This window comes from Schistocerca nitens, chromosome 4 (genome assembly GCF_023898315.1).
Source record: "Schistocerca nitens isolate TAMUIC-IGC-003100 chromosome 4, iqSchNite1.1, whole genome shotgun sequence".
Taxonomy (NCBI): Eukaryota; Metazoa; Arthropoda; class Insecta; order Orthoptera; family Acrididae; genus Schistocerca; species Schistocerca nitens.
In genome coordinates this window covers 124,159,546-124,303,724 of record NC_064617.1, presented here as the reverse complement: position 1 = coordinate 124,303,724, position 144,179 = coordinate 124,159,546, and the positions used below count along the sequence as shown (strand labels likewise).

At 42.1% G+C, this 144,179-nt stretch overlaps 1 protein-coding gene across 2 annotated transcripts; it reads right to left on the bottom strand.

Moving 5' to 3' along the window:
- Positions 1-30,696: 30,696 nt before the first annotated feature.
- Positions 30,697-103,711, bottom strand: LOC126253378 (uncharacterized). 2 transcript variants are annotated; one of them, XM_049954665.1, is made up of 4 exons: positions 103,645-103,710; positions 46,856-47,022; positions 38,991-41,719; positions 30,697-32,025 (listed from the first exon to the last, which is right to left on the bottom strand). In XM_049954665.1, exons 3-4 carry the CDS (start codon positions 39,351-39,353, stop codon positions 31,633-31,635), a joined length of 756 nt encoding a protein of 251 aa, XP_049810622.1. In that variant the 5' UTR covers positions 39,354-41,719; positions 46,856-47,022; positions 103,645-103,710; the 3' UTR covers positions 30,697-31,632. The 2 variants fall into 2 exon arrangements, with proteins under 2 accessions (XP_049810622.1, XP_049810623.1); XM_049954666.1 differs by lacking the exon at positions 46,856-47,022 and having other exon boundaries at positions 103,645-103,711.
- Between the last annotated feature and the right edge of the window lie 40,468 nt (positions 103,712-144,179).

Below are 144,179 nucleotides of genomic sequence, written 5' to 3'. Positions count from 1 at the left end.
TATTTTCCCATCAAAATTGCAAATTCCCTCCATTTTTTCTGGAGGTTTGGTTAGTGGACATAGAACAATTGGCCTATTTTCCTTCCAAAATCGGCCATCTTGGATGACATCATGCGCTGTTGCCAAGTCTACATGCCGCCATCTTGAATTAATTTGGCAACAATGCAGCATGTCGTAGAACATAGATTGCCCCACAACTCACACTGTTCTTCCTGGGTCATGCATTGCGTGATTGAAGACCAGTGGATTTCCATTCTACAACATAAGTTCCGTGAAGATATGGACCCATCACTTCGGACAGCAAAATACTGGCATTGATCCTCGATTTGTCCAGGTACGATTGACCGTCGTACTCCGAGAATATTACATTACCTGAAGTCCCATTCAAAATTCCTCCATCAGTGGAGTTGTCTTCAGTGCCTCTGTGCGTCACGACCGTAGGTCCAGTGTTGTACCAGTTCCTTATTTTGCACAGTTACATCGTGGTAAATGTCATTAGGTGATGCAATACAATTGTTATTGCACTTCACACGCTCAGTTCTATCGTTCACACAGTTTATCTGGCGATGTATGAAGAATGTTTGTTAACAAGTTTTTTTATATAAATATTTCGTCTCGATCATTCTCGTAGTGATATGTGAAGAATAGTTTTAACAATTTTGCACACATACTTCATCGCGCTTACAGGCATTGCTATGTATGTAGAATGTCTTTAAAGAGGTCTGTTTCACATAAATCTCGTAGTTTTACACATTTTGATACATATTACAAATTCTGACCACGTTAACATACCAACATACTACATTTTGCTTTACAACAATACAGATAATTTTGGCTTTATACAGAATCATTTGCATTATTTTACAGACATTACACATTTTTGAACCAAATTTTGCTTTCGCCCAATGATGTCACATGAAATTGGAAAGATTAGCCACAACATCTGCATAAATCTGCAAAAAAGCCCAAGCGCACATATACTAATGGACAAGTGTCTAAAGCAACACACTAGAATCAAACCTACAGAATTCTGGCATTACGAGTGTGTATATGGCGTTGGCTTCACATAAACATGTGTTACACAGTATGAAGTGCATCTAATCCGTTCCTAGGTGACAGCGTTTGGTTGTCGTGTGGTTTTGTGTATACGTCAAACAGTCATGAATAGTCCTTGACCTACGCTACAGTTAGTCAATTATTTTCTCTCAAAAATATTTTCATCACACTTGCGTAAATGTCGTCATAATATTTGCGTTAAAATTCAGGCTGATGTTTATATACGTTCGGCGAAGTCGAAATCTCTTCTTTCTAATTCTGCTCCTAGCTGGATCAGCTGAAATTAAATTTCTTATGCTACCTAATTTCCTTTCAGTAGTACTGAGAGACACGTGTGTTTTATAAATATACAGTTTACTTACTCATTACTAATAAATATAGGTTTACTGCTTAAAATTATTTACAGTTTACTTACTCATTACTGACAGGTATACGTTTATTGCTTAGAATGGAATACTCTTAAGTCTCGATGAACGTAAAGCCCAATGATTCTATTTGTTTTTGAGTTCTGCAACAGGTGCGATATGTTGACAATTACATATGGACCATCGTACAGCAGACGCCACTTTGCGTTGCGCCGTTTTAGTGCAGAAGATTTGTGGTGAGTACGCAATAGCACTTGTATGCCTACCATGAATTCCTGCTTTCGCTTAATAGTACTAGAGTAGTATCTGCTTCTTGCATTAGCATGCTGCGTCAGCGTGGTTAGTACTTCTCTTACCTTTCCACCGTGCGACAGCTGCTGAAATGAAATCTTTGGCAACGGATCGCTCCACTCATTTGATTCTTTGCGATCGAACATAAGCTCGTTAGGTGTATAGGTTGTGTCATTATATATTCAGGATGTAGTGAACTTCTTCGAATAGTGACAAATAACTTACCCAATGAGAATGCTGTGTAGGTATGTATCTCCTCGTGAATCTGTTCAGTTCTCTGAAAATTCGTTTAGCAAGATTAGATTGTGGGCTAACTTCGAGATAAAGATGCTCTTAATGCTATTGTCCTTTTAGAATTTACGGCATTTGTACCCTGTGTAGCATGTGGCGTTGTGAGATAAAATTGCCTTGGATTTTCCCACATGAGGAATGTAATCAGGTGAGTATCGTCTGATGATTGAGTTAGCAGTTGCAGATTTTATGGGGTACAGCTTAACATGTTCAGAAAATATGCCATAAAATGCTAAAATATACTTCACACCATCACTACTTGGTGGATGTGGACCACTTATCTTCGTACTCAGTGTCTCCAGAGGTTTACTGGGTAGTGTGAAATGTAGATCTGTCTTTGAAGATAGGTTCTGAGGTTTAGATTCCTGACAAGATATGCATGTTTTAAGTGCATTGTGAATTTTTCGTCTCATATTGGTGAAATAACAATACGTGCTAAGTTTTGCAAGGCACTTCTTCGTTCCATAATGTCCCCAAGCTAATTGTTTGTGCCAGATTAAGTTGTGTTACGAGTCCTTGCGAATACATACACACCAGTTAGAGCTTTCAAGATTACGACGATAGAATAACACGTTATTATACACTGCTGGCCACCGTAAATGCAACACCAAGAAAGACAAGAGGTAGCGCAACAAAAATTTTTTTGTAGATAACATGTTGACCAAGTATCAACTGATTACGTTTACAGACGTCTGTGACATGTGGTTCCTGCCACAATAAGTAGCCAGAGTAGCCGCCATTGTTGGAGATCACCGCTGCCACACGTCTCGGCATTGAGTCAAAGAGACGTCGGATGTGTTCCTGGGGTACAGCAGCCCAAGCAGCTTCCACACATTGCCAAAGATCATCTGGTGTGGCAGCTGGGGATGTAATCTGGGTCACTCGTTGAGCAACTATGGACCACATGTTTTCTATCGGCGAAAGATCCGGAGAGCGAGCCGGCCAGGGAAGCAATTCAATCTGGTTATTGACGAAGAACCTTTGGACAATGCGTGCCACGTGTGGTCGCGCATTATCCTGTTGAAATATGGCTGTGGCCGAGCCCTGAAGGTAAGGAAGGACAACTGGCTCCAGCACCTCGGATATGTAGCGCCGGCTATTTAAAGTACCGGCAATGCGTACTAGAGGCGTGCGAGAGTAATATCCAATACCGCCCCATACCATAATACCCGGTGCAAGACCAGTGTGGCGGTGCATAATGCAGCTGTCCAGCATCCTCTCTCCACGGTGTCTCCACACTCGAATCCGACCATCTTGGTGCTGCAGACAGAAGCGTGCCTCGTCAGTAAAGACAACGTCATTCCATTCTGCCGTCCACATCCGTCTGTCATCACACCATTGGCGACGGAGACGTCTGTGGTTCTGCGTCAATGGTAGACGAAGCAATGGACGTCTTGCGGACAGACCACTCTGCTGTAAACGGCGTCGAATGGTACGCGCAGACACTGGATGATGTGTTACAGACGCAATGTGCTGTGCTGTGGTTCGGGATGTCACTGAGCGATCCGTCACTGCCATGCGCACAATTTGCCTATCAGCACGTGTAGTGGTGCACCGAGGTGAATGCGATCGACCACGTCGGTCCGTCGTACCCTCCTGCATCCAACGGTCACATATCCGCATTACAGTTGTTTGGTTTCGTCCAACACGACTAGCGATTTCTCTGTATGATAATCCACAATCTCGGTAAGCCACTATCCTTCCTCTGTCGAACTCGGATACTTGATCAAACGATGTTCGCTGTTGTCTACGAGGCATAACTAATCGTCTTGTGAAACAACCACAAGGTAAACACACGTGCCGAACGTACACTCGTCGAAATCGCCAAGCCTTAAATGGCGCTATGAGGTGGCGCCACAGGCGCGCGTGATGTGCGTCTGCGCTGAAATTCTAATCAGTTGCATATCTCATCGCTGCAAACCCATGGTGTAAATTTCACTTCATTCGGATGCTTCCTTCAGGGTGTTGCATTTACGGTGGCCAGCAGTGTATATCAGATAACGGCTAGATAGTGGATAGTCAAGTTGATCTATGACTAAAGTTCTTACCTTGTTCCAATGCGAATCGAATTTTTGTAAATCTGCCAAATTTCTACACAAATGTATTTAATATTGATAATATTGCTTATCCTGCATTAGGGGTGTTCTGCAGTCGCTCACATTATCAGGATCAGTGTTACAATCATCCATACCTTGTGGAAGACGGAACAAAGCATTAGCAATGATGTTGTCTTTACCTTTAATGCATACAATCTCAAATGAGTACTTCTGCAGAGAATAATAAAGTTCAGCGTGATAATCTAGGATGAACTAACTTACATGTTAACAAAAATCTCAGAGCTTGGTGATCTGTATAAATTTTCGTGTGTTTACCAGACAAATAATGGTTAAACCTTTTGAAAGCCCAGAGAATAGAAAGAGTTTCAAGTTCAGTGGTTGATTAAGTACTTTCATATTCACTTAAAGTACAGCTCGCAAATCCAATGATTTTTACCCGTTCCTCTTCTCCGTTTTTAACGACTTGAAATAGGCAACAGCCCAAGCCACTGCATGACGCGTCACACGTCATACAAAAATCTAAAGTGTGGATGGTCTAAAATTTTTGCATTCACCAATGCGTGCTTAATGTTATCAAAATCTTGCTGGCACTGCTCAGACCAGATCCATACCTGATTCTTCTTAAGTAAATCTAGGAGATGCTTTCTGTTCAATAGTTGTTGTGACAGGAAATGTCGAAAGAAAGAACAGAGTTCTAGCAATGACTGCAGTTGTTTTTTAGTGCGAGGCCTAGGAAAAATACTAACAGCGTCCAACTTGCCTGAATCAGGGTGTATACCTTGCGCATTAATTATGTTTCCAAGATACCCAATCTCACTACAAGAAATTTTTGACTTCTTTAGATTAGCTGTTACACCAGCTTGTGCAAATTTATCCAGAATCTTTTCAAGGGTGTCAAGCTGTTCATTCCAAGTCTTAGTGGCTATCAAAAGAACATCGACGTAATGTGTAACAATCTCAACTAATTATTCACCAAGCACAGTATCCGAAGCAGTAATAAATACGCCTGAACTGACGCTCAATGCGAAAGGGAGAACACAGAACTAATATGTTCGCCCCCGAATATGAAAGCAGTATGTTTTCTGGAATCAGGAGTGATTGCGACTTGCCAAAACGAATTTGTCAAGTCGATCGTGGCAAAGTACTTAGCATCTAAAAATTTCTGTATTTTGTTTGAAAGATGATCCATCTATTCCGAGCGGTCTCCTCTGTCCTTGCGTTTTCTGTTAATCTCGAAAAGAAAAATACGTGGCAAGTGTTCGTTATCTATTCTTCTGCAGACCAACTGCACAAACATTATTAGGCCATACGTCCATCTTGATTTAGATTTTTTACGGTTCCTTCAAATCACTTCAGCCCTCGTAATGTTCGTTTAGTAAGAACGCGAACGAGTTCTTATCCGATTTGGTGATCTATATCTAGCGCCGTTGACCGCATGTTGTTCGAGCATAAAATTGGGAAGCCGCAAAACAGCCGAACAGAGACAAGTTCATGCGGCATCTACCGTCATCACGTGTCGTGTAATCAGTGCAGTAATACTAATGGATGATAGGTTACTTCAAGTACAGTATCTTGAGTCTTCAGCTGCACATGTACAACTTTACTTCTTCACCGGATTCACTCACTACATTCTTGACATTGTTGGTTGGTTGGTTTGGGGAAGGAGACCAGACAGCGAGGTCATCGGTCTCATCGGATTAGGGAAGGACGGGGAAGGAAGTCGGCCGTGCCCTTTGAAAGGAACCATACCGGCATTTGCCTGGAGCGATTTAGGGAAATCACGGAAAACCTAAATCAGGATGGCCGGACGCGGGATTGAACCGTCGTCCTCCCGAATGCGAGTCCAGTGTCTAACCACTGCGCCACCTCGCTCGGTCTTGACATTGTTCCTGGAGTCATTTCGCTTTAGTCTACTTGCACTTCACATTGATTTTATTAACGAATCATATTTGTGATCTTTTCTTTCCCAGGCCAATGTTATCTTTTTTCCTTTCGTAGATTAATTATGTTAGCCACGATTTTTTGCATTTACTTTCTGATACCTATATTTGCCTGTCCAACTATTGTGATTACACTGTTTAGAGATGTCCATTCCTCCTCAACAGAACTGCTTACTGTCGTCATCAGTGTAGCAGTATCCACCGTCTCAAAGAACTTCGAATCAATATCAATGTTCCTCAGTATTTCGGCATCCCATTTTCTTGTAGGTTGATTCTTTCTGACGATCCTCTTCAACTTCAGCCTAGTTCTCACCATTCTTAAACAGCGATTTCAGTTTATAATCTTCCTGCGTGTACTTAAAATACAATATCTAGTTTCGGAATCTCTGTCACACCACGATGTAATCCAGATGTTATCTTCATGTGACTCCTGGCCCTTTGACCTGAGTCTTGTCCTGTTCGAGTTTGTGGCGTGTCATTAATCCTCTCATTGACCACTGGGGGATGAACTCCATTTTCCTTTTCTGAAACTGATCGCTCTCTTTCATTCTAAAAAGAGCGAGAAAGCGAAATGTTTACAAATTAAAAGCTTTTGTGATTAGCGAGAGACTCTATGTGTTTCGTAAATGGTACATAAGGCAGAACCTCAAAACAGTTTGACACAATCTGCAGATCGGAGAGTAAGAATTATCATTATCGTATATTATAAATAGTTCTTCACTTCATAACATTGACTGAATTTTCCATCGGTACTTTCCATCCGATTGTGAATCGCCTCATATCTGTTCTATTATGTGAATTTGCCTTTCAAACAGAACTACAGACCATTAAACGTACCGCTCAGCGGCGGCTGTTGTGTAAGAGCTCATGAACACCTTAACTTTCGGCACCTTACGGATTTATTGCTTATTTTTCTGTGAATGCTGTTCAACGTAATGTAGATGCGGTAATCTGAAATTCAGGGCACTAAATGTACTGTACTATACTACATTGCTACTTCTCTAGACCCCGTGAAACTTGGCATCGGGATAGCGAGCACACCTTGAGTTGTGCACGTTTTAAGGGGCTTTTGCGCATGTGCATCTGGCGTCATCTAATAGTCTTATGGGCCAAATACATACTGAACTGATTGACAACGTGCACTGTTAAGGGCGTGAACAGCTAGCCCTTGCCATCACCTACATGTAACTTACGTCAGTACCTCCAGATGATAGTAGGTACACTGCAGCAGATTTTTTTCGCAAAGCATTAATCCCGCTAGACAGTAGTGCACTCCTCAGACTGCCAAATCACTCACTATATAGCAAAATCGATATACACTACTAGCCATTAAAGTTGCTACACCAAGAAGAAATGCAGATGATAAACAGGTATTCCTTGGACAAATATTATACTGGAACTGACATGTGATTACATATTCTCGCAATCTGGGTGTTTAGATCCTGAGAAATCAGTCCCCAGAACGACCACCTGTGGCCATAATAACGGCCTTGATACGCCTGGGCATTGAGTCAAATCGACCTTGGATGGCGTGTACAGGTACAGCTGCCCATGCAGCTTCAACACGATACCACAGTTCATCAAGAGTAGTGACTGGTGTATTGTGACGAGCCAGTTGCACGGCCACCATTGACCAGACGTTTTCAATTGGTGAGAGATCTGGAGAATGTGCTGGCCAGGGCAGCAGTCGAACATTTTCTGTATCCAGAAAGGCCCGTACAGGACCTGCAACATACGGTCGTGCATTATCCTGCTGAAATGTAGGGTTTCTCAGGGATCGAATGAAAGGTAGAGCCACGGTTCGTAACATATCTGAAATGTAACGTCACTGTTCAAAGTGCCATCAATGCGAACAAGAGGTGACCGAGGCGTGTAACCAGTGGCACCCCATACCAAAACGCCGGGTGATACGCCAGTATGGCAATGACGAATACACGCTTCCACTGTGCGTTCACCGCGATGTCGCCAAACACGTATGCGACCACCATGATGCTGTAGACAGAACTTGAATTCATCCCAAAAAATGACGTTTTGGCACTCGTGCACCCAGGTTCGTCGTTGAGTTCACCATCGCAGGCGCTCCTGTCTGTGATGCAGCGTCAAGGGTAACCACAGCCATGGTCTCCGAGCTGATAGTCCATGCTGCTGCCGACGTCGTCGAACTGTTCGTGCAGATGGTTGTTGTCTTGCAAACGTCCCCATCTGTCGACTCAGCGATCGAGACGTGGCTGTACGATCCGTTACAGCCATACGGATAAGATGCCTGTCATCTCGATTGCTAGTGATACGAGGCCGTTGGGATCCAGCACGGCGTTCCGTATTACCCTCCTGAACCCATCGATTCCATATTCTGCTAACAGTCATTGGAACTCGACCAACGCGAGCAGCAATGTCGAGATACGATAAACCACAATCGCGATAGACTACAATCCGACCTTTATCAAAGTCGGAAACGTGATGGTACGCATTTCTCCTCCTTACACGAGGCATCACAACAACGTTTCCCCAGGCAACGCCGGTCAACTGCTGTTTCTGTATGAGAAATCGGTTGGAAACTCTCCTCGTGTCAGCACGTTGTAGTTGTTGCCACCGCCGCCAACCTTGTGTGAATGCTTTGAAAAGCTAATCATTTGCATATCACAGCATCATCTTCCTGTCGGTTAAATTTCGCATCTGTAGCACGTCATCTTTCCGTGGTGTAGCAATTTTAATGGACAGTAGTGTATAAGATGCCGACTATTGAAAGTTTTTCCCAAGTAAAACATACGTCGCTACTTCTGAGTGCTGAATATGAGAAAATTGAGTCCAGATTTGTATTTTCATTGCGAATAAGGGAAGAATTTGCGGCATCATAGCAACTTCTACTTCGTTTCATATGACCTTATACTCAGTACATGTTATAATTATGTTGATAGAAAAAACCTTTTTTGTGCGTAATCTGAAAGATATATGGTATATTAACTTTTGGATTTTATCGTACTGTAATCCATCTTAGGCGCTGAGAACCATAAAGCACATCATCGTCGATTGTATTCACGCTTCTGACATCAGTTGATCTTGAGGTTGGTCAGGTTTATTGGCATTATATATATATATATATATATATATATATATATATATATATATATATATATATGAACATTCACGAAAATCTGTCTGACTGGTTTCTCTGGTAGTCACTAAAATGTTGGATCGACGATGGCGTGCTTTCGGCCCTTATGGTTCTGAGCGCCTCATTTGTATTCTGGTCAAATGACCATGTTGGTAGATATTACTACTTGAATTTAATCATTTCCACATACGGCAGTTATTGTTTGGAGCTGATTGTTTACTGTGAAGGAATCGGTATTTGTGTGAGTGTCAGCATGAACTCTGTTGTATCTGTTTTGAGTGCTAACAGAAAAGAAAATTACCAGGAAAAGTTAGTCGCGAAGGAGCTATAGCCTACCAGACCAGATCCGCTGACTGAGAAAGTGCCGAAATTAAATAACTGTGACTACAAGCGAACATTTAACAAACATGTATACAATAAGCGTCAAGTTGTTACTTAGTTACAAGGTAAGAATTCTTATTTTCAGCCTGTAAGTTAATTCTTTGCATAATGCATATGTTAGGGAACTTGAACAATTGTCCGAAAAAATAAAAAAGGACGAAAACTCCCACTTACACAAAAATGCAAAACGGAGAGTAGTGGAAGATTAAACATTATTTCGTTCTTGACCTACACTGTGCTTATTTGTGTACAAGACAGCAGTTCCACAAAAACAATTCTTTCTTTGTTCAAAGAAGTTATGCATATCATTATTGTTATTGTTATTATTATTATAACGAAAAGATAAAATGCGTTGAGTTACACCAACTCTGTATGGTGCCAACAGGAATTGATTAATGTTTACAAAAACTGGTACATCATCTCACATTTTGGCAAAATTTCAGACAGACAGTTAAAAAAGTTAATCTCGCAGCTATACACCTGCATTTTATAGTAGCAACAGCACACCAGACATTTATTCGATACTAAAGACAAATTGCAACCCTTTTCTCAAAGTAGTGTGTATAAAATCACTTATAAAAACTATCGAAAATTGTATACTGGTCAGTCAGGCAGATCTGTGGCAATTACTTTATCTGAACAGGAGATAAGCTGTAGACTAACAAAGATATATTCAGCCTTTTCAGATCATTTTTAACATGAAATCATTCGTATGATGTAGAACGTGAAATTTTATATTCTGATGACCCTACTGGAAACACAGGAAATCGCCAGAAATCAACAAATATGTAATACAGAATGCCTCTTAATATTACATGAACAAACTCCGTTACGTTCTTCCTCTCTGTTAAATTAAGTTTCGGTAAATACTAGATTAAAATTGTAAATTCAACTGTGTTTAATCAGTTGTTAAAAGTGTATCCACAGAAAGGACTTCGTATCATTTTTTATCGATTTATCTATTTCTGCATGACATAAAAAAGGAATATAATGCTTTCATATGTAAATATTCTATATGCCATGATTTTTGTATGTAACTTTATTTCCTTTTTTTCTCTAAGTGTCCTGTTTCTCTCCAAACGAATTCTAGATTGCCATGGGGCATTACATTAGTATAGAAAAAACATCGTTTTCCAGGCAAGCTTTTTACGAATTTTCTTAAAAACAGGGAGTGTTTTAAATGTTACAAAAGGTATTATTAGTTAGTTAACTGAACGTAGTGGCGCATTGCTTAACGCTGGACTCGCATGCGGGTGGAGAAGAACTAAATGTCCCTCGATATATAGATTTTGTGGTGCGACCTTTTTTTGTCTTAGAGTGTATTTCTAGAAGCTTGGATCCAGTAGAAGAAAATGAAACGTTGTAAAAGGTTTACGAACAAGGAGACAAGTGATGAGCACATTTGGTTCAAGTAAGGAACTCGGATGTGCAGTACGGGTCGCAGATTCGATCCAGTCCCACATCCAGTCTGACAACAGTTAAAGTTCATTTATTTTGTGTGTCCTGCAATGAATCGACGCGACGAGGCAACTGTAAAGTTTTATTTCAGGTTTCGTTAACATTTTACTAATTATCACCTTCATCTTGCAGCGGATCAGCAGTTTTCAAGGACAACATAGCGTCGGATCCAGAGACACACATCACGGCAGCGGCGAGACAGCTTAGACAAATGAATACATGAAACTTCCTGGCAGATTAAAACAGTGTGCCGGACCGAGACTCGAACTCGGGACTCATTCTGGAAATGAATACATCTTTGTTTATATCAAGTAACAACGGAATCTTTATTCTAATAACAGATAAAGTGAGACGAATTGCACAGACAGTGATGGTATTCTCTTCAGAACTAAGTAACAACGTTAATACGAATATGAGTTGCATTAGTACATATGATTTTCCGTCTCAGTGAGAACACAATCAGATGGCATAATCGGATTTGTATTTATCTCAGGGGGTGTACATGGAGTAATATCTTCTTCCTTCCTTTTTCCCGCACCTTTACGTTGCGAGAATTATTTATTTAAAACGTTTTGAGAAAGCTACAGATGTAATTAAAGACTATAATAATTTACTCAGGTAAAATAAAATTAAAGTTATATCTTGCAGTGAAATTTAACGGAAGACTTTCGTTTGGTTGACGCCTAGTTTAATTTGAGACTACATACAGAGATGACATTAACGTTCACTGTATTCAGGTACTAATCAGCGTTACAATTAATCTAATTCCAGTTAGAACTCAGATCGTCATATGCTACTATTGCACACAAAACCTGACGCTTCGTTATTACGACTGATCTGAACTTTTAGTCCACTGGTCTTCCGACACACATCAGCAAATCTATCTTGTTCATTTATTTTCTGTATAATTATTCCTGGAAACCGTATTTTGAGAAACCCTCCCACATATCTAGCTCCTTCCACACCTTACCATTAACAGGCAGCAATTAGCACAGCAGCAGCAGTTATACAGGGTGTTACAAAAAGGTACGGCCAAACTTTCAGGAAACATTCCTCACACACAAATAAAGAAAAGATGTTATGTGGACATGTGTCCGGAAACGCTTAATTTCCATGTTAGAGCTCATTTTAGTTTCGTCAGAATGTACTGTACTTCCTCGATTCACCGCCAGTTGGCCCAATTGAAGGAAGGTAATGTTGACTTCGGTGCTTGTGTTGACATGCGACTCATTGCTCTACAGTATTAGCATCAAGCACATCAGTACGTACCATCAACAGGTTAGTGTTCATCACGAACGTGGTTTTGCAGTCAGTGCAATGTTTACAAATGCGGAGTTGGCAGATGCCCATTTGATGTATGGAATAGCACGGGGCAATAGCCGTGGCGCCGTACGTTTGTATCGAGACAGATTTCCAGAACGAAGGTGTCCCGACAGGAAGACGTTCGAAGCAATTGATCGACGTCTTAGGGAGCACGGAACATTCCAGCCTATGACTCGCGACTGGGTAAGACCTAGAACGACGAGGACACCTGCAATGGACGAGGCAATTCTTCGTGCAGTTGACGATAACCCTAATGTCAGCGTCAGAGAAGTTGCTGCTGTACAAGGTAACGTTGACCACGTCACTGTATGGAGAGTGCTACGGGAGAAACAGTTGTTTCCGTACCATGTACAGCGTGTGCAGGCACTATCAGCAGTTGATTGGCCTCCACGGGTACACTTCTGCGAATGGTTCATGCAACAATGTCTCAATCCTCATTTCAGTGCAAATGTTCTCTTTACGGATGAGGCTTCATTCCAACGTGATCAAATTGTAAATTTTCACAATCAACATGTGTGGGCTGACGAGAATCCGCACGCAATTGTGCAATCACGTCATCAACACAGATATTCTGTGAATGTTTGGGCAGGCGTTGTTGGTGATGTCTCGATTGGGCCCCATGTTCTTCCACCTACGCTCAATGGAGCACGTTATCATGATTTCATACGGGATACTCTACCTGTGTTGCTAGAACATGTGCCTTTACAAGTACGACACAACATGTGGTTCATGCACGATGGAGCTCCTGCACATTTCAGTCGAAGTGTTCGTACGCTTCTCAACAACAGATTCGGTGACCGATGGATTGGTACAGGCGGACCAATTCCATGGCCTCCACGCTCTCCTGACCTCAACCCTCTTGACTTTCATTTATGGGGGCATTTGAAAGCTCTTGTCTACGCAACCCCGGCACCAAATGTAGAGACTCTTCGTGCTCGCATTGTGGACGGCTGTGATACAATAAGCCATTCTCCAGGGCTGCATCAGCGCATCAGGGATTCCATGCGACGGAGGGTGGATGCATGTATCCTCGCTAACGGAGGACATTTTGAACATTTCCTGTAACAAAGTGTTTGAAGTCACGCTGGTACGTTCTGTTGCTGTGTGTTTCCATTCCATGGTTAATGTGATTTGAAGAGAAGTAATAAAATGAGCTCTAACAGTGAAAGTAAGCGTTTCCGGACACATGTTCACATAACATATTTTCTTTCTTTGTGCGTGAGGAATGTTTCCTGAAAGTTTGGCCGTACCTTTTTGTAACACCCTGTAATATTTTGTGTATTTTATTTGTTATATATTTATTGTATTCTTTGCTCTGTAAGTGTAAGTGTGAGAGTATGTGTGTGCCGCGTTGGTCATATAAGTAAGACGTCAAGAGATCGCTGGCTACCACATATTTGAATAAATACATCGGCTCAGGTTGGAAGTTTTCCTTGCTAAGCAGAAATTAACAGAAGTAGTACATTGAAAGGTGGCTACACTGAGCAACAGCGCCAGAGATTGCGCCAAAGAGTATTATTCAGCCGCCTCCACTGGCAGTTCTTATCGAGAAGTCGTAGTAGGCAGTGCTTGTTGAGATGTAGCAGTTGTGAGTCGTTGTTGAGAGGTTCCCATGGAGAGTGCTTGTTCAGATGTTGTCATATTGTTTTGATGGGCTAGACACCAGATGTTGTTGGATTAGGGATGCTGTAATGTACTTTTCGTCAATATATATGAAGGTAAAAAAAATTCCTTTTTTTGTATTATTTCAAAGTCTTGAACAATAATGCCTATTGGTTACAGGTTCAGTCAACAAAGCATCTGGCTCGTGTTCTTGTATTAGACTGTATTTCTGGTTTCTATGTGCAATTATAGTATTTCTGTTTTTTTATTACTTCAGTATAAATGATGTTTAAAATATCTGGTCTTATTGAGGAAGAACCGTGCCAGATGTGTACGTTGAATCACACTTCCACACACAGAACAGCTACACTTGTTTTTTGTTGTTTCGTAGGTTTTATAGTTGCTGGGGACTTAATTAATTAATTGTGTTAACGGAAATTTCCTCTCATTCTTTGTTGTTGTTCTATGCAGTCAGATTGCGTACTAATACCAGTCAGGGCCAACCGGTTACGAGACTGCGTAGTCGGACATACAGCGACAAAAATTAAAATTATTTGCATTCTATATAATTAAGCACCCATGCACGTGGCGACTCTGCCAGGATCGTCCCTTGGAATTCTTCTGATTGTATAAATAGCAGACAGTAGTATTGTTGTAGTAATTCATAGTTTAGTAATTGTAGTCTATATTGCATGTGTAGATTTGGTAATTGTCATTCTTCTAATGGTATTTTTTTGCAGAATTTAATTTTTGTTGTCTTGTATACGGGTTTGACAATTTTGTGCAATTATGAAGATTTCAATTGTTCGTTAATCGTGTTTGAGGGAAGCATTTCGTGTGAATGATATTGTTGGCGATAAAGTGTCATTGTGTGTAATTTTCATATAGTGACGAGTTTTGTATGTTTTGTAAATGATTACGCGATCGATGAAAAAGGCAAAAATGATGGATAGTGAGAATGACGAAATTGTTAACATGGCGAACTCGCCAACACAGGAGAACAGGATGATGAATAATGGAGTTGAAAACAATTTAATAAGCAGGGAAAAAAGTCCGGAACCAATTCAAAATTTTTCACAATCAAAAAATTTTCAGAATACGAGATTAACGACAGAAGACTCTGGAATAGTATCGAACACAGATAGCTTTATGGCTATGCCGAAGGAAGTTAGTTTTGCGGGAAATGTTAGGGGCGAAAAGAATTTCGAACCAGTTAATATGGAGCAGTTGATAGGTGCTATATTAAATTTGGGATCACGAATGGAAACACGGTTAGACTCACAAATAGGAACAATTAGAACTGAGATGGGAACAATGGAAACACGGTTAGACTCACTGGGATCACAGTTAGGATCAGAATTAAAAACAGAGATGGGAACTTTGGCAACACGGTTAGAAACTGATATGGGAACAATGGAAACACGGTTAGACTCACGAATAGGGACATGTTTCAAAAACATGAAACATGAATTAAAGAAAGAAATTAGAGAAGAAGTACAACCGATTTTGAATTCTCACAATAATAGATTATTTGCAGTAGAGATTAGACAAAAGGAACAGGATAGAGAACAGGAAGAAAGAGATCGCGTGATAGTACAGAAATTTTCAGAGTTAAATTTACAACGTGCACACGATAAGGAAGAAATATTTGAGAGAATCGAGGAATCCGTACCAAATGACAGAATAAATAACCTAACACAACAATATGAACAGTTAACTACTAAATGTGTCAATACTGAAACCCGAGTCGCGACACTTACGGAAGACGTAAATAAACAGAAAGAAAAAATAGGTGACTTATCGGAAAGAGTTGAGGAGATTTCAGATAAATTGACGAGTCCTAGTTTAAATGGGGGCAGAGATTCAGATGATACAGCACCATTGCCATTTGCAGAAACCGGAGAGTACCAGAACATAAATAAGCATGTTGAAAATCAGGGAAAATTTAATGAACGCGTCAAAAGGGAATTTGAGGCATTACGAAAGCAAGTCAAACAAATTGAAGGCGAAATCGTAGGAAAAGACAGCAGAAGAAATTTAGAATCACAGATAGCAGAGGGGTTTGAAGAAAATAATTTGTTTCATTTACGAGATGCAACAAGAGAGCGCCAGGCGCGCGAACTTGACAATAGTCGACATTCGGACTGGGACAGACGCCGTAGGTCTTTGTCGCCACGAGGAGAAAACTTTGACTATAAACACTTCTTAACTGTTCGGAAATTTAAGATCTTTCGCAATTCTAAGAACGACATACATCCATGTTCATGGTTAGATCAATTTATGTACGCACTTCCACCAAATTGGCCACTAAGTCACAAACTGGAATTTATGTGTGGATATTTAGAAAACGAACCGGCGACGCGGATGCGCGCACTTATTAGAGATTGTAATAATTTAAATGATTTTTATCATGCATTTCTATCGGCATATTGGTCCGAAAACACGAAAGACAGAGTCAAACATAGTCTGTCTTATTATGCAGCGTAATTTTAAACAGTCTGAGATCCGCACGCCAGCAGAATACTTTGAAGACATGATTCGAAAGAATCAATTCCTTTCCAACCCTTATAGCCCGACTGAATTAATTCGCATTTGCTTAACTAAGCTGTCACAATCGATAAGACAAATTGCTTTAGCTGGAAGATGTAAAGACGACATTGGGACTTTTAAGACTTTGCTACAAGAACTTGAGTATGACAACGACGAACGGGACTTCTTGTAATTTTTTCAGTAACGGTAATCACAGTAGATTTTCAGAGAGAAGGGATAATGATCGGAACGGACGTTATATGGGTAATTTTGAGAATGACAGACGAAACAGACAGGACAATAGATACCAGCCTTATGACAATAACAGACGTTCTAACAGAAATTACACAGACAGTTATAATAACGGGAACTCCTACCGGAATGATCAATCATACGGAAACAGTAATCGGTATCATCAAGACAGAAATTATTCATACAGTAATAGAAATTCTTACTACAGAAATAACCAGGGTAGTAGATACAACAATAATTTCAGAAGTGACAGTCGAAATTACACAAGAAGTAGTCATGCAGACAGACAGGAAAATAGAAATTTTAATAACAGACACAACCAAGAATTTACATCTAACAGACAGGAGGGACCTAATTGGCATCCTCCGCGTGACAGAAATTCCGAGAGACAAGTGCAAATCGTAGAAATTGATCCGCGAAATGACGCGAATAATCAAAGACGTGACGCAAGCAATCGACAATGACTTGTAGCTTCGGCTTCTGGCAGCAATATAGACGGTTCAGAAAGTAATGACACTACGACTTTACACTACGTACGCCTGGAAGACATGAGAGACATTTTGTTAGACGAAAAATAAAATAATGTAGACGCATTTTTACATCCTGTTATTGAAGTACGTGTGGGTAAGAATAAGTTCACTGCAGTTTTAGATTCTGGGAGCCCATTGAATGTCATTAGTGAATCAGTTTTTCGCATATGTGTAAGAACTATTGCTTGTCCTGTGTTACCTGTTTCTAAAACTACAATTCGAGGCGCTATTTCTGGAAAAAGTGTGGAAGTCAAACAACAGACCAACTTAAATTTCATTTGTCAAGGATACGAATTTTCTCCTAATTTTATTATTGTTCCACTACTCAATACACAAATTATATTAGGTATGGAGTTTCTTAACACACATAAGGCAATTTTGAACTTTAAAGAAGGAAGTGTGAATTTGACTGTTGCCGGAATGCCGAAATGTTTGAAATTTTTCGAGTGTTTAACAAGATCTGAATCAGATACAAAATGTTTAAGGTTTCTTACTTCTGATGTTTTCGCTTAGTATTATGACGACAATGTGTTCATTCATGACAACGACAATAGATACAGAGACGCGATGGATGATGTAATTAATAGCGAAGAATTAATTAATGAAAAGGTTAAGAAAGCCGAAGTGCCAGATGGCGTTGCAAGAGAAGAACTGCACCAAATTTTGACTTCACATGCTACACTATTTAGTCATCACACAGGAACTATACAAGGCTTACAATATTTATTTAAAGTAAAAGAACATACACCATTTCGGGGGAAAACGTACGCTATTCCTTTGGCTTACAGAGACAAGGTTAAGAGTGAACTTCAATACATGTTAGATCAAGGCATTACTGAGCCAGCAGTCAGTCCTCATACCAGCCCATTACACGTCGTTCTTAAAAAGGATGGGTCAATTCGTTTGGTTCTGGATTCCAGACAGGTTAATAATATCATCATTCCTGAAACTGACCGTCCACAAAATTTAGATGAACTTCTTCAACATTTCCATGGAATTAAAGTCTTATCCACAATTGATATGCGCGCAAGTTTTTGGCAAATAGAACTCCACCCTGATTGTAGAAAATACACTGCCTTTTTAGCCTTTGGTAACTGTTACCAATTTCAGAAATTACCGTTTGGACTTACTGTGTCTTCAGCAGTATTCATTCGTAGTTTAAACGAAATTTTACCTGTTCATCTTCGTGACAATACTACTTCATATGTTGACGATATTCTTATTGCTAAACGTTGTTGGAGTGAGCATAACAAAATTTTGGATTCATTATTACGTATTTTTGCAAGAGTTGGCATCACAGTGAACTTGGAAAAATCTGAATTTGGTCGTTCTCAGGTGAAATTTCTTGGTCATATTATTTCTACAGAAGGTATTCTTCCTGATCCAGAGAAACTAGACGCTATTCGTAATTATGCTGTTCCTACTACAAAACGTGATGTTCGTAGTTTCCTTGGTGTCTGTAATTTTCTTAGACGCTTTGTTAGATTGGACAATTTGGCCACACCTCGTTTATGTGAACTCTCTGGAAAGAATTCTAATTGGTGTTGGGATGAGGAAGCTCAATCAGAATTTGAACAACTTCGTGATGCTTTAGTTGCTGCTCCACTTCTTTCACACCCGGATTTATCTAAAGATTTTTGTTTGGCGACGGACTCATCATACAAAGGCCTAGGTGCACACTTATTTCAAGAGATAGAAGAAAACGGCGTTGTAATACAGAAAACTATTGCATTTGGAAGTCGTGTTCTCTCTAAATCAGAAAAGAATTATTCGATTACGGAACTTGAGGCCTTGGCTGTTGTTTGGGCTTTCACAAAATTTCGCATATTTTTGTATGGCAGACATACTAAGGTTTACACCGATCATAGAGCTCTGGAATATCTTATGTCAACAAAATTAACTCATGGAAGATTGTCACGATGGGCGCTGTATCTACAGGAATTTGATTTTAGTATTGTTTACATACAGGGATCTTCAAATATTATTGATGATGCTTTATCACGTGCACCTGTGGGTTTGAAACAAAGTGCTGAAGAGGACTGCAAAGAAAACCATTATTGTTTGATGTACATTCAAGGTGTTGCGTTTGAGAACTTTATTTCGTCTTCGCTCCAGGACATAGCTAAGGAGCAAAATAAGGATCCAATCTGGAAGGACATTAAGGAGAAGTGGAGGAGAAAGGAAAGCGTAGCGATTAGACAGCATTATTTAGTTCGCAATGACATTCTTTTCAAACGAAAATCGGTCGACAACTCTGTTTGGTTAGTTTGTATTCCTGATGAGTGGGTCAATAAGTTGATTTGGTACACACATTTCAGTTATGCACACTGTGGTCCCAGAAAATGCTTTCATAAATTACGAGAAAATTGCTACTTCAGTAATACGGAAAAACGTATTCGATCTGTTCTTGCCAAATGCAAATTATGTCAAAAGGCTAAGCCGCCAACTATTTCCCACAGAGCACCGTTGTTTCCTATCATTCCAGCGAAATTAAAGGACATGGCTGCAGTCGATTTGTTCGGTCCAGTGGTTCGTTCTACTAATGGTTTTGCGTACATTTTGGTAGCAGTGGAACTGACATCAAAATATGTGTGTTTTACACCTTTACGCAAAGCAACAGCTCGTTCAGTATCTAATGCTTTCATCAAACATTTTCTTAAAGAAGTGGGACATGTTGATAAGGTTATATCAGATAATGGATCACAGTTTCGCTCTAAAATTTGGCTTCGTACTCTACGGCGTCGTAAGATTAAACCAATTTTCATTTCACTTTTTCACCCTCAATCTAACGCTTCAGAGAGATGGATGAAGGAAATCAATAAATTTTGTCGACTTTATTGTCATCAGAATCACAGAACATGGGATCAGTATCTTCATATTTTTCAAAACATTCTGAATGAACTCCCTAATGATTCAACTTCTTTACCGCCTATATTGATATTAAAAAATAAAGCACCGACAAATCGCATTTCTGAAATCGTTCCTTTTCCGCCTACACGGAAACTGCGGCATTCTGAAGTTGTCAACCTGGCTCTACAAAATATTGCATCTGCGGCTGCTAGAAGAGATAAATCAGCTAAACGTCCTGGTCGTTTAAAAACCTTGTCAGTTTGTCAAAAGGTGTTAATTAAGTCTCATCGTTTGTCTCACAAAGGAAAAGGCTTGTGTCGCAAATTTTTTCTGCTTTATAACGGTCCATATAGAGTTCGCAAAATCATTCATGATAACACTGTCGAAGTAGAAACTCTTAAATCTCGGCGCTCTAAGGGAGTACATCATATATCGAAAGTTAAAATTTTTGTGAAATGACATACTTTCGAGAAACCAACAGTTATACGTAAACATGCGGAGAGTACAAGGATACCGCGCCGTGTTCCGGCGGCGGCACAGACTCAAAGTAACAGTCAAGTCTGCGCGCCGCACAAGGCAGTCGTTGACCGCAAACAATTACTTCCTACGTCACGCGTACCTACAGCTGATCGAGCGCTCAGTGCGAATGCACTGACAGCCGTAAACAAATACACAGTCTAATTTCTCTGATTCAATTCAGTATAAACCTATAGTGACTTGATAAATTATGTTATTAACGTTCAGTATTTTTCAGGATACGGTTGTATAAAATATTTAAGAACTTCAGGTAAATTCTGTGTGTGTCCGACGTTAAGAGGACTTGCTAATGAGAAAATTTCAGGAAGAATGTAATTTCGAAGAAGAAACTAATAAACTAAAAAGGTAACTATTAATTGAGTTTATTTTTCAGGTAACATATTTCCCCTTAGGAACGTACTTTAGACGTAATTTGCTGCTCGCGATTACGTGATTTATACTTTGTGTTAACTGATTTTGACAATGATTGATTAATGAAAAGGGTTGCTACTTGTGTATATTATGCATCGCTTGGCTGCTATGCTTTTTCACTGACGTCACATTTTTTTATTATGTGCCTGCTGTGCTTATTTATTTAAATTATGTCACCTGCTTAATTGTGCTGATATAGTTATGTATGTAGGTTATACTTTGTGATTTATCTGCTTGTGCCTTCATGTTTACTTATTAAGATTACATATGAACATTTATTTGCTTATGCTGATATGATGCTAATGACCTGTTTATTATGTAAGATATATATTTGCTGCTTTGCGTATGGATTGCATATTTACACATTTCTGTTTTGTTGACATAACTACTCTTTAATTTAGTATATAGAAATGCTGATATGCGGTGTACGAACATGGAGTTTAGGTTACACTATGGTATTAATTATAGATTGTTTGCTTGGCAGAGCCTCGTTGTAGGGATTGTGCTGCATCCACTTGTTGACATTCTGTTCTCTACTGGTATATTTACTCGCTATTGCATGTTTTGCTTACGCTCAGTGCTTTATATTTTAAGATAAGAAAATGAACTGCTATAATTCGACGAACGACATTAGTACAAGGAACTTCGTTGAAGTCACATGAGCTGGAGGTTTTATGGAAGCTGTATAAATATATGCTAATAGGAAGGAAGCTAACGACATGACATACCAACACTAGGTTTAGACCATTGACAGTTATTACACTGCATTCTTCGTGAGCAATTGAAATAGCAAGTGACACTTGACACAAGAAATACTCCACATATTTGCTTCTGTTTTGCCATGATTCATAAAGTGGTGTACACACTGTGAAATATTATTATTCACACTCCGTACTCGTACTTACTTGCTGAAAGTTCTTCGAACTAAATGCTGTTAGAGGTCATGTATGCATTTCTTCTATTTAATGATGGACAAGGTAACCAAAATGTATTTTATAATTCATAATGAGTAGAAGATTTGGGTCAGATAGATTACACAGAGGTTGTGTGTGGACGTTGTGTCTTCGGATTGTATGGGATGATGAAATGAAGTCTGCACTAGGATTTTGTCTGTACTTGGTCGAGGAGACTGACTAGAGGAAAGAGTTGTTATGGAAGTGAAATGATATTGGCGATAAGGTTTATATGTGTCGACGTATTGAAGAGGTATTATTGAGGTATTGGGAGTGTGTGAAGTTGATGATTATTGGAGTTTTGGTGGACAAGAGGTAAGGTAAATGATATTGATGATAAGGTTTATATGTATCTACGTAAGAGGTATTATTGAAGTATTAAGATTATGTGATGATAATGATTATTGGAGTTTTGGTGGATAAGAGGTAAAGTAAGTGAGGAGCATATTTTTTTGTTGGTTTATATGGAACAAGGAGGATAAAGTTGGCAGACTAGAACACTCAAGTAGAAGGAAGATAGTCTACACACACACTTTAAAAAATCACTAAGCAGTATATACTTTTTTTTTTTTTTTTTTTTTTTTTTTTTTTTTGGAGAGAGGAAGTAATTGCATATCTTGGCACACTGACAGTTGTTCAGCAACCGTACATTTTGATTTGGCTTGGCAAACATTGGTCTTGACATGATGACTATGACGTTGACTAACTATTATTGACTGTTATACACTGCTGCCGTTACTACTTGATACACATGATGAACATCAAATTTTGGACAGAATTGCATTTACACAGTTAACACTATTCAATTACACAGTAGTACTTAAATGTGGATAAAAGATGAGTGAGTGTGTTTTGTGTGTTTTCCTTTCCTAATCCCAAATAATTGGTACCGACCTATCTCCTAAATATTATTTTACTTGTTTGTTGTGGCTTGCACTGACACCCATAAATATTATAGTTTTTACTGATATTTGTGTATTTGTAATATTTAATACGACAATTATCTGATATCATTTGTGTGTTTATTATTATTTTTATGTTTAGTGTAAGAGCATTGATAATAATTTTGTAAAAGCAATTGTGTGTGCCTTCAAACTGTTGTTCGTGCTTGCACCTATTCAACATTGCTGGGTGCCACTTGGAAATGTATAATTTCTGCTGATAAACTCTGATGAACTGTCTAATTAGTGATAGTGAATATTATGGACTGTTACATGCACTTGTTCGACATGATGGGTGCCACTAGGAGATGTTTAATTTGTGTTAATGAACTCTGATGAACTGTCTAATGAGTGATAGTGAATATTATGGACAGTTACGTGCACTTGTTCAACATGATGGGTGCTACTAGGAGATGTTTAATTTGTGCTAATGAACTCTGATGAACTGTCTAATTAGTGATAGTGAATATTATGGACAGTTACCTGCACCTGTTCAACATTACTGGGTGCCACTGATGGACTGTTTCTACTGACATAATGTCACTTGTTGGTGTCTGCACCTGTTCAACATTGCTAGGTGGCACTGATGGACTGCTTCTACTGAAATGATGTCACTTGTTGGTGTCTGCACCTGTTCAACATTGCTGGGTGCTACTGTTGGAACTGCTTCTACTGAAATAATGTCACTTGTTGGTGCCTGCACCTGCTCAACATTGCTGGGTGCCACTGGTGGAACTTCTTCTACTGAGATAATATCACTTGTTGGTGTCTGCACCTGCTTAACATTGCTGGGTGCCACTGGTGGAACTGCTTCTACTGAAATGATGTCACTTGTTGGTGTCTGCACCTGCTCAACATTACTGGGTACCACTGATGGACTGCTTCTACTGAAATGATGTCACTTGTTGGTGTCTGCACCTGTTCAACATTACTGGGTGCCACTGATGAACTGCATCTATTGAAATAATGTCTCTTGTTGGTGTCTGCACCTGCTCAACATTGCTGGGTGCCACTGATGGACTGCTTCTACTGAAATGATGTCACTTGTTGGTGTCTGCACCTGTTCAACATTGCTGGGTGCTACTGATGGACTGCTTCTACTGAAATGATGTCACTTGTTGGTGTCTGCACCTGTTCAACATTACTGGGTACCACTGATGGACTGCATCTATTGAAATAATGTCACTTGTTGGTGTCTGCACCTGCTCAACATTACTGGGTGCCACTGATGGACTGCTTCCACTGAAATGATGTCACTTGTTGGTGTCTGCACCTGCTCAACATTACTGGGTGCCACTGATGGAATTGCTTCTACTGAAATGATGTCACTTGTTGCTGTCTGCACCTGCTCAACATTGCTGGGTGCCACTGATGGAACTGTTTCTACTGACATAATGTCACTTGTTGGTGTTTGCACCTGTTCAACATTACTGGGTGCCACTGTTAGAACTGTTTCTACTGAAATGATGTTACTTCTTGCTGTCTGCACCTGTTTAACATTGCTGGGTGCCACTGATGGAACTGTTTCTACTGAAATAATGTCACTCGTTGGTGTCTGCACCTGTTGACCATTGCTGGGTGCCACTGATGGAACTGTTTCTACTGAAATAATGTCACTCGTTGCTGTCTGCACCTGTTGACCATTGCTGGGTGCTACTGCTGGAACTGTCAACTACTTGTTTATTGACCTATGGAAAGCATTTTATGTGAATATTTGTATAAACTGATTTTTTTGTATATTTACTGTTTGTGAAATGTTATGAGACTCTTACCTACACCTATTTGACATTGCTGGTGCCATTGATTGAATAATACTTATGTAAACTATTATGTAAAATCATATGTATGAAAGCATTTGTATTCCTTACTGTATTTTATATATTAGGTTATTGAAGGGTCAGTGCAAAGCCAAAATTTATTTAGTGAAGTGATATTTACTTCTTAATATTATCTTTTATTTTTGTCTATTTTTTTGGACGAATTTGGTGGTATTTTCACCACCAATGCTGGCAAAAATACCATCAAATTCTGGCCCGTGGAGGAGGGGCATATGAAAGGTGGCTACACTGAGCCACAGCGCCAGAGATTGCGCCAGAGAGTATTATTCAGCCGCCTCCACTGGCAGTTCTTATCGAGAAGTCGTAGTAGGCAGTGCTTGTTGAGATGTAGCAGTTGTGAGTCGTTGTTGAGAGGTTCCCATGGAGAGTGCTTGTTCAGATGTTGTCATATTGTTTTGATGGGCTAGACACCAGATGTTGTTGGATTAGGGATGCTGTAATGTGCTTTTCGTCAATATATATGAAGGTAAAAAAATTCCTTTTTTTGTATTATTTCAATGTCTTGAACAATAATGCCTATTGGTTACAGGTTCAGTCAACAAAGCATCTGGCTCATGTTCTTGTATTAGACTGTATTTCTAGTTTCTATGTGCAATTATAGTATTTCTGTTTTTTTTTATTACTTCAGTATAAATGATGTTTAAAATATCTGGTCTTATTGAGGAAGAACCGTGCCAGATGTGTACGTTGAATCACACTTCCACACACAGAACAGCTACACTTGTTTTTTGTTGTTTCGTAGGTTTTATAGTTGCTGGGGACTTAATTAATTAATTGTGTTAACGGAAATTTCCTCTCATTCTTTGTTGTTGTTCTATGCAGTCAGATTGCGTACAAATACCAGTCAGGGCCAACCGGTTACGAGACTGCGTAGCCGGACATACAGCGACAAAAATTAAAATTATTTGCATTCTATATAATTAAGCCCCCATGCAACATTCACTCAGCTAGACGTTGTGGTGGCCACATCGTATATCGAATCATTAAAGTATCTATGATAGCTCAGTACACTCCTGCATCAGAGTTTAAATACACAGCATGAGTAGAGAATATTGAGGTCACCCTTGTTAATTGCCGTCGGAGCAGCTGTAAGCGTTCAGTGGGAAGTGAACATATGCGCCGGAAAAACTGTTGATAACATGGCGGTTTTCTCGACGTTTTTTTTCTCGACGTTTTGAAGATTCTAATCATTTTCTAAAATTTTGCTATGATTTCTGTGTTAGCATGATTTAAAATTGAAGTAACCAATGAATAAAACAAATTTGTCTCATTTTTTAAAATTTCTTTATCTTTCAAACTAAACAACGTGTTCCATTAAAGTACCAGAATTCTCAAAGTGTTTGTCAGAGAAAAAGTTTGGGAACCTGCATTAGATTGACAAGTGGTGTTGACATGTCTGTATATCCAAAGATGTTTGCATATACCGGTATAGTGAATGAGTTAAATTTGCATTTGTAATGCTTGTTGAAATATTTATTTTTCTTTTAATTACTAGTCACTTGCGATTTAGATGACATTAAAACGCCAATCCGTCATGACTTTACACCATCCATAAGAATTTTATCTCGTTCTATTTAATTTCAATTCCAGATTTCTGGCTTTATAGCAGATTTAAAATGTGATTTCTTTGTGTGATCTTCAGTTTGACTGAAGTTACTTGGAAAATCTGTATGTCTAGAGTTTCTCATTGCATGTTCCAAATGTAACTTTGCTAGGAAGCCACTAAAACTTTCATTATTCTTGCAAAGCAGAATCATTCCTCACATGACTATATTTTATACGAGTTTAAGCCTTGAAGTTGGAAAATGTACCAGACTGTCATCGTGTAAGCTGCTGAAATTAACTGTACTTGTACTAAGGAGCCTAGTTAATAACCCCTTACTTTCGTCCGTCAAATACAACCATATTCCGAAAATTTGTTTGAAAGAATTTTTGTTATAGTTGTAAAGTGACATTTCGCTTTCAAATCACTTATTCGTGCAACATGATAGTGATATATCTTGGATTGCTGTCAAATTCCACTATTTGGGATGAAACAAACTTGTAATTTATTATACCAGCTGAGTGCTGGTTTAGCTTTAGGGTAAATAGCTAGTCCTTTGGGAACTGGAAACATGTTCGAGAAATGAAAAGTTTTATGTTCTTACATACTACGACGAGTCATGCTCATATTACCTTACCTTAAATATTAAAAGCGCTATTATCATTTCATGTGTCAGTGATGGAACTCTTCTCATGCTGTTGCATTTATAAATAAAAAAGAAAAAACAATCGCTGAGTCAGTCAAACTATTTTATTTCACCTATACAACATAAGTCATCTTACCTGCATACGTACCTGAAATTCATTAACTTCATAATATTTACAGATGCGTTCGTAGCGGACTGTATTTCTCCTATTACAATATTCGGTGAATTTCTGTTACTTTTTGCTATTTTAATTTTTCACTACAAAATTATCATGGGATGTGCTACCGCATAAACGAGACATTTACTGGAAGTGTTGGACTGTTGCTCTGGTCCTGTAGATGTTCTTTCTTTGCATCCCGTCTCCACTGCGCAGTATGTGACAATTCCGTACTTGTAATGTGTGGTAGACAAATGACAAGCTGAAACTACCTGCAGATTAAAACTATGTGCCGGACTGAGGCTCAAATTCGGGACCTTTGACTTTCGGGCTGAGCTACCCAAGCACGACTCACGACCACTCCTCGCAGTTTCGCACGAGAGCTTGTGTGAAGTATGCAAGGTGGTACTGGTGGAAGTACACCTATGAGGAGGAGTCGTGAGTCGTGCTTGGGTAGCGCTGTCGGTAGTGCCCGCGAAAGCCACAGTTCTCTAGTTTGAGTCTCAGTCCGTCACACAGTTTTAATCTGCCAAGAAGTTGCATATAAGCGCACACGCTACTGCAGGCTGAAAGTTTCATTTGAAATTACGAGTTCTTGTACCTCCCACTCATTGCTCGGTAATATCCCCGGAAGAGGTGCATGTCGTACTCGTTTCTTAACTTTGTTTCCGAATTTTTCGAGACCTTGCAGCTTAGTGGTTAAAAAATAATATACTCCGACAATAGTATAAACAAGTGCTTCAATAAAAAAAGTCTAGTAACTCTACGCATAAATGGAAGATCGTATGAAACTATGTACACTTTTGTGTAAGGCAATTTTGCACTTCGACTTTCGTTGACTAGTCCATACTGATTAACTTTGCCCTTTTTTCCTCCATTCATCTTACAAGTGAGTTTCAATAGCTTATACTGCAATTAGCAACACCAGCTGTAACATCTTATATCCATGCAAAATGTCACTCCTTAATTAAGCAGTAACCATTCTGCTGTTTAATCACATACACTCCTGGAAATGGAAAAAAGAACACATTGACACCGGTGTGTCAGACCCACCATACTTGCTCCGGACACTGCGAGAGGGCTGTACAAGCAATGATCACACGCACGGCACAGCGGACACACCAGGACCCGCGGTGTTGGCCGTCGAATGGCGCTAGCTGCGCAGCATTTGTGCACCGCTGCCGTCAGTGTCAGCCAGTTTGCCGTGGCATACGGAGCTCCATCGCAGTCTTTAACACTGGTAGCATGCCGCGACAGCGTGGACGTGAACCGTGTGTGCAGTTGACGGACTTTGAGCGAGGGCGTATAGTGGGTATGCGGGAGGCCGGGTGGACCTACCGCCGAATTGCTCAACACGTGGGGCGTGAGGTCTCCACAGTACATCGATGTTGTCGCCAGTGGTCGGCGGAAGGTGCACGTGCCCGTCGACCTGGGACCGGACCGCAGCGACGCACGGATGCACGCCAAGACCGTAGGATCCTACGCAGTGCCGTAGGGGACCGCACCGCCACTTCCCAGCAAATTAGGGACACTGTTGCTCCTGGGGTATCGGCGAGGACCATTCGCAACCGTCTCCATGAAGCTGGGCTACGGTCCCGCACACCGTTAGGCCGTCTTCCGCTCACGCCCCAACATCGTGCAGCCCGCCTCCAGTGGTGTCGCGACAGGCGTGAATGGAGGGACGAATGGAGACGTGTCGTCTTCAGCGATGAGAGTCGCTTCTGCCTTGGTGCCAATGATGGTCGTATGCGTGTTTGGCGCCGTGCATGTGAGCGCCACAATCAGGACTGCATACGACCGAGGCACACAGGGCCAACACCCGGCATCATGGTGTGGGGAGCGATCTCCTACACTGGCCGTACACCACTGGTGATCGTCGAGGGGACACTGAATAGTGCACGGTACATCCAAACCGTCATCGAACCCATCGTTCTACCATTCCTAGACCGGCAAGGGAACTTGCTGTTCCAACAGGACAATGCACGTCCGCATGTATCCCGTGCCACCCAACGTGCTCTAGAAGGTGTAAGTCAACTACCCTGGCCAGCAAGATCTCCGGATCTGTCCCCCATTGAGCATGTTTGGGACTGGATGAAGCGTCGTCTCACGCGGTCTGCACGTCCAGCACGAACGCTGGTCCAACTGAGGCGCCAGGTGGAAATGGCATGGCAAGCCGTTCCACAGGACTACATCCAGCATCTCTACGATCGTCTCCATGGGAGAATAGCAGCCTGCATTGCTGAGAAAGGTGGATATACACTGTACTAGTGCCGACATTGTGCATGCTCTGTTGCCTGTGTCTATGTGCCTGTGGTTCTGCCAGTGTGATCATGTGATGTATCTGACCCCAGGAATGTGTCAATAAAGTTTCCCCTTCCTGGGACAGTGAATTCACGGTGTTCTTATTTCAATTTCCAGGAGTGTATTTCCAGATCTAAACTTCTACGTTACAAAAATTAAGAGTATCCTGAAAAATTTAAGCAATTGCTGCTCTGAAAATGTGAGGAAGAAAAATGTGATCCAAAATCAGAGTAAAATGAATAGGTAAGTCTGTGACTGGAACAGGGAACATTGCAGATGAGCACATAATGCTGCCAGATATGAGGAGATAGAGAAGGATGTTCTGTAGCGAAGTAGGTTGAAAACTGACACACAGTTTTTTAGTATGGCGTTATAATATATTCAACACAGGAAACTGAGCTGAAATACATTGTTAGGTACCACACAAACCGCCTGACTAGACAACAGTTAAAGTATACAATATGTCAAAATCAGCACTGTCTGAGTTTTTGATGTTCTCTACAGCTTCATAGTACAAAATGTAATATCACAAGGTATCTCAGGAAAGAAGGAAACATTGTAAATACATATTAAGTTTAGCAAACAGTGCTGCTATTTTTACGAATACAGCATTCTGTACACTCCAAAAATTCAATCGTTCTCTTAGACAATCAAAACTTGACTCACAATACCCGCATGAGCTTGCCCTGCCATTTCCATTGCGTGAGTAGGACGTAACTGATGGCAGGCTTCACATTTAGGGGAACAAAACTTAAAAGTTATTCAGGATGGTTCTGGGAGAAACGGTCATAATTCAACACCTGAAACTGTCGACCATTCAGAATGAAAAGATCATAGAAACATATACCCCGTTCTCATTACGTTACGCGTAGAGTGCTTTGAAACTCATATTTTTCCTATGATTTTTCTGACACCAAATAGGCCAAATATATATAAAATGCGAAAAATAATAATTTCGCGTGGTTCAGTGGCCTTGTACAAATCTCTCGATTGTACGTGACTTTGACGAATACCGTGTTCCTAACCTGCCGCTGTAATCACACTCGAACTACAATTTAACGTTTCGGTCCTGGCAAATGCTCACCTCACTGAGAGACGAAGGCTAGGTTAAACTTAGACGGAAAATTCCGTGGTCCATGTGGGATTCGACACCGCGACTTTTCATTTTCCAGACAAACGTTTCACCAGTACTCCAAGAGACGCCAGAAGTCTTTATAATACTTGGACAAATGGAAGGCCAACACCTAAGAATGAATGCAAAAAGCAATAGGCTGAAACACGTTCGTCAGACAAAGGTTTTTTCAGCTCTGATGATGCAGATAAATATTGATGTAGAAGAGAAGTACAGTTTATTTGAACTTTTTTGGCACTTGGATAGAAAAGAATGAAATGGCGGTGCCTTGTAAATATTGTTGGACATTGTCGTATGTTTCATTTTCGTGTTAAAACAAATGTTGAAATGCTTGGAGAGAGGGCATTTTTCACGTTCCTTTATTTCTCAGCTGCATGGAACATACGTTCATAGGCTTTCACGACCATGAAACTTACTGACAGATTAAAACTGTGTGCCAGACCGAGACTCGAACTCGGGACCCTTGCCTTTCGCGGGCAACTGCTCTACCATCTGAGCTACCCAAGCATGACTCACGCCCTGCCAGTACCTCGTCTCCTACTTTCCAAACTTCAGGCAAGGATCCCGAGTTCGAGTTTCATATCAGCGCACACTCCGCTGTAGAGTGAAAATCTCATTCTGTTTCACGACCATGTCTGTCTGAAGAAAATGATTTTCGATATTATGCTGTGTCATTATAAAACACTAAAGTAACTAAACCAGTTCTTTTTAGAATGAGAACCCCTGCAGTGCTAGTGCCTAAATCCTGATACTATATTCAGACACTGTATAATACGGATGGATTATCATATACTCGCTCACACCTGTCAGGAATGGGCTAAGGTAAGTGACGGTGCGTCTGACGTGAACATAGCGCCACTCGAAAGTGACATTCCCCTCCGTTCCGTTCGACGTCTAGTGTCAATCGAACTGAATCATGTAAGATAAGTCAGTTTCGTGCGGGTAACGCCCTCTGGTATGCCGGGTGTTATATCGTAGACGATACTGCAAGAGTGTGGTGAACAGACGGCTCAGGTTGATATTGGACGATCAGCTCTGCTGACCTCTTCGCTGCTGTGGGCGATTGCAGTGAAGTGAGCGCCGGTAGCGGCGACCCGTTCGGTATCCCGCCCTGCGGGGCAGAGAGTGCCGGGCGGCTACGCGGCGCGCCGCTGCTCCAGGTGGCAGGCTTCCTCGGCGGGCGCGGCGCCGGTGACGTCATCGGGCGGCGGCCACTCGCCGCTGTGCGCCAGGAAGGCGCGCACCAGCGCCACGTCCCTGGGGCAGCGGCGCGGCGGCCGCACCGGCGACCCGGCGTCGCAGCCGCGGCAGGCGCCGTCCTCGCGGCTCGACGTGGCGCACCACGACGCCTCGCGGCTCAGCTGCAGCGCCCCCCAGTGCCCGCCGATCTCCAGCGTCGCCGGCAGCTGCAGCGGCGGGTCCCAGCCGGGGCCGGCGCCGTCGAGAGGCACCAGCCGCAGGGAGCGCACGCCCGTCGCGACGCGGTACTCGCATCCGGGCGCCGACACCTCGCGCCGCACGTGGCACACCTGCTCAGGGGGCAACCCACTGCCCTTAATAACAGACAGCTACACAGGGTGTTTAATAAAGTGACACATATTCGTACACGAATGGGTAGGAAATTCGAGAAAATATGATAGAGCGAAGATTCACAATGACGGACCAGTACGGCTTCAGAAGTGACAATTCAACAATCGATCTAATTTTCAGTACCCACATGCTGACGTCCGTCTAAATAGCCGAGATTGCCAGCACGGTACCTATTAGGGTCACGCCGAAAGAAATGCACACTATTTTGGTAAAAATACAGTTTTCATTCTGCATGTGTGAAAGTTTTACAGCGTGTAGATACATCCTTCCCGCTTGTTTTCAAACTTAGTTCAACTTGTTCCCGTGAGTGGCTCCGTGACAAAATGGTTCAAATGGCTGTGAGCACTATGGGACTCAACTGCTGCGGTCATTAGTCCCCTAGAACTTAGAACTAGTTAAACCTAACTAACCTAAGGACATCACAAACATCCATGCCCGAGGCAGGATTCGAACCCGCGACCGTAGCGGTCTTGCGGTTCCAGACTGCAGCGCCTTTAACCGCACGGCCACTTCGGCCGGCGGCTCCGTGACAGCATGTCTTCAAGACGTCTGCTACACTTGACGTTCGTCAGAAGCAACGTGCTTTTTTTAGCGCTTTCCACCTCCGCACAAAACAGGCAAACAGGAAGCTGAACGTCACCTGGAATGGCAACAAACTGGACCATACGGACAAACCAACATACCTTGGTGTCGTGCTGGATAGATCACTGAAGTACAGATTCACTGTGAAAAAACCTGCCAAAAAGTTGCTGCCACGAAAAATATTTTAAGAAAACTGACGAATAGTAAATGGGGAGCTAGTCCGACTGTATTACGAACAACTGCTCAAGCACTTTGCTTCTCCACGGCAGAATATGCATGCCCTGTATGATCTCGATCCACACATGCCAAAAAAGTCACTACAGTCCTTAATGAAACATGCAGGCTAACAACAGGATACATGAAACCCACTCCACTTGGGAAAATATACAAAGCAGCTGGATTCTCATCTCCTGAATCCCGAAGAATTGCGCACGAACATAGAGAAAAATTTAAACAGATTTTCGACGAGCGCCACCCGCTGCATGGTTCTTCATGTGGACGTAGCGGACTTAAACCCCGCAAGAGATTTCTCACTAGTGAATTGAACGAGCCTCCGAAGGACTACTCTGCCTCACGAGAAATACCCAGCGGCAGTACATCAAGCTGCAAGATTTGGAGAACACTGAACCGCATCAGAACAGGCGTAGCACCAGTTAAAGCAAACCTAGTCAAATGGGGCTTCAAGGACGAAGGAGACAACAAATGCGACTGTGGTGAAGTTCAGGATATGGAACACCTTCTACAGTGTTCCACCTGCCCCACAATGTGTACCCTTGACGAACTATGGCTTGAGAAGAGAGAAACATAGGACTTGACCCGACATTGGGCTGAAAGGTTTTGAAACAAATCTCCGGACACGAAAAAGTAAAGTAAAGTAAGTCTGATACATATGTGATGACACTGAAGAAACTTCGAGCTGGACTGAGTCGTGTTCAACCACATCGGCAAAAGCAGGATGTTTTGCTGTTGCAAGACAATGCACGGCCACATGTCAGTCAAAAAACCATGGAAGCGATCACAAAATTCGGATGGACAACACTGAAACACCCGCCTTACAGTCCTCGCCTGCCTCCATGTGACTATCATCTCTTTGGGAAACTGAAAGGTTTGAAGATGATGACTCCCTTGTGCACGCTGCCAAACAGTGGCTCCAACAGGTTGGTCCAGAATTTTACCGTGCGGGTATACAGGCACTGGTTCGAAGATGGCGTAAGGCGGTTGAGAGGGATGGAAATTATGTGGAGATTCAGACATATAGAATAAAAAAGGGATTAAAAAAATAGTGTGCATTTCTTTTGGAGTGACCCTCGTAACTGCGCTCAGTCAGAGGGCTGGGTGCCCTCCACAAAAAAAGAAAAAAAAACTGAGTGAAATATTCCGCAATGAAATTCATGGAGTGTCATGTGACATCTACCCGGTACTGGTGTTTACACAGAATAACGTAACCGGTAGAGGCGCATTCGGCAGAGCATGTGTGGGTAAAGTGGTAGTGGTGGGGATTGCAGACGGACACTGTAGGGCCGGCCGGAGTGGCCGAGCGGTTCTAGGCGCTACAGTCGGGAACCGCGCGACCGCTACGGTCGCAGGTTCGAATCCTGCCTCGGACATGGATGTGTGTGAAGTCCGTAGGTTGGTTATGTTTAAGTAGTTCTAAGTTCTAGGGGACTGATGACCGCAGCAGTTAAGTCCCATAGTGCTCCGAGCCATTTGAACCGGGCACTGTAGGGGAAGTGCCGAGCACCAGAGGAGAAGTGACGTTCTAAGCTGAAGCCTGTGTTCTCATTCTTTGCAAATATTAAGTGGAGCCCCTCCACGGCCACGGTTGCATGATGACCATTCGAAAGGGTCTGCTGTCACCTCTGTGCTGGTTGGTATTTAAAACGGGTTCTGCTGAAAATGCAACAAAAATAACGATTTATTTTCGCCTGGCTTGTTACTGTCAAAGAAGCGTCATGGGTTCCGAATTTTGAGTAAATTATACATTTCTCTTGCTGCCATGTTAAAATTTGCTTCTTTTGCCAAAACGCAGTGGAGCTTACACAGTCTCACTTCGCTAACATGTTACGCAGATGCAGCTGCGAGAGAATTGTGAAACAATGGTTCATTAACTTTATTAAGTGAGGAGATGAGGAAAAATAAGGACAATAGCTTCTGAAAAAGCACATTCTTGGTAAAAAAAAGAAACGTTGCACCAAAATACACAGCATTTCTCATTTCATCGAGTACAGACGAACCTTAGTAATGTAGTTTTTCATGATAACAATATGCCAAAATACACTACTGGCCATTAAAATTGCTACACCACGAAGAAGACGTGCTACAGAGGCGAAATTTAACAGACAGGAAGAAGATGCTGTGATATGCAAATGATTAGTTTTTCAGAGCATTCACACAAGGCAGTCGCCGGTGGCGACACCTACAACGTGCTGACATGAGGAAAGTTTCCAACCGATTTCTCATACAAAAACAGCAGTTGACCGGCGTTGCCTGGTGAAACGTTGTTGTGATGCCTCGTGTAAGGAGGAGAAATGCATACCATCACGTTTCTGACTTTGATAAAGGTCGGATTGTAGCCTATTGCGATTGCGGTTGGTCGTATCGCGACATTGCTGTCGCATTGGTCGAGATCCAATGACTGTTAGCAGAATATGGAATCGGTGGGTTCAGGAGAGTAATACGGAACGCCGTGCTGGATCCCAACGGCCTCGTATCACTAGCAGTCGAGATGACAGGCATCTTATCCGCATGGTTGTAACGGATCGTACAGCCACGTCTCGATCGCTGAGTCGACACATGGGGACGTTTGCAAGACAACAACCATCTGCACGAACAGTTCGACGACGTCGGCAGCAGCAAGGACTATTAGCTCGGAGACCATGGCTGCAGTTACCCTTGACGCTGCATCACAGACAGGAGCGCCTGGTATGGTGTAATCAACGACGAACCTGGGTGCACGAATGGCAAAACGTCATTTTTTCGGATGAATCCAGGTTCTGTTCACAGCATCATGATGGTCGCATCCGTGTTTGGCGACATCGCGGTGAACGCACATTGGAAGCGTCATCGCCATACTGGCGTATCACCCGGCGTGATGGTATGGGGTGCCATTGATTACACGTCTCGGTCACCTCTTGTTCGCATTGACCGCACTTTGACAGTGAACGTTATATTTCAGATGTGTTACGACCCGTGGCTCTACCCTTCATTCGATCCATGCGAAACCCTACATATCAGCAGGATAATGCACGACCGCAAGTTGCTGGTCCTGTACGGGCCTTTCTGGATACAGAAAATGTTCGACTGCTGCCCTGGACAGCACATTCTCCAGATCTCTCACCAGTTGAAAACGGCTGGTCCATGGTGGCCGAGCTACTGGCTCGTCACAATACGCGAGTCACTACTCTTGATGAACTGTGGTATCGTGTTGAAGCTGCATGGGCAGCTGTAGCTGTACACGCCATCCAAGCTCCGTTTGATTTAATGCCCAGGCGTACCAAGGCCGCTTTTACGGCCAGAGGTGGTCGTTCTGGGTACTGATTTCTCAGGATATATGCACCCAAATTGCGTGAAAATGTCATCACATGTCAGTTCTAGTATAATATATTTGTCCAATGAATACCCGTTTATCATCTGCATTTCTTCTTGGTGTAGCAATTTTAATGGCCAGTAGTGTACTCTTCTCCTCTTTGCGTGCTATCATTTAAAAATGTCGTTTATGTATTTCAGAAATGTGAGGAATATCTCATTCTAGCTTTGTAGCTGGTGCGTATGGTCACAAATGAGTCCTCTACATCAGATAAACTTTCTCAAGATTGGTAACAGGTAGAGACCTTCACCCAACTCCACAGAAAAATTTAGTATGTTAGCTGAATCTCACATAGCCACGTATTATGTAGTATGCACCAAACGCAAAATCATAGCGACCCCTATTTTTCATTGCTAACTTTTCTGAATTTCCCGTTGTTTCTTACTTAAAAGCAAATATCGCAATAAGTATGACCATTAAAGAAATGAGGAGCATGTTATCATGAAGCTGATATATAAAGCCAAAAATATTGTTATCGAATAGCTTCTTTAAAATAGTTTGAGAAAGATTTAAGGGGTGCGCATAGAATCTGCTGTCGTCGACCGACCGAAAGAGGGCAAACAATGCTGGGATCCCCTTCTGAACAGACCAATGAACTCACCCAGTACTTTGTACAAAAATGGTGAGCGCGCATTGGCCATCGTACTCTCTGTGGAGTCTACCAGGGAATTTTCCTTACTGGGTGAACTGTACCAGGGTGCTCCCAGTTTCCGAAATTTCTTTACAACTGTAAAATTTCATAAATTTAGTACAGCTGCAATATCGTCACCTATGTCTATTTTTTCATACATTATTAAAATAACGATAGACATCGTTTGATGAGTTTACCGCCCACCGCAACGCATTCTTGAAATCTGTTTCTCAGTGACTCACACACTCTTTCAAATGCACGTGGTTCCATTCGGATGGGTCCACATGCATTCATCGCAGTCTCCCGTAACAACCGCGCATTGTCGACTGGCTGGGCGTATATCAATGCTTTAAATATCTCCAAATGCAGAAATACAACAGTTCAAGTCCAATGAACGAGCGAAGTTATCGACATCCTCTACCAAACTATCGTCCATGGGAAGTCACGCTGTGTATGAGCTACGGCTAGGGGTTCCTACTTTTTCTGGAGAAAATAACGTATCCTCCGCCTGGAGGAGCTAAAGTAGATTTTTATAAATGAAGCAGTTTCAAAATTTATATATTTATGAAGTCAAGCACGAATTTTTCGTAGTTGTGGCATTAAAAAACGATTTTCAGTTGATTTATGAAGTATAATTACTGCTGCTACATTGTAATTTATGTTTAGATAATTGAACAATTACTTTCGTAATTTAAATTTATTATAGCTCTCTCCTCATCTCCCGTCCCCTCCCCCCGTTTTTGTGGCTGGTTCAACTGGCTCTCAGCACTATGGGACTTAACATCAGTCCCCTAGAAATTAAAACTAATTAAACCTAACTAACCTAAAGACATCGCACACATCCATGCCCGAGGCAGGATTCGAACCTGCGACCGTACCGGTCGCGCGTTTCCAGACTGAAACGCCTAGAACCGGTCGGCCACTGCGGCCGGCCCCGCTTTTGTGTCCAACATTGATAATCTGTTTCGCTAAATGTCGAGGCCAGAGATTGTGGTCACATGTCGGTCAGTTGTGTTTGCATGTGTGTGTGTGTGTGTGTGTGTGTGTGTGTGTGTGTGTATCTGTTGTCTTTCTTCGACAAAGCCCTTGTTGGCCGAAAGCTCATTTTGTGACAGTCTTTTTGTTGTGCCTATCTGCGACTCGACATCTCCGTTATATCAAGAGAAAGCTCGTAAATACCACTTTTTTTTAATTGTTGACTTTTTAAGCACATACTGCCTGCCATTTTTCGGAAGTATTTTTTCGTCAAAAATATTCTGTTATCATTTGTTAATATTCCTTGGACGGTTGACCAGCCAAATATTCGCCTTGTGGAAACCACTAGAAAATCGCATTCAGACTTGCCGTCAGAAACAAAGAGAAAGAGTACAGACTGATTTCGTTTGAAAATGAAGAACGAATAATTCGGTCAACATGCAAAGCTTCAACTGACTTTATCGATTGTTCATTCGTTTGTTTGGTGACTTTTTAAGCACATACTGCATTTTTCGGAAGTATTTTTTCGTCAAAAATATTTTGTTGTCATTTGTTAATATTCCTTGGACGGTTGACCAGCCAAAATTCGTCCACTCCGTCTTCAGGCCACGAGTGGCCTACCGGTACGATCCGACCGCCGTGTCATCCTCAGAGGAGGATGCGGATAGGAGGGGCGTGGGGTCAGCACACCGCTCTCCCGGCCGTTATGATGGTATTCTTGACCGAAGCCGCTACTGTTCGGTCGAGTAGCTCCTCAATTGGCATCACGAGGCTGAGTGCACCCCGAAAAATAGCAACAGCGCAAGGCGGCCCGGATGGTCACCTATCCAAGTGCCGACCACTCCCGACAGCGCTTAACTTCGGTGATCTCACGGGAACCGGTGTATCCACTGCGTCAAGGCCGCTGCCCCATTTGAAGATATGGAACGAATAATTCAGTCAACATGCAAAGCTACAACGGACTATATCGATTGTTCATTCGTTTGCTCTCACACGCTTGTTTCACTCGAAACGAGCGAATGGTTAGTAATCTGACAGACACGTAAAACTATATCTGAACGAGCCGATTGCTTACCGAAAACTGAGCGACTGCATTGTTACGAATCGGTTGCTGCCGTCAGTGGACGCACCTTGCCGTAGGGCGCCAGCGCGCGCCGGAACTCGGCGTCCGGCACCTCGAGCGGCACGTCGAAGACGCGCACCTCGACGCCGCCGTCGTCGTCGGCCACGGAGACGCGCACGGGCGTCAGCTTGCCCGACTGCAGCTGCAGCGCGGCGCCGCCGCAGAGGCGCTCCGCCAGCTGCAGGAAGGCGGCGTCCGAGCGCAGCTTGAGGAAGGCGACGGCGTGCTGGGTGTGCAGCTGCAGCGCCTTCAGCTCGCAGTCGGGCACGCGCAGCTGCGTGCGCACCCAGCGGTGCACCTCGCGCTCCGTCGGCCGGTCGGCGCCGCCCGCGAACTCGCAGCGCAGCGTGTTGCGTCGGTAGTACGCCATGCCGCCACTGGCGCGCGCGCGCCGCTCCGCCAGCTTCTATATAGGCGAGAGAGTGGCCCGCCCGGTCGCCGAGTCGAGCCGTCCAATTGCGAGCCGCGACGTCACGGCCGGTCGTCCGGAAACAGACCTTCTGGAACAGACTGCGCCATCGGCGGCTCGGCCTCGACCTTGCGCGCTACTCGTCGGGCTTTCTCCGCGCCGGGCTGGAAGTTCGGTCGTATTTGCACGCTGTGGGCGAGCCTGTCTTGAAGCCCCCCGCAAAACGATCAAACTCGTTTGACAAAATCGCTCTCATCTAGCCACGCATATGCCGTACACGTTAACCCTTCCGTGGGCGCAGGTTTTTTTGAGGAATGGAGATCAGATAGTAGTTAACAGATAGGTATATTTATCATACAGAATATCAAATTTGCTCCAACTGTGAAAGTGATGTCACACAACAAGGTGGAAAGTATTCTTCCCACTGCCCTTCTATGGAGTTAAATGACAAAAACAACTTTTTCAATATATGTCATATTTGTTTGATAAATTTACTTCTCTTGTTACAATGATTGTTCACAATTACTTGCCATGAAATTTTCTGAAACATGGGTCTATGCAAAGTGGTATTTGACAGTATGTACAAACACAGCGAGTGCTGTTTTCCGCAGCTTAGGTTTCTCTTAAAATGGGTTGATGCTCCCCTACAGCCACATGACGAAAATCTTCAGGTACTTTACCCCTTTTTGCCAGAAAGACAGGGTTTTGTCCACGCCTTTTTTGGGATGAGAAGCGAGCGATCAATTGTCTGACTAGATGGATCCTGTATGTGAGCTGATCATGCTGTACACTTCCTCTTTTACTAACTTTCCACAGGATAAAACTGTTCACTGCAGCAACATCCACCAGGAAATAAAATATTCTGTGCCACCATTTTACAGAATGTCTGCCAATAGCATACCTTTCTCGTAATTGATCAAACTTATCGACACCACCCATTATTTTGTTGTATTCTTCCACAACATCAGGACAAGAAATCTCTGTTTTTCCTTTTCACTGTGGCTGTTTCTCATGGGTCATGAATTGAGGACAGGAAAGTGACTGGATGGTTATCCGTCCATTTTGCTGCAGAAATGGCTCCTTTTGTTTCAAACTGGAATTCTCCTGGTTCCAATTTTACCTGCTGCTTCATAAATTTGGCTAAATCAAAAGTATTTACCTTATACTATAGGTTTGAGGGAAAAAATCACAAAATGTCACGCAAACAGCACTGAAAGGCTCCTCTACAGAGCGACACTCAGCTATACAATGCGTCTGCGCGAAGGTACAGCAACAACGGCGGGAACTTCCGATAGGAAGTAGTACCCTATACTGTTCACTAGGCGGTAACACCGTACAGAGGTGGGAACTGTGAATCCCACGGGACTAGGAGCGAGTTCATTGTAGTGGGAAGCATGTTTCCCACGGCTCAGGAAAGGGTTAAAACAATGTTTGTCAGTTTAACTTCACTTTCAAGCAGACGATTGCAACGTGGAGTTTACGTGCAAACCGGTGACAAGTGAAATAATAACAAGTATAGAGGACTTGCAAGATACAACTAATTTATTACTGATCAACAGTTTAACCCAAAATTTACCAAAAATTTTGTACAAGTGTTTCTTATTCACAAGTCAGAAAAATACATTACATAATACCTTTCTAATTGAATTAGGTGCTAACAAGAACTTCCATACTAACTGTAAGCGCTTCAATAATAAAAGGTAAAATCAGTTTCATTTAACAAGGGCACATGAATAATAAAGGTGAAATAAGTTTCTTTTGAACAGGATACACAAGTCAGAAAAATACATTAGACAAAACCTTTCTGATTGAATTACTTGCAAACAAGAACTTCTCATAACTTCTATACTAGCTGTGACCACTTCAGTAATAAAAGGTAAAATCAGTTTCATTTAAAAAAGGGCACTTGAATAATAAAGGTGAAATAAATTTCTTTTAAATAGGTCACCTGGGCAAGCGCAATAGGAAAATTCACATAATTTCCAATTTCCGCTACCCATCAAGTATTTCTCTTTAACACGTAGATAAGTTCAACTCCAGCTGCACGTAAGGTATAATTCAGAACATTAGTCTCCTTCCTTTACGGTTCTGAAGGTAAATATATAAGCAGTATAGCAAACGGAACAGACGCCTTGGCGTCCCAATGCAGAGGAAACTTAACTTAATGCAAGATCCCCACTCACTGCAACCCGAAGAACTCGGTGGCCGCCGTATCGGTTGCCATTTTCCCGACGGCCAAAAGAACCTCCGTTCCCTCTGGTACTGCTCGGCCAAGGCGTTGTACTCCGGACATCGATTTAGACATGGACTAGGTGCCCGCTGTAGTGCTGCAACAGAAAAGCACAAGCACACAGCCAAAACAAACAATGTTAACAGTCCCAGAATATAGTAAGATAAAATTCTGCAAAGATCGATCACATCAAGACAAAAGCAAATTAACACTGGTTAAAAGAATTAAATGTAGAGTTCAAATTTCAAAATATGTAAAACTGCCCCAGCACAAACAGACTAGTTTTAAAAGGGCAACTATAATACAAAGCATAATATTATTACACCAGTACGTCGCAGTTCCAATGCAGTATTGACACTCATAAGAAAAGGTAGAAGCTAGTGATAACACGGGTAGGCCCGGTTGCAACACTAGAAAGCTTGAATGTCTACTTCTTCAACAGACAGCTGCGTGGTACGTAGTTCAACTCCACTAGCCAAAATGAATAACACATTGCTCAGCGTCCTGTGTAGAAGACCATGGCCCAGTCACGCCTCAAGAAATTGCAATAACAGGCCCGCTGCCGCACTCTGACCCACATACACCGATCAAATCCAGCTAACTCCACGCAAACACAAGTTTCACTCTCTGAACAGCGACACGTACCGGCCGTTCCGCAGCCAAAACCCAGTCTGCCCGCCAGCCCACCAGCACCACCACCGGCCAACGAGGCAAAGATAAGCAACTGTAGTGTACCTTTTGCAGTTCCACCATTATCGAGGTGAAACATAAATATAAATGACTGCATGTGACTCAAAATGAATTGCAAACATCGATTTATCTGCGAAAAGTAATAACACTAACTGTAAAAATATACAATATAGATCGATAGATGCAGAAAAGACATTATTTTTAGTGTATGAGATTATAATGTGTAAATAATTAAAAGAAGTATTATCATCTTTGTAAGAGTATAAAACACAATACATTGCTCATTCTTCTGTCTAGTCTGTTTTGTTCTGTTCGTTCTGGTGTTAGCTGGAATAAGGTACGCAAGCTATCGTGCTGCGCTAGCATTTGTTTCTGTCGTAACGTAATTGCAAATATTTAATGGTGTACACTGTGTCCTAGTAAGAATATATTAGTATAAAGTGATCTCCGTGTGTTATTTCAAGAACCTACGCCACATTTATCTTATGAAAAGAATATTTAATGAAAATTATTTAGCATTTTTGCAGCTGCTGCGGAGCGAGTAACAGTGATCTCTGACTGTTAACAATTAGCCGCCATTACGCGGTACATTTAAAAATATTTTTCCACAGCACAATGTCTGGTAGCCGGAGCGGAAGAAATTATGTAAAAATATTCAGTGAGCTTAACTGAAGTAATCCAGTGAAATAATTTTATTAAAACTTGTGTATTTTCTGTGATAGTAATATGGAGCTGAGTAATACTACGCTATTGCATTTACAGTAATTTGTAGGGAGCCTGGCGCTCGATAAAACCAGATATAATACGTAATTGGCAACCTACGAAATTCATTATTTTGCTTATTATATCTCTTTTGTATTTTTTTGAAAGCTAAAAGTAAAAACTAACTCGACTAAAAATCAGTAACAGATCACGATAAATCAAAGGACAAACAAATTTACTAGGAGAGTGTTTCCTCAAAATAAATTGTTACATTTTTTTTAAGAGATATAATAAATAGCGCCCTGTTACGTGGGGCCCGAAGAGATAAAATATTTTTTTTTTTGGGTTTGTATGTATGTAATTGTTAAAATGTATTGTATGTATTCTAATGTCTATCAAATTCCATTTCATGTATAACTTGAACGAGGAAAGCGGAGAAGAACTGTATAGACCCTGAGAGGACGAGATAGCAAAAAGAAAAGGAAAGAAAAAAGAAATCAAGGTAAGGACCACTATGCATAAAAGCTTGCTACATAGGCCCGTACCATCAAAGTATAGTATCATAGATGGTACATGGTATACAGTGGTGTAGATATTAATATTTTGTGATTTTGGAAACAATAAGCAGTTTGACTTGTGAACTTATTCCGCATTTGTAGTTTGGAACAATTTTTGTAGTTAGCCCAGTGAAAGTTATCGTCATTATGGGAAAAGTTGGACGTGTGTTAGATTTGCAACCAGATAATGTGCCCAATGTTACAAATAACGTGCATTTATTGAGCGATATGGATAGTGACACTGACTTACTAAATATTAATAGTGATGGGGGGGGGGGGGGGGGGGGGGAGAAAATGTAAACAATGTAGTTTCCGGTGATATACCAGGAAGTAGCCAGTAGACGAAAACAGTAAAACCGATAGGTGCTACTAGTAGGGCTAGTGATAATTTTCCAATGATTAGAACAACTACCACACCGGTATGCTCACCAATACCGGATCCATTTGCTGAATTGTTACGGAAATTAGAGGAAAGGAACGAACAGCTAGTCAATCAGAAAAGGGAACAAAACGAAGAAAGAGAAAAGGTCTTAATAGAAAGTATAGGTACAATGTTCGAAAAAATACATTCAGAAATGACAGAAATAAAGAAAGCCCATGCCGAACTGCCGAACATTGTAAGCAACATAGCACAAGATGTGCAAACGCTTCAGACGGCACACGCAGTCATCCGGGACGAAGTAGAACAGCTTGCGAACCGAATGGACAATTTAGAAATGACACAAAAAGAAACCATAGAAACGCATTTAAATGATCAAGTCCAGAAAGTAGAAAAAGAGTTCCATGACTGGCTCACTGAAAAAGAAAGCCAGATTACAGAACGTGTAGAAAGCAAAATACAGTCTGCTCTGCAAATAGTAACTAACGGAGCAGCTGTATGTGAACAACCCACAGTAGACACGCTACCACTCGCAGGTGAAAAAAGTGAAGCGAGATACAAATTGCCAGTACCGCTGTGGCAGCAAGAAATGACACACAGAATTGTTGAATTCTAACGTGCACATTTGCAAATGCTTAGCAACAACTGTGGCACGCCTGTTAAGAATGTGGACGGTAATGAGAACATTACGTACAGTTCATACCAACAAAAAAGCGATTCGGAAAGAGAAAACATACAATTTACACGAAGCATTCCTATTCATAACCCCGTGGGGGCAGCTTCTACTTCCACAAGCAATAACATTGATGAAAGTTTAATAAAACACAGACAATTCCAAGTATTTAACGCGGAAAAGAAGACAGTGCATCCGGTAATCTTCATAAAAGGATTCCGAAATGTATTACCGAGTGCCTGGAATGAACGGCAAAAAATTCAGTTCATAATCGCACACATACAAGGCGACGCTGCCTTATGGGCAAATGAAGTCATAGAAATTGCCATAGCCTGGCACAATTTGAAAAATATTTTCTAGACAGATACTGGTCTAAGGCTATTCAAGAACGCCTGAGGACTGAAGTATACAGCCCGCAAATGTACAATCACAAACAGGGTACACTCCGTAAATATTTTGAAAAATATATGAACAAAACTAGATATTGGGATGACCCTGTATCAGCCCATGATGTGATCAGAATCTTAAAATTGCGATTGCCCGGTTATATACGAGACAAATTAATAAATGTACCCGAAAATGACCTGAAACGGTACTTGTCTGTGCTGGACGAAATCGATCTCTCCCAGGAAGAAAATAGGATAAATCACGGAAATGGAAAGGAAGATCAATCCGCAGAACAAAACAGGAAGAACGGAAACGGTCAACCATCTTACAATAAAAAACGTAGTTGGGAAGATAGAGGACATCCCGGCTACAGTACCAGTAACAATAATTACAATAACAAACGTCGAAATGAGGGTCAATGGCCGTAGCAGTAGTGCCAACAACCGCACTTACCCGGTGCAGTGGATGCAAACTTCTATGCCACCACCACCGCCTCCTAACGGTAACCAGTACCAGTGTGACAATAGGAATTCTATGCAGACTACTAATGCAATACCACAAACATGGACAGACTCGAATAGCAGCTTAAGGATAGTACAGAGCTATTACAAATGATTGAAGCGATTTCGTAAATTCACTGTAGCTCCATTCATTGACATATGGTCACGACACACTAGAGATACGTAGAAAAACTCATGAAATTTTGTTCGGCTGAAACCGCACTTCAGGTTTCTGCCGCCAGAGCGCTCGAGAGCGCAGTGAGACAAAATGGCGACAGGAGCCGAGAAAGCGTATGTCGTGCTTGAAATGCACTCACATCAGTCAGTCATAACAGTGCAACGACACTTCAGGACGAAGTTCAACAAAGATCCACCAACTGCTAATTCCATTCGGCGATGGTATGCGCAGTTTAAAGCTTCTGGATGCCTCTGTAAGGGGAAATCAACGGGTCGGCCTGCAGTGAGCGAAGAAACGGTTGAACGCGTGCGGGCAAGTTTCACGTGTATCTGGACATGCTGGAAAATTGGCTCATGCCACAACTGGAGACCGACAGCGCCGACTTCATCTTTCAAATGGATGTTGCTCCACCGCACTTCCATCATGATGTTCGGCATTTCTTAAACAGGAGATTGGAAAACCGATGGATCGGTCGTGGTGGAGATCATGATCAGCAATTCATGTCATGGCCTCCACGCTCTCCCGACGTAACCCCATGCGATTTCTTTCTGTGGGGTTATGTGAAAGATTCAGTGTTTAAACCTCCTCTACCAAGAAACGTGCCAGAACTGCGAGCTCGGATCAACGATGCTTTCGAACTCATTGATGGGGACATGCTGCGCCGAGTGTGGGAGGAACTTGATTATCGGCTTGATGTCTGCCGAATCACTGAAGGGGCACATATCGAACATTTGTGAATGCCTAAAAAAACTTTTTGACTTTTTGTATGTGTGTGCAAAGCATTGTGAAAGTATCTCAAACAATAAAGTTATTGTAGAGCTGTGAAATCGCTTCAATCATTTGTAATAACCCTGTAGAAATGCCCACTGACGGAAACCACCATAGTTCAAGACCGCCAAACGAACAACGGCCACAATAAGCTCCCAATTGATGGTCGGTGAAAAAACAGGGGGCACACACATAAACAATACCAAGATGGAAACAGTACACAACATGATTTACTTATGGAATCAAACCAATGTAACAAAAAAGAAATAACTGAAGTACAAACCATCATAAAAGCTAGAATTAATGAATTGCCAGTAGAAATATACATAGATACAGGTGCCACTACTATTGTTATGAGCTATGATCTATTCAAAACCTTGAGCCAAAACCGCAACTTACCGACATTTCCTGTACAAAACTGCTGTGTCATTGGAGCCATGGGAGCACAAGCACAAAACGTTCAGTATCAGATGCTGGTAGATTTATGCCCAGGGGAAGATAACCTAAAATGTATCTTCCTCGTAGTCAAAGGATTGAGAGTAACCTGCATCCTGCGGGGAGGTTTCCTGAGCGAGAAGAAAGCAAAAAATTAATTTCTGCAGCGGGAAGATCTCCCTACTGAATGAAAATAAGCAGATTGTACTGGATTTAACACGAACAGTAAGTACACCCGGTAAAGATTACCCGAGCGTACGAGTAAAAAGCGAAGAGATGCCCATATTTCAATTAAGCAGCAATTTAAGGGGCCAGGGAGAATATTATTCGGACGTAGATCACAACTAAACGCTTCACTGGACCGAAACCCTTAACAACAAAGCACAAGAATCATGTTATCTAACTGAATCCCAACGAAAGCAGCTCGCACAGTTATTGAATAACTACAGTGATGTTTTCTCTGAAAAACCTGGAATCATCAAAGGGTATATGTATAATATAGATGTGTTTCCTCATGCGATATTCTGCCAAGCATCATATTGAGTACCGTGAACGAAAAGGGAGGCAGTTAACAGAGAAATACAAAAAAAATGCTGCAATGGGGTATAATAGAACCATCCCTTTCGCCGTACAGCAGTCCGCTGGTAGTTGTAGCCAAGCCAGATGGAAAAATCAGACTTGTCCTAGACGCCAGGAACATTAATAAAATTATAGTACCCGTTAGGACGAGACCGGTGAATTTAGAAGAACAAATACAGAAATTCTATGGAGTCAAATATCTCACCTCGATAGATATGCGAAGTAGTTACTGGCAAATCCCGCTAACCAAGGAATCTAGAAAATTCACCGCCTTCAATTTCAATGGAAGGAGTTATCAATTCAAAGTGTTACCTTTTGGACTCAACGTAAGCGCAGGCGTATTCATTACGGCATTGGACCAAGCGCTAGGTGCAGACTTGCTAGAAAAAGTTACTCTTTACGTGGATGACCTTCTAGTGGCCACAAGCACATGGAAAGAACATATAGAAATCCTGGAAAGAGTGTTAAAAAAGCTAGCAGAAGCAGGAATAACTGCAAATCTTGAAAAATCAAAATTTGGGAGAGATCAGCTAGAATTCCTTGGACACATCATATCACCTTCCGGAATAATGCCTGATACCAAGAAGATACAAGCGATCAAAGAATTCCCACAGCCCACAAACAAACAACAGTTAAAATCATTTATCGGACTAGTCTCCTTTTTCCGACGTTTTGTGCCGAATCAGCTGCTCAACAATGAAGCCTTGCTCACCTTATTGCGAAAAAATGTCACGTGGAACTGGTCCGCAGAGTGTCAGCAAGCTTATGAAGAGATCAAAGGAGCCTTAGTGAATGCACAAATGCTCTACCATCCGGATATGACCCGGGATTTTTGTATAGCCACCGACTCTTCATCCTTTGGTTTAGGAGCATGTCTGTTTCAAGTAGAAGAAACCAATGGGAACAGGAAAATAAGAGATATAGCTTTTGCCAGCCGAGTGCTTACTCAATGTGAAAGAGCATATTCGGTGACCCAAATGGAAGCACTTAGTGTTGTATGGGCTCTGCAAAAATTTCATTATTATGTTTATGGCAAGTCAATTAAATTGTTCTGTGATCACCAAGCCTTAAGCTTCCTATTAACCTGCAAACTATTACATGCCAGACTAGTCCGTTGGGCATTAGTACTACAGGAATACAATTTAAAAATTATGTACATAAAAGGGAAAGATAATGTCATTGCGGATGCTTTATCACGTCTACCAGTAGGCATGTCACAGCTAGATGAAATGATCGAGCGAGCGTCAGAATATAAAGTTTTATTAATGACGTCGCAACCATACCGTCGCGAATATTTGCACCTGTGCAAGAATGTAGGACAGCTGCAAGACGAAGATCATACCTGGACGAAAGTGAAACGATCGCTAATATTAGAGCAAGCTAACAGCGAACATTCGCGGTACAAAGTGGAGAATAACATATTGTACCACAGAAATGACACCGCCTCAGAAAACTGGTGCGTGTGTATCCCTTACAAATCTGTACAAAATTTTATCTGGTACACGCATTACGCATGGGGACATGTAGGAATACAGAAGTGTGTAGCAATAATACAAAGGTATTGTTACATCCCGAATAGTAAACGTGTGGTCCAAAAGATATTACGAACGTGTGACGTTTGTCAGAAAGCTAAAGCCAACAATAGAAGCACAAAACAGAACTGCACCCAATTATTCCGATACAGCCGCTTCAAATTGTGTCAATGGACATCGCAGGACCATTACCTACGGCTCGTGGTGGAATGAAATATATATTAGCTGTTTACGATACCTTTACTAAGTATGTGAAATGGTTTCCAATGGAAACCACTACTGCCAAACAGATGATACAACGCATATCAAAAGAACTCATACCGAAAACAGGAAAACGTTCTAACAGACAATGCTAGATATTTTACTGGTCAACTGTGGAAGGAGTTTCTACGTGACCAAAACATAAGGCATATATTAGTTGCACATTTCCACCCGGAAGCAAGTCCCGTAGAGAGAATTTTTCGGGAACTCAACAGATTTATCCGAACATATACTCATCAGCAACATACAAAGTGGCCGGAATTGTTACCCTTCTTTGAAAATATACACAACAATCTACCTCCTCCGGCTACCGGATACACGCCCAATGAGTTATCATTTAGTACTGCAGAACTAAATGAATGGATCACGCCGCTACCAAAATTGCCGCGCACAGATAAAAGGCAAGAGGATAAAATTAAGGACGCCATCAGCAACATGACGAGCTGCGCTAGTCAACGAAAGAGTCGATATGACAAGTCAATAAAACGGACAGTCCCATATCAGATAAACGACTTAGTTTTGATAAGAAACCATCCTAAGTCGTCACTCATAACAAAGAAGAACAAGAAATGGCAAATGCTGTATAATGGACCTTTTAAAATTATACAAATACCACACGGTTGTAGCTACCTTATAGCTGATATGATGAGCAGGAAGATCAAAGCATTGTATCCCTATAAGGACTTAAAGAAATTTGTGGTGCCTGACAATAGGACATGAATGGTTTACCGTATTTTTGTGTAATATGTAGGTTTTGCACAGACTTCAATATATATTTTTGTGTAGTTGTAAGAATTTGATGTTTTGTGTGTGCTTAGTATGTAACATGTTTTGTCTTTATGTCAAGGAATGATTTACACATCAGCCTTCAAAAATGAGTAAAAAGAAGCTAAAGGACCATCAGTCCAATGATACAATTTGTTTAGAAACATAATCAGTAAGTGTAAGATGTTTTTCAGTGGTTATTAGAGTTAGTAACTATAAATTTTATTACGCTGTGTGATAAACGTTTATTTAAAGAATGCACTAAATATTCTAATCTGTCACATGAAAAATGAACAGAAAGGTGTATGCAAAAGACTGTGCACATACCATGTGACATCTGTGATGCTGTGCTTTGACCTTAAAGGAGAAAGTATAAGCATCTAGCCACAATATTTGAGATTAAATGAGAGCTCCACTTTAGAGCCTGTTTTTGACAGTTGCAAACCTTTTATAGGTTACGCGATTACGCTAACAGCTTATGGAGCAAGCACATGCGCAGCGGTCCTAATCCCCGAATGAATATACCCTATGACAAATTTATTAATGCTCAAATATAAAAGTCAGGCCAGAATCCGTTGCATGTATGATGTAACACTTAATTTTATGCAATATCAGAACAAAAGTGCTTTTGATCTGTGAAATTTCATTGTAACATATTGTGTAAACGAACAGACATCTGTGTCACTATGTGATATATATATAAAAAAACAGTAATCATGTAATACAATTGCTGTAAGCAATACTAACAGGAACTATAATAGTGTGTTGGTATTCGCGGAGGAAGTGTGAACTTTGAGAACTGTATTAGTGATCAACTTGGACAGTGAACACTTATGTGGTGTACAACTGAAAAAAAAAAAACGCGAGGTACAAACATTAACAAAACATATCTGTGTTCAGTGACCGAAAACACAAAACTGTGATCAGTGTGTGTTCGACACTGTACAGACAACATTTTTAGTTTGGACGCTACCTTCTGTGCGCCAACAATTAATATAACGCCACGGACCACGTAGTAGGACGTTACTGCAACGGCAACTACGGTGGAACGCTCTCAAACAAAACTTGTGAAACATAAATATTCCATACGAAGTGATGACAGCAGGGATGTGCAGTACTTACTTCAGCATCATATCTCCTGCATCATTCAGCACCAGTACGTGCAAACGAACACGAAAATACCAAGTAACTGAGCCTGTGCCTCGATGATGCAATAATGTTCACTAATCAATTCTTACCCACAGCCATAACATCTTACAATATCCGTTCTATAACATATGTGCATTTGTTTCATGATTTGCACGAGACAACATCCTCTCCCGTGCTAAAAACTTTAACGAGCGGTGCGCAACAATGCAGACGCCCCACGCAGACAAAATAACGTCGATCCGTACTCCACATCCTGACCGCCGGCTACGGACAAGAAAGAAGACAACAGTTTCCAGCCGACGCTCCATGGCAACGGGCACGAGGCTTCGCGGTAGCGACATACAGCGTCATCCACACCACACGACGAGAAATGCGCCGACAAAAATAAAAAAAAACTCAAAATATTACCAACACAATATAAAAAATTTGATGAACACTTTCATATAAAAACTATATGTTTGTTTCTTTTTCAGAGGATTTTATATTTGATGTAAATACTTGTAATACCAAAACATGTAGAACCAACTTATGTAAGTAACACAAAGGGTTAAATCTATCAGCTCTGCCGAGGTTTTTCTGGGGTTTCCCTGTGGCCCTCGTCCAAATGGGTGAGCTTGTTATATTGTAACTGTCCCCAGCCATGATATGTAAAAAGGCGCAAAATGAATGTATACCCATGATCTAATACACGGTAAAGTGAACTGAAAGCGACCAACGAACGAAAGAAAAGTGACACTCGTGGTCTACAAGGACCAAACATTAAGTAGTGTGTTCCTTGTAGCCCAGGGGGCCGTGTCGTGTCCCTTTTGCAATATTCACCATTATCGAGGTCAAACATAAATATAAATGACTGTATGTGACTCAAAATGACTTGCAAACATCGATTTATCTGCGAAAAGTAATAACACTAACTGTAAAAATATACAATATAGATCGATAGATGCAGAAAAGACATTATTTTTAGTGTATGAGATTATAATGTCTAATAATTAAAAGAAGTATTATCATCTTTGTAAGAGTATAAAACACAATGCATTGTTCATTCTTCTGTCTAGTCTCTTTTGTTCTGTTCGTTCTGGTGTTAGCTGGAATAAGGTACGCAAACTATTGTGCTGCGCTACATTTGCTTCTGTCGTAACGTAATTGCAAATATTTAATGGTGTAAACTGTGTCCTAGCAAGAATATATTAGTATAAAGTGATCTCCGTGTGTTATTTCAAGAACCTATGCCACATTTATCTTATGAAAAGAATATTTAATGAAAATTATTTAGCATGTTTCCAGCTGCTGCGGAGCGAATAACAGTGATCTCTGACTGTTAACAATTAGCCGCCATTACGCGGTACATTTAAAAATATTTTTCCACAGTACAATGTCTGATAGCCGGAGTGGAAGAAATTGTTGTTGTTGTTGTTGTCTTCAGTCCTGAGACTGGTTTGATGCAGCTCTCCATGCTACTCTATCCTGTGCAAGCTTCTTCATCTCCCAGTACCTACTGCAACCTACATCCTTCTGAATCTGCTTAGTGTATTCATCTCTTGGTCTCCCTCTACGATTTTTACCCTCCACGCTGCCCCTCAATGCTAAATTTGTGATCCCTTGATGCCTCAAAACATGTCCTACCAACCGATCCCTTCTTCTAGTCAAGTTGTGCCACAAACTTCTCTTCTCCCCAATCCTATTCAAAACCTCCTCATTAGTTACGTGATCTACCCACCTTATCTTCAGCATTCTTCTGTAGCACCACATTTCGAAAGCTTCTGTTCTCTTCTTGTCCAAACTTGTTATCGTCCATGTTTCATTTCCATACATGGCTACACTCCATACAAATACTTTCAGAAACGACTTCCTGACACTTAAATCTATACTCGATGTTAACAAATTTCTCTTCTTCAGAAACGATTTCCTTGCCATTGCCAGTCTACATTTTATATCCTCTCTACTTCGACCATCATCAGTTATTTTTCTCCCTAAATAGCAAAACTCCTTTACTACTTTAAGTGTCTCATTTCCTAATCTAATCCCCTCAGCATCACCCGATTTAATTTGACTACATTCCATTATCCTCGTTTTGCTTTTGTTGATGTTCATCTTATATCCTCCTTTCAAGACACTGTCCATTCCGTTCAGCTGCTCTTCCAAGTCCTGACAGAATTACAATGTCATCGGCGAACCTCAAAGTTTTTACTTCTTCTCCATGAATTTTAATACCTACTCCGAATTTTTCTTTTGTTTCCTTTATTGCTTGCTCAATATACAGATTGAATAACATCGGGGAGAGGCTACAACCTTGTCTCACTCCTTTGCCAACCACTGCTTCCCTTTCATGCCCCTCGACTCTTATAACTGCCATCTGGTTTCTGTACAAATTGTAAATAGCCTTTCGCTCCCTGTATTTTACACCTGCCACCTTCAGAATTTGAAAGAGAGTATTCCAGTTAACGTTGTCAAAAGCTTTCTCTAAGTCTACAAATGCTAGAAACGTAGGTTTGCCTTTTCTTAATCTTTCTTCTAAGATAAGTCGTAAGGTTAGTATTGCCTCACGTGTTCCAACATTTCTACGGAATCGAAACTGATCTTCCTCGAGGTCCGCTTCTACCAGTTTTTCCATTCGTCTGTAAAGAATTCGCGTTAGTATTTTGCAGCTGTGACTTATTAAACTGATAGTTCGGTAATTTTCGCATCTGTCAACACCTGCTTTCTTTGGGATTGGAATTATTATATTCTTCTTGAAGTCTGTGGGTATTTCGCCTGTCTCATACATCTTGCTCACCAGATGGTAGAGTTTTGTCATGACTGGTTCTCCCAAGGCCATCAGTAGTTCTAATGGAATGTTGTCTACTCCCGGGGCCTTGTTTCGACTCAGGTCTTTCAGTGCTCTGTCAAACTCTTCACGCAGTATCTTATCTCCCATTTCATCTTCATCTACATCCTCTTCCATTTCCATAATATTGTCCTCAAGTACATCGCTCTTGTATAAACCCTCTATATACTCCTTCCACCTTTCTGCCTTCCCTTCTTTGGTTAGAACTGGGTTGCCATCTGGGCTCTTGATATTCGTACAAGTGGTTCTCTTCTCTCCAAAGGTCTCTTTAATTTTCCTGTAGGCAGTATCTATCTTACCCCTAGTGAGACAAGCCTCTACATCCTTACATTTGTCCTATAGCCATCCCTGCTTAGCCATTTTGCATTTCCTGTCGATCTCATTTTTGAGACGTTTGTATTCCTTTTTGCCTGCTTCATTTACTGCATTTTTATATTTTCTCCTTTCATCAATTAAATTCAATATTTCTTCTGTTACCCAAGGATTTCTACTAGCCCTCGTCTTTTTACCTACTTGATCCTCTGCTGCCTTCACTACTTCATCCCTCAGAGCTACCCAATCTTCTTCTAGTGTATTTCTTTCCCCCATTCCTGTCAATTGTTCCCTTATGCTCTTCCTGAAACTCTCTACAACCTCTGGTTTTTTCAGTTTATCCACGTCCCATCTCCTTAAATTCCCACCTTTTTGCAGTTTCTTCAGTTTCAATCTGCAGTTCATAACCAATAGATTGTGGTCAGAATCCACATCTGCCCCTGGAAATGTCTTACAATTTGAAACCTGGTTCCTAAATCTCTGTCTTACCATTATATAATCTATCTGATACCTTTTAGTATCTCCAGGATTCTTCCAGGTATACAACCTTCTTTTATGATTCTTGAACCAAGTGTTAGGTATGATTAAGTTATGCTCTGTGCAAAATTCTACAAGGCGGCTTCCTCTTTCATTTCTTCCCCCCAATCCATATTCACCTACTATGTTTCCCTCTCTCCCTTTTCCTACTGACGAATTCCAGTCACCCATGACTATTAAATTTTCGTCTCCCTTCACTACCTGAATAATTTCTTTTATCTCGTCATACATTTCATCAATTTCTTCGTCATCTGCAGAGCTACTTGGCATATAAACTTGTACTACTGTAGTAGGCGTGGGCTTCGTGTCTATCTTGGCCACAATAATACGTTCACTATGCTGTTTGTAGTAGCTAACCCGCACTCCTATTTTTTTATTCATTATTAAACCTACTCCTGCATTACCCCTATTTGATTTTGTGTTTATAACCCTGTAATCACCTGACCAAAAGTCTTGTTCCTCCTGCCACCGAACTTCACTAATTCCCACTATATCTAACTTTAACCTATCCATTTCCCTTTTTAAATTTTTTAACCTACCTGCCCGATCAAGGGACCGGACATTCCACGCTCCGATCCATAGAACGCCAGTTTTCTTTCTCCTGATAACGACGTCCTCTTGAGTAGTCCCCGCCCGGAGATCCGAATGGGGGACTATTTTACCTCCGGAATATTTTACCCAAGAGGACGCCATCATCATTTAATCATACAGTAAAGCTGCAAGAAATTATGTAAAAATATTCAGTGAGGTTAGCTGAAGGAATCCAGTGAAATAATTTTATTAAAACTTGTCTATTTTCTGTGATAGTAATATGGATCTGAGTAATACTACGCTACTGCAGTTACAGTAATTTGTAGGGACCTGGCGCTCGATACAACCAGATATAATACGTAATTGGCAACCTACGAAATTCATTATTTTGCTTATTATATCTCTTTTGTATTTTTTTGAAAGCTAAAAGTAAAAACTAACTCGACTAAAAATCAGTAACAGATCACGATAAATCAAAGGACAAACAAATTTACTAGGAGAGTGTTTCGTCAAAATAAATTGTTACATTTTTTTTTAAAGAGATACAATACAACGCCAGAGGGAAACAATTGATACGAGTGAATCGAACGGAGAAAGCAACTGGCGCCGGCGCCTCCCCACGTATCAGATATTCGTCTGCGTGTGCATTTTGAGCATAACGAGTACGGTCACAAATGCAGGCAAAGCATTCGTGGCATTGACTTTGGCACTGTGTTTAAAGAAGAAGTAGAAGAACTAGACTATGGTACAGGGAATGAGAGATTTACCCTTGAAAATATGCTAAAGGAAATATTACTCTCAGAACCCCGATGATTATATCAACTTTCTTCGAATGAACAATGAAACTTTTTGAAACTGATTAATTTCAACCTAAAGGCTAACTTTACTCTTGTCTAGCCACGGATGTATCAAACAAGCCCGCACACGTACCAAGAAAGCTTGTCAGTTTAATCTTACTTTTGAAGCAGACAATTTTCGTGTATACTGTATGCAGCCACCAGTAGGAATGGCTAGAGATGGCCGGCCGGAGTGGCCGAGCGGTTCTAGGCGCTACAGTCTGGAACCGCGCGACCGCTACGATCGCAGGTTCGAATCCTGCCTCGGGCATGGATGTATGTGCCGTCCTTAGGTTCTATGGGACTGATGACCTTAGAAGTTAAGTCCCATAGTGCTCAGAGCCATTTGAACCATTTGGCCAGAGATGCAAATAAAGCTTTTCTAACATTTACTCTGGCACTGTGTTTAAAGAAGAAGAAAACAAGGGGTTGATCCAGGGAATGGTTTAAATTGACAAAATACACTAACGGAAATGTTTCGCGCAGGACCTTGTAATGCCACTTCCTCGGATGAAAAAAGAAAAAATAGAAAGCAATACCCCAAAAATTTCCCCAAAACAAGTTCCAAATTCGATGAAAAGTGAACAAGCAACCAAAGTTCCATTTAACACTATTATTTGGATAATAACCAGTAATTGAAACAAGAACCTTATACGTAGTAATTTATCAACTTACAAAAGAAAGATAGAATCTCAGTAAACTCAAACTCAAAATCATAGTAAAACGCAAAATCATTATAATTAAAATTAGCAAAGTAGAACCAACGATCTCAAAGAATACTTCGTGTGAGTACTCTTTGAGAATCGTAATGGCTAAGGAAAATTTGATCCATTGTCACTACGTTATGAGAGTTAGCCGAAGCTGGTCAGACTTGTTTGAATACTCGTGTATGTAGGCGCGGTTAGATGGTTTTTCGAGGACTGATAATTGCGATCTACTATGACGCAATGAAACGAAACATTGACTTCAACTACAACATCGTTTAGAATTCGGATAGAGGACTACCTTATATTAGACTGAAGTGAACTTTTTAATTAGATAACTTGGGCTCAACTCTAGTTAGGCATTGAACAGTGATAGACAATTAACTTCCTTCGTAATTGCAAATGGACTCTGGAACTTGGCAATAGTTATAGAGCAGATAATTTGTAAATTCGGTCCCCCCCCCCCCCCCTCCACCACCACCAGGGAAAGCTTCTTCTTCACGGTGTTGTTAGGAAGTGATTGTTATTGTGAAATAAACCACCCTTTCGTGCCAAATTTACGCATTTGTGATTCCAAATTACAAAATTGTTTAGAGACATAACTGTGATCTTTTGCGTGCTGCGATAATATTTGACTGAAGCGCTCGGCGCATATATAGAAACTCTTTGACGTTAGGAAGCAATCGCAATGTTATGACTTATTAGAGATTTGAAATTACAACCAAACTATGGGGAAGTTGGTGTCGGTGGAACTGAATTGAATTTATCATTAATATTTTAATAGCAACTGTTAAACCATCGAATATAAACGAGTTAATTACGAGTAGCGTAGTACTGGTCACAATTGGTAAAGTAAATATCACGCACACGTCGAGAGTTCAGTTCAGCACTGTTTTTTTTGTAACGTCGTCTTTACCTAGTAACAGTATTATCGCTCTACCGACTATTGCCGAGTTTTAGCCAGGGCTGATCAATACTAATGTATCAACTAAACTCGAAAAACCGGTGACGTTACAACCTGATGATTACATCAATTTTCTGCACCCTCACATTGGAGAAGAAGACACAAGTAAGAGAAAATTTATTCTCATCTACTTGGTCCTCTAATGGCAGGTCATTTAAACACCGCTACATCGGAACATGCAGCCCACACCGTCCGTGAAAGAACCGGAGAACTTCGATTTCTTTTATTTCATTCCACTCCGCTTCTATGTCAATGTATACTGATTTTGTTCATAACCGCATCGTGTGTAATTTATGACTGGGAAAAATGTGATACCTCTACCATTTTGGTAACTGCCAGTGCTATTTTGTTTTTATACCCAATCGTAGTTTTCATTGTAGCGATAACTCACGAACCGGTGAGATAAATAGTAATAAAACAATTTTGCATTAAACATACGTGGCGGAACGTCAAAACAAACAACGTCCGTTATCTTGTCAAACTTTCAGTCGATCAAAATGTCTCTCATACAGTTCAAACACGATCTATGCTTGACAAACACGTCAAACTGCACCGTACACAGTCAAATATTTGGCAAGCTTAGTTAAGTTTAACCAAATGTTTCATAGCATACGCGAGGGCCTAAGACCCTTTTAGATTACCGACTTTCTTGCCTCATTTTTAATTAAAATCATTCCGCTTTTGGCTGTTAAATCATTACTCATTGCGACTGCAGTTTCAACATGTGGTCATTTTCAAGCATTGTGGGCTAAAGCTGTAACATGTCGTGTAAGAGCGTTGCATGAAGTATTGTGAATTTATCTATTGTTTCATATACCATGTACGTTATAGTGTTGGTGAAATAATGACCTAAGCATTGATGTGTTTACATTATTATTTCACCGATTCCATGGAACAACAGATAAATCCACACTACCTCATGCAACAGTTAAAATTTCATTGTGTACATCATTATTTCACGAGCTCTATAACGGAGATAGAACAGCAAATAAATTGACAACAACTCATGCAACTGCTCTTACACAGCGTGTCACTGCTTTATATTACCAAGTGGGTTAGGACGTCCCATAATGGTTGAAAATGAACACAGGTCAAAACTGCAGTTACAATAAGTAATGTTTTAACAGCAAAAAGCGGAATGATTTCATTTAAAAATTTCACGAAGGCTGGACCCAGTTATCATCAAATTACCTGTCTCAGTCAAGCGACACCGCACTTCATGCTCGTTCCTTGAAAACCTATGTCATGCATTGCCGTCTGTAGACGGCATGTGACGTTCTAGGGGCATGGGCCACAAAGTGGCATCTACAGTGAAGTGACAAAAGTCAAGAGATACCTCCAGATATAGTATCGGAAATCCTTTTGCTGTGCGTAGTGAAGCAACTCGATGTCGCATGGACTCAACAAGTCGTTGGAAATCCCCTACAGAAATACTGAGCAATGCTGCCTCTATAGCCGTCCATAACTGGGAAATTTTTGCCGTTGCAGGACTTTGTGCACGCTCTGAAATCTCGACTATGTCCCATAAACATTCGCTGGGATTCGTGTCGACCGATCTGGGTGGCCAAATCATTCGCTCGAATTGTCCAAAATGTTCTTTAAATCAATCGCAGTCAATTGTCGTCCGGCGAAATGGCACATTGTCATCCGCAAGAATTCCATTATTGTTTCGAAAGCCCACGAATGGCTGCAGATGGCCTCCAAGTAGCCTAACATAACCATTTCCAGTCAATGATCGGTTCAGTTTGACCAGAGGACCTAGTCCATTCCACGTAAACACAGCCCACGCCACATGGAGCCACCACAAGCTTGGACAGTGCTCTCTTGAGGACTTGGGTCCATGACTTCGTGGGGTCTGCGCCACACTTCAACCCAACTATCAGCTCTTACCAACTGAAATCGGGACCCACCTGACTAGGCCACGGTTTTCCATTCGCTTAGAGTACAACCGATATGATCGCCGGCCGTTCTGGCCGAGCGGTTCTAGGCGCATCAGTCCGGAAACGCGCGACCGCTACGGTCGCAGGTTCGAATCCTGCCTCGGACATGGATGTGTGTGATGTCCTTAGGTTAGTTAGATTTAAGTAGTTCTAAGTTCTAGGGGACTGATGACCTCCGAAGTAAAGTCCCATAGTGCTCAGAGCCATTTGAACCATTTTTGAAAACGAATCAGCTCAGTACAAATAACAACTCTGCCAATGAAGTGACTTTTTATACCTTGTGTACGCGATACTACGCAGTTTGTTTACCGAGCGAGGTAGCGCAGTGGTTAGCACACTGGACTCGGATTCGAAAGGACGACGGCTCAAACCCACATCTGGCCATCCTGATTTATGTTTTCCGTAAATCGCGTCAGGCAAGTGCCGGGATGGTGCATTTGAAACGGCACTATGGACTATCAGACCACATAACAGAACGCAGCATGTCATTCTCAATGGAGAGAAGTCTTCCGAAGTATGATTTCAGATGTGCCGCAGGGGAGTGTCGTAAGACCGTTGCTATTCACAATATACGTAAATGACCTTGTGAATAACATCGGAAGTTCACTGAGGCTTTTTGCGGATGATGCTGTAGTATATCGAGAGGTTGTAACGATGGAAGATTGTACTGAAATGTTAGGAGGATCTGCAACGAATTGACGCATGGTGCAGGGAATGGCAATTGAATGTCAATGTAGACAAGTGTGCTGCGAATACATAGAAAGAAAGATCCTTTATCATTTAGCTACAATATAGCAGGTCAGCAACTGGAAGCAGTTAATTCCATAAATTATCTGGGAGTAGGCATTAGGAGTGATTTAAAATGGAATGATCATATAAAGTTGATCGTCGGTAAAGCAGATGCCAGACTGAGATTCATTGGAAGAATCCTAAGGAAATGCAATCCGAAAACAAATGAAGTAGGTTACAGTACACTTGTTCGTCCACTGCTTGAATATTGCTCACCAGTGTGGGATCCATGCGAGATAGGGTTGATAGAAGAGATAGAGAAGATCCAACGGAGAGCAGTGCGCTTCGTTACAGGATCATTTAGCAATCGCGAAAGCGTTACGAAGATGATAGATAAACTGCAGCGGAAGACTCTGCAGGAGAAACGCTTAGTAGTTCGGTACGGGCTTCAGTTGAAGTTTCGAGAACATACCTTCACCGAGGAGTCAAGCAGTATATTGCTGCCTCCTACGTATATCTCGCGAAGAGACCATGAGGATAAAATCAGAGAGATTAGAGCCCACACAGAGGCATGCCGACAATCTTTCCTTCCACGAACAATACGAGACTGGAATAGAAGGGACAACCGATAGAGGTACTCAAAGTACCCTCCGCCACACACCGTCAGGTGGCTTGCGGAGTATGGATGTAGATGTAGATGTAGATGCCGACTCCCTTCCGTAATCCGATGGGCCGATGACCCTGCTGTTTGATGCTCCCCCCCCCCCCCCTCCCCGAATCAACCAAGCACCCACCTGTATATGTGCATATCACTATTCTTTGACTTTTGTCACCTCAGTGTACATATACTTTAGGTAAAAAAGGACGGCACTTTAAGTAAAAGAGAAACAGTTCTCAGAAAACTTAACTTGTACAAAAGAGACAGATAGAACTGTCCATTAGGATAAGTTCAAATGGCTCTGAGCACTATGGGACTTAACATCTATGGTCATCAGTCCCCTAGAACTTAGAACTACTTAAGCCTAACTAACCTAAGGTCAGCACACAACACCCAGTCATCACGAGGCAGAGAAAATCCCTGACCCCATTAGGATAAGAACGCTTGGTGAGTCAACCTGTGTCAGAATAACAAAGTGATTGACTTTTGAGCACAGGAGCAGAGAGATTATGCCGGATAGCAGTACGCGCAAGCGCAGCGTGGCTTCAATACGATCATAATAGTCTTACGACTTCGGTACGTGATTTCACAGTGGCCTCCACACATTCCGTAAAAGAAACATACTGCACTGACAATAAAGGCACATAAAAACAAATCACAACAATTATGTTACACAGTAGTTACTGCGATCTAATCTTATTATAGTAGCTTGCGGGGACTTTACGGTGGACCGCGGTAACGCTAACGTCAATTGCTCCACTGAGCTAAGCCTCATATTGCGTCACAACAGCTGCTTGTTTCATCTGCGCAACTGCCACTGTCAGTCAACGATATTGCATTCGTTAACTTCATAGCTAATTATATTTGTTTGCATACGCGTGAGGGTGAGCACGTTATGTCTTTCTTGTAGATATCTGACATTTGCTAACGTGAATTGTTTTATTTACGCACTGATACTAGGCTAGGTTTGTTCTAATGATGACGCATTCATGCAAAAAGGAAAAAAAATATCATTTTGATACCGAGTATTTCTTTACCCAGGTAAAGTACAAATATGTTTTTACTGCGCTATGCAAGTCTATCAGTTGGGAAGAAAGATAACATCGAACGTTACTCAAAACCTTTCACTCGGAATTGAAAAGGATAATCTTAGCAGTAAAAGATCTTATCAGCTTTGAAAATATTTCTGCAAAGAAGTTGGTGAGCTTAGCAACTTTTGGAGCTCCTGCGATTATAGGCGGAAAGAACGGATTCTTAGTTTCTGTCGTAAGTGCAGCAGCTTACCGAAATTAGTTTTACTATTGAGTAATGCACTAACGGTACTGTGCAGAATATTTTTAAGTACGAAAGATGTAATGAAAACATTCATGAAAGTAGTGAACAAAGTTAGAGCACATGCAATTCAGAGACATTTGTGCAGAGTACTGACAGATGAAATAGGTTGCCAGTATGGTCATCTACTGCCTCATAATGGAAGTTCGTTCGCTTGGTAGAGGCAGAGTTTCACAACGTTTTAAATAATTGCTTCCTGTTTCAGTAGAATTCTCCGCGAACTAGAAGATCCGGTTTGTCTGTTTTTTTTTTTTTTTTCTTTTCTCGCAGACATGATCAAGAAGTTGAATATCCTTAACTTGCAGCTTCACGGCAAGGCTAGATCATTGGAGGAACAGTTGCAGATTATGTCTCATTCTGAAAAATGCTGGAAGTTTGGAAAAAGTCCTAATCCACTTCGTTTCTTTGAAACAAACCCTTGATGATTAAGGCTTTACAGCGCCTCCTCACAACAGTGGAAATACCTCGAATTTTTTTCACATTTGAGAAGTCAACTCCATCAATACTTCCAAGATTTTAAAAGTATTTCAATTTTTGGGCAGTTTGTCAACTAGCCCTTTACAGAAGTTGATTCTGAACATTTCTCTCTACTTGTGTCATGGAGCATTTGGTTTTTCGAAAAGTCATTGCTGCAGTGGAGTTGAAACTGACACATTTTCAAATCATTTATCTATGAAGTCGCTTTCTTCTAGCTCGGGAAATGTTTAGCCTCTTGTTCCTAGAAAAATACCCATTTTGCTCCAAGTTGTTCCTAACCGTTAAGGCACTGTTCAGCTAGCCATATCTGTGAGAGGTTTCTTTCTCCAGTATGAAATTTGTAAAAAATAAGTACAGAAACAGATTAACTTGGACAATTGTATTCGAATGGCAGCCACTACCTACTCTCCCGACATTAACCGGTAACTACCATGGATAGTCGCTCAGATCGCTACAGTTTTTGTCTCGTGGTATTCTACACACCCCTGTGAGGTGAGGTAGACTCTTCTATGTACTTTCCTATTGGATGGTAAGCTACACATGCCAGAAATCTGGCATTGTCGCAACAATTTGTTTCTTATTTTTGGGCCTCGAGAAGTCTCATAGACGTACCATAATGTCCACGTGTGTGTTTTTGTCGAACGTTACCGTTTCTCAGTGGTGGGGAAAGCTAGACCTTATATGCAACGTTTTCTACGCGAGACGGATGTGACTGTTGAAGAACGCCTCAGTGAATTCTCAGATGAAGATGACAGTCATAATTACCGAGATTTGGTGTATTTAGTGATCACGATACTAATTCGGAGTAAGAAACTGAAAGTGATGAGATGTGACAGGTGATAACGATGGAGAAGCGTACTTCTATGGTAAGAAGAGAAACTGACGTAAGAACATTGCAACTCAACATTGTCTTGCAGAAGTTTGGACCGCAAAGGATTCTGAAGTCTCGGGGAAAACAAGCTGTTCTGGAGATATGAGCCTCAAATGCAGAAATAACGTTTTGATAAAGGAGACACATCAGCCTTTTGTGATCCTTGCCTGAAGTGTAAAACAAGATGTCCGTGTCAACAGTGTGGTGTTTCAAATCGTTAAAATGGCTCTGAACACTATGGGACTTAACATCTGAGGTCATCAGTCCCCTAGAACTTAGAACTACTTAAACCTAACTAACCTATGGACATCACATACATCCATGTCTGAGGCAGGATTCGAAGCTGCGCCCGGCTTGTGGTGTTTCGGTTTGGTTGGAGAATTCTAGAACGGTGTGCGTGAAATGCATGCAGGCTGAAAGCAATTAAAATTTGATCCACAGCCTCAGAAGAATGCATAACGTAATTACTTACTTCTTGATTTTTAAAATAAAAATTTGGCAAAATTTCTCCCTCTATAGAACTTCGGGGTGGAATAACAGCTCTAAGGCTGAAATGACGGGCAGTAACCTCAAAGCTGATTCCAAATACAAATTGTCAGAACTGAAATGTGTGTTTCCATACAGTTATGTTGAGAATCTCTAATACCATGTCCCTGATGATAATAATCTGTGAGTGAGCAGAGAGGTAACTAAGTGCTGCAATTTTAGTAACACATAAAAGAAAAATAAGCTGCAAATCCTGCTGTGTTATAGTTTCCAAAGTGTTTTAAATTCTGCGTTGTTTAAAAAACGCAAATTTCCTTGAAATCTGTTTCAAAGAAATGTAACGAACAACAGGAAGTCACGAAAACATATATTCATCAAAACAACGCTTGTATACATAACGAATAAAAAAGCGAATAAAAAAGTGACCCCTCCATAGTAATTGTGTTCCTGACAGCATCCGCAGTAGCTAAGGGTAAAAAAGTTGTTGACGAGAAAAAGAGTGTCATCCTTCCAAGTGAAGTTAATACGCCTGTTAAAAATATGTTCTTATATTTGCTATGTGTTACAAGGTTCATTTCAGTTTCTTTATTATGTACAATTCAGCTTCTCTTCCTCACATACAGTTTAATTAAAACTTACTCCACATTTATTAGGAATGCAAGCTGACCTAGTTTCTTTTGGTAGGTGACAGCAATATTTAGTAACGGTACAGTAGCTCAGAAGTTTAGCGAGCACTGTTACAGAACGTAGTCCTCACGCGGAGCTGGTTGGTAACCGGCAGCTGAGGTAGCAGAACGACATGGCAACTGTGCACCGGACCGACGTGACCAAACTCGTGCTCTGACTGGCTGTTATGGCAGCTGCTACGGCAGCTGCCTTGTAAACAGGCAGCTGTCAGTAACTTTCTTGTTCTGACGCAGGCATGAGAGCAAGTAGGTCTACTGCAGCACCTCTGGCGTTTTATTCCTGCACCCAGTCTCACCTGTCAGAGTGGACGTTCACGTTTACACGTGACCGCCCAAGCTGCGCGTTTTTCTATTAAGATGAAAGTCAGTTTCCTCATAGCTACATTTTTCCTTTATTTTGATGTTTATTTCACGCGTCAAACGAAAACTGTTTCGACACAGAGATGAAGGATCTGTGACACGAATTGTCAAACTTTGGGGCAGATTCATTGTAGGCACCTTCCTCGATGCAACGACAGTTATAGCGCTTACTGCATTCTATTCATTAAGCACCCCTAACAGGTACACCAAGATAAGAGAATGTTACCTTGAAATCGATTGTACGTACTTGAGGTAGATATCAAAATAAAATAATAAGGTAGCTCTAAATAAACTGACCTTTATTGTGATTTCGTTCCCATGCCCCATATGGGCAGGGGAGGGCTGTCAGCGGCACAATCCGCAACTCTTCAGCTGAGTGACATGACAACTAATACGAGAGTAAAATGTACACTCCTGGAAATTGAAATAAGAACACCGTGAATTCATTGTCCCAGGAAGGGGAAACTTTATTGACACATTCCTGGGGTCAGATACATCACATGATCACACTGACAGAACCACAGGCACATAGACACAGGCAACAGAGCATGCACAATGTCGGCACTAGTACAGTGTATATCCACCTTTCGCAGCAATGCAGGCTATTCTCCCATGGAGACAATCGTAGAGATGCTTGATGTAGTCCTGTGGAACGGCTTGCCATGCCATTTCCACCTGGCGCCTCAGTTGGACCAGCGTTCGTGCTGGACGTGCAGACCGCGTGAGACGACGCTTCATCCAGTCCCAAACATGCTCAATGGGGGACAGATCCGGAGATCTTGCTGGCCAGGGTAGTTGACTTACACCTTCTAGAGCACGTTGGGTGGCACGGGATACATGCGGACGTGCATTGTCCTGTTGGAACAGCAAGTTCCCTTGCCGGTCTAGGAATAGTAGAACGATGGGTTCGATGACGGTTTGGATGTACCGTGCCCTATTCAGTGTCCCCTCGACGATCACCAGTGGTGTACGGCCAGTGTAGGAGATCGCTCCCCACACCATGATGCCGGGTGTTGGCCCTGTGTGCCTCGGTCGTATGCAGTCCTGATTGTGGCGCTCACCTGCACGGCGCCAAACACGCATACGACCATCATTGGCACCAAGGCAGAAGCGACTCTCATCGCTGAAGACGACACGTCTCCATTCGTCCCTCCATTCACGCCTGTCGCGACACCACTGGAGGAGGGCTGCACGATGTTGGGGCGTGAGCGGAAGACGGCCTAACGGTGTGCGGGACCGTAGCCCAGCTTCATGGAGACGGTTGCGAATGGTCCTCGCCGATACCCCAGGAGCAACAGTGTCCCTAATTTGCTGGGAAGTGGCGGTGCGGTCCCCTACGGCACTGCGTAGGATCCTACGGTCTTGGCGTGCATCCGTGCGTCGCTGCGGTCCGGTCCCAGGTCGACGGGCGCGTGCACCTTCCGCCGACCACTGGCGACAACATCGATGCACTGTGGAGACCTCACGCCCCACGTGTTGAGCAATTCGGCGGTACGTCCACCCGGCCTCCCGCATGCCCACTATACGCCCTCGCTCAAAGTCCGTCAACTGCACATACGGTTCACGTCCACGCTGTCGCGGCATGCTACCAGTGTTAAAGACTGCGATGGAGCTCCGTATGCCACGGCAAACTGGCTGACACTGACGGCGGCGGTGCACAAATGCTGCGCAGCTAGCGCCATTCGACGGCCAACACCGCGGTTCCTGGTGTGTCCGCTGTGCCGTGCGTGTGATCATTGCTTGTACAGCCCTCTCGCAGTGTCCGGAGCAAGTATGGTAGGTCTGACACACCGGTGTCAATGTGTTCTTTTTTCCATTTCCAGGAGTGTATAAGGCGATAAAAAAAGTTGGACATAAAACAGAGTAAGGGGAGATAATGGAGGTAAAAATACACTGACATGGAGACGTTCATGGGGGGACAATTGAGAAAGTCGACATAAAGTTAAAAAACACAGTTGGCGATTCTTAAAACACAAAGAACACACTGAAGGCACACGCACAGGTTAAAAGTCGGCCACAGTATTAAAAACTCTCCTGAACATCACACTTTAAACCCACTTGGAGCACACACGATGAAGAATAAAACTGCCAGGTGGACCTGCCGAGGAAGAGGCCTGAGAGGATGGAAAAGGAGGCGAGAGCAAGATGTAGCAGGGGAGGTGGCGGGATGAAGAGAGTAACGGCGTCAGCGGGTGCACTATGAGGCAGGAGATGAAGAGGGAAGACAAGGCAGGGGGGAGCGCAGAGACACTGAAGGGGAGCACAACAGAAGGAGGGGGAGTTGGAATAAGTAAATAATAACTTTGAGTCATATGTATATTCGGTACGCAGCCGACTCCACAAAAAAGAAAAAAAAATGCGTGTAATGCGACAGCTTCCTGATGCACAGTTTGACACCTGAAAGGTGAAAGTCACGTTAGGGGGACCTCTCTTTTTACCAAGAAAATCGAAATATACGAGGGCGTACTGAAAAGTAATGCCTCCGAATTTTTCATTCTGCTCTCAATATCGATTGAAGTATTGCATATCATGAACATTACTCGTTCGACTTTGAAAATTGCAACCTTTTGTTGCAAGAGAGCTCCGAATTGCAGAGTGTAGTATTGCGTTCAGAGCGGCATCGGCAACGGTCGTCAGACGTTGTTGCCAGAGGTCGCACGATAACATCGGCCGACAGCTTGGCCACAATGCGTCCGACCTCCGTCAGTTTTTGGCGTGATGTACCCCACAACGATCCTGTGTTTGGAGACGAGTACTGCATTGGGGCTTTTGCTGTTGAAACGACTCCAAATGCTTGTTAATGAGTTAAATCACTCTCGGGAAGCACGTGGCAAATACGATACGTTCTTTCCTTAGCTGCCAAAACAACTGAAAAAAAACCTATGAATGTATGAGAATGAAGGGAGAAACATTCTATTACGTACTAGAGATGATTTGCGGCGATATTGAGAAGCCATCCAACTTCAGAAAATGCATTTGAGCGGAAGGGAGGATAGTCTAACAATACGGTAACATTATTTATTCATACTGTTTAGTACCAGGTTCAAAGAAATGAAGTTGCTTATACCTGAGAGCGTCTCACACTAAGACTGCTAAAGTGTTATTATGACCGCCGGCCGGAGTGGCCGAGCGGTTCTAGGCGATACAGCCTGGAACTGCGCGACCGCTATGGTCGCAGGTTCGAATCCTGCCTCGGGCACGGATGTGTGTGATGTCCTTAGGTTAGTTAGGTTTAAGTAGTTCTAAGTTATAGGGGACTGCTGACCACAGCAGTTAAGTCCCATAGTACTCAGGGTCATTTGAATTTACTATTATGATCAGGATACAACCGTTGCGAGTGTGTGGGGGTTTTTATTCTGTCAAGTTGCGCAATGAATTGATCCAACAAGTACCCTTTGCCTCCTGCAAGAAACAATTTCCACCTCACACTACTACAGAAGTCAGACAGACGCACCTAATGTACCAACAAGAACTGCTTGAAAAACATTCAGCAACAAATATCGTCTGGAGTCGTTCGCTGTAAGGAAAAGACATAAAAATATTTTATATTCTTACGTAACTAGTGGGATACTTGGGTACAGGAGTACTGCTAGTTAGTGTAAATAAAACATTAAACGAACGAAAAATATTATTTATTCCAAAAAAATTCTGAGATATCATGTGAAACTTTTTCTTATAAAAAATTAATAAATTTCCGGGTTCTTTTCGGAACAGTAGATTGCCTCTTATGGATAGGAATGCTATTATTTTACAATTGAAAGGTTCTTTTCTCCCTTTTCTTTAAGAATGTTATTTACTCGGCAGAATGGCTGAGAGCCACGCCTACACAACTTGAATAACTTTTCTAGGTACAGTCAAGGCTGTCGCGTGAGAAATGTAGTGGAGTGTACTGTTTGGGTCGACAGATCAGGTTCGCATACGCTGTAGTGCACAATACCGTGAGCTGCGACGACTGTTGCCTGCGTCGCTCACTGCTGGCAAATAACACAACTGTCTCTTTCTATCTGGATTGACCTTCGCAAATCTAACTCTCCCTACGTCTTGATGAAGTTTTATCTTTCTTTAATTTCATATTTTTTGGATTTGTATTATTGTCAGGATTTCTTGCAAATCAGGGCCATTTTTTATGTTAATTATTAGAAGTCATGTTGTCAATGTATAGCAATCAGACGTCGTTGGGCTTGTATAATACGGGTAATAAATGAATAAGTTAAGTCTGAGTTGTCCTTGTCAGGAAAATTCTGTAGGTCAGTGTTGAATCAAAATAATTAAAGAGGTAGTTTCACAATCACACAGCACAAAAAATTACACAAAGACTGGTATGCCTCACATAACAGGAACACGACACACACTGATATTTGACAACAAACTAAGCCGCAGGGTGTGGTACTTCATAAGCAAACAAGGAGTACAAGTGGCATACAAAATAGACAGCACATTACAGAGAAGATGATTAAAGAGCGATATTGGATTCCCCCACCCCCTGAAATCATGGTTATGATGACTCACTGATCTCTAGCATAGCCTGAAGTCTAAGTTAGGTTGGTAGATGACAATTTGGTTATTGAGTTAGCGAAGCCAACGAACGTGAATGTCAAATAAAAGACTGTGGTAACAGATAACTTCTAGCGTACACTCACAGTTGGACACGTTTAAAACGCTTTCGTCATCAAACTTAAAACTGCAAGTGTAGGTAGGCTGTTTAGGTTTTTATGTTGGTAACGAGACGTAGTGCTCTGTATGAAAATCACTGACTGTGCTGTGTGCAGTCTGTGGCTGGTTTGCATTGTTGGAATATTTGCTATTGTAGTGTTGGGCAGCTGGATGTGAATAGCGCGCAGCGTTGCGCAGTTGGAGGTGAGCCGCCAGCAGTGGTGGATGTGGGGAGAGAGATGGCAGAATTTTGAGAGCGGACGATCGGACGTGTGTCCATCAGAAAGAGTAAATTTGTAATACTCGATATCATGAAATTATATATATATATATATATATATATATATATATATATATATATATATATATATAAACTTTTGAATATTATTAAGGTAAATACATTGTTTGTTCTCTATCAAAATCTTTCATTTGCTATGCCTATCACTAGTTAGTGCCTTCAATAGTTAGAATCTTTTATTTAGCTGGCAGTATTGGCGCTCGCTGTATTGCACTACGTCGAGTAACTAAAATTTTTGTGAGGTAAGTGATTCATGAAAGGTATAGGTTATTGTTAGTCAGGGCCATTCTTTTGTAGGGATTATTGGAAGTCAGATTGCGTTGCGCTAAAAATATTGTGTGTCAGTTTAGTGTTGATCAAAATAAGTAAAGAGAGAAATGTCTGAGTACGTTCAGTTCTGCTCAGCTGTTTGAAAAGCAAATAACGTAAGAGGTTTATCAGCAGAGTAATTCATTAATTTTTCAAAGGGGATGTTTCACAAGGTATATTCAGAATACATAGCCCTACGTTAGATAATGGTACAAGTCGTCGATGGGTATTTTGATGCATATTATATCGTACAAAAACTACGAAAAATTTACAGGGATGTTCACTGCGTAACATTTATGAGGCATATGTCAGTTAACTTGCAAAGACGAACATTCAAAATTGTACAGCCGACACGTATAAATTTTACAGATACCTTGAATATGTAAGCTCTGACAAGCGGAAGAACATGGACCATATTTGTAAACCACTTCATGCAACAGAATCACCAGCCTACGCAAACAGAAACACTAGTGAGCAGCAGTAAAAATTCGTAGACAGCTAAACTGGCAACAAATCACAACCAAAATGGATCCACGACAGGAACTACTAACATAAACTAGGCCACCATTCTCACTTGAACAATTAATTTCTTATGGTTATCATTTAGGCCTAGAATTTCCGATGGTAGCAGTAGCAACTACAAATTTTTTTGAGGTTATAATTTTCACCTAAAAGTTACGGAAAAGATTTTGGCTCTGAGCACTATGGGACTTAACATCTTAGGTCATCAGTCCCCTAGAACTTAAAACTACTTACACCTAACTAACCTAAGGACATCACACACATCCATTCCCGAGGCAGGATTCGAACCTGCGACCGTAGCAGTCCAGCGGTTCCGGACTGCAGCGCCTAGAACCGCACGGCCACCGCGGCCGGCAAAAGATTTTACCCTCTAGTGGTTTCACCTCATAGATTCCACAATATATTTTACATGCATAGGATAAAATATATATAATAGGGAAACATTGTACATGAAATTCTGTAAGTTGTTGATCGATTTGCATCCAATTTTTCATACGATACTGTACTAGACATTCAGACAGATAAGGCACATTTTTCTTAAACAATGATGTTTATGTATGGTAAATGATGTATAGGTTTTCTGTACGAATTCGACTGAATCTTGGCAGAAACTGGTGGGTGCTGTCCTGTAAGTATTAATCATTGTTTGCGCCAACGTTGGCACCAATGTTTGGGTGAAGGATAATACGTACGTTTTATACGCGGGAGTTGGTTTCGTCAAGGAATCCGCGGGTGGGGGATAGTGGCAGTACTGAAGAGATCCAGACTAACAGTCTTTATAATTTTTGGCGCAAGACCAACAATATCAGAAGACTAATGTAGTTTTACACTGTGTACAACCCCCTTAGAATCTGTTGTTTACTGTAAGCTCTCGAAGCAAGTAAAGTGCTTGTTGCCGTTTGCTGCTACTGCCCTGAATGCATGTTTTGGGCGATGCTAACTTCATGAAAGCCCAGCTTCAGCACAGAGCCGTACTGACGATATCTGTTACCCACCGAGCAAACTTCCGTCGAGACCAAACGGGTACCGCAGCACACAGAATGTATAGCAAGTGAGGCCTAGTCGCCGTTCGATTGAGGGCTCTCATTTGACGCAATCCGATATAATTTTCTAAAAACTGTTTCCAGATAAAAGGACTATAACTGTGCTCATGTTGGCTTCCGCAGGATGATCTGAAAATACTTTTTTTTTTTGTTGTAACGCATAACCTTGTACATCCAAGGTGAGAGCCGTGCGTCTTGTTAGTGGTTCCAAAAGGACCGCGAAAACTGCTGTGGAGTTGGCACATTGCCTGTTCGCTGACCGTCAACTCTCGTCCTTGGATTCCCCAAAATGGTTCCCGCGCCCCACGCTGCACGTGGCAGGCCGTGTAACTAAAAAGGCGGATGTGCGAAACCTGTTTGTGCAGACCGGTTCACAGGCTGTGGGACCCGCAGTGTTCTGCGAAACCACTCGGATCGCCTCTCCTAGCGCCTTGTATGTAATGTTTTGCTTTCCTTCTGCTGCTACGGCCTCGAGGGAAAAGCTACACGCCCGTTTCTTCCTTTCTGCGACACGCTCAAGTTACAACATGCTGGTGGGCTAGAAAAAGCGTAGCTGCGACAAATAACAAGTTACTGAGAAGTCACACTTCTCATAATTTCAAATTATCAGTATCTGGCTGTGATTTCAAATAATAATCTGATGGCGTGTCGTCTGTTTTACGGCGTTCACACTTCCGTTGAAGTCACATGTTGGTCGACAGTATTTCGAGTGTTTCTGAGGAACAGTGTAAAACAAAAAGTAGCATTATAACATACAGCATCGTGTGCCATGTGTTGAGCGACGTTTAGACTTCTTTCTAAGAACTTTGTTTCTCATACTGTTGATGTACAACCTATACAATCTGTTAATGAAAGCAGTTAATAGGGAAGCTCTTAACAGTTGCAATAAAAAATTTCGTTTTAGCTCATTCAGCAACGTAGAACCTAACATTATTTCAGAAGAAAGCAGTGGCAACTTCTCCGTTTCTGCTGTCAGTGATATTTTCAGTTTTCTCTATCTCGAATGACCGAAAATATCGTTCAGACTCCTGTAAAAATAACAACAAAGCATTAAGAATCCCTATTGTAAACACGAACACATGCCGTAAAGTGCGTTAGTTTATGTTATGATCCTCAACACCGCACTAGTAATAATTTCACACATTTCCGTTAGTAAAGAATGCAAAGCCAAAGAAAGATAAAATGTGAACAGCAGAAATACTTTAACGTTGATGGTATGCGGAGGCATACATGTTTTGAATTTGTAAAATTTTATTTAAGACTGTGACAAATCACAATCAAAATTACAGCAAGTACAGCAGAGAGTAAAAAAACAGCGATAACTCTTATCGGAATGTAACAGTGTAGCCCATTTCTATCACATAACATACTTGATAGGACCATTAAGTTTTTATGGTACCAGTGAATGATAAATCGTGTTATTCGTTGTTCCTTTTACTGTTTCTCAAAATATTTGCATTGAAATTTTATGCAATAGTGTTTGCAAATTTTGGACATATTTTTTCCTACTATGATGTTTATACTTCAAACACACCATACCCGTTGTTATTTGAGGGAATGCAAATCGTAGTTTATGTAAATTTTGTTTCATTGTAGGGAATAGAAAAATGTCATTAGTTTTTTATTCTTTTTTTTAATTATTTGTTTCGTAACGTGCCCATACAGCTATCTCAAGACTGGAAATGTTGTACTGCAGATTGGTTAGACAATTCAGAGTATACATTAGTGTAAGTCGTTCCCTGGTACAAAGACATATAGGCTTAACAAAGGACAGATTTGGACACAAAGCAAATTTTACACATCCACAGTACACCGAAACGAGTAAACGAGACGAAAATGTAATATGGGATACACATTAGAGAGGTCATATGTTATAAAAAATCCTACTGGTAACACAATAACAAAAGATAAATCGCCTTTGGTAAACGTTTGTGACGTTCCCAATTCAATCGGTATTAAGAACTACAAATATCGCCTGAGGTCGAAATTCGACCAATTGAACCAGAGGACTGATATCTGATCAAAAATATCATCTACCGTAAAGTACTACACTCCATGTAAAACAGTGTAATTTTAGCCTCAGAACTGACCGATAGCAAATGCTGCATTGTAGCTACGCGTATTCTTGAAACAATTCTTTGATTTGTCTTTAATTGTTTCATCATCTGAAGTCAGTCTTTGGTACAATGCGTTGAAAAATAAATTTTGTGTTAACGGCGGAAAATTAACTTATGACAAAACAATGTGAATGCCGCTGCATCGCGTAAAGCAACGTCAGGTGCGAAATGATCTACATTACAAAATCTTATCTGTAAATTAATTAGATTGCAATTATAACTCTGAAAATTATTTGGAGTTACGTTCAGTGCATATTTAAATATGCCTTTCAAAACAACAATACGGGTCCACATTATTCCTATTACTTTGTCAACGCAAAAGTTGTGTCTCTCTAGCGTAAAATGGATATAGTGTCCACGTAACAAGAGAAGTCGTAGGTATGAAGAAACTGAAAATTAGGAACACTTCGGATATTGTGGCGACGGCGGCAAACGAACACAAAGTTTGTTTCGTTTATTCTAGGAAGACAGTAAGGGGAAAAAAACGATGCTAATAAAAAAACGTTTGTTGCCCCCGACGACTTCGTTATCAAATTACGTTTTCCACTGCTGAAAACATCAACGAATTAACAGCTGCGGCATTGTAGCTGCCCGTTATGTGTGTGTTAGTGCAAATGAACCATCTGCAATATTAAAACATGATCGTTCCTAGCATGCGATTTCGCGAAAGGTTGTATTCGTGCGTCATCTGAACCACGGCACCTGAATACTACGCGCGGTAGAAGTTGGTAGCAACGTGAGAGATAGAGGAAAGCTTTTCTCTTTTCTCATGTGTGTTTGTCTACTTCCTTTTACCTCTCTTAATGGCTATGTACACATATGATTTTTTGTGCACATCTCTGGCATTTACCTTTCGAATTATATAATGTCATTGGGCTGCTCGTATAATTAATTTTAAAAATCGTTACTTCCATTTTCGAAGTTCACGTATTAATATTATGCTAATTCAGTAAAAGATGAATTCTGTCTTTCACTCTTACCTGTTACCGTTCTCTTTCTAGTCATAGCCTAAAACAAACAAAGCTTCCGTATAGGGGAAGTCGGAAGTCATTCAGAATTTAAAAAATTAAAAATTACGAGCTTACTACAAATTTTATGGTAACGGTGGCAAATAATCACAACGTAACTCTTACAGATAAGTAAGCGAAATACGGACGCCAATATTTTTTCGTAAACAAAGTTGACGCTCGGCGCGGTGGCTGATAGGGGCGACTGTATATGGGAAATGCCTTTAACGGTCGCTCCCATCTGCCACCGCGCCGGAGTGTCTATTCGTTACAACGATATTTTGAATTCCATCGCTGACATCATCATTGACCTAGCAGTTGTCACATTGTAGCTGCCATGTATGTGTGTGTTACTGCGAATGAACCAAATAAACAATGAACGTCACTAGAATGTGATTCCACGTTTTAATTCCATGGGGCAGAAGTTGGCAGCACTTAAGTTGACGATGTTCACATATTGGAGATTTAAATGCATGGTAAAGAAGATACAATGATACTTACGAATATAGAAACATTTACTTCCTTTTACAACTCTTGGAACAACTACGTACACACACAATTTTGCCTTTATGCATGTCTGCGGCTAAGTGCCTTCCGAACTATACAAGTGCCATTGGCTTCATTGTATAATGAATGGCCCAGATTTTGATTACCTAAAAAACGGTGAAATATGCAAGCATTTATGACCTAAAACTTACATTAATATGACCTTAAAAAATAAAATATGACTTAATATAAGTTTATTTAAAGCATTCTTGTTTGTTTATTCAATTTTTTATTCGCTATAAAGTAATACAAGATTCACTTCTCAAAATATTGTAAGTACTGTTCTTTCTTTCTGTAGGGTTTGTGGCAAATTTGCACCTATTTTTTGAATGTCTGAATGTTTTATTTTCTATACACAAAGTACAGTGAAAAGATCATCTATCGAAACAGTAAAACAATGTTTTTATTTCTACAGAGTATTTAAAGCGTTTCACATTATTTAATACTGTATGTCAATCTTCAGTATCTGCAAAGTTGCACTGGATCACAAGGTGCATTTTCAGGTTTTCCATTGTCAAAGATCTACGGTTGCCGCTGAGGATAGTTTTGTACCTGGAAAAGCTCCTCTCCATTTCACAAGACGTCACTGGAGCGTATTTGAAGGCAGCCAGGTCACTGGAGTTCAGCTTTTTTTCAGTATCTTCAAAGGTTGCTGCATTACCTGAAAGACTGTCACTAATTTTGCACAGTGTAGAATATCCAGGATTCCGTTGGAGAACACTTTGCAATTTGGATTTCACTTTGTCAGCCACATGACCACGAGCTCGACCCAACTCACTCTGCACATGTTGCACAATACTCAGGGCCTCACATAGCTGAGTGCCAACAGCTTCCAGTCGTTTGACGGCTTTTGATATCACTGAAAAATTGGCGTTGATGTATGCCAAGTTTCCCGACAATGTATCTGTAAAAACTTCTTTCACAATTTTGTTAGCACTTGATTCATCGCTATCAAGCTCACAGTAGATTGTCTTTATTTGGGTGTAGTTGGTGCAGTAATACTCAGCAGCATTAAGTTAAGAACACCATCGTGTAAGAACAGGTTTAGGTGGGAGGGCGGGTTGAAGGTGCTTGTTCCTTGAATTTCTGCAGCTGTAGCGGAGCCTTCACATAGATTTTCTTGCCACAGGTAATTAATTTGTCCACGCCAGGGTAATTTGATCGCACCTCTTCGGTAACTCTGCAACGCATGTGCAAGGCAAGTGGCGTACACCATACTGGGGTAGAGAATCTGAAGCCCTTTGGCTGCTTTAGCCATATATGAAGCACCATCTGTTACAAGCAGCAAAACGTTGTCTCTTTTCACACCGTCCGACCACAGTAGCTTCAGAGAGTTGTCAAACAAAATACCAATCGTCGAATTGTTTACTCTAATGATTGCACGGTTGACGATTGACCTGTCTGTTCAAATAACAGCGTTTGCCTGCTGTTATTTTCAGCACTTCGTTTCACACAGCTGCTGTGTTTAGCGGTATTACAGTGTTGTTGCACATTAAAGCGCTTTTCTGAACTAACTTTAACTTCACACAGTTTACAAAATAATATTTTCCCATCAGTACTAAAGAACTTCTCTCCAAATTCTCGAACATATCCTCGCAACTTTACGCTGTCGGAGCACTTTGCTTTAGGCATGCTGAACAAGGCAAAGGCTGTATTCAAACTGGTTACTGGGAACACCTGTGCAACTGTTATGATTGTTACAGCAGAAGGGTCCTTTGTTGGCTCTGAGAGCGTATTGTCCACTCCGCGCAACAATGTTTCATGTTCGCAAAACGACTGTTGTGGTACACCGATTTCCTCCTACAGTCCTGAGAAATAAAGCTGTGTACTAATTTATCTGTTTATCTTTCATAATAGCACGTTAAATATTGTCTCCTGAGCAACATATTCATTTTCTTATTCGTGTGTCCCGTAAGATACGAGAAAAACGGCATATGCGTTTTTGGCAAAAGTTGACGGAAATATGATATATTATCCAGAATGAGATTTTCACTCTGCAGCGGAGTGTGCGCTGATATGAAACTTCCTGGCAGATTAAAACTGTGTGCCCGACCGAGACTCGAACTCGGGACCTTTGCCTTTCGCGGGCAAGCGCTCTACCAACTGAGCTACCGAAGCACGACTCACGCCCGGTACTCACAGCTTTACTTCTGCCAGTACCTCGTCTCCTACCTTCCAAACTTTACAGAAGCTCTCCTGCGAAACTTGCAGAACTAGCACTCCTGAAAGAAAGGATATTGCGGAGACATGGCTTAGCCACAGCCTGGGGGATGTTTCCAGAATGAGATTTTCACTCTGCAGCGGAGTGTGCGCTGATATGAAACTTCCTGGCAGATTAAAACTGTGTGCCCGACCGAGACTCGAACTCGGGACCTTTGCCTTTCGCGGGCAAGCACTCTACCAACTGAGCTACCGAAGCACGACTCACGCACGGTACTCACAGCTTTACTTCTGCCAGTACCTCGTCTCCTACCTTCCAAACTTTACAGAGACGAGGTACTGGCAGAAGTAAAGCTGTGAGTACCGGGCGTGAGTCGTGCTTCGGTAGCTCAGTTGGTGGAGCGCTTGCCCGCGAAAGGCAAAGGTCCCGAGTTCGAGTCTCGGTTGGGCACACAGTTTTAATCTGCCAGGAAGTTTCATGATATATTATATTAAAAGTTAGCCGCAATATGACCTATTACTAAAATTTATTGAAATATGACTTTATACGCACAATCAAAATACATTTTTCGACACTAAAATGCCTAGATTTGTGTATAAATTGTTCTAAAATTCACCCTATAGTTCAGAAAAATTATGACTTGTCATTAAAATCCGAACTATCCAGGCACTTGGCTGAAAATGACTTTCAAGTTCGTGGCGCCCTCCATCGGTAATGCTGCAATTCAGTATGGTGTTGGCCCGCCCTTAACCTTGATAACAGCTTCCGCTCTCGCAGGCATACGTTCAATGAGGTGGTGGAAGGTTTCTTGGGAAATGGCAGCCCATTCTTCACGGAGTGCTGTACTGAGGAGAGGTATAAATGTGGGTCGGTGAAGCTTGGCACGAAGTCGGCGTTCCAAAACATCCTGAAGATGTTCTATAGGATTCAAGTCAGGCCTCTCTGTCCAGGCCAGTCCATTACAGGGATGTTATTGTCGTGCAACCACTCCGCCACAGGCCGTGCATTATGAATAGGTGCTCGATCGTGTTGAAAGATGCAATCGCCATCCCTGAATTGCTCTCCAAGAGTGGGAAGCAAGAAGGTGCTTAAAACATCAATGTAGGCCTGTGCTGTGATAGTGCCACGCAAAACAAGGGCTGCAAGCCCCCTCCATGAAAAACACGACCACACCATAATACCAAATCCTCCCAATTTCACTGTAGGCACTACAAACGCGGGCATATGACGTTCACTGGGCATTCGCCATACCCACATCTGCCATCGGATCGCCACATTGTGTACCGTGATTCATCACACAACGTTTTTTCACTGTTCAATCGTCCAATGTTTACGCTCCTTACAACGAGCGAGGCGTCGTTTGGCATTTACTGCCGTGATGTGCGGCTTATAAACAGCCGCTCGACCATGAATCCAAGTTTTCTCGCCTCCCTCGTAACTGTCATAGTACTTGCAGTGGATCAGTGGTGTCACTGCCAGACACCACACTTGCTACGTGGTAGCTTAAATCGGCCGCGGTCCATTAGTACATGTCGGACCCGCGTGTCGCCACTGTGTGATCGCAGACCGAGCGCCACCACACGGCAGGTCTCGAGAGACGTACGAGAACTCGCCCAGTTGTACGACGACGTTGCTAGCGACTACTGACGAAGCCTTTGCTCTCATTTGCCGAAAGACAGAATAGCCTTCAGCTAAGTTAATGGCTACGACTTAGCAAGGCGCCAATTGTATCAGTGCATGTATCTTACGAGTCTCATTTGTATAGTGAAGAGAGATGTATCACAAGGATTGATTAAAAGTTAAGTATATTCCAAAGATACGTATTTTCTTTATCACATTCATTAAGTCTCCTGTTTCAGACCTCACTCCATCCTTCGTGAGTTAGCGCGTGCATCTTGGCTCGCCTCTTTCAATTAGTGTGCGTAGTGTTGGCAAGTCTGCCGACACTACAATTTTGGCGACGAGCGTAAAAACGGTCTTCGTTCTTCTTGCTTTGCTTACATTACTTGTATCATGGCTTCGCCAGAAGTACTGTCCGAATTTTATCGCTTGCAGAATCAGCAGATGCAGGCGTTATTGGATGCCCTGGGACAGCTCGTCCAGGGTCAACGTGCGCTGCAAAACGATGCGGCCGCCGCCGCTTCATCGCTACCGCAGCCACAACACGCCGTTGCACCATCCTTCCGTAATTTTGATTCAACGCAAGAAACGTGGCCAGAATGGTCACGCCAGTTTGGATTCCATCTAGCCGCCTACAGAATTCAAGGTAATGAGCGGCAGCCGTTTTTGCTTTCTTGTGTCGGTGTGTCCACCTACCGTGTGATAGTGAAATTGTTTCCCCGACGCGACGTAGCAACTCTGTTCTACGAAGAAATTTTGTCTGCTTTAGATGCCTATTTCAAAGAAACTGTTAATGTAGTTGCAAAAAGGTATACGTTCTTTCGTACCAAACGTACGGCCGGTCAGAGTAATAGGGAGTGGGTTGCAACATTGCAAGGACTTACTAGGGATTGTGATTTTGCATGTGAATGTGGACTTCCGTATTCAGATACTATGGTGCGTGATGCAATAGCACAGAACGTTTCTGATGTTCGCATACGGGAACAGATTTTGAAACTAGTTAATCCCTCCCTTCAACAAGTGATAGACATATTTGATAGGCAAGACACACTTGACTTTGCTCAGGAATCATTTGAAACTTCCCCAGCAGTGTGTCGCATTGACCGGCCCGCCGGGCGCGCAGCACGGGACGCTAACCTGCCCTCGCGCACGTCCGCGCAGCTATGTGTGCCGCGTAAGCATGCCAATGCAGTTCTAAAATCATGCCCGCGGTGTGCAACTAGACATTCGCGTGACAATTGCCCGTCACGCCAAGCTATTTGCTTTTACTGTCATAAGAAAGGACATGTTCAAAGTGTTTGCCAGAAAAAGCTGAGATCAGACACTCAAAACCATTCCAGGCCCTTTGCTTCGCGCCGGAATCGAACCAGGGACAATCAGGCTCGTGGACCTTCGCCCGTGGACATTCATGTCGTTAATTCCACCCCGTCCAGTGCCAAATTATTTAACAGTGACTGTGTTCGTCCTACAAAACGTGTGCGTCGACGTCGCCGGAACTCCCGTAAATTCGCAAGTGCTTCTGTACCTGTATCAGTTCAAATTGCGCGTGACAGTCGCTCTTGTCGTCAGCAGGACAATAAACTTTTTGTAGACTTAGACTTTGGAGGCAAAGTGATACCATTCCAGCTCGATACCGGAGCTGCAGTTTCATTGCTCAATCAAGACACGTACAAACAACTGGGCAAACCTCCGTTGCGTGCCGCAAATGTTCAGCTCAATAGTTATTTAGGACAGCACAGCAGATACCTGTGTTAGGACAGTGCAGCCTTCTTGCCACATACAAGGGACAAACAAAACTTGTGTCATTTTACGTTCTTCATTCTTCTAAGGCAGTGAACTTGTTTGGTTTAGATTTATTTCAGTTGTTTAACTTGTCTATAGTAAATCAGGTCCTCTCAGTGAACCAGACTGTGCCTTCAGCCAGTGTTTCTAGTCTATGTGAAGAATTTGCAGACATTTTTGCACCAGGCCTTGGTTGTGCTAAGAACTATGAAGCACATTTGGCACTGAAAGTGAACGCGCAACCGAAATTTTTCAGAGCGCACAATGTTCCCCACGCATTGCGTGATGAGGTCACAAGAACATTAAACGATTTAGAATCTCAAGGTGTAATTGAACGTGTGCAGGCTTCTCTCTGGGCCTCACCCTTAGTAATTTTGCCAAAACCTTCCGGAAAATTGAGACTTTGCGTGGACTTCAAGGCAACTGTGAATCCCCAACTTGTGACTGCAACTTTTCCTTTGCCCTGCCCGGAAGATCTTTTTGATCAACTGTGCCCGGGTAAATACTTTTCGAAATTGGACCTAGCAGATGCGTACTTGCAAATACCAGTGGACGCAGAATCCCAGCGCGTCTTGGTGGTTAACACGCATCTTGGATTGTACAGATTCAAAAGACTGCCATTCGGGTGTGCATCCGCCCCTGCATTGTTTCAGCAATATTTACAAACTGTTTGTGCGTCGGTCCCTACTGCTGCGAACTATCTGGACGATATTGTGATCTCCGGAAAGACAGAAGCCGAACATTTAGCCAACCTACGAACGTTATTTCAGGTCTTGCGACAAAATGGTCTTCGCTTGAGGAAGGACAAATGTGTGTTTTTTGCTCGTGACTTACCATATCTGGGCCATGTCATAAATGCACAAGGCATACATCCGAGTCCAGAGCACCTCCGTGCCATACAGGAGTTGCCTTCGCCACAGAACTTGAAACAGCTCCAGAGTGTGTTGGGAAAAATTAACTACTATGCCAGGTTTGTGCCGTGCGCTTCTTCCATTTCAGCTCTGCTTCATCGCTTACGCCGTAAAGGTGTTCCGTTCGTCTGGACGACGGAATGCGAACGCGCCTTTCGCCGGTTGAAATTGGCGTTGCTTTCAAATACTTGCCTTACGCCATTCGATCCCCGGAAACCCCTTTTGTTGCTGGTCGATGCATCGGAAGTCGGGATCGGTGCTGTGCTTGCGCACAAAGATGGATCGCATGATCGTCCTATTGCCTTTGCTTCAAAATTGCTCTCGTCTGCGCAACACCATTATTCCCAGATGGAGAAAGAAGCTTTAGCTCTCGTGTTTGGTGTTACTAAGTTCCATAATTTCTTGTATGGTCGTCACTTTACCATCATCACAGACCACAAACCTTTGACATCGCTTTTTCATCCGAACAAGCCTGTACCTCCACGTACAGCGCAGAAATTCATTCGCTGGTCTCTTTTCCTCTCGCAGTACCGCTACGATATCTTGTATCGGTCCACTGCTACGCACGGAAACGCTGATGCGTTGTCCCGTTTGCCTGTTGCTGAGGATACAGCATTCGATTCTTCCGAACTTGCTTGCATGTTCATTGATTCGGAAACCGATGACGTGGTCGAATCGTTTCCGATTGATTTTCGTCGTGTCGCTCCAGCCACAGCTGCTGACCCTGTCCTTGCTACCGTTTTGCGTTTTGTTGCTACGCAATGGCCCTTGTCAAAGTCATGGATCGAGGATCCGCTGGTTCGCCGATTTTTTGCTCACAAGGAGAGACTTTTTGTACGATGTGGTGTTTTGTTGTTGCGTTCGGATAATGATCAATCCAGAGTCGTGGTCCCACGTTCGTTACAGTCCTCTGTCTTACGGCTTCTTCACCAAGGACATTGGGGTATAGTGCGTACGAAACAACTTGCTCGTCAGCACTGTACTTGGTTCGGAATCGTTGCTGCGATTGCGAATATGTGCTCTTCTTGCGTGGCGTGTGCCGAACAACAATCCGCCCCGCCGCGGAAATTCTTTGCATGGCCGACAGCCACTTCCCCTTGGCAACGCTTGCACATCGATTTTGCTGGTCCATTCTGGAATGCTCGATGGTTGGTTGTGGTGGATTCCTTCAGTAATTTTCCTGTTGTTGTCCGGATGTCTTCCACGACGTCATCTGCCACCATCCAAGCGTTGTCCGCTATTTTTTGCATTGAAGGTCTTCCCCAGTCTATTGTTTCCGACAATGGCCCAAATTTCATGTCCGCAGAATTTCAGTCATTCTGCAGGGCCAATGGTATTCAACATCTGACGTCCGCGCCGTTTTCGCCTCAGTCAAACGGTGCCGCTGAACGGTTGGTCCGGACTTTCAAGTCACAGATGTTGAAGTTGAAAGGGTCGCATTCTAGGGAGGACGCATTGTTGCTCTTTTTGTCTTCGTATCGCTCTCAGCCCCGCGATGGTCGCTCGCCGGCTGAGTTGCTCCATGGTCGTCCTCATCGAACCTTGATGTCTTTGCTGCATCCGCCGCATCAGGTTCCAGTGCAGCAGCAGACTACTGCTTTTGCTCCTGGCGCCGTTGTTTTCTATCGCAACTATCGCGGTTCACGGCGTTGGCTCGCAGGGCGCATTCTTCGCTGCCTCGGCCGCGCGATGTATTTGGTTTTGGGGGCCTCTGGTGAGGTGCGTCGGCATCTCAATCAGCTGCGCCTCTGTCGTCGCCTGGGTTCTGCCGCTCCCCGTCTGCTTTCAGCGACGGTGCCGTCCGGTCAGCGCCCTGGGGACCCGTCTACTGGCTCGCCTCATCCCCAGGTGTTACCGGCGCTGCCTTCCATTTTGCCTCATGGCGACGCTCCGCCGCCGCCGCCGCCTGTTCTCCCACCGGCACCGCCCGCAGTGGACGCGTCGCTGCAACCGCCTGGCGCCTCCCTGGATCACGCGCCGCCGATCGCTTCCCGTGACCAGATGTCCTCCGCCATGGAACTCTTGCCCGCTCCGGACCAGATGTCGTCTTCGCCCGTCGGGTGCCCCGACCACATGGAGGTCGACCCTTCGGCCCCTCCTGTCTCTCTACGGGCGCATACACCGCATGTTGACGTGCACCCTGGACTAGGTATTCAGGCGTTTCCTAGCTCCCCTCGGACCGAATGGCCGGGTGCGGGTGGCACAGCCTCGCCTGTTGTTAGGCTCCCCACCTCACCGCATACGTCAACATGGGGTCCTCCCCACGGCGGGCGGAAGCCTTATAACACGACCGTTCGCCGATTTGCGGGGGAGGAATGTGGTGTCACTGCCAGACACCACACTTGCTAGGTGGTAGCTTAAATCGGCCGCGGTCCATTAGTACATGTCGGACCCGCGTGTCGCCACTGTGTGATCGCAGACCGAGCGCCACCACACGGCAGGTCTCGAGAGACGTACGAGAACTCGCCCAGTTGTACGACGACGTTGCTAGCGACTACTGACGAAGCCTTTGCTCTCATTTGCCGAGAGACAGAATAGCCTTCAGCTAAGTTAATGGCTACGACTTAGCAAGGCGCCAATTGTATCACTGCATGTATCTTACGAGTCTCATTTGTATAGTGAAGAGAGATGTATCACAAGGATTGATTAAAAGTTAAGTATATTCCAAAGATACGTATTTTCTTTATCACATTCATTAAGTCTCCTGTTTCAGACCTCACTCCATCCTTCGTGAGTTAGCGCGTGCATCTTGGCTCGCCTCTTTCAATTAGTGTGCGTAGTGTTGGCAAGTCTGCCGACACTACAGGATCCTCATGCAGTTTGAAATTCCTACGTGATGGTCTGGATAGACGCCTGCCTATTCCACATTATAACCCTCTTCAATTGTCGGCAGTCTCCGTCAGTCAACAGACGTTGTCGGCCTGTACACTTTTGTGCTGTTCGTGTCGCTTCACGTTTTCACTTCGCTATCACATCGGAAACAGTGGACCTAGGGATGTTTAGGAGTGTGGAAATCTCGCGTACAGAAGTATGACACTAGTGATATCCAATCACCTGACAACGTTCGAAGTCAGTGAGTTCCGCAGAGCGCCCCATTCTGCTCTCTCAAGATGTCTAACGACTACTGTAGTCGCTGATATGGACTACCTGGCAGTAGGTGGCAGCACAATCCACCTAATATGAGAAACGTATGTTTTTGGGGGTGTCCGGATACTTCTGATCACATGGTGTATCATACACAAGGAGTATTTTAAAAATTCGTCGGATGGTGAAGGTGTGTGCATGTCCATTGTCAGACCGTATTTTTATTCTTCTTATTGGATTCTAAATCCTGGTTATTTGAGTTTCTTCACAGACGGCAGTCCAGAAATTATGCCTCGATATTCTTTTTCTGTACTTGAATTTTTTCTTGGCTGTGGTTTGTGCTTTCTTACGAGCAATAAAAGTTTCCCTTCACATTCTGAGTCCCACGAACAAGGTGACGGCCTACGAGTAGTCTGCTTCTGTCTTTTTTGAGGCATTGACTACCACTGCTTCATTGATAACCGATACCAAGACTCTATAGTCTCTTTCAGGGATGATCGATTCCAATTTTTCTTCCATTAATGTTTCGTGTAGGTTCCAGTTGACTTTGGATGTGTTTCATTTTTGGCTGACTGCGTCTTTGACAGTCTCGTTAAGATGTGCGTTTATTATGATTTGAATTGGTAAGTTATGCAGACCTTAAGAATTTGGTATCAGTTCTAATGTTGTTCCAATAAACAGTGCAGGGGCGCTAAGCTCAAGTTTACTGCCGTTGGGACTCCGTTCGGTCAGAGTATTCGTGTTGGTGAGCCCCCATTTAGTACTATAATGTTTTCTGAATCTAGTATATCCAGTACTATTTTTCCTATTGCCTTAGCACTTCCGAAGCCCCGTAGTGAATGACGGCCGTTAAAGTCACCTAGTAGCAGAAGGGGGTTCACCGGAGTCAGTTATTGTTGCTAACTTTTGTTTGGAAAGTCTGTCGTCACGTCCTTCGCATGCTGAGACCAATTTCCGACGGAGGTCCACCAATTGCGCTTTATCGTGTTGAATGCCGGTATTGACAACGGAAAAAAGAGTATCTCGTTTTCCCAACAACGCTGCGCCATCTTAGCCATCATCTCGTTCCTCTCTAATGACAGAGTAGCCAGAGAGTGTGAATGGTTCTTTCGGTTTTAACCATGTTTCGAGTAGAAATGTAGAAGGCTGTCTTTGTTTGCCTTGGCCGATCTTGCGTTCCACTGATTTTATAGGCTATATTGTGGTGTAAGGAACGGGGTAAACATATTTTGGATTGACAGCTGGGTAGAATCTTAGTACTGGAATGCACAATTAGTAGCCATAATTAAACTTAAAATGTTGCTAATGAAGTACCGCCGAACATCACTGTCTTTGTTGAGGTAGTAATATTTTGGTGGACAGGGGCTGGGATCCATTGGAACAAGATGAACGTAGTGGTTGGTACAATTGGTCCCGCAGGACCACGCTTTGGTTGGGTGCTCCACGTTTCACAGATTGTACGCGCTGCTGGTGGTGTAGTTGGGCATGCTGTAGTGCAGGAGGGTGGGGGGCGGGGTCGGTGTTGTCGGAGGTGAATCCACTGGACCCACCATTCCTGACGTCTGTGGCACTGTAATCATCGCATGGTTGGGTTGCTACGGATCGTAGGTTGCGGTGGCGATACTTGCATTGAGCCGCTGTTGAGTCGGAAGGGGCGGGAATTCTGTACACTGTCTCGGAACGTCTTAGGGACAAGTAACTGCTTTCCCAAAAGGCCTGATTTCAAACTTAATTGCTACTTATCCAAAGGTAAAATTACTGAGAGATATTATTTTATTAATTTCCTTGTGTTGGAAAGTAGACAACATTCCATTAGAACTACTGACAGCCTTGGGAGAGCCAGTCCTGAAAAAAACTCTACCATCTGGTGAGCGAGATGTATAAGACGGGCGAAATACCCTCATACTTGAAGAATAATATAATAATTAGAATCCCAAAGAAAGCAAGTGTTGACAGATGTGAAAATTACCGAGCTACCAGTTTAATAAGGCACGGCTGCAAAATACTAACGCGAATTCTTTACAGACGAATGTAAAAACTGGTAGAAGCCGACCTCGGGGAAGATCAGTTTGGATTCCGTAGAAATGTTGGAATACGTGAGGCAATACTGACCCTACGACTTATCTTACAAGATAGATTAAGGAAAGGCAAGTCTACGTTTCTAGCATTTGTAGACTTAGAGAAAGCTTTTGATAATGCTGACTGGAATACTCTTTCAAATTCTGAAGGTGGCAGGGGTAAAATACAGGGAGTGAAAGGCTATTTACAATTTGTGCAGAAACCAGATGGCAGTTATAAGAGTCGAGGGACATGAAAGAGAAGCAGTGGTTGGGAAGGGAGTGAGACAGGGTTGTAGCCTATCCCCGATCTGTATATTGAGCAAGCAGTAAAGCAAACAAAAGAAAAATTCGGAGTAGGTATTAAAATCCATGGTGAAGAAATAAAATCTTTGAGGTTCGCCGACGACATTGTAGTTATGTAAGCGACAGCAAAGGACTTGGAAGAGCAGTTGAACGGAATGGACAATGTCTTGAAAGGAGGGTATAAGACGAACATCAACAAAAGAAAAACTAGGATAATGGAATGTAGTCGAATTAAGTCGGGTGATGCTGAGGGAATTAGATTAGGAAATGAGACACTTAAAGTAGTAAAGGAGTTTTGCTATTTGGGGAGCAAAATAACTGATGATGGTCGAAGTAGAGAGGGAATAAAATGTAGACTGGCACTGGAAAGGAAAGCGTTTCTTAAGAAGAGGAATTTGTTAACATCGAGTATAGACTTAAATGTCAGGAAGTCGTTCCTGTAAATATTTGTATGGAGTATAGCCATGTATGGAAGTGAAACAGGGACGATAAATAGTTTGGACAAGAAGAGAATAGAAGCTTTCGAAACGTGGTGCTATCGAAGAATGCTGAAGATTAGATGGGTAGATCACGTAACTAATGAGGATGTATTGAACAGAATTGGGGAGAAAAGAAATTTGTGGCACGACTTTACTAAAAAAAGGGATCGTTTGGTAGGACATGTTCTGAGGCATCAAGGGATCACAAATTTAGTATTGGAGGGCAGCGTGGAGGGTAAAAATCGTAGAGGGAGACCAAGAGATGAATACCCTAAGCAGATTGAGAAGGATGTAGGTTGCAGTAAGTACTGGGAGATGAAGAAGCTTGCAAGGGATAGAGTAGCATGGAGAGCTGCATCAAACCAGTCTCTGGACTGAAGACCACAACAACAACAACGGAGATACATAGCGGAGGTTCGAGATAGAGCACCATGACCACCAGCACAATGGATACAGGCCCTCCCACAGACATGACGTCTGTGTGGGCTTGAGCAGTAAGCACATATTGTGTTACTTCTCCACTGTTTGCTGCTATGTTCGAATCACAAACAATAACAGCATTGTAAATCAGATGGTACATGAACATCCAACAGACAGCAAAATCCGTGAATATAAACAAACTGTGTGAGCCATTGTGATCTGAATCTCACAACATAAATCGGTGACAGCTTTGCTACCTTTTGCCAGACTGGGTTCATAATTGTACTAAATCACTTGACGGCAATGACATCGCAGCAACACGTCACTTCCGTTAGCAATTCGACCTCTGTAAGGGGCGGTTTGAACGTTATTGATGATGATTCCTTGTTTATTAGTGAAGAACGTCGGAATATAGACCTCAAAATTTGCTTGTCTGAGAAAGGATGTTGAACCAAGCCATTTGCAGTTAACCCTGACACAGACAATCTTCACAGGGTTTCTCCCTCTCGTCATAGTATTGATTATATCTTTGAATAATGACTAACATTTCCATCTAATAAGTTAGCCTAGCGCCGTAAGGTGGGGCCTGTCTGTATTTCTGTGTCTGGGCTTTCAACAAATAAGATGACAGCCCCTTTGTCGGTAGTTGCTTATACGCTAGCACTGAAACTTACATGTTGGTGGGTGATGATTCCTTCTTGGGTGACATCGACGCACAACACTTGAAATACACTACTGGCCATTCAAATTGCGACACCAAGAACAGATGATAAACGGGTATTCATTGGACAAATATATTACACTAGAACTGACATGTGATTACATTTTCACGCAATTTGGGTGCATAGATCCTGAGAAAGCAGTACCCGGAACAACCACCTCTGGCCGTAATAACGGCCTTGATACGCCTGGGCATTGAGTCAAACAGAGCTTGGATGGCGTGTACAGGTACAGCTGCCCATGCGGCTTCAACACCCGATACCACAGTTCATCAAGAGTAGTGACAGGCGTATTGTGACGATCCAGTTGCTCGGCCACCATTGACCAGATGTTTTCAGTTGGTGAGAGATCTGGAGAATGTGCTGGCCAGGGCAGCAGTCGAACATTTTCTGTATCCAGAAAGGCCCGTACAGGACCTGCAACATGCGGTCGTGCATTATCCTGCTGAAATGTAGGGTTTCGAAAGGATCGAATGAAGGGTAGAGCCAAGGGTCGTAACACATCTGAAATGTAACGTCCACTGTTCAAAGTGTCGTCAATGCGGACAAGAGGTGACCGAGACGTGTAACCAATGGCACCCCATTCCAACACGATGGGTGATACGCCAGTATGGCGATGACGAATACACGCTTCCAATGTGCGTTCACCGCGATGTCGTCAAACACGGATGGGACCATCATGATGCCGTAAACAGAACCTGGATTCATCCGAAAAAAATGGCTCTGAGCACTATGGGACTCAACTGCTGTGGTCATAAGTCCCCTAGAACTTAGAACTACTTAAACGTAACTAACCTAAGGACAGCACACAACACCCAGCCATCACGAGGCAGAGAAAATCCCTGACCCCGCCGGGAATCGAACCCGGGAACCCGGGCGTGGGAAGCGAGAACGCTACCGCACGACCACGAGATGCGGGCTGGATTCATCCGAAAAAATAACGTTTTGTCATTCGTGCACCCAGGTTCGTCGTTGAGTACACTATCGCAGGCGCTCCTATCTGTGATGCAGCGTCAAAGGTAACCGCAGCCATGGTCTCCGTGTTAATTGTCCACACTGCTTCGAACTGTTCGTGCAGATGGTTGTTGTCTTGCAAACGTCCCCATTTGTTGACTCAGGGATCGAGACGTGGCTGCACGATCCGTTACAGCCACGTGGATAAGATGCCTGTCATGTCGACTGCTAGTGACACGAGGCCGTTGGGATCCAGCACGGCGTTCCGTATTACCCTCCTGAACCCACCGATTCCATATTCTGCTAACAGTCCTTGGATCTCGACCAACGCGAGCAGCAATGTCGCGATACGATAAATCGCAATCGCGATAGGCTACAATCCGACCTTTATCAAAGTCGGAAACGTGATGGTACGCATTTCTCCTCCTTACACGAGGCACCACAACAACGTTTCACCAGGCAACGCCTGTCAGCTGCTGTTTGTGTATGAGAAATCGGTTGGAAACCTTCCTCATGTTGTAGGTGTCACCACCGGCGCCAACCTTGTGTGAATGCTCTGAAAAGCTAATCATTTGCATCTTCTTCCTGTCGGTAAAATAGTCGCGTCTGTAGCACGTCATCTTCGTGGTGTAGCAATTTTAATGACCAGTAGTGTAGGTTCATATACTGAAAATTATAAACTTCGACGTATTGTCAAAGAGCATAAACGACATATCGATTACAAAGATATTCGTGTGAAAGAACGTTGCTATCGCTGAGGCAGAGTGTGTCACAAAGAGCACGTGTTAGGTCGCACAGTAGTGCGCAGTTGTTACTCAGAAGTAGCAGGGTTAGCGCGCCAGAGGCTGACAGTGTGTAAAAATGGTTCAAATGGCTCTTAGCACTATGGGACTTAACATCAGAGGTCACCAGTCCCCTAGAACTTAGAACTATTTAAACCTAACTAACCTAAGGACATTACACACATCCGTGCCCGAGGCAGGATTCGAACCTGCGATCATAGCGGTCGCGCGGTTCCAGACTGAAGCGCCTAGAACCACTCGTCCACTCCGGCCGGCTGCCTGTGTCTGTTCCGATGCTCCGGAGTGGGCAGTCCCTTAGTATTAAATACTCAGTGTTATAATTTTAGTGTTGTGTATTAATGATTTATGGACGAAATAAGATCTGAAGTTAAATTAATGAAGAAAATGCTACAAATATTATTATGAAATTTTCATGAAGAATCTCACTACATATTCTTACATCGATCTACAATAAGGTAATCAATATTCATGTATTTATGCGCTTTTGCTGTAGAACGAATTTGACAGTGACCAGCTTTGTATGTAATCTCAAGTATTTTATTATATTTTAGTAAACATCATTTATTCGCGTAAATTTAATTTGTATGACATGGCTTAGCAATTGCAGTTACTCAATATAGTAAGATTTCCAAGTATATTACAGTCATTCTCCTCGGTCTTGTTTCGCCTTCCAATTCCAAGTCTTTATTTTAACAAATTCTAAATGTGTCTCAGCCGAATATCTTGCATTTTGGCTTTTGCAACTGTAGTTAGTTTAGTAGAGCTGAGAGCGGAACAACGCGTTATCCAAGGTGACACCAATATGATGTAAGAAATTTATTTCACACCGTTTTATTTTACACAGTTTATGGATTTTCGCACAGGGACCACTTTTGTACTTAATCAGATTTACAGGGCCATAGTAAGATGGAGTAGGTCTGAATGTACTTACCTCTAATTTGTCATTATCGCTCACAGGTTTTAATTAGTTTGGGTTTACTGGTATACTTGGTAGTAGATAGATTGTTTCGAACAGGGTCAGGTACATATACAGTCAAACGTATTCAGATACGCTGTCAGCACACCACGTGATATAACTGTTCTTTGTTAAACATAAACGTCACATCTTACTTAAGACATAAACGTCACACACTTTCTCCATTTTGTCTTATGGGTCGTCTTGTCCTTCCTCCGTGCGGTCCCGTCGACGTTTCGGCGAAGGCTGTAGGTCTCGTGTTGTAGGTGCATCTGTGCGTTTGTATTGTTGGGCGCGATGATTGAGTCGCTAATGACTTCCCTGATGGGTGACGTTAGTGGTTGGTTTTACGAATTTTGTGGAGCAGGGGGCAGAAATCGTCACCTACATGGTGGTGAGCACGGCGTAGCAGAAGTTTTAACGATTTGGCAGAGCCTATAGAAGCATATCAAATATCGGTACGAACTGTCACTGTTTACAGTAGGCGCGTATTAACCGAGTAGGAAGTTCAAAAAGGGTTCAAATGGCTCTGAGCACTATGGGACTTATCATCAGTCCCCTAGAACTTAGAACTACTTAAAACTAAAGGACATCACACACATCCATGCCCGAGGTAGGATTCGAACCTGCGACCGTAGCGGGTCGCGCGCTTCCTGAAGCGCATAGAACCGCTTTTTTTTTTTTTTTTTTTTTTTTTTTCGTTGCGTTTGGTCTGTGCGGACGTCATAAGACTTCCGTTCAAGTTGATCGTTGATTCCTTTACTCAGTTCTTTTTTATTACAGAGGGCGAACAGGCCTCTGGCCGAACACGCTGAGCTACCGTGCCGGCTAACCGCTCGGCCACATCGGCCGGCGAGTAGGAAGTGCTTGCATCGTCGTAGCGTTCCCCCTTACGCGTCTCGGAGCGAACTGAAAATCATCACCTGCACAGTAGTTCCACGGTTTCTTTCTTTTCCCCTACAAATGATCTCTTGTTTGATGTCTTGTATCACAGCCGACATTGTCACGATGAACAATGATGTGACTTTTCGACTGTTTTCGTGATTTTACCCATAACTTGTGTCAATCAAACTGCTGTATACCATTCAGCATTAATTCTTCTTCGATCCTGTAAAGCAATCGTCGTCACCCACGTAGTGTAACCAACGAAACAAGCGATCAATTCCTGGGAAGCATTTCACAAAGGAACCACTTTTCGTTGTTTTTCGTTAATCTTGCAATATCGAACCAGTTCAATTCTGCCTATTTTCCAGTTTGAATGAATCTATCCATGTTTCGTCTCCTGTTGTGACGTTAATAGACAGAGTTTGGTTTTAACTGGATGAATTTTTTTTTAAACATTTGATATGAGTAGGCGAGCTGAGTGTGTTCGAACCCAGGCTGCACTGTTGCTAGATTTCCGATGATATCATCAACAATGTCACCATGCAACATTGTCAGATTTCTCCCTCTGACCCTCTGAGATTGCAGTCTAATCGCCCTGCGTGTTAGACTGCGGGAATTTTTTTAAAGGAATAGCGTAATTTCGAAATAATCCATTTGTGCTAAGTGTAGCCGACCGGTGTGGCCGAGCGGTTCTAGGCTCTTCAGTCTGGAACAGCGCGACCGCTACGGTCACAGGTTCAAATTCTGCCTCGGGCATGGATGTGTGTGATGTCCTTACGTTAGTTAGGTTTAAGTAGTTCTAAGTCTAGGGAACTGATGACCTCAAACGTTAAGTCCCATCCATTTGAACCATTTTTTTTCCCAGCCCTACGATTTCAGAGATGGTGAACCTGGTGGATACTGGTACAGCCTGCGTGGTTGTCCGATCATGTGTGTGTCAAATATAGAATCCTGTCCTAAGTTTTAAATGGCAGGAAATTAAAAAATCGAAAGTTTTCCCAACTGCTATGTGTTGTGTACATAGTTTCGTGTAGTCAGCGCGTACACAACTGTCCCACTAGAGCGCGCCCCGCTAAGCACAACAGCGCAGGCGCAGCGCTCGTCCGTCTACGCACTACGAGATGGCGCTGCCATAGAGATGTACCAAATTCTGTTTCTTTTTTTTTTTCTTTATTGATTTTCAATTCCCCCCGAAGGGGGCGGGCTGGCAGCAGCGCACTACGCTGCTCTACAGCCTACAGACTTTTTTTTTAAATAAAGAAAGAAGAAAGAAACAAGGTAAAACAGGCGATAAAATGGTGATTTAAAGTGTAAAATGGCGTAAAAATGCGGAAAGTTAAAACAGAAAGCAAAAGGGGTTGGCAATGTAGATAAAATACACAGGAATCAGACAAGTAACATAGTAGACACACAATTAAAAAACACGGCGACAGTCTGGTTTCTGTTCGCAAGAGATAAAAGGCACACCCACCAGCGACAGTATGATGGCCGTTCGCAACAAGTCCCAAAAAACACAACACGGAACACTCACTGTAAAACACGCACTGTAGAACACTCACTGGAGAACACTGCACGAAAGTGGCAGCACAAAGATGACACTCCCGAGCCAAAGGCAGATGGGGGGGGGGACCTGCAGGAGGGGGAAAAACAAGGAGGGAGGAGAGGAAAAAAAAACGAAAAGGGGGGGGGGAAACCAAGGAGGGAGAGGACTAATAAAGGGGGAGAAGGGCAGACGCGAGAGGGAATGAGAGGAGGGAAATGTAAAAGGACGCGGGGGAGAGAAGGGGGCAAAGAGAGGGGAGGTGGGGAAGAAAGAGGATGGAAGGGGGGAGAGGGAGCCCAGGAAAACGGACAGAGGAAAGGAGGGGGAGTGAGGATCAGAGTTGATAGGAGGGATAAATGGAGGGAGAGAGGGCATCATCCAGGAGGGGGAGTTGATGGAAGCCACCTTGGGAAAGGAGATGTAGGGTGTAGAGATGGAGGGTAGGGGGGACACAATGGTGAAGACGTGGCAGGGGGCGGGGATCGGAGAGGAGAGGAGCAACCAGGGGGTGAGGGGGTTGGCGGGAGGTGTAGAGGATGCGGATATGTTCGAGGAATAGGAGCAGATGGGGGAAAGGAATGAGATCATAGAGGATCCGCGTGGGGGACGGGAGGCGTATACGGAAGGCGAGGTGGAGTGCATGACGCTCAAGGATCTGGAGGGACTTATAGAATTTGGGGGGGGGGGGAGCAGATATCCAGGAAGGACTGGCATAACAGAGGATGGGATGGATTAAGGATTTGTAGGTGTGGAGGATGGTAGAGGGGTGCAACCCCCATGTCTGGCCGGAGAGGAGTTTGAGGAGTCGGAGGCGGTTGTGGGCTTTGGATTGGATGGAGCGAAGATGAGGGATCCAGGTGAGGTGACGGTCAATGGTGAGGCCAAGGTAGGTGAGGGTGGGGGTGAGGCGGACAGGACGGGCGCAGACAGTAAGGGAGAAATCCAGGAGCCGGAAGGAGCGAGTGGTACGACCTACGATGATTGCCTGGGTCTTGGAAGGGTTGAGTTTCAGAAGCCACTGGTTACACCATGCAGCAAAAAGGTCAAGGTGATTCTGGAGAAGGCGTTGGGATCGTTGGAGGGTAGGAGCGAGGGCGAGGAATGCGGTGTCATCAGCATATTGCAAGAGGTGTACTAGAGGGGGGCGGGGTTGGGGCATATCTGCCGTGTACAGGGGGTAGAGGAGAGGGGAGAGGACAGAGCCCTGGGGCACACCTGCAGAGGGGTAGAAGGTGTAGGAAATGGCATTATGGATGGTAATATAGAAGGGGCGGTGGGAGAGGAAGGAGGCCACCAGATGGATGTAGTTGATAGGAAGGGCGTAGGTTTGGAGTTTAAACAGGAGACCGGGATGCCAGACACGGTCGTAGGCCTTTTCGAGGTCAAGGGAGACAAAAATGGCGGAGTGACGGGAGTTAAGCTGGAGGGAGAGGAGATGAGTGAGGCGGAGGAGTTGGTCATCAGCAGAGAAGGAAGGTCGAAAGCCACATTGGGTGTTTGGGAGGAGGTGGTGTTGGCGGAGGTGGTGATGGATGCACCGGGAAAGGATGGATTCCAAGAGCTTGCTGAACACCGATGTGAGACAGATAGGACGATAGGAAGAGGCATCAGATGGAGGCTTGTTGGGTCAGGATAGAAGCCAGTGGCAAGGATGACATTGTAGAGGGTGGCAAGGATTGAAAGGAACGAGGGAGCGCAGTGTTTGAGGTGGCGGTAGGTAACGCAGTCGTGGCCGGGAGCAGTGTTGCGTTTGGTGCGGAGTGTGAGGCTGATGTCCTGGGTAGTGATGGGAGTGTTAAGTTCAGATGGTGGTGTGTGGTCCAAGTACTGGAAGCTAGGAGCAAGGGGGGGAACAGAGGTATTCGTACAGTCCATGACATCAGGGAAGAGGGAATAATCAAAGTGGGGATCATCTGTGATGGAAAAAACATCAGAGAGGTGGGAGGCAAAGTGGTTGGCCTTACTGAGGTTGTCAGGAAAGGGACGGTCATTAAGGAGGAGAGGGTACCGGGGGGTGGGGCGGTTCCCAGTAAGGCGGTGGAAAGCAGACCAATACTTGGAAGAGTTTATGGGGAGTGTGGTGTTGAGTTGTGTACATGTCTGGCGCCAGGCACGGCGTTTCTTCGCAGTAAGCAGTTTGCGGATGTGACGTTGTAATTGCCGGTGGCGGGTAAGTGTATCCCGGTCACGAGTGCGAAGAAAAGAGCGGTAGAGGCGGCGGGACTCTCGAAGGAGAAGGACGGCCTGTGGAGGCAGGGCGGGGCGGTGAATTCTGCTTCCGCCGATCCACGTATTAATATGTAACGCAGCGAATGAGATTTCTGCTAATGTAGAACCTTTTCTTCTCGCGGATCACACTCGCGCAGTGATACAAGAACGCGCGAGGTATTATAACGAGTGTACAGACTTCCGATTAGTCAGTCTGCTTTTGTCTGCACCAGTCTTTACCAGTCTGCATTTGTCTGTACCAGTCTGTACGAGTTCTACATTTGTCTGTACCTGTCTATAGTCAAGTATCAGTCTGCGCCTAATAAGATTACCATATTCCTGTACATAGCCATGAAGTAAATGTATAGACACTTTTGTCAAGTATCAGATACACATGTGAGAATAAGGTTAACGTACCAGTACCAAAGGAACGTCAGATTGTCAATTGTAAATAGCATCCAAAACCAAGTTAAGTAATTTTTATGCTTGTTATTATTTTAATAAAATTGTGTAAAAATTAATCAAGTTCTGTTTAAAGTTGGTCACCGTCAATCTGCTACTCTAAACGTGCAAGTGCCATTTCTATCGTCTGACCTAACGGCAGAAGATAAACATGCCACGATAAGTCCACGAGACATATTGCTGACACTCGCCTACTTCGTTAGAACGACAAGTCAAATAATCTGTTGGTGTGTGTACTGAAGGTCTTACAGTTCGGACAGCACACTATGACATCACAGATCACTTGTGCTAAGAATTCTAGTGAATCGAGTTTAATATTGTGGTAACTCAGTTCTCTCAAGTTTAAACAATTTCCCCCACCGTCTAATGTCATAGCTTGCATATTTAATCATTTGTCGCCAGAAGTTTAGAACGCAAGGGCCCACTTCTCCTAAGTTAAGATGGTGACATATCAAAAATTTCCAACTGTACTAAGTTACGAATGTGGGAAATTTAAAAAAAAAATCAGTTTCACATTTAAAATGGCGACAAATTCAAAAATTCACTTACCTAAGTTTAAGTTGGTGGGAAACCAACTGTTGCAAATTACATGGTTGACCTTGTGTGCTTCTCAAACCTGGAAGTTATACATGTGTATGTCATGTAAGCTCGTTGGAAAACACACCTTGCCTTCAAATAGAAATCTCAGTTGCGATGACAAAAATCTTTTACAGTTACAGGAACAGACTTTGCATGCTCGTTATTCATCGTGAAAGTGCACTCTGTCAACAAACACTACATTGCTCCCTATGACAACTGACAAATTTTTGTCAGACCAAAGTCTACCTAAAGTGAAAATCAATCTTATTTAATTGAAAATACTTCCATCGATCAAAGAACTATGTGTGGTTGTTTTGGTAACTCCTGTAAAAGTTGTAAAAAGATGCTGCCCACGCTGCGTTGTTATTAGGTTTCCACCGACAACATTGATGATGTCACCATACGATCTCCCCCCCCCCTCCCCCCCCTTCCTCTTTCGCCATAGCCCAACTGCACTAGGAATAAGATGGCGGCCCCCTACTGACACGAGCCTTTGTTCTGAGCTTCAGTCTCACTGTTAGATAGATTTGAAGGTTTTCGAATCACGTCTCCCATAGCGATGTCGTATTTTGGAATAACGACCAATAGTGGTCGACCTTCACGAAAGTTACGGCTGCAGTAAGTAATCACAACTAAATACTACAAAGACAATTATGTCCGCAGCTCGTGGTCGTGCGGTAGCGTTCTCGCTTCCCACGCCCGGGTTCCCGGGTTCGATTCCCGGCGGGGTCAGGGATTTTCTCTGCCTCGTGATGACTGGGTGTTGTCTGATGTCCTAAGGTTAGTTAGGTTTAAGTAGTTCTAAGTTCTAGGGGACTGATGACCTCAGATGTTAAGTCCCATAGTGCTCATAGCCATTTGAACCATTTTACAAAACAATTACAAAAAGTCTATTCTGAAGATGACTAAGTCTTAAAAGTTGAAGGCAGCTATACAAAGCATTCTTGTTTACACTTTTACATAAATCGCAAAGAAACATCCAACGGAAACCATCACAGGACATTTACATGTATTCACCAAACTTTTTCCTTGAACGCATACCCTAAACAAATTACTTGGCCAGTTTCCGCCCTGTCATTGTTTTAACAATAAAAAATGACATCTCTTTAAACAACACAATTGTCACATCTTATAGCAGCGCCATTCAGTGTTCGTTTGTGGAACCGTAAATGCCTCGCATGCGCACACTTCGTTCCCACATCGTTGTGTCGCTACCTGACGCCTTAGTGTGTTCCACTTTCGGTAAAGATAGCGACTACTTCTTGCAATTTTCAGCTTACACTATAGCACCGGTAAACAACGAGTCTCTAGTGTTTTATAAATGAATCTGGAGCATGAAACACAATTTTCTGCAAGCGATGGCTCCTCATGGCGTTTCTTCACCGGAAATGACAGATCTGAGACGTCTAATGTTTTCACCTCAACGATCTCTTGACATGACAGACATATTGACAGTCTACTTTAACCCACTTGAATAGCCACGAAATGGTTATAAAATAAGAACAACGCGTTCCCGTAACCACGCGGATAAAGCCATCAATATGTATTTTATTCATTTTTTTTTTCAAATTAATACCGTTTTCCTCTTCTACAGAGAAATTGTTAACAAGATAAATTCAGTGATATCACTTGCGTGGCTCTGAAAATAAATTGCCGAGTATAGATGTGTATGAAATTTGGGTTCTTCTGTTGTTCTTCCAACACTGTTGCATGATACGTCATCCGGAAACTTGCAGCAAAATACTATATAGTCCTCTTTGTAATGTTTCAAGGGCCGGCCGGTGTGGCCGAGCGGTTCTAGGCGCTTCAGTCTGGAACCGCGCGACCGCTACGGTCGCAGGTTCGAATCCTACCTCGGGCATGGATGTGTGTGATGTCCTTAGGTTAGTTAGGTTTAAGTAGTTCTAAGTTCTAGGGGACTGATGACTTCAGATGTTAAGTCCCATAGTGCTCAGAGCCAATGTTTCAAGGAAGCGAATCTTTTGCAGTTAATAAAGCAAAGATATGAGTGAAGCAGCCTTCAGCTAACGATATTAATAATATGTTTAAGAATTTCCTACGTAGCTTCTTTTCTTAACGAACAAAGTATCTCCCGGCATTCTGATTGTCGCAACAGACGGATCCATATGTATGTTCTGGAGGAAAGGTGACATGCTAACTTCATGAAAAAGCAGTTATCGTCACTCAGCTAACCAAAATGATTCCATAAAGTATTCGTTCATGGATTATAAATACGACTGATCAGCGCCTAAATTAATTTCTCTAGTCCATACGTTTTAGCACCAGGAGAGAGCAGAATCTGGTCGGATATTTCCTGCCTAGAAGAAAGTGACGTCAGCTAGACAAAACGTAAAAATTTAATTAATTTCCACCTAACTCCAACTGTCTTCATGCAGAATACAAAACCGAAACTCCCAGAAACTAGGCCCAGGAGCCTTTATTTTTGAATGAAGCAATAACTACTTCCATACTTCGAAATTATACTGATATTTGCAACATAACGACTGCAACACACAAAAGTTGATCAAAAATTAACTGTTAAGAAAAATAAGATGATGGGTTGCCAGCCCGGTATATACTACGGAACATGTTATTGATAAATAATTTTTTATTCTAATTGAACCAATTTTGGGAGAAACATATTCTTCCGCTTTCTGTTATGTTGTCCATAATTTATTTCGTGAGTTGTACCAGTTATAAAATCTCAAGTTACACATATATAAACCCTTTTTAAGAGTTTCGTCCAGTCTACTGATTATCTTAAAGTGATTTATCGATTAGTGGATGACCTTGCATTTGGACTGCTTATTGGGTGTATGATGGTTCTTTATATATTTTTAGTTTATATTGTTACTATTGAATCTGTGTGACCATCTACTCGCATTACCTTAGAGAATTTGAAAGGTGGCTACACTGAGCCACAGCGCCAGAGATCGCGCTAGAGAGTATTGTTCCGCCGCCTCCACTGGCAGTGATTATTGAGATGTCGTAGTGGGCAGTGCTTGGGGAGAGCTCGTGGTAGTCAGTGCTTGTTAAGAACTCGTAGCAGAGAGTGTTTGTTGAGATGTGCTAGTAGGGAGTGCTTGCTGAGATGTGATACTGAAAAGTTCTTGTTGAGATGTGGTAATAGCGAGTCGGTGTGGAGATATATTGTAATGATTAGAGTGATTTTGGTCAATATATGAAGGTAACGAAACTTGATTTATTTTTCATTATTTCCATGTTTTAAATAATGCGTCATTACAGGTTCAGTCAACAAAGCATCTGGCTTGTGTTCTTGTATTAGAGTGTAATTCTGGTTTTCTTGAGTAATTATGGTATTTTTATTTTCTTTAATTAATTCAGTATAAATGATATTTAAGATTTCTTGTGTTATTGAAGAAGAACCGTGCCAGATGTGCGTTGAGTCATACTTCCACATACAGAACAGTTACACTTGTGCTTTGGTTTCGTAGGTTTTATAGTTGCTGGGGACTTAATTAATTAATTGTGTTAATGAAAATTTCCATTTCATTCTTTGTTATTGTTCTATGCAGTCAGATAGCGTAATAATATTAGTCAGGGCCAACCGTTTACGAGACTGCGTAAACGGACAGACAGCTACTAAATAAAAAAAAAATTATTTGCATTTTATTTTAATTAAGCCCCCATGCACGTTTTTTTTTTTTTTCACACCGACTCGCTATTACCAAGAACTTTTCAGTATCACATCTCAGCAAGCACTCCCTACTAGCACATCTCAACAAACACTCTCTGCTCCGAGTTCTTAACAAGCACTGACTACCACGAGCTCTCCCCAAGCACTGCCCACTACGACATCTCAATAATCACTGCCAGTGGAGGCGGCTGAACAATACTCTCTAGCGCGATCTCTGGCGCTGTGGCTCAGTGTAGCCACCTTTCAAATTATACTCGACTTTGCGTCCTGGCTGCTAATATACCAGGCCCATAAGAAATGGCGTCTATATTGTGACCCTTATTTCCTTAATTTGGTAAACAAATTAATTATTTTAGAAGTGTGCGCGACAAAAACTGGTGCGAGTTTCTCTAAGATAACACGTGATGTTGTGGTTGAACTCAAAACCGGCACTCCAGCAGCTGGTGGCCTATCTAAATTCAAATTGCAGGTTATTTCTATCATTAAATTTAGAAGATCGAACTGAAAAGGCTTGCCAGGTTTAATTGAACTGAATAAGATATGTCCTATCCCTTTCATTTATCAGGTGACTGGGGGAATATTTCTTAACTGAAATGCTGACTCTCATTTAATACATTTATTTTCTAATCTGATGAAAATATTTTAGAACACCACACATAAGAATTTCTCCTCAGTTACAAAACTTATGTTTGAATGAGCGTTAAACTTCTCATGGGTAGAACACTGACAAAAGCAAAACACTACACGAATAATTTCATAACACAAAAAAAACATAAGTGGGCCACACCGTGTTTAGCGGGATAATCGTCATTCATTCCTTAAAAATCACGTTTCATCATGCTTGAATTACACAATACCACAGTTTAGGGGTTGGACCACAATGATTCTGCCACATCTGCAAGACACTGTACCGATCAAATTACTATACTGTCGCTATCAGCAGGCCAAATGACTCTAGATGTTAGGGTTATCAGAGCACAAACACAATTACACAACATGGGACTGTTAACTCAATGTCTTTTGGTGGGCATGAGCATTCTTTGGTATATTAATTTTGTTACTGTAATTTAACACAATTTGTTAGCTCGCAGCTGGCGTAATGGTGCATGAAAAACACTACTAGAAATTTAAGGTAAGCCACTGCTCAACGTAGAAAAGAAAAGATTCTGGGCAAAATGTTACTAAAATTTTTTGTAGATTTAAAATGATTTATACGCCTCTGTCTGTTTCAATTGAAAGCACTATGCAATGAACACAGTTAACTTCAGTTTTAACATGGCAAGGAGGTGGGGGGTGGGGGAGGGGCGTATCTATTGTTCTATGCCTGCTATTGGCCATGTGGTCGAACATCAACTACAGTAAAAATGCTAAAAGATACACACACTTTTCAATCAAAAATTCATATTAAGGCATGCAAAATCACTTTTAAAATGTGTCAGCAAGAAATCGTGCAAGCAGAAACGCAATTATCAGGCAGATGCACGGTACTGGTTATGCACTGGATTCACTTTCCAACACCGCGAAAGTAAGAAATAATCAGAATTTATTCTGGTTTCATCACCGAATGCTGTTAGGTGAACCGATTAATTTGCTTTGAATGCTGAAAATTTCACTGTAGCAACGACTATTAGGCTGTAAAGCATGTGCTACGCTGAGGACGCAAAGACGTGGTCGATCATATGATATCAAAGAAACTACCTCAAATTCATAAAATATTTAGGTAAAAGGAGAGTAGCACACTAATAACGGTTGAATATGTCACTGAAAACAACTGTAAGCATACTGAAAACTCGAGAACTGACCACTTTATCGGACTTTGTACTATTGGTGCCATAATGAAGTGGGAACTAAACCCACAAAGAAAGTACCAAAAATAATTAAATTTCGCGACAGAAATTTCTCGATCTAACATCTGATACGCAGTCTGCACTCACTGAATTAAAAGTGAAGCTTATAACTTGGGAAATAGCTACATGAACTGATGGTCCCTGTTGCATGCTCACTACCACAAAGCAAAATTTCACAAACACATTTCCGAGAAAACTATTGCAAATAAATTAAAGCCGTAACGTGTACCGATGAAGATATGTTGAATGCGTGCTATGAGCATACCCTGTCGTGAATTTTTAGCCACATTACCTCATTTTTATCTCACCAAATCAGCGAGCTGCTGTGCTCCCGCGTCCGGTCCGTCTCGTGTCTGGCCCCACAGTGCTCTCCACGCGCCAAAATCCGACCAACGTTCCTGTTCAGACGCGGTGGTGGGGAGACTCACCTCACCCCCGCACCAACTTCGTAACCTACCCTCGTGCCTGTTTTCATCTTTGCTTGCTGCGCTGGCCTACCTGCCGTTATTCTTGTAGTGTTGGCAAGGACTGCTATTCCCTTAAACTGTTCCCTTTTGTCCGTGCTCCAGCTACATTTGACTTCCATTCATCCACATGCAGACTCATACTGGATGGAATAAGGAGTATACATATAAACGGCGGGTGACCTCTTTGTGAAAGGATAAAAAGAAATAAACAAATGCGTCCAATATTCCCTTCACCCAGCGAAGTGTTGAAGTTGCTAGCAATCAAATAAAAACTTATATCTCGATATAGAAAACATAATTACTTCCTACTGTAACCTGATGTACGAAAGTAATGCCTCAACCTTGTGTGTTTATGTGACTAGCTACTGAAATTTTGTGTCATAGTCGTAATGTTTGAAATAACGGTGACTGCGACGCTTGAGATGATTGTGGGAACACAGGATGATTCCGTGAGAATGTTGCAAACTTTCAGGGATGATGAAGAAGCGTAAATATATCAGTTTGAGATGAAGGGCCCTGATCAGGAAACGAATGAGTCAAAAGTTACACGAATGTGACAAAGGCCATGGGATAGCGCTATACGCACACACACACATGGCGGTAGTATCGCATACACAAGGTACAAAAGGGCAGTGTTTTGGAGGAGCTGTCATTTGTACTTATGTGATTCATCTGAGAAGGTGATTATGGCCGCCCGACGGGAATTAGCAGACTTTAAAGATGGAGCTAGACGCATAGGATATTCTGTTTCGGAAATCGTTGGGTAATACAGAATTGCGAAATCCACAGTGTCAAGAGTGTGACGAGAATAACAAATTGCAGGTATTACCTCCCACCACGGACAACGCACTTAACGAGCGAGAGCAACGGCGTTTGAGTAGAGTCGCCAGTGCTAGCAGACAAGCAACACTGTGTGAAATAACCACAGAAAGCTGTGTAGGAAGTACGACGAACATATCCACTAGGACAGTGCTGCGAAATTTGCCGTTAATAGTCTATGCCAGCAGACGACCAAATCGAGCACCTTTGGTAATAGCACGACGTATTTTGTTGCGAACTTCCTGGAGCTCATGATCATATCGTTTGAACCCTAGAAGACTGGGAAACCGTGGCCTGGTCAGACGAGTCCCGATTTCAGTCGGTAAAGAGCTGATTTCAGGGTCCGAGAATGGCACAGACCCTACGAAGCCAAAGACCCGTGAGGGCACGGTACAAACTGGTGGTGGCTTCATAATGGTGTTAGGCTCCCAGGTAGATGCTATTTTTCTTGACTTCCGGAAGGCGTTCGATACAGTTCCGCACTGTCGCCTGATAAACAAAGTAAGAGCCTACGGAATATCAGACCAACTGCGTGGCAGGATTGAAGAGTTTTTAGCAAACAGAACACAGCATGTTGTTATCAATGGAGAGACGTCTACAGACGTTAAAGTAACCTCTGGCGTGCCACAGGGGAGTGTTATGGGACCATTGCTTTTCACAATATATATAAATGACCTAGTAGATAGTGTCGGAAGTTCCATGCGGCTTTTCGCGGATCATGCTGTAGTATACAGAGAAGTTGCAGCATTAGAAAATTGTAGCGAAATGCAGGAAGATCTGCAGCGGATAGGCACTTGGTGCAGGGAGTGGCAACTGTCCCTTAACATAGACAAATGTAATGTATTGCGAATACATAGAAAGAAGGATCCTTTATTGTATGATTATATGATAGCGCAACAAACACTGGTAGCAGTTACTTCTGTAAAATATCTGGGAGTATGCGTGCGGAACGATTTGAAGTGGAATGATCATATAAAATTAATTGTTGGTAAGGCGGGTACCAGGTTGAGATTCATTGGGAGAGTGCTTAGAAAATGTAGTGGCTTACAAAACACTCGTTCGACCTATACTTGAGTATTGCTCATCAGTGTGGGATCCGTACCAAATCGGGTTGACGGAGGAGATAGAGAAGATCCAAAGAAGAGCGGTGCGTTTCGTCACAGGGTTATTTGGAAAGCGTGACAGCGTTACGGAGATGTTTAGCAAACTCAAGTGGCAGACTCTGCAAGAGAGGCGCTCTGCATCGCGGTGTAGCTTGCTGTCCAGGTTTCGAGAGAGTGCGTTTCTGGATGAGGTATCGAATATATTGCTTCCCCCTACTTATACCTCCCGAGGAGATCACGAATGTAAAATTAGAGAGATTAGGGCGCGCAAGGAGGCTTTCAGACAGTCGTTCTTCCCGCGAACCATACGCGACTGGAACAGGAAAGGGAGGTAATGACAGTGGCACGTAAAGTGCCCTCCGCCACACACCGTTGGGTGGCTTGCGGAGTATAAATGTAGATGCAGATGTAGATGTAGGTGGAATATACTGGGTCCTATTGTCCAGCTGAACCAATCATTGACTGTAAACGATTATGTTAGGCTACCCGGATACCATTAGCAGCCATTCATTGCCTTTATGCTCCCAAACAACGATGAGCCATGCCACTGGGCCACAACTGTTAGCAGTTGGTTTGAAGAACATTCTGGACAGTTCGAGGGAATGGTTTGGCCACCCAGCTCGTCCAATATGAAACCCACGGAATATCGAGAGGCCAGTTTGTGCACAAAATATTGCACTGGCAACACTTTCGTAATTATGGAAATCGTTAATTAGGAAATCGTTAGGGAATTCAATACTCCGAGATCCGCAGTGCCAAGAGTGTGCCGAGAATACCAAATTTCAGGCATTACGTCTCACCAAGGTCAACGCAGTAGTCACGGCCTAAGTGTATTAACGACCGAGAACAGTTTCGTTTACATAGAGATGGCAGTGCTAACAGCCAAGCGACACTGCTTGAAATAACCGCAGTAATCAATGTGTGACGACGAACATATCGATTAGGCGACATTTGGCGTTAATGGGCTGTGACAGCACACGACCGTCGCGATTCTTTTCCTAACAGCACAACATCGCCTGTAGCGCCACTCCTAGCCTGAAGACCACATCGTTTGGACTGGGAAATCTTGGCCTGGTCACATGAGTCCCGATCTCAGTCGGTAAAGAGCAGATGATAGTTTCCGAGAGTGGTGCAGAGCCTTCGGAGCCATGGACCCAAGTATTGCTGTGAACAAGGCATCGTGCAAGCTGCTGGTGGCTCAATAACGGTGTGGGCTGTTGTTACATGGGATTGACTGGGTCCTCTGTCGACGGAACCTATCGATGACTGGAAATGGTTGTGTTTGGGTACCTGGAGATCATTTGCAGCCTTTCATGGCCTTCATGTTCCCAAACGTGTCACCTGGCCACAGGTGTTCACAACTGGTTTCAAGAACATTCTGGACAGTTCGAGCGAATGATTTGGTCCTCTACATCGCCCACCATGAATCCCACTGAACATTTATGGGACATAATCGAGAGGTCAGTTCGTGCACAAAATCCTGCACCGGCAATACTTTCGTAATTGTGGACGGCTATCGAAGCAGTATGGATCAGTATTTTGCAGGGGACTTCCAACGACTTATTGAGTCCATGTCACGTCGAGTTGCTGCACTACGCCGGGCAAAAGGTGGTCCGACACAACGTTGAGTGGTACCTCATGACTTTTGTCCTCTCAGTGTATAAGCGAAATTTCTTATACCTCTGATAGTACACCTCTTCCAATGCAAGCTCTTCCATATTTTGGGAGAAGGTAACATGAACCAAAACCAGAAGAAAACCTGCAGTAAACATGGTCTCTAAACTACATATCGCAATGAGCACTTGTTCATCTTCGCTACTGTGAAACACATCTCTTCCAGAATGAGATTTTCACTCTGCGGAGTGTGCGCTGATATCTAACTTCCTGGCAGATTAAAACTGTGTGCCAGTCCGAGACTCGAACTCGGGACCTTTGACTTTCGCGGGCAAGTGCTCAACCAGCTGAGCTACCCAAGCACGACTCACGCCCCGTCCTCACAGCTTTACTTCTGCCAGTACCTCGTCTCCTACCTTCCAAACTTTATAGAAGCTCTCTCGCGAACCTTGCAGAACTAGCACTCCTGAAAGAAAGGATATTGTGGAGACATGGCTTAGCCACAGCCGGGGGGATGTTTCCAGAATGAGATTTTCATTCTGCAGCGGCACACAGTTTTAATCTGCCAGGAAGTTTCATTTCAGCGCACACTCCGCTGCAGAGTGAAAATCTCATTCTGGAAACATCCCCAGGCTGTTGGCTAAGGCATGTCCCCGCTGTATCCTTTCTTTCAGGTGTGCTAGTTCGCAGGAGAGCTTCTGTAAAGTTTGGAAGGTAGTAAACGAGGAACTGGCAGAAGTAAAGCTGTGAGGACGGGGCGGGAATCGTGATTGGGTAGCTCAGTTGGTAGAGCACTTTCCCGTGAAAGACAAAGGTCCCGAGTTCGGGTCTCGGTCCGGCACACAGTTTTAATCTGCCAGGAAGTTTCATCTCTTCTACTCAACAAGTGCTAATGTCCTCCAAGGTATGCATTTTAGTGACCTTGTTTACTAGTCAATTTTTTCTTGTTTTCTCTCATACTATCCCCTCTCAAAATATGAAAAGCAAAGAGCTTGCACTGGAAGAAGTCCACTCTCAGAGGTATAAGAACGATTTTCGCTTATAGCCTTCGACTCGGTCGTTTCCGGGTCACGTTTCCTTACCTCAAATTGGTGCTCGTCATCCCTGCAAGTTTGTAACATTATCACGGAATCACGCTATACATTCCTCCTCGAGTCATAACATTAAATTCATATTAAATTCCGCACAATGAAATTTCATGACCTATAGACCTATCTTTTAAAATCCATCTAACAAAGGGTGGACAAAATATTGAAAACTAAAACCTCAACACATTGCCACGGCCAGTACGGCGTTGGCATTCAAAACAATTTCCTGGCGTCTCCGAACAGATAAATGCAGATCCTGTATCGTTGTGAGTGTATGGGTTTTATTCTGTCAAGTTGCGCAATGGATTGATCCAACAAGTACCCTTTGCCGCCTGCAAGAAACAATGTCCACCTCACACTACTACAGAAGTCAGACAGACGCTCCTAATGTACCAACAAGAACTGCTTGAAAAACATTCAGCAACAAATATCTTCTGGAGTCGTCCACTGTAAGGAAAAGACACAAAAATATTCTATATTCTTACATAACTAGTGGGATACTTGGGTACAGGAGTATTGCTAGTTAGTGTAAGAAAAACATTAAACGAATGAAAAATATTATTTATTGCAAGAAAAATTCTGAGAAATCAAGTGAAACTTTTTCTTAAAAAAAATTAATAAATTTCCGGGATCTTTTTGGAACAGTAGATTGCCTCTTATGGATGGGAATGCTATTATTTTACAGGGTACTGAAAGGTCCCTTTCTCCCTTTTCTTTAAGAATGTTATTTACTCGGTAGAATGGCTGAGAGCCATGCCTACACAACTTGAATAACTTTTCTAGATCCAGTCAAGGCTGTAGCGTGAGAAATGTAGTGGAGTGTACTGTTTTTGGGAGGACAGATGGGGCTCGCATACGCTGTAGCACACAATACCGTGAGCTGCGACGACTGCTGCCTGCGTCGCTCGCTGCTGACAAGCAACATTCTGCAGTGTCTGGATTGACCTTCACCAATCAAACTCTCCCTACACCTTGATGAAGTCAAGGACTCCTATCTGCCCCTAGTCTAACTACTGGCGTGGTTCACCGGTCAGATAACCAGTCCACTGCGATGCCACTCAGTACTCGCTCACAGGCGTTTAACTAGTATTCTGTCTGTGATGACACCGCACAACAAATGTGGCGGCCAACACAGTGAACAAGGCTTAATTGCGAGCAACTCAATACAGAGTGTCTCTACGATTCACTAACGACAGAGATGCTCTCCCAGTGAAGTACGGAGGAGAGACTTAGTGTTCCTCGCTCTTTATGTACACATATGAGCCCGCTCGCTCTCGTTACATGTCCCCACTCCAAGAGCGACAACGGAACGGCCCCTCTTTCTGGAAAAGTTGCAAGGGTATATCATTCGCTGTCTTCCCTCACTCCTCTGGCTGTTTGCGTCAGAAATATTCCGCCAGTCAGCGTTGCTCTTTTAAATGGGAGAATGACGTTTCGTTTGAGTCGACCAATGCGGAAATCTGTAGCATCTCCGTTAGGCATATACTGTCCCCCTGCGTGAACTCCGTAACTACGAAGTCGGTCCGTGAAAAAATGCGTCTTATGGGCGCTCCCACACAATGTAGCGAAATTTGCTTTGAAGTCGAACTTGGGGGTCGTTATCCCTTCGCTCCGGCAAAAGCTGTCTTCTCTCTGGGCGGTCGCTTCGGCCGAAGTAGGTATGTTGTTGACCCAGCCCTCTGAACGGACCGTCTTCTCAGCGGGTTGGTTTTCTCTTTAGAACGAAAATTCCTGTGGTCGTCATGTTGTGTACACCTGCTTCGACTTTTTCAACCCCGATGTGCACTTGCGATTTGCTTATTAGATTTGCATATTGCTTACATGAATTAATACAAAATTGACTCTACCTTATCGAGTTTGGGTTCGAATGAATCGTCTTGATGTGCAGAATACAACTGTGAAGACGGAATATGTAAGAAATGAAGCTCAGGAGACCACGGCACCTTACATGTTTTTCAAGAGACTGTCATACCATTCGTCCTGCAAAATAGAAGCAAGTTCAGGTAACGATGATGGAGGCAGAAGGCAATCATGCGTCCTCCTCTCCAAAGTAGAAAACAAAGGCTCAATATTATTGAGATATGGTGACCGTGGTGGACAGGAGAGAAGTGACAATGGATTCTCGTGCTCACAAAACCAGTCCTGGAAGATGCAAGCTGTGTGAACATCGGCGTTGTCGTTTTAGACAGCATCACCACTGGGAAACAAATATTGTACCATGGAATGGACCTGATAAGACATAAGGTCACGGAAACCTTGGCAGCAACGCGACCTTACACAATAATCATTGGGTCCATGGGATACTACGTTATGGATGCCCAAACCATCACCGAACCCTCGACGGGCTTCACTCTTGGGTCGTAAACTCAGCCACAAATTGGAAACAGTATGACAGAAGACCCATCCGACCAAATGACTTTCTTCGATTGTTACGCGGTCCACGTTTAATAGCCTAGGCACTACGTTTTCCTGTTACGAGTATTTGAATCACTGATGAGTCGGTTTGGAAATCCAGGACACTATACAATTCCCAGCTTACGGAGTTTCCCCTCATCTTGCGTTGGTACTCACACGGTTCGGGAGTGCGACATTCAGCTCTGCAGTGACTTTTGCAACTGCTGTCCTCTTTATTTTTCGTCACAACAGTCTTCAATGACCGTCTGTCACGATCACTCAAAACACACTTTCGTGCCCTTTGTCTCTTACCGAATGATGTTTTTCCGCTTTTCTTGTATGGAGTATAAATTTACGATGCTCACAACTACACGCAACATTGTTCTGGCCACGATGACACTTACAACATACTGAGGACATTGCGCAGGTGCTGTTCGGTGTCAGATACGTCAGCGCAACCTGCAGGCTTGGCTGCATCTGCATTTTTGTCCAAGTGTGCGTTTCTTGTGGCGTTTCCATTTTTTGTCCAATCGCTGTACATTCTTCCCCTCGACAGCATCTTCATGCGTCCGTGTACATGATTTCTTGCGTTCTGTGGCAACGTACGATATTCGGGTGGTGCATGAGAGGTAGTATTTTTGTTTTGCATGTTGGTATTCCGGTTGCTATTGGTTTATTTATCGACTGTCATTTTTTTATTTGTAGTTGACTGTTGATGTTTCATTTTAAATATGGTTTTTTTGTCGAAGTGAATAGAGCGGTGGACGTCAGAAAAGGGAACGCGAAGATAGGAAATAAGAACGTTTCCGACATATTCTTCTGTTTGAGATCAGTAAAGATGTGACAGCTGAGGAGGCAGCCAGAAACATTTGCGCCGTGTGTGGGGATGATGACACCGGACAGAGCACGGGAAGAAAATACTCTACTGGCCATTAAAGTTGCTACACCACGAAAATGACGTGCTACAAACGCGAAATTTAACCGACAGGAAGAAGATACTGCGATACGCAAATGATTAGCTTTTCATTTACACAAGGTTGGCGCCGGTGGCGACACCTACAACGTGCTGATATGAGGAAAGTTTCCAACCGATATCTCATACACAAACGGCAGTTGACCGGTGTTGCCTGGTGAAACGTTGTTGTGATGCCTCGTGTAAGGAGGAGAAATGCGTACCATCATGTTTCCGACTTTGATAAAGATCGGATTGTAGCCTATCGTGTTTGCGGTTTATCGTATCGCGACATTGCTGCTCGCGTTGGTCGGGATCCAATGACTGTTAGCAGAATATGGAATCGCTGGGTTCCGGAGGGTAATACGGAACGCCGTGCTGGATCCCAACGGTCTCGTACCACTAGCAGTCGAGATGACAGGCATCTTATCCGCACGGTTGTAACGGATCGTGCAGCCACATCTCGATCCCTGAGTCAACAGATGGAGGCGTTATCAAGACAACAACCATCTGCACGAACAGTTAGACGACGTTTGCAGCAGCATGGACTATCAGCTCGGAGACCATGGCTGCGGTTACCCTTGACGCTGCATCACAGACAGGAGCGCCTGAGTTGGTGTACTCGACGACGAACCTGGGTGCACGAATGGCAAAACGTCATTTTTTGGGATGAATCCAGGTTCTGTTTACAGCATCATGATGGTCGCATCCGTGTTTGCCGACATCGTGGTGAACGCACATTGGAAGCGTGTATTCGCCATACTGGCATATCACCCGGCGTGATGGTATAGGGTACTATTGGTTACACGTCTCGGTCACCTCTTGTTCGCATTGATGGCACTTCGAACAGTGGACGTGACATTTCAGATGTGTTACGACCCGTGGCTCTACCCCTCATTCGATCCCTGCGAAACCCTACATTTCAGCAGGATAATGCACGACCACATGTTGCAGATCCTGTATGGGCCTTTCTGGATACAGAAAATGTTCGACTGCTGCCCTGGCCAGTACATTCTCCAGATCTCTCACCAATTGAAAACGTCTGGTCAATGGCGGCCAAGCAACTGGCTCGTCACAATACGCCAGTCACTACTCTTGATGAACTGTGGTATCGTGTTGAAGCTGCATGGGCAGTTGTACCTGTAGACGCCATCCAAGCTCTGACTCAATGCCCAGGCGTATCAAGGCCGTTATTATGGCCAGAGGTGATTGTTCTGGGTACTGAACTCTCAGGATCTGGGCACCAAAATTGCGTGAAAATGTAATCACGTGTCATTTCTAGTATAATATATTAGGCCAATGAATACCCGTTTATCATCTGCATTTCTTCTTGGTGTAGCAATTTTAATGGCCAGTAGTGTAGTTTCTTCGATTTAAGGAGGATCGGTCGACATTAGTGACTCCTCACGGTCAGGAAGACCTTTGGCGTTTGACGAAGATCGTGTAAAAGCATTAATCGACAATGATCCATGTCAGTGTACGCGAGAAGTGGCAAAATTTTGATCATTCCCCCATCGTCCGACATTTGCATGCAATCAGGAAGGTTCAAAAATCGGGAGTATGGGTACCACATGCTCCAAACCAAAATCATAAAATCAACAGACGGCCATATGTGCATTTCTGCTTGCTCGTCATCAGCTGGTTCGTGAACAACACCAACGAGAAATGGCATCTTTATGGTTCAAATGGCTCTGAGCACTATGGGACTCAACTGCTGTGGTCATAAGTCCCCTAGAACTTAGAACTACTTAAACCTAACTAACCTAAGGACATCACACACATCCATGCCCGAGGCAGGATTCGAACCTGCGACCGTAGCGGTCGTGCGGTTCCAGACTCTAGCGCCCTTAACCGCGCGGCCACTCCGGCCGGCCGGCATCTTTATGCTAACGTATAGAAAAGAGAGGCATGGCTAAGACTAAACAAAGGAGCAACTCCCCGTACAAAGACATCCACAAAGTGTAATCTTATATATCTGATGCAACAGCGACAGTGTGCTGTACTACGGATTGCTTCCCCAATGTGTAACCACACTGCTGATATTTATTGTCAACAACTGAGACGTGTCGCAGACACAGTCCAAAAACAACGACTAGCAAGACTGCGTGAAGTGATGCTAATTCACGATAACGCCCGCCCGCATTCTGCTACACTGCCAAAAAACACTGTACAGGTTGGTTGGTTGGTTGGTTGGTTTTGGGGAGGGGACCAAACAGCGAGGTCATCGGTCCCATCGGATTAGGGAATGATGTGGAAGGAAGTCGGTCGTACCCTTTCAAGGAAACCATCCCCGGCATTTGCCTGAAGCGATTTACGGAAATAACAGAAAACCTAAACCAGGATTGCCGGAAGTCGGTTTGAACCGTCGTCCTCCCGAATGCGAGGCCAAAACACTTTACAGGAGCTGGGTTGGGAAATCGTTCCGCAGTCCGCACTCACCTTTTTCTCCCGATCTTGTGCCCTTAGATTTTCACCTTTTTCGCTCTCTTCCGCACAACCTTCAAGGGACTCCCTTTCCGGATCAAAATGGGCTCCGAACACGGCTCGACGAGTTCTTCGTCTCAAAACCACGTGATTTGAACAGTCGCGGAATTGAAAACTTACCCCAGCTTTGGCAGGACTGTTGCAAGTAGTCAAGGAGAATACGTTATTGATGGCTGAGGTCTATGTTATATGTATCTGTTGTGTTTATTAAACTTGTGGAGAAGCGCTACGAACTTATGCGCCATCCAAATAGTTCCAGAAATTACCCGCGATACTGTACCTGTTTTATCTCACAGACGCAAGAAATCTTAAACTAGCACATATGAAGATACTGTAAAAGCGTCCACCTTTAAATGAGTTACAAAATGGTAGATCCGTAAGTTCCGAAATGTCATCGTGAACAAATTAAAATAAATTAATTGTAACTGTAGGCGTAAATTACGTACATATTCGTCTGAGTCGTTCATATTAAATGAGATATGAAGGGCATATTTCAATAGTGGTACAAGTCCATTTTTGTTCATTCTGAGATACAGGGTCCTAAAGTTAAATGAGTGCTGAAAAATCTGAAGTTGAGATACCAGAAATATTCAAGTATATATACTTGAGTAATTCTGGTATCTCAAATGCAGATTTTTCAGCACTCATTTAACTTTAGGACTCTCTGTACCTCAGAATGAACAAAAATGGACTTGTACCACTGTTGAAATAAGCCCTTCATATGTAGTTGTGTTAATGCGAAAGAATCACGGATTTTTACGTATTAACTACGATGTCACATATTTTTTCCTTCAGAGGCGATAGTCCTTCGCGTAACTGCACAAGTGTTAGAGACAATGAATCCAAAAGAACATGTAGACCTAGCAACATTTAATGCTTTGAAGCAGCGTCTTGAACTCAGCTGAGAATGGCAACATAACACTGACATCTCTTTGTGACGGATTCTTTTGTGAATACGAGGTTACTGAAATACAGAGAATGTGCTGCAGCAATAAAGACATCTTGCTGAGAAGGTAATACAACTCAGCCAGTAAACTAATTGTGCGCATTTAGTCACTAACTATTACACAATGATGATGGCACGCCGTCTGCGAACAGTGGTATGTAATAAAATTGTCAGATCCAAAAATTTCATATGGCTCCACTTCCAATTAAGTAAATTTTACTTTTCTATTATTTTCAATAAGAGAACATTTGAGATATTCCAAACTCCGAGTCACAGATTTGTTGAATATGTGGGAGAAGTGAACATCATTCTACTTCCTCCGCGAGAAAGCGGATATTAAACTGTTTCCCTACTTCAGGCAGAACGCTTTTTGCCACAGATTGTGATGTAATACTGTACATTTGTCTTGACAACGCTCCAGATTACCTCAGCCGCTCATACTGTCTTACAGATCATTGAGACGATAATTATGAATGGTGCGTATTTGGGAAAAGAGGACATTGCGCTCGTGGCGAACAGTGATTTTCTACTATTCTTATTTCATCTATAAACAATCACAGCAATAGGCGTTCAGTCGTGACATTTCCGGTCACAAACTCATCATTGTCAGAAACCATACGCTGCCTAGCACTTATGATTTCTGAAGAGGCGGCCACGAATAATAGCATGTTAGTGTTTGTTTGTAAATAGTAAATAGAACTGAATAGCGCATATGACAGGCCTCGCACGGTAACTCTCTGGTTGAGACACGTATAGCATTCTGCTACCAGAACAGGTACACCGCTGGAAAGACTCCAAGACCAGGTCAGCTTCGCAGCAGGTTTCCGTAAAATGTCGAATGCGAAACCGGTTAAGAATTACGCCACTTAGGGCTCGCGCAGTCGAACACACTGCCCTGTCTCAGCTGGAGGTAACTTCACAAAACGAACTTTTGACGGCATCTTCATTCGCTTCATTTTAAGGTCCTCTTCGTAATATGAAGCCGAAAAGAAAAGTTCATTGAGGTTGTACCTTGTTTCTGAATTTATACATTATAATTTTTTATCGCAGACACAGCATGTAACGTGCCTTTGTCAGTTTGCTGAACCTTCATGAATAAATCGTTCTGATTGTGGGTTTGCTGTGGCCCCTCACAGATTTAAGATTCCATCCCAGTCACTGTTTTTTTTTTTTTTTAAAAAAAGTGAATTTTAGGTGGCTGCTTTCGTTTTTCTGTGTAAAAAGCAGCCACACACCATCCAACGAACGTGAGTACACGAATAGCTAAGCAACAACTAAATACACACCAAAATAACTGGCTCCTACAACACTACCACAACCACAAGTATATACTGCTGACATGCGAAGTTCACCTTCGAGTATTTGTTTACTAAACAGCCACTCACATGGTTGCAGATGACATGATGTTCGCTAAGTAAAAAGACAGCAATAGAAAAAAAGAGCACTGAAAATATGTCACAGACAGCGCCAATAATTGCTTAAAATATGCTGTAGCATACAATATATAAGGCAGTATGAAAATATCAATATAAAACTATATTTCAAAAGACGATTTGTAAAAATGTAATAATGTTTTACTGTGTTTGTACAACCAAATCATTTTCTGGATGTTTTAGATTACAAAAAAAAAAAAAAAAAAAAAAAAAAAACCACTGACGATAGTGATATTTGTCACCGAAACTATTTTGGGATAATAAAGAAATAAACGAATAACAAGGTGTTTTGCATCAAGGCGGACTCAATTTGTGATATTACTGTTTTTATAGTGATAATATACACAGATCGCCAAGAAACACAGAGTCAGTGTATTAAAGTTTAGGATATTATGTGTCACACGTCAAACTGTACCAAAGTTAAGTACCACTTGTAACGTACCACTAATAAATATTTTTTATTTGTTATTGTGTTGCCACATTTTTCTTATTGTGCCACCCTATGTAACACGTATTTAACTGCAAGAGTTCTAACCAACCGCCTTTAGAGAACCATAGCAGGGAAACAGTTTTCTGCTGACGTGTATGTTTGCTCTGAACTGATAGTATCATTGAGTTACTAGATTCATATCAGAAGTGTTACAAGGCAAAGAAATAAGAAATGGGGAACAACAAGGACAGAAAAAAGGAAAAGAAGACATGAGGAGAATATGAAGTACTGACAAAATAGGAAACAATAGGAAAGAAGTTGTTAAGTGATCCTAGTTGGTCAGTGCGAAGATGGAAAAAAAAACAATGAATTAATGCTGGTTGATTTTCTGCAGATATTTTTCTAAATCTGAGGTAGGTACAATCCAATGAAAAAGTGCTATCTGAAAACGAAATAAGGAAATACAAGAGTAAGTAAAATAAAGTTAAATACAAGGGTCATTCCAAAAGAAATGCACACTATTTTTGTAAAAATACAGTTTTCATTCTGAATGTGTAAAAGTTTTACAGTGTGTAGATACATCCTTCCCACTTGTTTTCAAACTTAGTTCAACCTGTTCCCGTGAGTGCGCCATCACAGCATGTCTTCAAGATGGCTGCTACACTTGACGTTCGTCAGAAGCAACGTGCTGTCATAGAATTCCAGTGCTGTGATAACGAGACAGTGGGAAACATCCACAAGAGGTTGAAAAAGGTGTATGGAGATGCTGCTGTCGATCGCAGTACAGTTAGTCGGTGGACAAGTAGGTTACGTGATGAAAGCGGACATGGCAATATTGAGGATTGTCCTCGCAGCGGCAGGTCACGTACTGCAGACACTCCAGACAATGTGCAGAGAGTTAACGAATTGGTGACTGCTGACAGACTCATCACAGTGAACGAACTGTCACGCTACTTTGGGATAGGGGAAGGAAGTGTTTGCAGAATACTGAAAGTGTTGGCGTTAAAAAAGGTTTGTGCCAGGTGGGTTCCCATGATGTTGACAGTGGCTCACAAAGAAACAAGAAAAGCGGTATGCAGCGAACTTTTGGAACAGTACGAGAATGGTGGAGATGAATTTCTTGGAAAAATTGTGACAGGTGATGACACTTGGCTGCATCATTTTTCACCAGAGACGACGAGGCAATCAATGGAGTGGCATCATGCAAATTCACCCAAGAAAAAAAAAATTCAAAACCACACCTTCTGCTGGAAAAGTTATGGGTACGGTGTTTTTCGATTCCGAAGGACTCTTGCTTCTGGACATCATGCCAAGTGGAACCACCATAAATTCTGATGCATATGTGACGACACTGAAGAAACTTCAAGCTCGACTGAGTCGTGTTCGACCACATCGGTAGAAGCAGGATGTTTCGCTGTTGCACGACAATGCACGGGCACATGTCAGTCAAAACACCATGGAAGTGATCACAACACTCTGATGGACAACACTGAAACAACCGCCTTACAGTCCCGACCTGGCTCCATGTAACTATCATCTCTTTGGCAAACTGAAAGACTCTCTTCGTGGAACAACGTTTGAAGATGATCACATCATTGTGCACGCTGCCAAACAGTGGCTCCAACAGGTTGGTCCAGAATTTTACTGTGTGGTATTTTAAACATAGCTGCACAACAGCAACGGTTCCACGTATTAAGATTATTAACAGCCGACCAGCTGCAATGGATAAAGAATTCTTTATCCATTGCAACTGGTCGGCTGTTAATAATTTTAATATTTACTGTGTGGGGATACAGGCGCTGGTCCCAAGATGGCGTAAGGCAGTTTAGAGGGATGGAAATTATGGGGAGAAATGAAAATATTGTTCCTAAAGAACGATCTATACACTGTAAAACTTTAAAACATGTAGAATAAAAAATGGATTAAAAAAAAGTGTGCATTTCTTTTGGAGTGACCCTCGTAAAAAGTAAGAACTCATTTACGGAACAAAACAAAAGACAGTCTCACCGACACTGAGTGTCTGTTACTTCTCCCTGCCAGTCCATTGATCCGTCTCTTGTGTACTTCGCTCAGTAAATTCTCACACTTATCAATGGAGACAACTAGGCGTTATTGTTACTTTTATTATCGCATATAGCACTGTTTTGCGCCAAAATTACATCTACCAGCGACTGATGGGTGAGGGGGGGGGGGGCTTATTTAGGGTATCGTAATCTTACAACTTTGTATGATTCCTTAGAACATGAATTTCGAATGTTGCTCACCACTGCATAGTAACATCTACGCGTGTAATATATTGTTAACTAGCGGCCTGGCCCAGCTTCGCACGGGTATCGTTATCCATTACTAGGAAACTTGACTGACGTAGCGTATTTTGTTTTGAGGGGCTCAAATCAAATTCAGAGAACAACGTAAGTAAGTGAATCTCATCACCTTCATGTTTACTGATAGAAAAGAATCGCGACGCCAAGAAGGAGTTGTGCGACATAAACGAAACTTAGTAGGCGTGTTTCTATATGTGATAGATGATATATATTCAGTTTTCGCGCCAATCGCATAGGAATGGTGCTAGCTGCGCCAACTTGAGGATATCACACACCCTGACTGCGAATCTGTACTGCAGTGTCGTGATTCCAGCTCTTGTGCTGCCATTAATGAACAACCTTCTAGGGGGTATCTTTCGACAGGATCACAGTCGCCCACGTACTGCTGTTGTAGCCCAAAATGCTCTACAGATGTCTACATGTTGTCTTGGCCTTCTCAATCACCAGATCTGTCCTCAGTCGGACACATAAGAGGTAGTATTCAACGACAACTCCTGCGTCATAAAGAACAGCGTTAACCGACCCTGTATTTACCGACCGAGTACAACAGGAATGGAACTCCTCCGTCCCACAAACTAACATCCGGCACTTGTACAACACAGTGCATTCCCGACTGCATGCTTACAATCAACATTCTGCTGTTACACCGGTTGTTAATGTACAAGCAATTCACATTTGCATGGTCTTACCTCGCACTTGCCTTAACTTGCAATCTCGTAATGTTAATTACTTGAATATGTCACCTAGACAAACGTGTTCCCGAAGTTTCATTACTCTGCATTAATCATTTTTTTGGTGTTGCGACATTTTACCGTCAGAGTAACTTACGCGATGTAAGCAGCTCACGACAGGAAAGTTGTCTGGAGGCATGCATGTTATGTGTTCCACATTGAATTGGCGTTTGCCGTGACATACACTATGTGATCAAAAGTATCCGGAAATCCCCCAAAAACATACGTTTTTCATATTAGGTGAATTGTGCTCCCACCTACTGTCAGCTACTCCATATCTGCGGCCTCAGTAGTCATTAGACATCGTGAGAGAGCAGAATGGGGCGCTCCGCGGAACTCAGGGACTTCGAATAGTCAGGTGATTGGGTGTCACTTGTGTCATACGTCTGTACGCGAGATTTCCACACTCCTAAACATTCCTAGGTTCACTGTTTCCGATATGACAGTGAGCTCAAAAGCGTATAGGCCGACCTCGTCTGTTGACTGACAGAGACCGCCGAAATGCAGACCATCACACAGGAATTCCAGACTGCATCAGGACCCACTGCAAGTACTATGACAATTAGGTGGGAGGTGAGAAACCTCGGATTTCATGGTCGAACGGCTGCTCATAAGCCCGAAATCACGCTGGTAAATGCCAAATGACGCCTCGCTTGGTGTAAGGAGCGTAAACATTACACATTGTGGCGATTCGATGGCAGGGTGTGGGTACGGCTAATGCCCAGAGAACGACACCTGCCAGCGTTTGTAGTGCCAACAGCAAAATTCGTAGAGTGTGGTGTTATGATGTGGTCGTGTTTTTCATGGAGGGGCTTGCATCTCTTGTTGTTTTGTGTGGCGCTATCACCGCACAGGCCTACACTGATGTTCTAAGCACCTTCTTGCTTCCCACTGTTGAAGAGCAATTTGGGGATGGTGATTGCATCTTTCAACACGAATCTAGCACCTGTTCATGAAGCAGGGTGTGTGGCAGAGTGGTTACAACATCTCTGTAAAGGACTGGCCTGCACAGAGTCCTGACCTGAATCCTATAGAACACTTTGGGGATGTTTTGGAGCGTCGACTTTGTGCCAGGCCTCACCGATCGACATCGATACCTCTCCTCAGTGCAGCACGAATTCCAGCATTACCGATGGAGGGCGCCATCAACTTGTAATCATTTTCGGCGCGGCGTTCGGATACTTTTGATCACATAGTGTATCATGGTAATGATGGAAGCATATCTTGATGTAAGTAATAGTTTTACAACCACTGTAAATACTGTATGCTAATCATGGGTATGCGTTTGTGGGAGTGATTCAGTATGTATCTGATGCTGCATGATGTGGTACAATAAAAAAATGAAATAAATAAAAAACACGCATGATCTACATGTTTAGCCCGTGTTACGGCACTCATTTTTAGAAGGTTAATACACTCTGCGATACAGCATTTGACGTGGAAGTCTGACATCTCTCATCCACTGGACATGCCTAACCCATCTTAGTTGATGTCCAATAATGAGAGCTTCTATACTACTCACTTTCGCTTTCTCAAGAACGGTGGTATTAGATATAAAGCCATCCCATTACATGTTCATGATGTATCTTAACTTCTGTTGGTGGAAGCGTTCTAGTTTCTTCAGATCGCGGCGGTATAATGCCCAGGTTTCACACAGGTAAAAGGCCATACACTTCTCTATACACTCGCTAACTGCTAGTCCGCCCAACCAGAGAATCTCTTGCCGAGGGCGCAGAGCGCTGTCAGTGATATTAACACAGTCTATAGCGCTGCCAGCATACAAACAGGTTATTTACACAGTACAACTTGGAATCCGAGCCGCGTTTCATTTCTGGCGAATCTCCACCTCATGGACACATGGATGCTAGGTTAAAAGGCAAGGTGAAATAAGTGACGTAGTCGGAATTCAATCCTACAACCTTTCGGCTTCTAGGACTAGACCGGCACCCCAAAAGCGAATTTGGTTACGCGCTCTACTGCCTCAAAGCACTGCTACTCTCTCGCGTTGTGACGGCTGTTCACTAGGTGGCAGTGGCATCGTTTTCACATCTTAACTTTAATTCATCATAGTTCAGACAATTTGTACGAAATACTTAAAAATAATATACGAAAACCGTCATCGTGGATCAGTGTATATGTTAGTGAATCTGGATCAAAATATCTATAGCCGTTGCTGAAATTAGTCTTCCCATAAAGACGGTCGCGAGGAGACGATTTCGATCTATATACATAGACATAACAGCACCAATCACTATTTTGGAGTGCTCGTGAGGAGTTCTTCGTTTATTCCCTGGTGAAAGTGGACTATAATAGCTTAGAAAATCTCGAGGGTATGCTGGAGGAATATGTTTCTGTTTTCTTCCTTATACTGCTTGGACAGCTAGTATGTTAGGGGACAGGTCACGTGAGGTGGAATTTGAGTACTAGAGTGACACACTGCTACAGTGCGTCGCGCACTCAAAGTATATCCGAAGATTCGGAATGCTTTCATTGTCCACTACGTCCATTTGCTCGGCTAAAATACAGCTTTCGGATTGTGATAGTCACTAAACTTGGTACTGTCACTTGGAATACGCAATCTAGTTAATTCAAATATGTTTTCAAAGAAATTATATCAATCTAACTAATTGTAATGACAAAGCTGGCCAGTTTCGGTTGCTAAGAAGTAATCATCAGGACTCTAAAAAAAACTCAAAAACCAAAAATATGGAGACATTATTACGAAAGATAAAATTGAAAAGTGCATAGATATGATAAATAAGATATTAATGAGGCTTTTGGGACGTAAGGTTTTACAGACATGGTGAGTGCATCCCAGTCACCCAACACAAAAAAATGGCTCTGAGCACTATGCGACTTAACTTCTGAGGTCATCAGTCGCCTAGAACTTAGAACTACTTAAACCTAACTAACCTAAGGACATCACACACATCCATGCCCGAGGCAGGATTCGAACCTGCGACCGTAGCTGTCGCTCGGTTCCAGACTGCAGCGCCTGGAACCGCACGGCCACTCCGGCCGGCCACACAACACAAAATGCCTCTGCCGCTTCTGTATCATGCTTAAAGGAATGGGACTCACGCTATTAATAATGGGAGCTCGGCTTACACGTATGAGCAGAACAGAAATATGTGGCTTACGCATGTGAATAGAAACAGAAATATGTTGAGTAGATATCAATGACATAAACATCGTTATCTGCGAGCTTTGATATAAATTACGAAAACAAGGAGATCCATATGCGTGTTGTCATCTTCGTCTTTATATTTAGTATGACCTTTTTGATGGAAACGTCTTATACTTGTGCTAGCGAATCTGTTCTTACACCTACAACATGTAAGAACCACAACACACTGTTCGCATGCAGGTACGTGCTACAAGAGATGCTGCGTGCTTTTGCTGAAATCTGCAGCACTCTGCAGTAACACCTAACCACCAGTTATCCACTAGAAGATTTCGTACAAAGGATACAAATTTAAATAGGAAGAAGAAACGAATAAGCGAAGGCCTGGTATAACAAAAGGAAAGATATTTAAAGAAGCCGTCGGTGATGAGATCGTCAGAGACGGAGCTATAGCTAGATTCCCTTATAACAGAGACCGAATTTGCTGGTAGTCGTATTGAAGCCATCGCAAGCGATTCAGAGAAAGCCCCGAAAAACCAATTGAGCATTGCCAGATGCGGATTTGAACCATTGTCTTCACGAACACGAGTCCATTGCCTTATATGCGGAGGACAGGAGATGCATGGCAATCGTTCTGACGTATAGCGACCGAGCCTTTCATCCTTACGAGGTTGTAAAACAAATTTTGAAAATTCTAAGACACTGTCAATAAAGACATGATTCTTTCCAACTAATTTATACTAACAAATTTCTAGCTGAGCTCAACATTGTTTACTATTCCAAACGGGACAGTCCAAGTGACGCAATGGCTAAAAGCTAGTCAGATTAAATAATCTATTTACTGAGACGTACAATAACTTCCATAAAGTTGATGTAAGTTTAAGTTCTCACGTGATATTCAGAAACGTTTGTGCAATGAATCAGATATTTTCCTGTATAAGACCTTTTTGCCCTCAAATTATCGGTAGTCAGCAAAAAAATAAAAAAAAAATAATTGAGAATGTACATTATCTTTACAGATGTCTGAAGGGTTCTCTATTGAAAAATTTTTGTGATTGAAACGTTGTAACAATTTGTTTACATCTTCGGGCACTGGTGACAGCAATATGTCAAAGCCACACATCTGCAGACCTCACGACTTTAAACACATCCTCTGGTACCCTTTTCTGTTCTAAGATTTTAAGTTAAACATCGAACTTTAAATTCTAAGTATGCAACTCATATACTGTACATGATATCGAACGTCATGCAAAGGTGTGTTAAACGGTTTTCCAATCTATTTTGTTTCTTACTTTTAGACAAATCATTTCACAACGCATTTGACGGCTTTACTTTTAAATATTTTGATTATTTTCAAGTTTTCTTCAGAAAGCATGAACTTTTTAACACGACATTTTGATGTGATGCAAAGCGAGCTCAGTACGCTCGTCACGAAACGACGCGGGCGACGTGACAGGTGGAAAATTGTCAGTGTGCTCTCTCATTACAGAGCCATTGACTAAATCCGGCATCACTTTGTAAAAAGTCAGAAATCAGCTCCAATAATCGGATCACTAACATCAGCAAAAATGAACTTCCACTATGGACAGGAGGAATGGCAGAAATGTAGCGAAATTTAGCGTTCACCATGCGTGTTGATGCGGGTATTGTTTGCTCCAGTCAATGTATGGGGTGTGGCTTAAGTTGATTCAGAGCACAGATGCCATGTGAAAACACTAATTTCGGAGCGAGAGTCGACTAGAAATTTGTAACCAATGTTCCTGTCCTTCATAAACAGCCCGTTTGGGAACGTTTTAGCGCTGCGATCGTCGCTTTGATGCAGTGTACGTAAAGTACTGGTTGTGGTCGGGCGTGTTTTGTTTTGATGACGAGCGGGAACGGCCACTAACTCTCGTCGCTCGCGTTTGGGTCTGCACACGGCACAGTACATTAGCGCCAACCTTTTTGTAAAACCGACACCAACTGGAAGAGTCACTTGTTTTGAAACGTCCCCTTTGAAAAAATTATACAAAACTCTGTGCTTAACCTGACACACAATATTTTTAGCGCAACGCAATCTGACTTTCAGAAATCCCTACAAAAGAATGGCCCTGACTAACATTAACCTATGCATTTCACAAATCACTTACCTCACAAAAATCTTCGTTACTCGAACTACTGCAGTACAGCGAGCGCCACTACTGCCAGCTAAATAAAAGATTCAAACTACTGAAGGCACTAACTACTGATAGGCATAGTTAGCAAATGAAAGATTTTAATAGAGAACAAACAATGTATTTACCTTAATAGTCATAATATATATAGCAGTTCATGACAAATTACAGAACTCCGCCATCTCTCTCCCCACATCCACCACTGCTGGCGGCTCACCTCCAACTGCGCAATGCTACGCGCTGTTCACAGCCAGCTGCCTAACACTACAATGGCGAGTATTACAACAATGCAAAGCAGCCACAGACTGCACACAGCACAGCCAGTGATTTTCATACAGAGGTGGCGTTACCAATAAAAAAACCTAAACAGCCTACTTACATAGCCCCCATGCTCCCCACAAAAAATTTTACAAATTGTTTTGGGCACTGGGCAATACATATTTGTTAAAATTTTTCATAATCGTAATTACAATAACAAAGAAATCAAATGCACACACTTATTGATACAGTGTTGGTCAAAAGCTAAAATTTTCTCACAGTCCATAAAGATAGTTCTGATGATTCATCATAATAGTAATTACAGTTTTTTTTCACAAAGTCTCATTAGTAAAAGAAATTGCACACAGAAGTAGTGGATTTCCATGCAGTCTTGAAGAAGTAGTGTTGTCCTTCCAACGGAAAGACAGTGCTGACTCTTGACATGCTGACAGGTAATGGGCCACAACGGAGCAAACCCACAGCAGAGTCAGTCGAAGTTTTGAAGAGTATTGGTAGGTAGGTCATCACAGAGCAGACCCACTGGAGTCCTGGTAGAGATTACGGTACTGGTGGGCCACCAGAGGTGTAGACCCACTGTAGTCCTTGTAGAAATGGCCAGCAGCCATCTGTTGTGACTGTGCAGATGCACAATCACCATTGAAGAGTCTTGCGGACAATATAGCAAGTCCATAAACCACCACTTGTGCACTCACAAAGTTTTTGGAATTGTCCTTAGAACCAGCAATGCTGTTATCCAGTCCCTTGCTGAATTATTAAGACACGTGCAAACACTAACAGTCCCTACTTCTCACATATTGTCCATATACTATGACCAACAGAAACGTGTGCAGTGAAATGGAACTTACAAGTTACTTAATTTGATGAACTGGTGTCAATTACAATTTTATAACATAAGAATACAATTACAAAGGTACAAAATACATCATTAAAGAAAATAACAATACAGATAATATTTGTAGTAATACAGGCTTTACAAAAGAATAGAAATAGACATATACATCAGTGTTACAGGAATTATGACATAAGTAAATAAATAAAATAATGAGAATAGTTCTTGAAACATTAATTTCACACATGAGCATTGAAACAAAACAGAATTAATAATGTCTATAAACATCTTTACGAAGAAAATAACATATTATAAATGCAAATTATATTTGAGGATAACAGTAATCCTCATCATAGTGAATGTAGCTTAGTACTAGAAAAATTCTACAACATAAGTCTTATCAGATAAACACGTAAAGACAGGAAGTTCACAAATACACAAGGTACACAAACACATAGCATAATAATACAAAAGGAAAGGGCAGGGTTTGTTTTCAGTGTAACATTTGGTACTGCAGTATTTTGCAAACAAAACCTTTTTTTTCTTGGAGATCTCCCTTCGTTCATCATTATTCCCAAAAAGTCCTATCTATACCTGCTTTCTGTACGTTTTTCGTATAACTTCGCAATGCATTTCTTCCAATTCATCGCAACTCATTCTCTTATATAGTCTACCCCCTCTTAAGCTAACTTAAATCTACTGAGCTCAGATGCTAAACTAAGGGACGAGGCAATGCAGCAGCACAGAACAATTAACACAAACAGCAATAAAAAAATGGAAATTTGCAAAGCAAGCTACAGTAAATCTAAATCACCAAGCAATTCAACATTACAACTAATATGAGGCAATGCGCAGCAAACAAGAAAAATAAATCTGGCTTAGCAGAGTAACACAAATTAAAATTCAGTAGCACTATGCCTGGCAAACAGCAGCTTATATCTAAACATGACAAAGCTCAAGCAGAAAAAAAATATTACACTAAAGACAACAAGACAGATAAGGGAAATGTCTATTCACATCTTAATGTCTATGCAATTAAAGTGGTGCACCACAAAAACTAATTCTACAAAAAATTACCAAGAAAATTATATATGCAGTTACTGTTATTAGTCCCTTGTCATTGTTCTTTCCATTCCAAGAGCTCCTTTTTTCGAAGAATGTGGATCATAAAATAATTATTTAATAGATCTGTTGACAGAAAGTTTTCACATTAGCAAATGCATTTAAGTTTATTTTATAAAACCAATGCTGCAACACAGCTGGAAAACAGATATCAAATGAAATAAGCAATTACGCAAACCAAAGCATAAAAACATCATTCAATAGCTATGTGGCATTTCGTAAGTCAGTAGCTCTCAACTCTCGTAGAAAGACACTTGTCATTATCAGGTTTGCAGATGTCAGAATATTTCCCATCAATTCACAAGCATTTCAGTAAGTAGCACAAAGTACGATATGTTTCCAAGTAATGAGTGTGTCGTATTTGCGTTGCTTTCTACAAAGGAATGTCAGAAGCGAGGTTAATGGCCTCTTTTTTTTCACCTAATGGCTTTTTCTCCAGGCGGCTGGCCCAGCTGGGCGCCACAACGCATTACATCAAGGTCACTTAGGTTTCTTACCGAAATATTTACGACAGCAGTTGCCGCTACAGTGACAGTCTCATATTAAAATTTCAAAGGTCCAGAATTTGTGTTACAAATGTGTAGAAACAAAATCCTATAAATATAACAGTGTCCAAAAAATTTTCGTCGGCATTGTAATACATTTGCGCATTTACATACATTTCATAACTCTTAAAGTACGATTCTTGGTTTCCAACAACCTTTTTCACAAACCAGAGTCCCTAACCACTACTCATTATTCCTTACCTTTTTACACTTATACATATTCGTCGACACTTCTTCAATATTTCCTCATAACAGATACATAGCATAATCAAATAACTCATATAGCATCAGCTTATTAATCATAAACATACCGCAACAGCATAATACACATTGTCATCGTAATAATAACATCATAGCACCTCAGTCAACTCTCAAAATCGTCGTAGCTTCCTCCAATAATTTCAAAACCTAAAAAAATTCACTGCTCATGTCAAAAGTGTCATCTGCCTCAAACGCACTTCAAAAATCATGATCCCATACCAAATACATCATTCAAAGCTCTCATAGTATCACAATGGTTCCGAAAAAATATGAACATTTCACAAAGTACAGACAAAATACAATTTCATAAGCGTGAAGGTATCCAACTGTGTAATTGCGTAAACAAGTGTCACTGATGTAGTAAAAAAAATGTTTATCTCTCAGTTAAATGATCAGATAACTGTGTAATTTGTGTGTTAGAGAAATATGGTGCCGATGTGTAAAATTGTATAAGCAAATACCATATTAGCTAGGGCTCCTTGTGCTTGCCAAACACATGATACACAAAGTAGGTGTGTACCCCCCTGAGGATTAATGTAATTATACCCTCAGGTGTTACAGATTACAGCAATGGAATGAAATCTATCACGGAAAACTTTCTTTGTAATTCAAAAATTTTTTTTAAAATAAATGTTTTAAGTACAAACTTAATCACTGAAATGCGTGTCCTGTAGCGCTAAACTGTGCGGCTTCTTGTAAGATAATCTCTGTGGAAGTGTCGTAGTTGTCGTCCTCCGAAAGCTAAGTTCTGCAGAAGTCAATGTACTTACCTCATGATAAACAAAAGTGAAATGCTTTGCGTATAGATATCTTAGTTATTACGCTTATTGCCATGATGAAGAAAGTACTGTACTGTAACGTATTGTTGTGCTACGGAAAAGGCAGTCTCATTGTAGCTATACCACAAAAGTTACTACTAAAACATATTTTAATTTCCAAAAGAATTCAAAAAAACTGTGCAGATATAAAGCAGATACAGCACAAAAGCAACAATGTAAATTGTGTCACACATTAGTAGCATCGTGATATAATTGTGTAGCTGTCAAAGAAACCAAGTGCTAAGTCATCTTTAATCCCACAGAAAGTACTTCAAATAAAGAATGTCTTTTCAAGTAAACCAAAATGTTGCATGAAAATCTCATTAGCAGTACCAGTATGTGTCCTCAGTATGTAAGCCTGATAGTCGTTACGTAATCGTGCAACTAACAAGCAAGAATGTACAAATACAACACTGTGTAGTCTGTTCACTATAACAATGCATTCGTAATTTCTGTTTAAAAATGTTCCCTAGGTTCTAGGCTGGATATTTAACTTCAAACATTGTTGCATGTTAACAGTTTCTTAAGTCTGACAAAGCATACTAGAAATGTGAAGTGAAAAGTTTTGGTAAAGACTAAGTTAAAAAGCAGATTATCTCTCAATAAGCGGTTTTATATGTGAAATGAGGTGCAATCTTTTACTCTTCATAGTACTCAGATTTTCAACTTGAACGCAATTATCATACAGTATACGTCGGTAAAGAATACTGGAATTTTTCTCAAGGTTAGCGTCTATGTTATTTTTCTCTGAGCCAGCCGGCGCATGCGGCTGCCTGCGGTGCGAGTCATTGTTTGTCCCTTTGTTGGCGCGCGTCGTTATTGGGATTAGGAGACCTAACTTCTACAAATTCACCTTGCCGAGAAGGCCCTGCCCTGTTTAAATCCCGCCAGTTCTGATGCATTTCAGGTCTGTCGTTACGATCATATCGTCTGTCGTCATGTCGGTAGATTCCACAGTTTCTTTCTTGTCGGTCACGAGGTGGAGAATTTCTCCCTGAATCGTAACTGCGCGCTGGACCGTTGCGTCTAAAGTTATTCTGTCTCCCGTGATAATAATAGTTCTGGTTGCCAAATTGTCTGTTTCTATGATTGTCTCTGTCATATTCATTACTATGGAAGTGCGATCTTTCTCTGTACCTATTATTCTGCCAACGGTTGTCATATGGGTGGTGTCTTTTTTGGTCACGATTTGTGTTGTGAGAATAGCCTTGTCGCGTCCAGTTATTATTTCTTTCATCGCGGAATTGCGACGGATGTGATCTGTAATTGTTGTGCTCCTGCGTTCCGCGATTGTCAGTGTCAATTTCCAGTTCTTGTAACAGTCCCTGAAAAGCTTCAATGTCGTCTTTGCAACGTCCTGCTAATATAATATGTCGTAAATGTTCAGGCAATTTGAGTAAGCAAATGCGGATGAGTTCTGAGGGGCTGTATGGGTTTGAAAGATACTGATTCTTATGCAACATGTCTTCAAAATATTTGACAAGACTGGAAAATTCAGATTGTTCAAAGTGTTTCATCATCATGATGCTATGTTTCACTCGGTCTTGTGTAGCCTGAGACCAATATGCTGAGAGGAAGGCATGGTAAAATTCTCCTTCACTGTGACAATCGTGAATGACCGATCGCATTCTTACAGCTGGTTCATTCTCTAAGTAGCCACACATAAATTCTAATCTGTGTTCTAACGACCAGTTGGGAGGAAAACAATGAGAAAATTGATGGAGCCATGCTTGTGGATGAATGTCGTTGCCAGAATTCTTAAATGTTTTGAATTTACGTGTAGTAATGAACAGCTTATAGTCAAAATCATCATGTCGGCGAGTCGCATATCGGTCATTGTTAGGTCGTGTCGGCCGTTCCATCTCAAAATTCGGTGCACATTGCCAATTTCTTTCATAACTTCCGAAATGCCCTGTGTTATTATTTTGCGGCTTTTCCGTATTTCTAAGTCCCTCTTCCCGTGTTGGAGCGCGAGTGTCCTCTGAAATTTGTAAATTTTGTATTACTTGTGCCAACTGATCTTGTACTTCCCGAATTTCTCTTTTGTACTGTATATTGATTTGATTTTGATTGAATTTCCTAATTTGTTCGCACTCTTCTGTGTCATTAAAGAGTACCGGTTTTGTGTCATTCAGATTATCATCTACCTTCGTAGATAAATTAGTGAACTGATCCGAAAGTTCGGCTACTTTCTCCGATAGTGTACTTATTTCCTCAGTGTGTTTTTCTGAACCAAGTTTCAGAGTATCTACTGTGTCCTTTAAGTTTTCCTGAGTTTTTGCGAGTTGCGTAACCGAATCGGTAGATGCAACTGAGTCAAATTTAGCTTGCAAGGTCTCATGATTTTCATGAACAATAGTTTGCAGTTCTTTTATGGTTGCTTCGTGATTCTGTAATGCATTTTCATGCCACGAAAAAATAGGTTGAAAATGCTCACAAATTTGAGTTTTTACGTCATTACAGACTTTTTGACATTTCGATTCAATGTTATGTAACTCAGTAGTTAAATCTTCACGTGTTTGTTCAAGAGTTTGTTCCAATGAGTCTAACTTTTTAAGATTTTGCTCCACTGTGTCTAACTTTTGAAGCTTTTGCTGTGTTTGTCTCTGTTTTTGTTCCATTGTGTCTAAATTTTCAAGCTTTTGTCCCATTTGTTGCATTAATTGTAATAACAATGCACTGGTGTCTGAAACATGTTCCTCAGTGCTTTTCGGCAGTGAATTTGCACCGGCAACATTCACATTTTGACAAGCGGAAAATGTGTCTTGACTCATTTGAGAAAACGGTGAGGACGCAAAACCTGAATCTACAGTATTTGCAAAATTGTGTCCTGTCATTTCGGATTCCTGAGGCGAGCTGTTGCCAAGCGATCGATCGATAATGCTTCCCTGTTCACTAATTGTTTCACTGTCTACGCCATTGTTTGCAGCCCGCTCCATTTCCCTATGCACAGTTACCAAATTACTACTTTGAACGTCTGTTAATTCATTACACAGTGGTGCTGGCAAGCTACGCTCGTCGTCACTATTATTTCTCAGTTTACTTTGGAGCCTAGTGTTACGTTTTTCACACGCCATTATTGTCACAATATTTCACACGATAACACAGAAAAGCACAATTTGAAGAGCAAAAAGAAGAGAACACATTAACATAGCATGCCACAACTGTTTTACTGTACAACAATGAAGGACTGCAACTACAAAGGAGATTTTCTCTACAATTACGCGCTAGCAATAAACAAAAGCTACACTAATTACACAAACTACAAGAAAAAACAGAAGGTTCCAGTAAGGTATCCTCGGCTAAGGGTCGACATATGAAACGTCCCCTTTGAAAAAATTATACAAAACTCTGTGCTTAACCTGACACACAATATTTTTAGCGCAACGCAATCTGACTTTCAGAAATCCCTACAAAAGAATGGCCCTGACTAACATTAACCTAAGCATTTCACAAATCACTTACCTCACAAAAATCTTCGTTACTCGAACTACTGCAGTACAGCGAGCGCCACTACTGCCAGCTAAATAAAAGATTCAAACTACTGAAGGCACTAACTACTGATAGGCATAGTTAGCAAATGAAAGATTTTAATAGGGAACAAACAATGTATTTACCTTAATAGTCATAATATATATAGCAGTTCATGACAAATTACAAAACTCCGCCATCTCTCTCCCCACATCCACCACTGCTGGCGGCTCACCTCCAACTGCGCAACGCTACGCGCTGTTCACAGCCAGCTGCCTAACACTACAATGGCGAGTATTACAACAATGCAAAGCAGGTACAGACTGCACACAGCACAGCCAGTGATTTTCATACAGAGGTGGCGTTACCAATAAAAAAACCTAAACAGCCTACTTACAGTTTTACTGGTGAAATCTGGCTTTTTGCGTCCTGGAGATTAGTTGGAGGATGCGAACTGACGTTGAATTTCAGTACAGGTATCACTTGCTTGCTGTGTAGGCTACATGTTATGACGCAGCGCGCGTAGAGCTATTACAGCTTTGTAGTCATGCGCGATGCAGGGCCGCTAGTCGTTACACTGCAGCATATGCGCGATCCGGGGCTGCTTTCGCATGCTTACAAAATCACAACAAACACTGTCTTCAAGGTACTTAGCCGTAGTACCAGCCTTCTTAGCTAAATCTCCGAGTGGCAGATTAGTTTCAGCTGATAGCAAGCTCATAACTTTGCGGGAAACTTGTTGAGCCATACAAGGCGTAAAGCAGTCTCAGTCAACAAGTCTCTGAGTGCAAATGAATGTAGGCCTAATTCCCGGTAGTAGTTCTGAACGTTTCAAATGCACATGGGTTTGGGATGAGAGCAAGTTTTTAAGACGTTCATGGAATGGTAGAGATTAATGTTCAATTAAAGCCTGATTCGGGTCGACATACGATTGTTCCGGTAGCACATGCTCCACATTTTCGATATGATCAGAGTGTAGTTGCGCTAACACTAATGCATATTTGTCAGTCACGGTGCACTCGGTGTTTGCAAAATATTGTTTCCAAATTACTGCAGTTTCACATTAGCAATGCTTGGCGGGAACGAAGCATGATGCAGGACCAGATTTGTGTGACAACCTATTTGCTCAGCTGTGACCGAAGTAGAAGCCGCTGGCGTAGAAACTGGTGTACGTTACTGCTTGACTGATGTCGAAAACGGCTCCGAGGTAGGATGCAACAGTGGTGGATCTGACTCTGTTGTCACTGGTCTATCCATGTTCTACTCAGTGGTCACCAATGTAGGAGATAATGTGAGGAATTTCTGTGTTATCTCAACTACAAAAAAATGGTTCTAATGGCTCTGAGCACTGTGGGACTTAACATCTGAGGTTATCAGTCCCGTAGAACTTAGAACTACTTAAACCTAACCTACCTAAGGACATCACACACATCCATGTCCGAGGCATGATTCGAACCTGCGACCGCAGCGGTCGCGCGGTTCCAGACTGAAGCGCCTAGAACCTCTCTGACACACTGGCTGTCTCAACTACAGACGAACAAGTCTGTCATAGAGCACAGTAAATAATTTATTAAGCATCAAAATACTTACAAGGAGCACAGATGCATATACACTCAACACATGTTGAAGAAGACATAAATACATCTTCAAGAAGTTGTAAGTAGGCTGTTTAGGTTTTTTTATTGGTAACGCCACCTCTGTATGAAAATCACTGGCTGTGCTGTGTGCAGCCTGTAGCTGCTTTGCATTGTTGTAATATTCGCCATTGTAGTGTTAGGCAGCTGGCTGTGAACAGCGCGTAACGTTGCGCAGTTGGAGGTGAGCCGCCAGCAGTGGTGGATGTGGAGAGAGAGATGACGGAGTTTTGAAATTTGTGATGAACTGCTCTATATATATATACATGTGATGATATCAAGGTAAATACATTGTTTGTTCTCTATTAATATCTTTCATTTGCTAACTATCCCTATCAGTAGTTAGTGCCTTCCATAGTTTGAATCTTTTATTTAGCTGGCAGTAGTGGCGCTTGCTGTATTGCAGTAGTGGGAGAAACGAAGATTATTGTGAGGTAAGTGATTTAGTGATTTGTGAAAGGTATAGTTTAATGTTAGTCAGGGCCATTCTTTTGTAGGGATTTTGTGAAAGTCAGATTGCGTTGCGCTAAAAATATTGTGTGTCAGGTTAAGCACAGTCTTGAAAAATTGTTCAAAAAGGGGACGTTTCATATGTCGACCCTTAGCCTAGGATACCTCACTGGAATCTTCTGATTTTTCTTGTAGTTTGTGTAATTAGTGTAGCTTTGTTTATTGCTAGCGCGTAATTATAGAGAGAATTTCCATTGTAGTTGTAGTTTTTCATTGTTGTACAGTAAAACAGTTGTGGCATGCATGTAGATTTGCACCAAGTATTTCGCAGCTGCAATTAACTAGATATTATTTTCAGTGTTATGTTAATGTGTTCTCTTATTTTTGCTCTTCAAATTGTGTTTTTCTGTGTTGTCGTGTGAAATACTGTGACAATAATGGCGTGTGAAAAACGTAATACTAGGCTCCAAAGTAAACTGCGAAATGACAGTGAAAACGAAAGCAGTGTGTTAGCGCCACCGAGTAATGAATTAACTGATGTTCAAAGTAATAACTTGGTAATTGTGCATAGGGAAATGGAGCGGGCGGCAAACAATGGCGTAGACAGTGAAACAATTAGGGAGCAGGGAAGCATTATCGATCGATCGGTCGGCAATAGCTCGGCTCAGGAATCCGAAATAACAGGACACAATTTTGCAAATACTGTAGATTCAGGTTTTGCGTCCTCACCGTTTTCTCAAATGAGTCAAGACACATTTTCTGCTTGTCAAAATGTGAATGTTGCCGGTGAAAATGCACTGCCAAAAAGCATAGAGAAACAGATTCCAGACACTAATACATTATTACTGCAATTAATGCAACAAATGGAACAAAATCAGAGACAAATGGGACAAAATCTTAAAAAGTTAGACACAGTAGAACAAAATCTTAAAAAGTTAGACACAGTGGAACAAAATCTTAAAAAGTTAGACACAATGGAACAACACCAGAGACAAACACAGCAACAGTTAGACGCAATGGAACAAAAACTTCAAAAGTTAGACTCAGTGGAACATAAGCTTGAACAAACACGTGAGGATTTAACTACTGAGTTACATAACATTGAATCGAAATGTCAAAAAGTCTGTAATGACGTAAAAAATCAAATTTGTGAGCATTTTCAACCTATTTTTTCGCGGCATGAAAATGCATTACAGAATCACGAAGCAGCCATAAAAGAACTGCAAACTATTGTTCATGAAAATCACGACACCTTGCAAGCTAAAATTGACTCAGTTGCATCTACCGATTCGGTTACGCAACTTGCAAAAACTCAGGAAAACTTAAAGGACACAGTAGATACTCTGAAACTTGGTTCAGAAAAACACACTGAGGAAATAAGTACACTATCGGGGAAAGTAGCCGAACTTTCGGATCAGTTCACTAATTTATCTACGAAGGTAGATGATAATCTGAATGACACAAAACCGGTACTCTTTAATGACACAGAAGAGTGCGAACAAATTAGGAAATTCAATCAAAATCAAATCAATATACAGTACAAAAGAGAAATCCGGGAAGTACAAGATCAGTTGGCACAAGTAATACAAGAATTACATATTTCAGAGGACACTCGCGCCCCAACACGGGAAGAGGGACTTAGAAATACGGAAAAGACGCAAAATAATAACACAGGGCATTTCGGAAGTTACGAAAAAAATTGGCAATGTGCACCGAATTTTGAGATGGAACCGCCGACACGACCTAACAATGACCGATATGTTACTCGCCGACACGATGATTTTTACTATAAGCTGTTCAAAAAAAAAGAGGCAGAATAACTTTAGACGCAACGGTCCAGCGCGCAGTTATGATTCTGGGAGAAATTCTCCACCACATGACCGACAAGAAAGAAATTATGAAATCTACCGACATGACGACAGACGAGATAATCATAACGACAGACCTGAATTTCATCAGAACTGGTGAGATTCAAACAGAGCAGGGCACTTTCGACAACGTGAATTTCTAGAAGTTAGGTCTCCTAATCCCAATAACGGCGCGCGCCAACAAAGAGACAGACAATGACTCGTACAGCAGGCAGCCGCGTGCGCCCGCTGGCTCCGAGAAAAATAACATAAGACGCTAGCCTTGAGAAAAAATTTTAGCATTCTTTACCGATGTATACAACATGATAATTGCTTTAAAGTTGAAACTCTGTGCACTAGGAAGAGTAAAGGTTTACACCACATTTCACATGTAAAACCGTTTATTGAGAGATAATCTGCCTTTTAACTTTGTCATTGCCATAAAACTTTTCACTTCACATTTCTAGTATGCTGTGTCAGACTTAAGAAACTGTTAACATGCAACAATGTTTGAAGTTAAACATCCAGTCTAGAACCTAGGGAACATTTTTAAACAGAAATTACGAATGTATTGTTATAGTGAACAGACGACACAGTGTTGTATTTGTACATTCTTGCTTGTTAGCTGCACGATTACGTAACGACTATCAGGCTTACATACTTAGGACACATACTGGTACTGCTAATTAGATTTTAATGCAACATTTTGGTTTACTTGAAAATACATTCTGGGTTTAAAGTACTTTCTGTGAGATACCAGACGACACAGTGGTTAGTTTATGTGACAACTACACGGTTTTATCACGACGCTACTAATGAGTGACAATTTACAATGTTGCTTTTGCGGTGTATCTGTTTTATTTATGCACAGTTTTTCTGTATTATTCTGGAAAGTAAAACATGTCTTAGTAGTAACTTTTGTGGTATAGCTACAATGAGACAGCCTTTTTCGTGGCACAACAATATGTTACAGTACAGTACTTTCTTCATCACAACAATAAACGTAATAACTATGGTATCCATACGCAAAGCATTTCACTTTCGTTTATGATGAGGTAAGTATATTGACTTCAGTAGAACTTTGCTTACAGAGGACGATAAATACGAGACTTCCACAGAGATTATCTTACAACATGACGCACAGTTTAGCGCTACAGTACACGTATTTGAGTGATTAATTTCGCACTTAAAACATTTTTTTAAAGATATTTGAAGTGCAATGATACAAGGGTTTTCCGTGAGACATTTCATTCCATTGCTGTAATCTGTAACACCTGAGGGTATAATTACATTAATCCTCAGGGGGGTACACGCTTACTTTGTGTACCATGTGTGTGGCAACCACAAGGAACCCTAGCTAATATGGTATTTACTTATACAACTTTACACATCAGTACCATATTTCTCTAACACACAAATTACACAGCTATCTGATCATGTAACTGAGAGATAAAGATTTTTTTTTACTACATCAGTGACAGATGTTTACGTAATTACACAGTTGGATAAATTCACACTTATGAAATTGTATTTTGTCTGTACTTTGTGAACTGTTCATATTTTTTTGGAACCATTGTGATACTATGAGAGCTTTGAATGATGTATTTGCTATGAGATCATGATTTTTAAGGTACGTTTGAGGTAGATGACACTATTGAAATGAGCAGAGAATATTTTTTAGGGTTTTGAAATTATTCCAGGAAACTACGACGATTTTGAGATTTGGCTGAGGTTTTATGATGTTATGATGACGATGTGTATTATGCTGCTGAGGTATGTTTATGGTCAAGAAGCTGATGCTATATGAGGAATTTGATTATGCTACATATTTCATATGATGAATTATTAAAGAAGCGTCGACGAATATATATATGTGTAATAAGGTAAGGAGTAATGAGTAGCGGTTAGGAACTCTGCCTTGTGAAGACGTATGTTGGAAACCGAGAATCGTTCTTTTAGAATTATGAAATGTGTGTAAATGCGTGAATGTATCACAATGCCGACGAAAATTTTTTTGGACACTGTTATATCAATAAGATTTTGTTTCTACAGATTTGCAACGCTAATTCTAGACCTATGAAATTTTTATATGTGACTGTCGCTGTAGCGAAAACTGCTGTCGTAAATATTTCGTTAAGAAAGGTAAGTGACCTTGATGTAATGCGTTGTGGCGTGCAGCTGGGCCAGCCGCCCGGAAAAAAGCCATTAGGTGGAGAAAAAAAAAAAAAAGGGGAGGCCATTATCCTCGCTATTGACGTTCCTTTGTAGAAAGCATCGAAAATGCGACACGCTCATTACTTGGAAACATATCGTACTTTCTGATATTTACTGAAATGCCTAATGAAATGACAAGAAATAGTTCGTCTACACACCTGATTATGACTACTGTCTTTCTAGATGAGATATTTTTTTACTACTTATGAAATGCCACATGGCTATTGAACGATGTTTTTATGCTTTACTTTGTACATAGTTGCTTATTTCATTTGATATCTGGTTTCCAGCTGTCTTGAAGCATTGGTTTCATAAAATAAAATTAAATGCATTTGCTAATGTGAACACTTTCTGTCAACAGATCTATTAAATAATAATTTTGTGATCCACATTTTTCAAAAAAGGAGCACTTGGAAAGGAAAGAACAATAAGGAGGGACTAGTAACAGTAAATGCATAAATAATATTCTTTTCAAGTACATGGTAATATTTTTTTTACAATAAGTTGTTGTGGTGCACCACTTTAATTACTTAGACATTAAGATGTGATTATACATTTCACTTATCTGCATTGTTATCTTTAGTGTGCTATTTTTTTCTGCTTGAGCTATGTCATGTTTAGGTATAAGTTGCTGCTGTTTGCCAGGCATAGTGTTATTGAATTTGACTTTGTATTATTCTGTTAAGCCAGTTTTACTAATGATTTATTTTTATTGTTTGCTGCACATTGCCTTAGATTAGTTGTAATATTACAATTGCTTTGCTAATTTCTTAATGCAGCTTGCTTCGCAAATCTGCGTCTTTTTTCATTGCTGTTTATGTTAATTGTTTTATGTGATGCTGCATTGCCTCGTCCATTGGTATATATCTCTGAGCTCAGTAGATTTAAGTTAGCTTAAGAGGGGGTAGACTATATAAGAAACTAGCTATGATGGATTGGAAGAAATGCTTTGAGAAGCTATAAGAAAATGGTTTGGCCAAAATAGTGTTTTGAAAGAGGATATGAACCAAAAAAGTAGGGTTTAGGGACAACAGGTTTAGGTAGGATTTTCTTGGAAATAAATGATGAGGTAAGATAATGGTAAATAAATAATGAGGTAAGAAATATGTGAACAGAATATAGAAAGCATGCTTGGATAGGATTTTTTTGGCAGGTGCAAATGTCGAAATAAGAGGAACGATCTATGGAATGAAGTTTTAGGTTGGACTGCAGTACCAAATGTTACACTGAAAACGAACCCTGTCCTTTCCATTGTGTTATCCCCCTATGTGTTTGTGTACCCTTGTGTATTTGTTTTCTTCCTGTCTCTGTGTAGTTTCATAGAATTTTTCTCTTCTAATACTAAGCTACATTCTGTATGATGAGGAATACTGTTATCCTCAAATATAATTGGCATTAATAATATGTTATTTACCTTGTAAATATGCTTAGACATTATTTATTTTGTTTTATTTTAATGCTCATGTGTGAAGTTGATGTTTCGAAAGTTATTCTGAACTTTTATGTATCTACTTATCTCATAATTCCTGTAACATTGATGTATATGTTTATTTCTATTCTGTTGTAAAGCCTGTACTACAAATGTTATCTGTATTGTTATGTTCTTTAATGATGTATTTTGTACCTTTGTAATTGTATTCTTATGTTATAAAATTGTACTTGTCACCAGTTCATCATATTATTAACTTGTAAGTTACATTTCACTGCACACGTTTCTGTTGGTCATACTATATGGACAATATGTGAGAAGTAGGGGCTGATAGTGTTTGCACGTGTGTTAATAATTCAGCAAGGGACTGGATAACAGCATTGCTGGTTCTAAGGACAATTCCAAAAACTTTGTGAGTGCACAAGTGGTGGTTATGGACTTGCTATATTATCCGCAAGACTCTTCAATGGTGATTGTGCACCTGCATAGTCACAACAGATGGCTGCTGGCCATCTCTACAAGGACTACAGTGGGTCTGCATCTTTGATGACCCGCCAGTACCATAATCTCTACCAGGACTACAGTGGGTCTACTCTGTGATGACCTACCTACCAATGTTCTTCAAAACGTCGACTGACTCTGCTGTGGGTTTACTCTGTTGTGGCCCATTACCTGTCTGCATGTCGAGTCAGCACTGTCTTTCCGTTGGAAGGACAACACTACTACTTCAAGACTGCATGGAAATCCACTACGTCTGTGTGCATTGTCTTTTACTGCTCAGTCTTTGAGAAAAACACTGATATTTTACTGTGATGAACGATTAGGACTGTCTTTATGGACTGTGAGAAAGTTTAGCTTTTGACCAACATTGTATCAATAAGTGTGTGCATTTGATTTCTTTGTTATTGTAATTGTCAAAAAAAATTTAACAAATATGTATTGGCCAGTGCCCAACAAAATTTGTAAAACTTTTTTGTGGGGAGCATGGGGGCTACGTAAGTAGGCTGTTTAGGTTTTTTTATTGGTAACGCCACCTCTGTATGAAAATCACTGGCTGTGCTGTGTGCAGCCTGTGGCTGCTTTGCATTGTTGTAATACTCGCCATTGTAGTGTTAGGCAGCTGGCTGTGAACAGCGCGTAGCGTTGCGCAGTTGGAGGTGAGCCGCCAGCAGTGGTGGATGTGGAGAGAGAGATGGCGGAGTTTTGAAATTTGTGATGAACTGCTCTGTATATATATATATACATGTGATGATATCAAGGTAAATACATTGTTTGTTCTCTATTAATATCTTTCATTTGCTAACTATCCCTATCAGTAGTTAGTGCCTTCCATAGTTTGAATCTTTTATTTAGCTGGCAGTAGTGGCGCTTGCTGTATTGCAGTAGTGGGAGAAACGAAGATTATTGTGAGGTAAGTGATTTAGTGATTTGTGAAAGGTATAGTTTAATGTTAGTCAGGGCCATTCTTTTGTAGGGATTTTGTGAAAGTCAGATTGCGTTGCGCTAAAAAATATTGTGTGTCAGGTTAAGCACAGTCTTGTAAAATTGTTCAAAAAGGGGACGTTTCAAAGTTCGTACACAGTCATTTCACTGGAGTTGATCGATTAGTCGATATTGTGGTCACCACAGATCCTACACACTCTACAAATATCTTTTGCATTATCAGAGGGCATATTGAGTATACAGGGTGTTATAAAAAGGTACGGCCAAAATTTCAGGAAACATTCCTCACACACAAATAAAGAAAAGATGTTATGTGGACATGTATTCGGAAACGCTTAATTTCCATGTTAAAGCTCATTTTAGTTTGTTCTTCCACCTACGCTCAATGGAGCACGTTATCATGATTTCATACGGGATACTCTACCTGTGCTGCTAGAACATGTGCCTTTACAAGTACGACACAACATATGGTTCATGCACGATGGAGGTCCTGCACATTTCAGTCGAAGTGTTCGTACGCTTCTCAACAACAGATTCGGTGACCGATGGATTGGTACAGGTGGACCAATTCCATGGCCTCCACGCTCTCCTGACCTCAACCCTCTTGACTTTCATTTATGGGGGCATTTGAAAGCTCTTGTCTACGCAACCCCGGTACCAAGTGTAGAGACTCTTCGTGCTCGTATTGTGGACGGCTGTGATACAATAAGCCATTCTCCAGGGCTGCATCAGCGCATCAGGGATTCCATGCGACGGAGGGTGGATGCATGTATCCTCGCTAACGGAGGACATTTTGAACATTTCCTGTAACAAAGTGTTTGAAGTCACGCTGGTACGCTCTGTTGCTGTGTGTTTCCATTCCATGATTAATGTGATTTGAAGAGAAGTAATAAAATGAGCTCTAACAAGGAAAGTAAGCGTTCCGGACACATGTCCACATAACATACTTTCTTTCTTTGTGTGTGAGGAATGTTTCCTGAAAGTTCGGCCGTACGTTTTTGTAACACCCTGTATATGTTCTTTACATATTGTTCTATTATATTGTTCGTAAATGGACGAAATCGGCACATTTGAAGAAACATACACTTAACGATCATAAAATAAATACAAAGACACACACACAGTAAGAAAAACACTCTCGCAGACCAGAGATATCAGAAACACACATTCGACAGTTGGTAATAACATTCAACAGTTGGCAACATCATCCGAAACATAAGACGAAGAAAATCAGTGTTCGTTTCTTAGTGTTGTGCTAATGAAAATTTGAATGACAGAAAGTAAAAGAGTAGCTCTAAATCCTGAAAAAAAAAAAAAAAAAACAAGAATACATGTACAGTAATATCCACAAACTTAGTCAGTAGAAATTGAAACTACCATGTGGAAACTATTGCTCAATGTACAGTGTCTAACATATAAGATAAATCAGTATAAATGAAATATATAGATATATAGTTTTCCGAATATAAAGCCTAAACGCGTATGGCAGGAAAAATTTTGTTTTATTCACTTTTAATCAGATGGACGTACCGTGAAACTCATAAACATAATACTACACGCAGTTGTTGACGGCAGGGAAACAAAAGTTAAAGGTTATTCGTGCGCCAGTAGCGTGTTATGTGACCGTTATTGTTTGCAGTACATATAAATGATCTGGTGGGTAATGTCGTTAAGTTCAGTGAAGCTATTCTCAGGCAATTCTGCTGTCAACAGGACGGTTGCAACACCAGAATACCTAAGCGGAATGCAGGAATCTTACGCAGTGACTGGCGTTTGGCTCTGAACGTAATACATGTAATGTATTGCGTACGAGTACCTGCAGAGCTCCATTACCATGCAATTATGCTACTGCAATTAAATTACAAGAAACAGCACCAGCAATAAAACACATAACAGTAACCGAGGAATGTACCAATTGTAAGAAAAGTGGATGGCAGACTAAGATTAATTGGAAGAAATGTAAATGGCTCACAAAATACTCGTTTGACCGAGTCTTGAGCATTTCTCAACGCCGCGGGGCTCTTTTATCACGGTGAATTAATGGAAACGATCCAGTGAGGATCGGCGTCTTTCTTCACGGAATCGTTAGAGTCGGTGCGAGAACGTTACGGGAATACTCAAAACAACGTCCAGTGGCAGAGCGGCGTTGAAATTCCAATAGAGTGTGTTTCATCAGGCAACATATTAATTTCTCCCACCTCCCGAAATGATTATTACGCGAAAATCAAAGAATAGAGCTCTCACTGACGCTTTGCGGTTGGAACGTGCAAGTGGAGAAATGGCAGAAGCAAAGTGCCCTCCACCATATACCATATGATGGTTTCCGAAATATAGATACAGACCTCAAAGGCCTGGCCTAGGTGTCGCCCACTGACACATCCTCAGGAGCGACGAGTTGGCTCTGTGAACCACTTACCGATCCG

Coding starts and splice junctions, on each gene's coding strand:
- LOC126253378 (XM_049954666.1), bottom strand. CDS start 39,353: ATGGCGTACTACCGACGCAACACGCTGCGCTGCGAGTTCGCGGGCGGC. Junction 32,026..38,990: donor CGCTGGCGCCCTACGGCAAG/GTGCGTCCACTG, acceptor CCCCCTGAGCAG/GTGTGCCACGTGCGGCGCGA.